This window comes from Pteronotus mesoamericanus, unplaced genomic scaffold (genome assembly GCF_021234165.1).
Source record: "Pteronotus mesoamericanus isolate MK-2021 breed Mesoamerican mustached bat unplaced genomic scaffold, CSHL_Meso_final contig_73, whole genome shotgun sequence".
NCBI lineage: Eukaryota > Metazoa > Chordata > Mammalia > Chiroptera > Mormoopidae > Pteronotus > Pteronotus mesoamericanus.
Genome location: NW_026555245.1, coordinates 16,189,736 through 16,310,518, shown reverse-complemented (window position 1 = coordinate 16,310,518; position 120,783 = coordinate 16,189,736). Strand labels below are relative to the sequence as shown.

General features: G+C 42.0%; 3 protein-coding genes and 1 non-coding gene across 6 annotated transcripts; 1 reads left to right on the top strand and 3 right to left on the bottom strand.

Moving 5' to 3' along the window:
- The first annotated feature begins 369 nt into the window (after positions 1–369).
- TJP2 (tight junction protein 2) lies at positions 370–93,714 on the top strand. Of its 3 annotated transcripts, none has more exons than XM_054583046.1 (23): positions 370–490; positions 56,050–56,103; positions 58,255–58,379; positions 60,058–60,160; positions 61,584–62,235; positions 66,191–66,294; positions 66,935–67,088; positions 68,314–68,422; positions 68,536–68,669; positions 71,215–71,281; positions 72,083–72,233; positions 76,013–76,121; positions 77,276–77,486; positions 78,139–78,326; positions 78,781–78,876; positions 79,583–79,662; positions 80,075–80,285; positions 85,983–86,083; positions 87,281–87,493; positions 88,695–88,805; positions 89,981–90,313; positions 91,715–91,800; positions 92,742–93,714. In XM_054583046.1, exons 2-23 carry the CDS (start codon positions 56,059–56,061, stop codon positions 92,905–92,907), a joined length of 3,549 nt encoding a protein of 1,182 aa, XP_054439021.1. In that variant the 5' UTR covers positions 370–490; positions 56,050–56,058; the 3' UTR covers positions 92,908–93,714. The 3 variants fall into 3 exon arrangements, with proteins under 3 accessions (XP_054439021.1, XP_054439019.1, XP_054439020.1); XM_054583044.1 differs by lacking the exon at positions 370–490 and adding an exon at positions 24,944–25,101; XM_054583045.1 differs by lacking the exons at positions 370–490; positions 88,695–88,805 and adding an exon at positions 24,944–25,101.
- On the bottom strand, positions 9,410–11,153 carry LOC129078276 (elongation factor 1-alpha 1-like). The gene has a single exon (XM_054583047.1). The coding sequence runs from the start codon at positions 11,086–11,088 to the stop codon at positions 9,700–9,702; it is 1,389 nt and encodes a 462-aa protein (XP_054439022.1). The 5' UTR covers positions 11,089–11,153; the 3' UTR covers positions 9,410–9,699.
- A 1,316-nt stretch (positions 93,715–95,030) lies between the features above and the next one.
- LOC129078427 (small integral membrane protein 15-like) lies at positions 95,031–95,273 on the bottom strand. Its single transcript, XM_054583269.1, has one exon. It carries the CDS (start codon positions 95,253–95,255, stop codon positions 95,031–95,033), a length of 225 nt encoding a protein of 74 aa, XP_054439244.1. The 5' UTR covers positions 95,256–95,273.
- A 21,482-nt stretch (positions 95,274–116,755) lies between these two features.
- LOC129078511 (U1 spliceosomal RNA) lies at positions 116,756–116,918 on the bottom strand. The gene has a single exon (XR_008529966.1). It is a non-coding gene; the product is annotated as a U1 spliceosomal RNA (small nuclear RNA).
- Positions 116,919–120,783: the final 3,865 nt, after the last annotated feature.

The window sequence follows — 120,783 nt, the reverse complement described above, 5'->3', positions numbered from 1 at the left end:
AAATATTAGGCTAAGTCAAAGAAGCCAGGCACAAAGGATCACAATTATATGAGTTCATTTATATGAAATCTCCAGAAGAGCTATAAATCTATAGAGACAAAAATTTAGATTGGTGGTTGCTTAGGGCCAGGATGTGAAGAGGAGAGGGAATTAAGAGGATGGTGGGTAACATCTGAGGGGTTTCTTTTTTGGAAATAGTGAAGACGTTCTAAGATGGGTTGCGATGCTGGTTACACAACTCTGTGAATATACTAAAAGCCGTACCATAAGTGGGTGAACAGTACAGTAGGTGAACTTAAGGACATTTCTCAAGATCTCACGATGCCAGTCATGACCGTGTTGGGTTTTGAACAACGCTGTTTTTTTCAGGGTGAGGAGCACTGCGTTATTGTCATCTCCCTGCGAGTGGGCCTGGCAGCCTGGCTGTCCCTCCTGGCACAGGTGCTCCACAAAACACAGACTTCCGCCGGCGGACAGCCTGCTGCACCAGGTACTTGCTTTGCTTTTTGTTTGTTTGTTTCTCATCAATCTGGTAACAACCTTTCCTCCACCAAAAATTGATGTAAATTATTTCACATCCTTGAGGCCATCAAGTCCACCATTTTCAAGGTTTCTAATAAAGAAATTACTTAATATCAAAGAAAATGTAATTGTAACATCCTATTTACTAAATAACTGGAACATCTTGCCTGCATTTATGGCCAGCATCGATAGATATAACTTTGGGTGAATGTTAATTGAGGTTCTTCTTGGCTAAAGCATATAAATTCAACTGCTGTGGTTCAGAATAAATGTTTACCAAGGTATTTCGGTGTTTGTAGTTATAGGTCATCCTGGTAGGTGACATTTTTCCCATTGTCTTCGAGGTAGCAGAATTATATAAAAGAAATCAGTCACACTGACTTCTAAAGATTAGTTATGTACAAGCTTTTAGTGAAAGATTAAGAGTGAGTATTATCTATTTACTGATTCAATTTTAAGTATGAATTAGATGAAATTTACAAGGTATTAAATTTTATTTGGACAGATGCTGGGATGTTCTTAGTTACACTTTAACCCCTGATCATAGACCGGTCTATGATGGCTGGCTGGAAGGGAGTTGGAATTTTTTTTTCCATGGGCTTGTTTTGTTATTCCTGTCTGTTTAAGTCCCTGCTGAGGTGGATTCCAGCTACAGGTCAGAGCTGGGGTTTAGTGGAGTGTGAATAGAACACAGATGTTCAAATCCCAGCGCTCCTGCTTTCTGATTGTGTGATATTGGGCACCTGTTTTAATTTCTTTGCGCCCCAGATCCTTCATCTGTAAAAAAGGAATGTTAACATAATTATAAATGAGTTAGCATATAGCACATACCAGCACCTACCAAGGGCTTTCTTGGAATCTCGTTGTCCAAATGGGAACGCTTGAATGGGAAAGTGCTCAGTCCCCACTGATCCCGACAGTGCGGGGAATGGGTTTGTGTATGAGATGATCTCTATGGAGCTCTTAAAGGTTCCAGACACAAGAAGACATATTTGCCCAGACTCCAGATGTGATTTTCCTAAAAAATGTCAAGGTAGAATCTATTGATGGAGTCAAATGAGTTAGAGAGATAGCGTGGAATGTGACAAAGTGGGGTTGAAGCTGACCCTGTCTGTTGGAGGGAAGGCTTTTTCTAAGTCAAGCAGAATCCCTCCTGATAAATACCTGCCTGGTTCTCATTTCCTGTAGTAGTAACCACACCCCCTTCCACATCAGTTTGGTTTCCTGTGTCAGTGCCTTATTGCAAAGCTCAGTTATGTGTCAACACTGAAGGCTGCCTTTCTAGGATGAATTAGGCTCTGGCAAGCCTGGGAAGTGAGGATTTTTCCCAGAGCATCCACATTGCCCCAGTTTCAGATCCAGTAAATATTTATTAAGGGCCTTTTATTTGCCAGGCACAGGGCATGGTGCTTTCACCCATATCACCCATACTGTTTATTCTCAGAACAACCCTGAGAGGATTACTAGCTCCCTTTTGCAAACAAGGAAAGTGAGATTCAATGGTTTTAAGTGATTTCCCCAAGATTGCACAGCCCCTAACTCCCAAGTTCAGTGAGATTCCCATAATACTAGCAGGTTCTATACTAACTCTTCAGAGCTTGGAACTGAACACCTCAACTCAGATAGTAAACAGGTTTTTCTCAAGGGCCAGTTCTGATCAATTGGTAAGGGCTGCCCCGAGTAAGGATTCATAGGCCAAGTTCATTGAGCGAGAATGTTGGGATCCATTAGCAATGTCGGGCATGGGTAGGTGAAGGTGCCTTAGAAGCTGCTCTTGACCTGAGGCTTCTGATCATCAGCCTCTACCTGTTCTACCCTCCTTTTCAATCTTGGAGTCTGGAGGGCAATATTTGCCTGGCGTTTGTTTCTTGATACTTCAGGGGGCTTTGTGACCACTTTTCTGACATGGCAAAATCATCTTCACCTCTTTGCCTTCAGAAAGGATGCTAAGAGTGTGGGCAGAGGCTCACTTCCTAGACATGGATTCTCATTATTAGGCAATTTTAGGTACCTTAGAGTTATCACCAAGTCATCCCATAATGTGGGCTTGGAAAAAGTGAGTTGTAACTGAAAGCTTAAAACTTTGACTCCTATGCACCTGGGAGCCCCTCTTCAGGCCTCTCTCCCTTTGGGGCCCCTTAGACTGCAGTAATACTTGAGGAGCTCATATTGAAGAGCTTCTCATATTGAATTGGAGAAACCCAGAATAGGGGTTCTTAAACTTGGGCCGCATCTGAATAACCTGGAGGGTTTATTAAAAAATAGATTCCTGAGCCCCGGCTCCAGAGCTCCTGCTTTAGTCAGCCTGGGGTGAGGGCCAGGAATTGGCGTTTGTAACACGTCCCCAACAGGCTGATGCTTCTGGCGTCCAGACCACACTCTGAGAACCACTAACCTTTAACAGCTGCCTTAGAGCATAGGCTTGTTTGTGGATGCTGTGTGTGGCCAGTTTCCCTCGCTGTGATGAAGAGATCCTTCAACTTTTAATGAGCATGTTGCACAGCACTGCCTGAGGGAAATTGAGAGGAATATAAAGGCTTGTCCTGGGGGACATGGGACTCTAATTTGGAATCAGTAATCGCATTACCATGTGGAAAGGGCTGCCCTTGCCCCTCACGGTGCGTGTGAGCAGAAGGTCTTAGGCAGGGACCAAGTGAGCGGAGGCCTCCTGTAGGAAGTGACATTTGAGAGGGAACTTGAGGAGGAAAGGGGAGAGAAGAAGCTCCAGAGAAGAGACTGTACATCAGAGAGCCTGGAGATGCTGCATTAGGCTAGAAGAAAAGTTTTGTGTTTGTGGTGAGAATTCCATTGTAATTCCAGTAATAAAAATGAAAGCTTCATGTTTTTTAATGTATTTATTTTTATTTTTACCCGAGGGAATGTCCATTGATTTTAGAGAGGGGTAAGGGTAGGAGAGAGAGGGAGAGAAACATCAATTGCTTGCCTCCTGTACGTTCCCTGACTGGGAACCAAACCCACAACCCAGGCATGTGCCTTGACTGGGGATTGAACCCAGAGCCTTTCAGTTTATGGGCTGACACTCAACTAACTGAGCCACACTGGCCAGGGTGAAAGCTTTATGTTTATTTGGGTGCTATTATAATATAATTGCTACTGTGCCAAACATTTTACCTGAATTGTCTTTATTTAATGCTTATACCCATCTTCTAAAGTGTCAGTCCAACTGTAATCCCAATTTGTACTTGTTTTCTAGGGCTGCAGTAAAAAAGTACCTCAAACTGGGTAGCTTAAACAATACAAATTTATTGTCTCAGTTCTAGAGGTTAGAAGTCTAATATGAAGCAGTTGGCAGGGTTGGTTCCTTCGGAGGGCTGTGGGGGAAGGATCTGTTCCAGCCCTCTATCCTTGGCTTGTAGAGGGCATCTTCCCTCTGAGGGTCTTGCTGGGTCTAAATTTCCCCTTTGTATAAAGATACCAGTCATAATGGATTAGGGACCACCTTAAGGACATCATTTTAACTTGATTACCTCTGTAAAATAAAGACTCTATCTCCAAATACAGTCACATTCTGAGGTGCTGGGGGTTAGGACTTCAACATGTTAATTTTGAGGGATCACAATACTATGATAACACAGATGGAGAAATGGAAGCTCGGAGAGTTTAGATAAGCTGCCCAAATCATACAGCCATTAGGCCGAACCATGTAAACCTGGACATTTTTATGGGTCAAAAACAGTCAAATAGTGGCAATGTCATAGGTTAAACCCAAGAAGCAGAAGAACTGAGACTTGTTGAGACACAGATCGGTCTTTCATGGTTGTGCCCTTTCACCCAGTGCTTTACTGGCTTCTGGTGTTTTCTTTGTTTCTGCCGTGTTTCTCGTGGTTCACTGGGAAACGCAGCAATGTGGAGAGGGGGGACTAAGCTGCTAGTTATAGTTAGTCTGTTAGTCTGTTAGTCCTGTTAGTCTGAGGTTCTTAAATTTCTGAATAAGATACTTTTATATTACAGGTTTCTATCATATATGTTTAGGAAAACTGTGGGAAATTATGAAACGTTTAAAACTCATGAAAGAAAGGGGTTATATTTTTTCAAGATGATGTTCCATTTTTCTTAAAATGTTAAGATGTTTATTTAAATGTTCAATACCTGTAAATGCACAGATTATCTGAGTATAGATGTCCTATTCTTGATTTCCTTCTCAAACTAGCCTAAGTGCTTATAAACAATATGTTAACCTTACACTTGTATTATAAGTACATTTACTTGGGATTTTTTTTCGGCATTGAGGGATTTCAACAACTTAATTTCTAGCCAGAGGGATTTTAGACAAGTGGTTTTGTCAAGACCCACACAATAATTCCATATTTCCCTCTCTAAGTATTTAAAATAAAAAGAGCATCACTTCAAATACTTGTCTATAAAGACTTTGTCATGTTAGCAATTCCAGCAGACTTTCATCATGAGAAATTGGCATTCAACTTAAGTGGAAGAGAAATAAAAATAGAATGGGTTTATTCTTACTTTCAAATGTTTTTGTTATAGTCTAACATGTTTTCCAAACAAAAATTAGAGTGCATGGCTTACTCATGAGATCAACAAGACAAGTGTTGGCCACCAGGCCTATCTCTGGAAATCTGAGATGTCTGAACATTTGAAGTATAGCACACACATGAGTAATACTCAAAAGCTAGCTTCTAAAACTTCAATGTAATTATACTCCTGCACGTTGAAGACAATCCAGAACTTGTACGAATTACAAGATGACTAGGGGATTGCATTTCTCCCCGCTCATCTTCCGTAGCCACCACCCGCCCTTCTCTCCAACACCTTTTCCTCCACCTACTCCAGCCACTTCAGGGCCGAGTAACTGGTTTCAGGTACCTTGTGGGCTAGGTGCTGCGCTCCCTGAGGAAATCCTGATGGTGTCCAGCTCTTCCCTGGCTGGGAGTTCTGTCCAGTGTGCCGTCCGCAGTCGCGGTGCTGAGCGGCTGCCCGCGTCGGGTCCCTGGTGGTGCGGCTGGGTGGGGGCGCCCGGAGGCAGCTCGCTGTGCGATTCCCATGGAACCTGGTAAAACTGAGGGGAAGAATTGGCAACTAGCTTCTGGTTGGGAGAGGAGTCATCATTGGAGTCCCGATTTTGGTACAGTGTCACGTTTTTATCTGTTGCGTTGTTGATGACAGCAGTTTTCAATTCAGCCAAATTTTCGTTTACAAGTAATCTAGTTGTATAGTGAGATTAGACAGAACACCTTGGACAGGATTTCCCCACATAACATAATTATAGTGATGTTTGAAATAATTATTGATTTTTGAGAACATGTAACTATTATTATTAATAGTTGATATTAGTATTGTAATATAATTACTGATGCTCAAAAAATTAAAATAAGTATATATATGATTATTCTGACTTCAGATGTTAAGTCTGGTTACTAATATAACTCTTTGGAAGAGGCTTCATAGTATGTTAAATTTCTCTCTTCTGATGGCTTTAGCTCTGCAGAACACATACAGTAAGAAAGAGGGGTGCTTTCTAAAGACTGAGAACAAGAATCAAAATACTTCATCAGCAGGAAGATGGTTCCAGCAGAGGCAGATAGCTAGGATTTCTTCCAAAAAGCAATAGAAATATACTTTATGTGATTTACTTTTTTCCTGTTGTTTTTTTAATTTTTTTAATTTATAAATCATGTTTATTCTATTACAGTTGTCTCAGTTTTTACCCCTTTACTCCCCTCCTCTTGTCTCACCCCCACCCCCTGCTCCCACAGTCAGTTCCCACTCTATTGTCCATGTCCATGGGTCACTCACACATGTTCTTTGTCTAGTCCCTTCCCCTTCTTTCCACCATTGTCCTCTTTCCCCCTCCCCTCTGGTCACTTTCAGTCTGCCATGTCTCCGTGCCTGTGGTTTATTTTGTTCGTTAGTTTATTTTGTTGAATAGAGTCCACTTATAGATGAGATCGTATGGTATTTGTCTTTCACCGACTGGCTTATGTCACTTAGCTTAATATTTTCCAGTTCCATCCATATTGTCGCAAAAGGTAGGAGTTTCATCTCTCTCTTTCTTTCTTTCTTGCTTAAATGCAGATTGATGTTATTTATTTTTTTAAATGTCAAAGTTAATTATAAAATATTAAAAAAATGTAAAACCATTATAAAGTCTCAGCAATTAAACCAACATGACCCCTACACAGAAATAATCAAGTAGATCAATGAAATATAGTGAGCATTCTAGAGACAAACGTATATATCTGACAATGTAATATATGATTCAGTTGATATTTCAAATCAATAGGTAAAATAAGGCTTATTCAACAAATAAGGTGCATGGACCACTATTACTTGAAATAAAACAAATATAGAGCTCTATTTCACACATTATACAAGAAATATTCAGTGAGTTAAATATCAATATGTAGAATCTAAGGAGTTTTAGAAGAAAATAGAACTAATATTTTTCATGACCTGAAGTAAAATATTCAACCCCAGAAGCTATAAAGTAAATATTGACAATATGACTATATTAAACATTTAACTAGTAATTTACATATTAAAAAAGTTAAAGGACAAGGAATAGAATAGAAAAGTATTTGCAACACATCTAAAACATGATTAATAGGTATTTTTCTTTTTTGTTTATTTGTTTTCAGGAGAAAAAGTTCTACAAACCTTTAATCAATAAATGAATAAAGAATACCAAAAAGTCATTTGAAGTTTTTTTTTAAAAAAATAGAAATAGGCAAGAAATATACTAAAACAGGTTTAGTTTCAACAAATAGTAAAGGAATAATTAAAATAACATCATTGTCACACTCAGATTAATGAGTATTACAAATATTGGTAATATCAAGTATTGGCAACTCTGGAAGGAACTGGGTATTCATAGAAACTTTTTCTTCATCTTAAAGCAGTCCCTTTAGCATATTTTGCAGTGCTGGTTTGGTGGAGGTGTAGTCTTTTAGCCTTCTTTTGTCTGGGAAACTCCTTATTTGGCCTTCTATTTTAATTGACAGCCTTGCTGGGTAGAGCAGTCTTGGTTGGAGGCCTTTGTTTTTCATGACTTCGAATATTTCTTGCCATTCCCTTTTGGCTTACAGTGTTTCTGTTCAGAAGTCAGCTGCTAGCTGTATCCGGGCTCCCTTTTATGTTACTACTTCTTTCTCCCTTGCTGCCTTTAGGATTCTCTGTTTGTCTTTGATATTTGCCATTTTAATGATGATGTGTCTTGGAGTGGGCGTCATTGGGTTCCTCTTGAATGGGACCCTCTGTGCTTCCTGGACTTGTGTGACTTTTTCTGTCCTCCAATTAGGGAAGTTTTCCATCATTACTTTTTCAAACAGGTTCTCTATTCCTTGTTCCTCATCTCCTTCTGGTATCCCTATTATACAGATATTATTACGTTTCAGGTTGTCCTGCATTTCCCTAAATGCCTCTTCATTCTTTTTGAGTCTTTTTTCATTTTCTTGCTCTTTCTGGGAGCTTTTTTCTACCTTGTCCTCCAGCTCGCTGATTCATTCCTCTACTTCATCTAGCCTGCTTTTGATTCTTTCTACTGTGTTCTTCAATTCAGAAATTGTATTCTTCATTTCCTCTTGTCTCTTATTGATAGTTTCTATGACCTTTTTCATGCTGATATAGTTTGCAGTAAGTTCCTCATAGTTTCCCTGTAGTTTTTGGTAATTCTCTCTGAGCTCACTGAGTTCATTGAGCTTCCTTAGAACCATTGTTTGGAACTCAATCTCTGATAGTTTACTTGCCTCTATTTCATTTAGTTCTCTTTCTGGGTATTCCTCCTTTCCTTCAACGGGGGGGTATTTCTTTGTCTTCCCATTATTTGTGAGACTATTCTCTTTTGCTTCTGCTTCTGAAGTTGATCTGTCTTGATTTCCTGACTTTGTGGTGTGAACTTCTATGGTAGGAGACCACTGCTTTTACTTTGTGGATCTGCCTCTGATGATGTCTGAATGTCATCCCTGTCTGACTTTAGGCAGTCTGTTCGAGACTTCCAGTAATCTCCTGTTTGTGGCTTTCTCCTTCAGCTGTTAATCTCAGAAATACACTTTATGTGATTTAGTGTACAGAATGTAAATGGAGAGCTCTAAATCTCTTGGACATAAATCTTGATGGATTTGTTTAAAAACTTGGATAATAATTTTATAATAGTTTTAAGAGTCAGGAAAAGCTGAAAGCCCCATACATTCCTGAAATTGAGTGAAAGTTTTTCACTCTTGTGTTAATCTCAGTCTCATATCCCAGGTTAGCAAAGAATTGGATGTACCTTCCATGCACTGATTTTGTTCCTGTGGCTCCACCCCCTGCTTGCTTCTCTTGGAGTGGCGCAGGTTAGCTTGGTGCAGCCTTGGCCTCCCTAAGAACACAGCCAGGCGAGCTTTACCAGACAGCATGAGACACAAATGCTCAGGGACCAAAAGCAGCAGGCCGAATCACGCCATTTATTCATTTATTCAACTTGAAAACACACAGCAAGAAGTAAGAGGAAAGACAATAGGACATTTTAATATAATTAGGTTGGGATACAGATAGGGTACAAGGTCTGCAGGTGTGGGACCCTGTGCTTGCAATGTTCACAGGTCCTGTGTCTCTGCAGTATCTGCTTTCCCTGATGACGGTGTGATCACAGAGACCAGAGCTTGAACGAGGTTGAACGAGGGTCTCAGCAGATAGAAGGTATCTGAAGCCAACTTACGCCTGCTCTGTCAGAGGAATGCAGGGCAAGAATGCCTGGCCAATAGCCAGAGCTCACCCACAATCTGTGTTTTGCCTGTGTTTTAGCACAGAGTGTATTTGGGGCTCGAATTGGACGTACTGGGTGTCACCAATGGGTAATCAGTTTAGGGATGACATAGCTGTCAACAGAGGTAACATGAGCTGAGCTTTATAGATGATTAATATATTTTTTTTTCTCATTAAACTGTTTTAATGGGTCTCAAAATTCTGTGACAGATTTTGGTCAAGTTGTTTCCATTAAAAAGTACTGATTTTAAAAACTAATAACTTAAAAACTGCCACACACAAAAAAACCAAATGGTCCACAAAACATTCTCCTTTCCTTCTGAAGGTTTTACGATGCATTGTAATCATTAACCAGTCCTTTACTATTAAACTTAAGTGGCCAATTGAGACAAACAGTTCTGAGACCGTTCTTCCACCACTGATTAAGACTGGGGTGGGAGGTGTTAGGGATAATATTCATTTAGCCTTCTGAGCTTTCTGGGCAGACTTGGTGACTTTGCCAGCTCCAGCTGCCTTCTTGTCCACTGCTTTGATGACACCAACAGCAACTGTCTGTCTCATGTCACGAACAGCAAAGCGGCCCAGAGGGGGATAGTCAGAGAAGCTTTCAGCACACATGGGCTTGCCAGGAACCATATCAACAATGGCAGCATCACCAGATTTCAAAAACTTCGGGCCATCTTCCAGCTTTTTCCCAGAACGACGATCAATCTTCTCCTTCAGCTCAGCAAATTTGCAAGCAATATGAGCTGTGTGACAATCCAGAACAGGTGCATAACCAGCACTGATTTGGCCAGGATGGTTGAGGATAATCACCTGAGCTGTGAAGCCAGCTGCTTCCATTGGTGGGTCATTTTTGCTGTCACCAGCCACATTGCCACGACGAACATCTTTGACAGACACGTTCTTGACATTGAAGCCCACATTGTCCCCAGGAAGAGCTTCACTCAAAGCTTCATGGTGCATTTCAACAGATTTGACTTCAGTTGTAACATTGATTGGAGCAAAGGTGACCACCATGCTAGGTTTGAGAACACAAGTCTCCACTCGGCCCACAGGGACAGTACCAATACCACCAATTTTGTAGACGTCCTGGAGGGGCAGACGCAGGGGCTTGTCAGTTGGACGAGTTGGTGGCAGGATGCAATCCAGAGCTTCAAGCAGTGTGGTTCCACTGGCACTGCCATCTTTGCGGGTGACTTTCCATCCCTTGAACCAAGGCATGTTAGCACTTGGCTCCAGCATGTTGTCGCCATTCCAACCAGAAATTGGCACAAATGCTACTGTGTCAGGGTTGTAGCCAATTTTCTTAATGTAGGTGCTGACTTCTTTAACAATTTCCTCATATCTCTTCTGGCTGTAGGGAGGCTCAGTGGAATCCATTTTGTTAACACCAACAATCAGCTGTTTCACACCGAGTGTGTAAGCCAGAAGGGCATGCTCACGGGTCTGCCCATTCTTGGAGATCCCTGCTTCAAACTCACCAACGCCAGCAGCAACAATAAGGACAGCACAATCAGCCTGAGATGTGCCTGTAATCATGTTTTTGATAAAGTCTCTGTGTCCTGGGGCATCAATGATGGTCACGTAATACTTGCTGGTTTCGAACTTCCATAGGGAGATATCAATGGTGATACCACGCTCACGTTCAGCTTTCAGTTTATCCAAGACCCAGGCATACTTGAAGGAGCCCTTCCCCATCTCAGCAGCCTCTTTCTCAAATTTTTCGATGGTTCTCTTGTCGATCCCACCACATTTGTAGATCAGATGGCCAGTGGTGGTAGACTTGCCGGAATCTACGTGTCCAATGACGACAATGTTGATGTGAGTCTTTTCCTTTCCCATTTTGGCTTTGATTTAGTGGTGGTTTTCTCGACACCTGTGTTCTGGCGGCAAACCCATTGCGAAAAAGAAGCTCTAGATGATTAATATTTTATTAAATAGAAAATATTTATCATTAACAATAAAAATGTTATATAATATTTTATACTGATATATCTAAAATATAACTATAAGTGAAATGTTTATTAAAGTAAGTTTATTTTATATTAAATATGATTACTATTTAAGATTTACTTTGTCCTTCCGTCCCCTTCTATTAATAAGTAACACTCTCATTTCTCATATAGATGAAAGTTTCATTCTTTTCATCTATATTTAACACACAAATGCTCGTTATTCTGTTTACCTTTAACACATCTTACAGTTACTAACTTACTATCTACACTAGATACGTCTTATAAATATTGCCTGAATCTTACAAGCTACTTGCTTCCTCATTATCACTGCAAAAAAACCCTGAGCAGTTTTGTCTTTCTGTTTTTTCTCCTGTCCCCTATACCAATTTTAAAAAGAACGTTAGATACAAGAATTTATTTATCAGGTTATAGTACTACATTTACACAAATGGTATATTATGCAGATAAAAATGATGATACAGCTCTCTATTTATTGCCATGGAAAAATAGTCAAGCAATACTCTTAAGTGGAATAACAGTTAGCAGAAGAGCATGTCCAGTAGAGCCCAACTGTGTGACATTGCATATGATACCTACATGCGTACCTGTTCAGGGAGGTACCTGGAAGGATGCTTCTCCAGTTACTAACAGTTTGCTTGGGATGGTGACATTTTAATTGCATTTTGCTACATTTTTATGATCTATGGTATGGTTTGGGTAAACATATATCATTTATATAAAACAAATATTTGGATAGATATCATTTATATAAAAATGATTGAAATCCAAATTATGTCTGTATACAAAATATATGTAAATAAACCCAACAAAAAGAACTGTAGGATGGGATGTTTTCTTTTGTTAACCAAAGACAACATTTTGCAAAGAGAGAATTATTTTCTGACCTTCAAAATGTTTTACTTTCCTTCAAAGTGGTAATCTTCCTGTCGTGTGTCAGAGACTCTTAACACTGTTTCTTTAGCAGAATTTTCCAAACCCACCTCATAATGCAACTCATCGGAGGATGAATGCTAAAAATATCAATTCCTCAGGCCCCTTTCAGACCCACTGAATCCGAACCTCAGGGGACAGGGCTTGGATGCGTCAGGTGATTCTTATCATCACAGAAATTTAGGACTCTGTGCTATGGAAAGAGAATGCTACCAACCACACTTTCTATTTTTGCTGAATGCCTCCTGGAAGCACCGGGTCCGGGCCCAGCTGCCTTTGTTTTAAGAGGCTGTGCTAATTTGCATGGCTGCCCTGGAAAACAATCTGTTTGCAGCATTTTTCTAAGGTCCCTTTCAGGTCTGAGACTTCTCTGAAAATCTAGGAGACTCTTCAACAACTTTAATCTGTGTCCATCAGGGATACTGAATTCTTAGGGTTAGAGGATTCTGGTGATAATTTTTTTTTTAAAGCAATTCAGGTGTTGCCAGAGGCCTCGCTGGTTTCCCTGGAGGACGGTGTGCCTCATGCAGACAATCCCCTGGGACTCTCTCACCTTAGATTCCCTCCCACGCCTGTGAGAGGAGGGCCTTTTTACCTAGTGAAAATATGAACTTACTATGTGTGTGCGTGTTTTTAAGGTATTTATTTAAGGAGAGGGAGCTCTGAAATCCAGGTAGACACCAGAATCACATTTGATTTAAGGGTTCTAATTTACTAGCTCATGGGCTGGAGTCAAATGGCATTTGTGGCATTTACCTTTTTAATGTTGCACTGGAAGTTCCACAAACATGATGCCGCCACATTGTTCAAGTGCTGTGTCCGGCAGAAACTGTCTTGAGTTCTGTTAAAAGGAGCCAAAGCGGGCACTGGCCAGGTGGCTCTTGATTAGTTAGAGCACCATCCCAATACACCAAGGTTGTGGCTTTGATTCCTGTCAGGGCACATACAAGAATAAACTAATGAATGCATAAATAAGTGAAACAACAAATCAATGTTTTGCCCCTTCCTCTCTTTCTCTAAAAGCAATTAATTAAAAAAGGGAGCCAAAGGGAAACAACAGTAACAACAACAAAGCCCACCTCTTCCTCCACGCCACGCAATTGTCTTATGGCCATAGAGGCAGTGAACACAGGGGACAGAGAGCGGTGATGGGAAGGGGCTTTGAATCTGACAGACCTGAGTTTGGATTCTCACCCACCGCCTGCTCCATGATGACCTCTCACCTTTTCTTCCCGGAAGCGCATTTTTCTCATCTCTAAAATATGGTAGTAATAGCAAATATGCAGGGGCACTGTGAGGATTTACACTAAATGAGCTATCCCTGACTGGTGTGGGTTGGGTGCCGGCCCGCAGGCCGAAAGGTCGCCTGTTTGATTCCCGGTCAGGACACATGCCTGGGTTGTGGGTTCAGTCCCTGGTCAGTGTGTGTGAGAGGTAACCGATAGATGTTTCTCTTTCACATCAATGTTTCTCTCCCTTTCTTTCCCTTTATCTAAAAATAAATAAATAAAATCTGTTAAAAAATGAGCTAAAAGAGTGTTTGAAAGCTTTGGGCATATAACATTCATTTAATTGATCATTGTTTATCAGTGCTTTTTTTCCTGAATGTAGGGTTAAGAAGTGGTGTCTGTCCCTGAAAGAGTGTGGATTTCAAATAGCCTGCAATGCAGGCAGTAGTAAAATTATAAAAGCTGTGGAAACACGGAGCACAGTGCCTCTGAGGACCCGGGACAGCCTGCACAGTGCAGAGCTCTCTCCCTAGCAGGGTCTGTCTAGACCAGCCTGTGCTCTAAAAGGTGCTTCTAGGATCTCCAGGCTTGGAATTGAATTACAATCTGCCTCAGCCCTGGTTGACCAAGCTGACCTTGACCTCTGCCTGCCAGCCTACACGTTCCCAGCCCAGCCCGGCCTGGCCTGGCCCCATAAGTCCCCTCAGAGTCCACTCAGAGCGCACACGGGCAGCCTGGTACCACGAGGCGAGCCCTTCCCACCAGAACTCCCCATTAATACCAGTGCAGGACCTCCTCAGACGCACAATCCCTCCAGCTCACAGCTGGCTCTGAATTGCATTGCTAGTTTTTTGGTCAACTTTGTGGCCAGCTAAACCCGTCATGTGCCCAGAAACACCATGGGGAGGGTGCCGGGGTTTGGCATTTATGCCATTGGTAGGCGGAGACGAGGGTGGATGGGAGGCACCATCCACTGAGAACCCAGAACCTTCTCTCCCTCTAAGTCTGATTGCTTTGTTTTCATCACTTTTGCACTTACTGTAACTTCTTTTCGTTGTAGTGTTAATAACAGCCATGCCAATGTATTACCAATAGTAATAGTACTACTACTACTACTAATGTTGAAAAGGGAGCGATGTAGGTAATAGTTTGGCATACTCTCTCTTTCTCCTGTAGTCCTTCTCTAGGTTTCTTGTACCCTAAGCAGACTTCCCACTGGCCCCATCTTTTCATACCTTTGCACTGTGCTCTCAAACAATTGTTTCATAGTAAGCAAAACACTCAGCTGGGCTCAGTCTCTTTGCTTTAACTTGGCGCTCTTCTGAGGCACTGCTTTCTGGTAGCCCCCTTAAGGGGTGCTCCCTACTTTGGATGGAAACAGATCTAAGCGGGAGCTGGCTCTGTGGTCCGGGCAGAGAAGCTTGAGCAAAGGCCCTGGGACAGGAATGCGCTTGACAGGGTCTCAACAGCAACAGCCATGAAGGCAGGCCAGTGTGGCCCCAGGAAGTAAGCCTGGGAAAGTGGCGGATGAGTTGAGGATGGAGAAGGTAGCAAGGTCAGCTCATGCAGGATTCAGAGGCAGTCTTAGCACAGGTGGTGGTAACAAAATACCACGGCCTAGGTGGCTTAAACAACAGACATTTCCCCTCTGTAGTGATGGAGGCTGAGAAGTCCAAGATTAAGGTGTCGGTTCTTTTTGAGGGCCCTCTTCCTGGCGTGTAGATAGCTGCCTTCCTGCTATGTGCTCACATGGCCTTTCTCAGGTGCATACATGTGGAGTTCAACTTTGAAAGGGAGCAAGAATAGTAGTAAATAACTGAGAGTGAAGGCATGAGGCTTCCAGTCAAGATAGGGGCATAGGTAGACTGACCTTTCCTCGCCTCATTGCTCAACCATATGAAGGAACACAACTGACTTAAAGATGAAAAACACCAAGAACTGCCAGAAAATCACCCAGAGAAACACCCAGAACTGTACAGTAGTCCTACAACCAACTATTTAAAGAAGGTATATTCATCCATACAGGTAGGAGGGGCGGAGACGGGGTCAGAGCAAAGAGGACTCAGTGTGGCAGTGAGCCGGAGGCGGAGAGGCAGCAGCAGCCAGAGGAATGGGCAGCCCCACATTCATGTGTGGTGGATAAAGATCGGGTAGACACCTTGTGAGTGAGGGAGCCCAGACCCAAGCCAGCTGCGCAGCCCAGGGCTCCAGGGTAGGGAAACAGAAGCCTCATAGATTCTGGCTGTAAACTGCCGGTACATAGGCAAACCCACCCACCCTGGGAACCACAACCGGGACAGCAGCTGGAGGGATGCCACTCACATATGGGAAGTGGATGAAATGAGTAGAAATGGGGTGAGGGCCAGGCAGGTCCCCAGAAGTTAACCAGCAGCACCAGCGTTCCCTCTTTGACCCCTCCCGGCACATGGAGGAGACACAGTGGCCCGGCCCTGGTGAATACCCAAGGCTCTACCCCATATGACTTAACAGGTGCATGAAAATGGAATCAAAGCAGCTCTACCTAGTACACGGACACAGGGAGGCTGTGCAAATCAGGAGACAAAGAAATATGGCCCAAATGAAGGAACAGAACAGAACCCCAGAAAATAAACTAAGTGATGTGAGGATAGCTAACCTATCAGACACAGAGTTTGAAACACTGGTGGTTAGAATGCGCAAAGATCTCATTGAATATGGAAAAAGCATAAGGGAATAAACAAGGCTGTACTAAGGGAAATAAATAAAATATCCACAGGAAACCAAAAATGAAGGGAAGGAAGCCGAGATTCAAATCAATGATTTGGAACATAAGGAAGAAATAAACATTCCACAAGAGCAAGATGAAGAAACAAGAATTTTAAAAAATGAGGATCATTTAAGAAGACACTGGGACATCTCCAAAAGGGCCAACATCCAAATCATAGGGGTGCCAGAAGGAGAAGAGGAAGAGCAAGAAATTGAAAACTTATTTGAAAAAATAATGAAAGAAAATTTCCCTAGTTTGGCAAAGGAAATAAACATACAAGTCTAGGAAGCACAGAAGAGTCCCAAACAAGACAGACACAAAGAGGACCACACCAAAACACATCATAGTTAAAATGCAAAATGTAAAAGATAATGAGAGAATCTTAAAAGCAGCAAGAGAAAGACAGAGTTACCTACAGAGGACTTCCCATAAGACTATTGGTTGATTTCTCAAAAAAAGCTTTGCAGGCAAGAAGAGACTGGCAAGAACTATACAAAGTGATGAAAAGCAAAGACATACAACCAAGATTACTCTATCCCGCAAAGCTATCATTTAGAATTGAAGGACAGATAACATGCTTCCCAGACAAGGTAAAGCTAAACGAGTTCATTATCACCAAGCCCTTATATGAAACGTTAAAGGGACTTACTTAGGAAAAAGGAAAAAATCAAAACTATGAACATTAAAATGACAACAGACTCACAACTATCAACAACTGAATCTAAAAAACAAAAATAAACCAAGCAAATGACTAGAAGAGGAATAGAATCATAGATATGAAAACTGTTTGGAGGGTTATCAGCTGGGAGGGAGAAGGGGAAAAGATATAGGGATTTAGAGGCATAGTTGGTAGGTACAGAATAGACTGGGGGATGTTAAGAACAGTAGAGGCGACAGAGAAGCCAAAGAACTTACACACACAACCCATGGACATGAACTAAGGAGGGGATCGCTGGAGGGAAGGATGGAACCAGGTGGAAAGGGGCAAAGGGGGAAAAATGGTACAATTGTAATAGCATAATCAATAAAATAAACTTTAAAAAATAACTAAAAGTGAAGGCATGAGGGGCAGAAGTTTTTTTAAATGAGATTTTTGTTTTATGTTTTTTAATCACACCCAAGGACATGATTATTAATTCTAGAGAGAGTGGAAGGGATTAGGGGGAGAGAGGGAAAGAAACATCGATGTGAGAGAGAAATATTGATTGGTTGCCTCTTATATATGCCGTGACTGGGGACTGAACCCTCAGCCTAGGCCTGCGCCCTGTTTGGGAATTAAACCTGCAACTTTTTGGTTTACAAGATGATGCTCCAACCAACTGAACCATACCGGCCAGGGCAGAGCAGAAGTTTTGACATCTCTCCCCTGGATATTATTTTATAGGGCCTGAAGGGTGGCTGGCTGCTTGTGGAAGGAGTCCTTTAAGTGAATGTGCTGGGTTATTAACATGGTTGGGCTGAGAGAGGTGAGAGGGGTCGGGAGAGAAGAGGCTGCTACCGGGAAGGTGAGGAAATGCCAGGCCTTTTCTCTTGAAAAGTGCTCATCCCTTGGGCAGTTTTAGCTGCTGCCTCAGCACGTTAGTCATACCTGTACTTGCACAGTTCTTGTGCCTTGTCATCATGTGTTCACATGTATTTATCATGCTGTGAGCAAGCTCCTTTCATTATATATTGTCTTTTTCTTCTCTGTGCCCACCCAGGGTACATGGTGGGCATTCAAGAAACATTTGCTGAAGGAGAGTGTCTTTACGATTCCAGTCTGCTTTTCAGTGTACAAAGCCAACTAAATGGCTCAGTTAACCTGTAAACTTTTCAATGTCAGACTCCTTTGCTCTCATTTAATGAGACTTTATAATAATTTTGCAAATACAGGTGTATATACAAGGTCTCTCTAGAAAAAGTCTAGCCATTGTTAATATAACGAGAAGGGTTTGTGCGACACTGAGGTAACCAGGCAGCCAAGGAGAGTGGACTGGGATGCACATGCATGAAAGGTGACAACTTCACTGTGCTAGTCAGTGGGGGCGGTAGACGCTGTTGAGTGAGCATGTGTACTGTGTGGCTGTCACATTCAAAATTACTGAGTGAGCAGGACAACGAATCTGCATCCAATTTTGCATTAAGCTTGAACATTCTTCCGCAGAAACTATGGATGATTCAGAAGGTGACAACTATGGGCAACTGGTGATTGGCAGCCTCATCATGACAACATGCCCATTCATGCATCATGGCTCATGCAGAGTTTTCTAGTGAAACATCAAATCACCCAGGTGACTCAGCCCCAGTGCAGCCCAGATTTGGTGCCCTCTGACTTCTGGCTTTTCCCCAAATTGAAATCATCTTTGAAAGGAAAAAGATTTCAGACCATTGATGAGATTCAGAAAAATACAACAGGGCAGCTGATGATGATTGGGAGAACTGTGTGAGGTCCCAAGGTGCCTACTTTGAAAAGGACCGAGGGGTCATTTTCCTAGGCACAATGTTTCTTGTATCTTATATCTTCAATAAATGTCTCTTTTTTTCATATTACATGGCTGGATACCTTCTGGACAGACTGCTATATGCAAATATGTGTATGTATATGAGTGTGTGTGTCCCCAAATCTTAACATTCTTGAGGAAATCTGGTTAAAAATGTTTAGTTTATCACGTTTGAGGTCTTCTGACCAAGTTGTTTCAGAGACCTTATGCATTTTATATGTTTAAAAATTGCCGATTGCACAAACAACTACAATTTAAAAAACAAAATGCATACAATCCTGTCCTTTCATCAAATTATGTGGCTACACACTTTCCAAGTCTTTTTTATAGTTTTCATTGTTGCAATCATAGGATAGAAAAGATTTGTGTTCTTTTTCAGTGATTATCATATCATTTCTCCTTGTTGCAACATAGACTTCTTTATTAGAATTTTAAATGATGGCTTTCTATGCCAATTAAGTTGATTGTTATCATTTTATAGCTCTCCATCATCGGACATTGATGGTTTCCATCCTGCATTCTTACAGTCATACAGTGAAGTTCTGCCTCACTTCCCCGTCACCTACTGTAATCTCACCTCTGGTTCTCTCTGTCCAACTCTAGCCAAGAGGAGCAGTGGTCCTCTTCTTGTTAGCATCTTCTGTTCTTATCTTAACAGACTGAGAAGTTGCTTGTTGTTGGCTATTCCTCCCTCCTTGATGTTCATTCTTCCCTTGACTTTTTGGACACTTGGCTCCAGTGGGGTTTTGCCCCCTTTCTGGCAGTTTCTCTTTGGTGTCTGTTCTGGGGAGTTGAGCTTGCTCCCTAAACGTTGGCATTCCGAGGGATGTGTCCTATCCTTAATCCTCTCCAGCTTCAGTCTACAGCGTGTCTCTGAATACACGCATACTTCATTTTATTGCCCTTCACTTTATTGTGCTTCACAAATGTATTTTTAAAAATTCAAGGCAAGACTCTCCACCAGTAAAAATATAATGACTTGCTTTATTGGAGTACTCATTTTATTGCTGTGGCCTGGAACCGAACCTGCAATATCTCTGAGGTGTGTTTGTAGTTTCATTCCCTTTTATGACATCAGCTTTTTTTCTTTACTTAAAAAAAAAAAAAATCCATTCAGCCACTGTGGAAAACAGTATGGAATTTCCTTAAAAAACTAAAAATGGAACTGCCTTTTGGCAATTCCACTGCTGGGATTATACCCTAAGAATCCTGAAATACCAATTAAAAAGAACTTGTGCACCCCAATGTTCATAGCAGTGTTATTTACAATAGCCAAGTGCTGGAAACAGCCTAAGTGCCCATCAGTAAATGAATGGATCAAAAAACTGTGTTACATTTACCCAATGGAATACTACACAGCAGAAAGAAAGAAGGAAGTCCTGCCTTTCCCAACAGCATGGATGGAACTGGAGAGCATTATGCTAAGTGAAGCAAGCCGGGGGGTAAAAGACAAATACCATATGATCTCACCCATAAGTGGAATCTAATCAACAAAACAAACAAGTGAGCAACATAGAACCAGAGGCATGGAAATAAAGAACAAACTGACAGTGACCAGAGGGGCAGGGGGAGGGGGACAACAGGGGAAAGAAGGGGAAGGGGCGAGCCAAGGAACCCTGTGTAAAGGACCCAGCGGTAAAGACAACAGGGGGCAGGATTGAAAGTGAAAGGTGGAGGGTGGGTAGGGCCGGGGAGAGTAATGGTGGGAAATGGGGACAACTGCAATTGAACAACAATAACAAAATTTAAAAAACATTTTATTGAATTTATTGGGGTGACATTGACCAATAAAATCATATAGGTCTCACATACGTAATTCCGTAACACATCATCTGTGCACCACATTGTGCACTCACCACCCAAGGTCAAGTCTCCCTCCATCACCATTTATTCTCCCTTTACCCTCTTCCACCTGCCCCCCAACCACTACCCCCTGCAATCACCACATTGTTATCTGTATACAGGAGTTTGTTTGCCTAATCCCTTTACCTTTTTGAGCCAGCCCTCCAAACCCCCTCCGTTTGGACAGCTATCAGCCTGTTCTCTGTATCTATTAGTCTGTTTCTATTTTGTTTGTTTATTAAATTCCACATAGATGTGAAATCATATGGTGCTTGTCTTTCTCTGATGGGCTTATTTCACTTAGCATAATACTCTCCAGGTCTACCTATGCTGTCACACATGGTAAGATTTCCTTCTGCTTTACAGCCAGGAAGTATTCCATTAGGTAAATGTACTACAGCTTTTTTATCCACTCATTTACTGATGGGCACTTGGGCTGCTTCCAAATCTTGGCTATTGTAATGTTACAATGAACATAGGGGTGCATGTATTCCTTAGAATTAGTGTTTTGGGTTTCTTTGGTTATATTCCCGAAAGTGAAATTGCCAGGTCATAAGGCAGTTCCATTTTTAATTTTCTGAGGAAACTCCATACTGTTTTCTACAGTGGCTGCACCAATCTGCATTCTACCAACAGTGCATGAGGGTTCCCTTTCTCCCACATCCTTGCCTACACTTGTCATTTGTAGATTCATTGATGATAGCCATTCTGACAGGTGTGAGGTGATATCACATTGTTGTTTTAATTTTCATTTCTCTGATTATTATTGGGTATCTTCTCATATGTCTTTGGCCATCTATATGCCCTCTTTGGTGAAGTGTCTATTCAGGTCCTTTGCCCATTTTTAAATCGGATTGTTTATTTTTTGTGTGTGTTGAGTTTTATAACTTCTTTAGAAATTTTTGCTGTTAACGCCTTATCAGATATATCATTGGTGAATATATTCTCTCATTCAGTGGGCTATCTTTTCATTTTGTTGATATAGCTCCATTTTTTTACATTTTCTTTTGTTTCCCTTGCCTGAGGAGATATATCAGGAAAAATATTGCGATGGGAAATGGCCGAGATTTTACTGCCTGTGTTTTCTTCTAGAATTTTTATGGTTTTGAGTCTTGCATTTAAGTCTTTGATCCATTTTGAGTTTATTCTTGTGTATGGTGTAAGAAGGTGATCTAGTTTCATTCTTTTGGACATATCGGTTCAATTTCCCCAACAGCATTTATTGAATAGACTGTCTTTACCCCATTGTATGTTCTTGCTTCCCTTGTCAAATATTAATTAACCATAACGGCATGGGTTTATTTTTAGGACCATTATTCTGTTCCATTAATCCTTGTATCTGTTTTTATGCCAGGTGTCATGCTGTTTTGATTACTATGGCCTTGAACTATAGTTTGCTATCAAGTAATGTGATTCCTCCACCTTTGTTTTTTCAAGATTGCTGTTGCTCTTCGGGGAGTTTTGTGGCTCCCTATAAATTTTTGGATTATTTGTTCTAGTTCTGTGAGACTTCAGCTTTCTTGACCTATTGATTCCCAAATCTGTTCCCCCGTCTCAGATCCTCCTATCCAAATACTCATCAGTCCCTGGCACATGGTAGCCACTTGAACATCTCCACCTGGAGGATCCACACACAGCCCTGGAAACTCAGTCAGTCCTTAATTAAATTCTTCATTCTTTCTCAAGCCCCTCCCAAGACCTGCACTCCTGTGTTCTCTATTTTGGTAAAAAGGCACTCTCATCTTCCTAGTTGAGCCAGAAACCTGAGAGTTACCTTACACTCACTTCTTCTTTGTCTCATTTCTAATCAGGCAGTCATCCAGTGAGCTGATTATACTTCCTTAATATCTATGGAATCGGCTTCCTTTTGTCTAACACTGGCTAACATATCACATCATCTCTTACCTGCATTCCCACATAAATGCATTTTTTTTGGCTGACCTTGCCATTCCTACTGACACCCTCCCCACAACTCCCTTCTGACAAATCCACCTTCCAAGAAGCTGACAGTGATCAGTATAAAACGCCAGTCTAACCTCATTTCTGCTTTGTTCACCTCCTGGCAACCTCACCTCCTGGAATCTCAAGAGCAAGTCCATGGTTTGTCTCTTCGTTCCTTGTGTCTTCACTTGTTATTTATTCCCTATATGTGGAAAGCTTTTCCCCCTCTTTTTGTCTCACAGACTCATTCATGCCCGTCCTTTAGAGTATGTAGGTAACCCCATCTCTGGAAAGCCCATAGCCCTGGGGTTCTCTAAACCCCATCCTCTTAGTCTGAGTGAGGAGCCTTTTCTGAAATCCCTCAGACCACCCTAAGCCTGCCAGTAATCTCAGCACTTACAAAGTCCCTTTCTTCCTCCCTCCCTCCCTCCCTCCCTTCCTTCCTTCTTTCCTTCCTTCTTTCCTTCCTTCCTTCCCTCCTTCCTTCCTTCCTTCCTTCCTTCCGTCTTATTACTTAACTGATTGTCTACTGCAATAGATTGAGCTCCCACAGGTGAGAGTCTGAGTCTTTTATAAGGAGGTTCTGGCTTGACAGAAGGTGTTCAGTAATTTTTTATTGGATAGAAGTTTTTTTGAGAAACAAATTCTAGGAGTGAGGTTTAAATTTAAATGTACAACTCCAGATGTGAAAAATATACACTGTAAATTGCTTCTCCAAAGAGTTGTATTGATTTATACTGCCACTAGCAATGCTACTATTGACTGAGTTGTGTGTTTTCAACAACAGTCTGAATCAGAACTATTTATTATGCCAGAACATTGATATTTCTACTGTAAAAGTGTTTCATCATTTGGAGCAGTGTAGTGCATTAGGACATTCTGCGATGGTCGAGTATTCTGTGCTAGCTGTTAGCTGCATGTGGCACCTGACTGAGCACTGGAAATGTGACTAGTGTGATTAAGACACTGAATTTTTCATTTCCTTTAACTTTAGTTCATTTAAATTTAAATATATAAAGTATCCACATGTGGCATGTGGTGATCGCCTGGGACAGCACAATTCTAGAAAGAAAAAAACAGGAATAATTGGGCAGACGTAATTGCCACATTCTGGATTCCTTTCTTCCTTTTTACATGCCGGTGGTATAATCTCATCACTAAGGTGTGACCAGTTCACAAATGCTGTCATTGTTGTTATTAGTCAGCAACACCTAATTTGGGAAACATTTTTTAAATGGTATTTAGATGAGGAGAGTAACACCCTACATCAGGGATACAACCGAAACGTGTAGTTCCGTCGACCTGAGGAAAACTGGGGAATGTTACTCAAAGTGCCTTTCATTCGGAAGCCTGCACTTAGCTGCTGCAAAGGAGGCCAGCAGCCTGACACCTGCGGAGAGGCATCTGCTGGACTTGTTTTCCCACATAAACTGCCAAACTTGTTTTGATTAGGCAGGAAGTGAAGCAACTTTTCAGGGAGAGAGCCCGACATCTGTGTTCTGTCAGACCTTTTACCTTTTACCTTTTACTTGTGAGCCTCCGCGAAGTTCTGCTTTTCGATTTAAGAGAAGAGCAGGGTGGGCCGCACTTTTTGCTCTTACAACGTGGTTTCCTTAGATTTCAAATCCAAAGTTATATTTTTAATCAGCATACCTGTTTTGATTCTCCAAATAATTTGCATGCCCTTAAATGAAGGCAGCTTTTATTTATCTTGCACAATTCTTTGTACATAGTCTTCTAATACAAATAAGTGTACTGAGCTGAATCAGACGAATCCTGCCATTAAGTATTTGTGACCTACTGGTAGCCTTTTATAAGCGGATGCATGGAGGGGGGTTTCAATCTATTGAAGTTGTGGGGAATGTGTCAAAGAGATAACTAGGTGTATATTTCCTCAAAAATCATGTTATATTATTTAACACCAACATCCTACACGCTTGGAATTCCGGTAATCAGTTGTTGAACAGAGAAATGTGGCTCAAGGTGAATGCTTGTGTATGTGTTGGCTGGCAGGGCAGGCCTCAGGTCTGGACAGAAAACTTTGGAGTTTTTCCAGTTCTTTCTTTCGGAAGAGAAGTGAAGAGGCTCTGCAAACCTCTCCAAAAAGCATTCGTCCAGGATGTCCATCGACCTCAAGGATAGCACGCCTAGACGAGCAGACCACCCCCACCTCACCGGGGCACAGACGACTAGCAGCGCTTCCCGGGGTGCGCGCGCTTGGAGCCGGACCTGCTGGTCCCGGTGCGCGCCGCGGAGCGAACCATCGGGCCGGCCGGGGGTGGGTAATGGTGCGGCCGTCGGGGCAGCCGGACGCTAGGGCCACGCGGTCTCTTTGTGGTCACCGCGGTCTCCTGCCCTCAGCCGGGAGTCGCGCGTGACGCGGCCTGGCGCGGGAGCCTCAGGGGCGCGGCGCCGGTGAGCCTTCCCCCCGGCCGCGCGGGGGTGGTAGCGGCCCATTTGAGAATTTCCCGGGCCGCGCGGCGGGCACGGAGGCGCAGAGCTCTGGCAGGGGGAGGATCTACGCCGCCGCCGCGGGAGGAGGGACAAAGGGGTGGGTCCCCGCGGGCCGGCACCCAGGCAGCAGGTCCCAGGATTGACCCGCAGCGTGGAGAAGGAGGAGGAGCGGGGCCCACGCGGGACCCGCGCCCGAGATGCTAGTGCGAGGAGATCGCGGGTTTCCACCCCGGCGGCAGCTGTCAGGCTGGCACCATGTAAGTGCCCTCTTGCGTTAATTGGTTAGGAAAAGGGTCGCCAAGAATGAGCCCGGGAGGGCTTGTTGGGCTTCCCTGATGTGCTGTATGTAGCTGGGATTCTCCCACCCGGAGAGGAGAGGCTGAGGGTAGGTGGTAAGGCTGGCCTCCGGGGGCTCCTGGATAGTCATTCTCATTCTCTCTCTCTTCCCCCCTCCTCCTCTCCCTCAACTCACTTGGGTTTCGGATTAAGTCACGAGTAGGGGAAACTGTCTTGAACTCTCCTGGATCCCTGCTACCTTGGAGGCAGGCATCTCTTCAGCCTGTCGTATCGCCTTGTTGTGTGCCTTTGTGTAGTCCTTCTGTTTCAAACCACACTATACTTTATCAAAGTTACAGGCGTGTGTGCTTGAGACAAATTGACAGCTCTTTAGAAACTAGGATCTGCATTTCCCCCTTTAAATCAGCTGCCTCTGCAATATAAGTAAAAGTCGTTTTCGATGGGGAATGGAGATGGAGTTTTGGAAGAAACCACAAAAAAAGAGTAATGAATACTTTCTACTCTGGCATTATCTTACCTGTCATTTAGTTCCTTTTCTTTTATGTCTTCATTTGTCAAGCTTCTGCTTTTACACAGTAGTTTAAATTATAAATAATCAGAGTTTTGACTACAGGGTGTTAACATTCTCGAAGTGTGGACAAACTTGAGAGTGAATACTCCAGAGCTTAGTAATGGAATACAGCCTCCCACCTCTATTTTCACTTCAGTTCAAAGGCAGCGCTGCTTCCCTGGCAGCTGTCTGCCCCGGGTAATGGCTGTGGTTTCCCTGCAGTTCTCAGCAGAGACTCTTCCCACTAAAGAAACTGCCCTGCGATCACACACTCCCTTTTGCGCGCCCCGGGGAGTTTTAGCAGGGAGGGGAAGAGGCCCTCGTCTGCAGGGCGGTAGGTGGTCTGGGCTGGGTGCCCTGACAGTCACTTTGCAGTACAGGTCTGTCTGTCTCAGAATCACCCCCGGGAGAGACAGTCGGTGGGTAACGTCTACGAACACACCTGGGAAGGCGACATTTTAAGGAAGAAATTAGTAGGAGTAATTGCATCTGCAGCCAAGTGCCGTCTAATGTCCCGCCTAAGAGGATGAAATTTGATTATTCAGTAAGTTGTCACGAACAACTTCACTTCAGTTGGGGGGACTACAAATGATAAGAGGGTGCTTCTGCCACAGTCTTGTTGGTGAAGCATGCAAATAATTAAGGCTGATGAGTTCCAATTAAAAGTATGGACAGGATGCTGTAGCTTTCCCTCTTGGGGAAGATGAGAGATGGTTGCTTTACTAAGACAACAGTGGCTTTTGACGCATTTCTTGAGTTTTTTCAGAGCAGCTGCTAGAGATTGATGAAGGGGAATTTTCTTCCTTGAAATACTGCCTGCAACTTGTTTTCAAGACTGGGCAGCTAATAACTTCTAATAATCTAAATAAGCACCAACTGTGCTCAGCACTGTGAGGGGGTTGCTCGATGAGTGATACTCAATTTCTGCCTTGAAGAGTCTGTTAGACCTGAAAATTGAGGACTGTATTTTAGACTCTGCAACCTGCTCTGCTGGAATGCCTGTGACTGAGAGAGGGAGTGTGCGGCATACACGTCCTGTACGCACTCCCCAGGAACCTTGCCGGGAAGAAAAGGTGACATTTGAACAGATACCCTACAGTGTAAGCCACTATAAAAAATGGGGCTACTAGTGCCCCACCTCACAGGGTTGAGTGTGGACTGAATGAAATCATGTAGGGTGCCTGGCCTGTGGTGGGCGCTAAGTAAACGGTGGCTGGGAAGATGAACCAAAAAGAGCGCTGAAACTATGTAAGTGTTGGGTCCTGGGCTGATAGGGGACGTGGGATCTAGAAGTACACATAGAAGATGCCACAGGGGTATCCAGGGTAAAGAGGAAGAGTTACTCCTACTCTCTTGAAAGGCCTCGAATGCCAGTAAGAGAACTTTAGGGAATAAAAGAGAGTCATAGAAATCCCTGTTGTGTTAATGACCTACCAGTTCCTTGTGAACACTCCACCCCGCCTCCGACACAGGGAATATTACTATTTTTGAGGCACTCATATGCTTAAGACCAATGGATTTTTACATCACTCCCTGGGGAATTCCATTTGCTAGGCCCTCTGCCTATATTTGTTTAACTTTTAATCTAGTTTTTTTGTACATTGACAAAAGGTCACAGGCTAGCCATTTATCTTCTGCAGAAGTGCCTGGGAATGCGAAGGAGATGACAGACTTCCTCCAATGACTTCTGAGTTTGCAAAGGTTTTCTCTCCTGAAGATTTTCTCAGTAGGATGCAGAGACGTTCTTGAAACTAGGGTGGGGCCCCTTCAGTCCTGTTTGCCGGGAGTTTAAAAAGTCCTGCAGATTTGGTTTGGGAGTGGCCTGAGGTGTGGGCGTGCCTGGGGTGGGGTGAAGAGGTAGGAAGGGTTAGTAATCACCGCTGAAACTTTCAACATACTTCCACCAAGAATGTGAGCGGTCAGAATTTTTTTTGCCTAATCCCTAAAAGAATTTCCAGTAAGTAGTTGTGGCCCCAGATTAATTTATGTCGGTTGAGAGCTGACTTCCTATAAAATGCCTTATTGATTAATTAGACCCTAAGCAGTCATCAGGGGGCCAGAAACTGCTGGTCAGAAAGGCCATGCTTTGACTGGCCAGCCTTGGTTTTGAGGGGCATTTTCCCTAGAAAATTGGGTAGGTGGGTCAGAATGGTTATCCCTCTTGATCCTAAATCCAAAGGTACATATGGGTCAGAAACAAAGACTCAGAGGCCCCATTTAACACCCATTTGTGGGTTAAAAACTTCAACATTTATCTGAACTTTAATGAGGTTAAAAAAGAAATCTTCCCTAAAGCTACTTAGGACCTACTTCAGCCCTACAAGAATTTTATGATAATCCTTGTTAGTAGATGCCTATAGAGCTAGCACATTTATAAGGATCTGAGGTGGTATTCTCATTAAACATTTTTAAAAGACCATGTAACAGCAATGGAAAAAAGTTACTAGGTACTCGGTCCTAACATCCAGTACTGACAATAGCTAGTTCCAGTTGTGTGTTTTTTTTTTTAATTTTCCTCATCTGAGGCCTTTTTTTTTTTTTTTTTTAATTGCTTTTAGGGAGAGAGACAGGGAGAGAAACATCCATACTAGAGAAACATCAATTGGCTGCCCCCTCCACAGGCTTTTGCCCCAACCAGGGATGGAACCCACAACCCAGGCATACACCCCAACCTGGAATTGAACCCATAATCCTTTGATTGTGGGATGATGCTCCAACCAACTGAGCCACACTGGCCAGGGCTAATTCCAGTTTTGAAGGTTACCTGGGAAAGCAGTGATAAAGCTCGTTTGCTGCCTACGTTATTGCGGGAGAGGCAGAGTTCTGAGTTAGAAAGTGCCTGCTCCCGCCTTCTTTACTTAATTAGGGAATGCTCTTCTCAGAATAGAACTCGGTGACTGACCTGCAGTGACCTTCCAGTGAAGGCCCCGGTTTCCTTTTGGGTTTTAAGTAACCTGTGCCTCCCATCATGCATCCAGCCATTGCATCCAAAGCTTCATCAGCCTCGATAACCTGAGACCTCAGGAGAGAGACTAAGGACGGTCATGTTGAAAAAATACCCAACAAATTTTAAAAAGATTTTATGAGAGAAGAGAAAGGAGGGAGAAACAGAGAGAAGCATTGATTGCTTGTCTCCTGCATGCCCCTAACCAGAGACCTGGCTCTGACTGGGAATTGAACTCGTGACCTTTCACTTTGCAGGGCAATATGTAAGAATTTGATTTAAGCATGTTCTCTGCCTCTTTTGCTGACCCCCAAATGGTTTTCCGAAGTGTGCTGTACAGACAGACTTTCAGGTGGTACAGAGAAGGACATATCCCATTTTTCAATTACTGGGCGTGAATATTGTGCTTTAAGAATAAAGCGAGACACCTAACTCCTTTATTTCATGGATAGATTACTTAGAATGAGGCAAAAATAAATATTAAGTAAAACAGTTCAATTTTTTAAACAACAGTAAATTATTAGGATGAGTGGTATGACAATAGGTTAAAAATTGTGAAGGTAGCCCTTTAAATATGAGACTTGGGAAATACTGATTAAAATATAAGGTGACATTTAGTTATGGAGAGCTAAGTATACCTCCATCTCACCATTAGGAAAGTTGGACACAGACTGGCCCAGAAAGCCAGAACAGTTGAATTTGAAGGACTTTATGCCTTAACATACATCTTGCTCTTGTCCACTGAGCTTTCTTACTGGTACTGCAGATTTCGTGCAGCTATTTAATGCCTAATTCTCATTCCTTTCTCTGCTTCCCTCAAGCCACTGAGCAAGGTTGGACGTGCGTTGGTATGACATTTGTGGGATAGGGCGAAAAGGGCATTGCTGACGGACATCGCTCTGTTATCAGGGGCATCTTGCTCGCCATCTGTCAGTGCTCAAGAATGGAGAGAACCGGACAGCCTCATGTGTACATGTATTTCACTTCAGAAGTGTAGCTTACGTCGATCTGTGAAGTGGGCTTTGCTCAGGATTCTCATAGGAATTAGAAGTCTTGAGATAGGAAAAATGTAACCCTGCCTTGACCTAGAAAAATGAGCGATGTGAAGTTCACCTATGTAAATAAAACTAGAATAGAAATACTTTGTTTTTGTCACCCAACTCCCTGATTGTGTTTGGGCATGAACATCATTTTAGAGAAATCATAAGCCTTCAATTAGTAACTTGTTCTTGAGTCGTTTTAAATCAGTACAGATATTTGTTTAATGCCTCTGCCGGATGGTTAAAGTTAAATCAGGTCTTTAATCTTAAAAACGTAATGAAACTGGCCTTCATCACTCACACAGCATTGTAAGTTGTAGACCATAGCAAGATATATTCACTTTCAGACTAATATTTAGCCTAATTATAATTTTCATGGAGCATAGTTTCTATTTATGTTTCTTTCCCTTCCAACACTGTATGTATGTGTGTTGCAAGGGTTGGGGGGCGAAGATTTGGGGTTGCAGGTATGATACAGGTGGAGAAAGCATACTCTTGCTAAGATTCTCATGAATAAAATATGTGTTTGTGTTTTAGAAAGCTGGATAGACCCCAAAAGTTTAAATTATACCAGAAATCATGGCAAAGTTTTCATGTCACATCCTTGAATATAAATATTCACTAAGCATTCCCTAGATACGTAGGTAAACATGGATTCAGAATTAATTAATATGGTAATTATTTCAATTGTGGACTTTAATCATCCATCAGAAATATAAACATTATTTTCACAAGAAAAATATGGCATCATTTTTGGAAACTTTAATTATAGTGTGCCTCATCTGATAGGTACCCTCCATAAGCATGGGACTAGATACATACTGTAGTTATATATTTATAGTTAGTGACAATATCATTAGTCACAAGTCAGGTATTAGGAGGGAATATATATAATGCATTGTGGGAGAGAATTATTGGGATACTTGTTGGTAACAGTTATTAAGCTGTAATGAATAGATAATGATTAAAAGCCAGTTAAAGCTTTGCCATTGTAATAAAGAAGTCTTTGATAGAGATGAGAGAACACAGCAGGTACTTTAGATTGTGTCAATTGAGTTGAAGGTGAACAGGGGAAATAATGCTTTCTAGTCATCAGGAAGAATTAATGAACTCTCCTAGGACATTTAGCTTCTAGGCCTTTGGCTCTTCCCAGGAGGAAATTAAGTTCCAAGTGCAGCTGTGTGCTTTCGTTTGTGGAGAGCCATGAGTTATCACAGTCTGAAAGGAAGCGTTCCCAGCTCTAGGCTGTGGGGTGTCTTTTGTGCCTTACCTAGCAGCGAGCCCCTGGGTGGGTGGGACTTGGTGATGGGGAGCCGGGGGATGCAGATGGCTGTGAGAAACCAGCGGCCCTTTCCCAGTCCTGGAAAGACTGTTGCCACATATATCCGGCAAAACAGAGTTTACTTATTTGAGGAAATTAATTTAGCAAAACTAACCATCTCTGTTTTTGAAAAGAACGGCCCTTGGGAAGGAACTTGCTCGTGAGCTCATTTTTAGAAGCCTGTTCTCCCTTAGCTAACTTCCTCACTCAGGCTGATTCAACTGCCTTCTTGCCTGTGATTGGTTAGTGTGCACATGCTAGTGTTTATTAGAGCCCTTATCACATCTGGTACAGCCAGTCATTTCCAGTCACTTCCTGTCAGCTGGGAGCCCCTCCCTGGCCTGAGTCATCTTGGTAACCCCAGAAGAGAGGGCACCAGGCACGTTACTAAGTGCTACATCCAACTGACTTGATTGGGGAAGACTTGTTGCATAAACTAGGAAGAACTGAAGATGCATTGAGAAGTTAGAAGAGTGGATTCCTGACATTTCTGTAGTGAGTAGATGATAGTTTATAAGGGAAAAATAGTGTAAAATTACATAACAGACCATTTCTGTAGTGGCATATCAGCTCTTCCACTAATTAGCTGGGTGACGTTAGCCAAAGAACATCATTCTAATTCTCAGTTTCTTCATAGGGAAATGAGTTGTTATAGTTGATGGTCTCTGAAGTCTTTTGCGGTGCTTAAGTTTCTGAGGGTTCTCAGTGTTTGGCTGTAAAGCCTAGAGAACATTCTAAATAATTTCTGATGATTCGTGTCCTCATAAAGTGCTTCCATGTTCTGCAAGCAACTTTTGCATTTCTTTATTTTTTTCTCTTAAAAAGAGATCCAGTGGATTCTCCCAGGGAGGCATTTGTCTCAAGGGTGAACTGAGAACCTGAGTGGCTGTACTTGTTCAGCTCATGAAGTGATGGAAAGATCTATTATTCAGTTGCAGCTTAAATAATGTACCAGCACAGGGCGTGCTGGATTCTCTTCCTTCCTCTGTAGCCCAAGCCAGCAACCAAAACCGTCTTGCTTAGCTTCACCAGAAGCGTTTTCTCCTTCCTCTTCCCCTCCACCCTTCCCAGTAAAAGCTTCACACTGGGAGACTCCAACACCCCCTTCTTTTCCCATGGACTCCTCTCCCAGGGACTGCAGAGCTGTAGCGTGAGCAGGGAGGGTAGGGCGGGCCTGCTGACCAGCGGGGAGCCCTCTCTGGTGCTGAAGGCGAGCCTACTGTTCACTATTGTAGCGTCAGGAGCTGTTACCTGACTTGCAGCCGTCCTTCAGGCATATCCGAGTTCTTCAGACTAACTGCAGGCAGAGCGCTTTCCCCTACCTCGGGCTGGTCTGTTTAGTGTCTGGGTGAGTTTTAAGAGGGGAGAGTGATTTGTGGCATCTTAGACACCCTTTGAAATTTTCCAGAAATGGAACTGGAAACATTTGTGCTCTTCCTTCTGGTGTTATTGTTAGAGTCTAAAAACAGGCAAGTGGCGACACGTTGAAATGAAGAGCCTCTGAGTTCATTTTGATTATCAGGGGCCTTCTTTTTAGCAGAACCTAAATTTGAATTTTAATCAAAGGTCTGAAAGAAATATTTAGTCTACTGGTACTGCTTAAGAGCACGGTTTGTTGACTCAAGAGTCAAGAGGCAGCAGGTAGGGTTGACACAGTTTACCGAAGAACTGAGGTGAAAAATATGTCTGCAACTAAGAAAAATTTTCCCATAGAAACAGTGGTATCCAGTGCCTGACCTCCCAAGCCTGCTTACTCATCCTGCAGCCTTTTCTATATTATTATTATTATTATTTTTATGGTGTTTCCTTGAGGTATAATTTTCATACAGTAAAATGCACAAATCTCAAGGGGAGAGCTTAGTAATTTTTTTTTTATTGTGATAAAATACACGAACCGTAAAACCAACCATTTTAAAGTCTACAATTCAGTGGCATTTAATCCATTTATAATGTCGTGCAACCACAACTTGTATCTAGTTCCAGAGCTGGATGAACTTATACGTGAGTGCATTCACCTGTGTGATTAACACCTGGATCAAAAAAATAGAACTTTCTATTACTCTAGAAGGTTCTCTCTAGCTACTGTTCCAACTGTTACCACCCCACATGCTAGGGAACCTCTCTTGTGACTTCTTTCTCCGGGGAACGGTTTTGCTTGACCTTGAGAGGATCCATGTAAATGCTATCAAGATTTTGTGTCTACCTCTTATGCTCACCATGACCTTTGTGCGATTCATCTGTGTGGTTATATGCTTCCCTGGTTCTTTCTTATTGCTGAGTAGTATTCCATTGGTAGGAATTTACCATAGTTTGTTTAGTCATTCTTTTGTTGGTAGATATTTGTGAGTTTCTTTTTCTGTTATGAGTAAAGCTGCTGTGAAAATCACCTACCCCTTGTTTTGTGGTCTTACGCATATATTTCTCTTGTGTAAATTCCCAGGAGTGGAATTGCTGGGTCATGGCATGGGCGTATGTTTGTAACTTTGAAGTCAGAAAGACCTGGGTTTGAATTCTTTTGTCTTACCATTTGCTTCCTTGGCCTTAAGGCAATTTACTTTTCTCACGTTTAGCAGTAAAATGGGCACCCGGTACTCTGTCAGCGAGGATTCCATGAAGAAAACTGATGACTTTCGAGCTACTTCAAGGAGTAGGAGATTTAATAGAGAGAGTTAGGTGGCTACAGAACAGTGGGAAGGCTGGAGGGATGAAAAACCCGGAGCCCACCACTAGCTTTCAGATTTGCCCCACAGGAAACTAGAAAGCTGCTGCCACCCAGAGCCAGGACCTTCAAAAGCCCTTCTGTCTTCTCAGCCTTCGTAGCCCAAGGCGGCTGATAGGGTAGGGAGCTCAGAGGTCATGGCAAAGCTCATAGACACCTCTTGGGGTTGTAGTGGTGACCTCAGGGGCAGTGGTTATGATTTATTGTATCATGATTATGACTGAAGACCACCAGACAACCAAGATGCCTCTGCATCTGTAAGACTGCTTTCTATAAGGCGTGTTCAGAATCAGTCCTTTGACTTTACGGATGCCTGTTGGAGTACGGATGCCACCGTAAGACCTGCCTGTCACAAAAATGTGGATGTAAGATCTGCTTGGCCGCCTTACAAACTGAGACAACGGAAGTACCGTTTTTGCCATGTATAATGTGCACCCATGTTTTTGACCCCGGCTTTCTTTCATTTTAATTTTTTAATTCAATTTTTTATTTATATTTAGAAACAAAACTAATTATCATTTTCCATGGTATTATGTGCACACGGATATTGTTATTGCTTTCTAGAGTTACTTTTCTAATGTGTAACATAAATTAAAAAATTAAAAGCATTTATATAGATATGGAATTAACACTACTCATGTATAACGCATGCCCTTATTTTTTCCTCAAAAATTTGGGCAAGATAAGTGTGCATTGTACATGGACGTGGTGGGTAGTCATGTCCTAGGCTGGTATTTTCCTCAAACAAAGGTCAGTCTTTACCTTAACTGAGCCTGTTGTCTTTTTGCATCTACAATAGCACATCTGATAACATGCCTTTGGAATATCAAAGTAATTTCCTTTCTGTCCAGACCACTTAAAGCACAACAACCGCACCAGAGCAGAGACCGCAAATCCCCTCGTTGCTATTGTGTCAGTTGTTGACTCTTAACTATTCTATACCCACAGATGTAAAATAAGTATGTGTCTATTCATTTTACTTTTATCCAACCCCAGAGATTTCCCCATTTTGCTTTCTCCCACCTCCCTAATCCGTCACCAGTGGATTTCATGTAACCCCCTTACATCTTCCCCTTTGATTCTGAGGTATAAAATAAGTGGTAAAATTGCCATTTCCCGGAGCGTTTTCTCAATCTGTTGAGATTTTGCTTCCCAGCAATTGCCAGTTTGTCTCAAATAAACTCACAAAATTTCTACAGGTTTGGATGTTTCTTATGTTGACATAAGGCACTGTTTCTCACTTTCTTCTGTGATTCTAGACACTTTTCTCTGTGAGTATGCTAAAGAAATTATAACCTGCAAGCCTACAAATTAATGCAAAAACTGAAAGGTGACTTAATTCTAAGACCTGCTGCTTTGATGTATAACTTGATGAAACCTAAGAAGTATTTTTTTTGAAGTCTTTTTGATTTGCTCTTAAAGTAAGTAAAAGGTGATATAGAAATGTGGTTTATAGATGGGCTAATGAGGATATTCCCTTTTCCTCCCTGTGTCTTTATCTTTTGACAAAGGGAATGGAAGGAGATTAGGTTTTTACCGCATTGTGTGCTTCAGCATGCTCTGGTCCACCAAAACATTTGGCATAGTGGCTGTCCTATTTCTAGCTTATATTATGAAATATGAGCTGTAATATATTGCTCTTGAGACATTTAAAAATCTTGACTCAATTTTGGCAAAAGTTCCCTATAATGGTGGCACATGCAGAAGGAACTGAATTGTTCTTACTTTAGCATGTCTGTGAATCTTTTTTGATTCAAATAATTTTCCCTGTAACTCTGACTGATGATACTTTTTAGAGACCTTACTGTTCTTGCTTTGGGGAGGTGGTTAGCTAGAAACAGCCTGGCTGGGTGATTTATTGGTTAATGTTTTATTTTAGACTTATATCTATAGTGTTATTTCTGAAGGCGCCTTGCAGAGAAATTTAAAGCAAAAGAAAAGCAAATATCCTAAGCTCCAAGATAAGCGTGATCAGTAACTTCATTTCAGCCACTGGTTTAGCAGAGTGAGTGAGCTGGCTCCTTTGCAAAGCTTTCTTAAATTTAAATGTGCTAGAAATATATTGACAGAATCCCGTTTTATCTCTTTTTAGCCAGACTTACCCAGTCAGCCAGGGCTAACAATGGCTGTCCAAACAGTTTACAGTGGCTAATACAATGGACAAAGGGCTTCCCTGTTTGAAGAGCGGAAAATGGAGCCGAAGGGGAGCTTCTTAAGGGCATTGACCTAATTCACTCCTTCGACAAAAATGGTTGGTTTTGAATACATACATCTGGTCGGTCATTTCAGCTAGTAGGGCTACAGCTTGAGGAAGGGACGTGTGGTGCTGCTTTTGTGTATTTTTTGGTGAAAGACAGCCTTTATTTCTTTTTAATGATATCCTTTAACATTTTTTTGGAAAAGCATAAGTCAAGTTCTGGCACGAACTGATATTCCACAAAAGTGAGGGAATTAGGAAAGGCAGAGAAAGTGCACCATCACCCTCCTCAGTCCCAGAAGCCTCCTCCCATTCAGAAATTGGTTAGCTGCCCACTTTCTAAAGATAAAATTCTCTGTGGGCCTTTCCCCTATGAAACGTGGGGAACCAGAACCGGATTAAAAATGAAAATTAGTTCCAGCGACGCTAAATTTCTAAGTATCGTGTTGGTAATTTACTTTGTCCAGAAGACAAATTGGCGATGCTTGTGCTATTTATTACCACAGAATATTTGCGGTCAGTATGCGCTGCCTCCAACACTCTCTCTGGCCTATTAATAGAAGAGGAGCACAGGCGAGTACACATAGTCACTGCGGGGAAAAGAGGTCCTTGGGCTTAGCAGCAGGCTCCAGGGAACAATTGCATTGTTGTTCTGAGTTGTCTTTGAGTGTGATTGGATGATTAAATATAAATGTTGGCCTGATTGGATTCTATCCCAACCATGAACTATCCTGAACAAACAGCAGTAACATATCATTCCAGACAATCACCAGACTTCTTCTTTTGGCTTCATATTTGGGATAATGATTTATGCAGTGAAGTGTCGTGAAAACTGGGGTGCTGCCTCATCTCTCAGTCTCTTTCGTTTGTTCCAGCTCTATTTGTGTCATCTACAGCATGGATAGTGCATTATCTTCGTGAGAAGCAACGTAAGCTTTTTGATTGGGATGAATTTCATCAAAACAAGAGCTTGGAAACAGTGAACTACAAAAAATGTCCTCCATTAGACATGAACCTCAGTGCACGTGCCTATCCTTTCATAAGACCAGTGTGTTTTCAGTGAAGCCTGGTTTCTACCTCGTGTGGGGAGGGGGTTCAGTTCAATCTTGGGAGCTTGATGGTGAGTTGGATTTTTTTCCTCTCTTTTTTTAAAAAAATTGATTTTACAGAGAGAAAGGGAGGGAGAGAGAGAGGAGCATTGGTTTGTTGTTCTGTTCATTTATGCATTCATTGGTCGTTTCTTGCATGTGCCCTGACCTGGACTGAACCTGCAACTTTGTCATATGGGTTCAGTGCTCCAGCCAACTGAGCTACCCTGCCGGGGCTAGACTGTGAGTTCCTGAAGGTAGGCAGGTCTGACCTTCGCATTGTTAGGCCAGGCAAGTGGAGAAAGGCGAAAGGAAACGAAAGGGAAGGTGAGGCCCCAAAGGCTGAAGTGTGGTCAGCGCGGATACATATTCTCTCTCCTTTCTTCTTAGGTACCCCTGTCTCCCGCCAAAGCACTTTGCAGGTGGCCTGGTGACTGTCAGAACCTGAAAAACTGCGCATTACTGGATCGACAAATCTAAAATGTGCATTTACGGAGCGCCTGAAACAGCTCTGTGTTGTGTTCTTGTTTTCCGTGACTATTATGGGGTGTTGGGCAGGCTCCCTGCAGCTGAGTGCCCAAGTGTTCAGCAGACTCCTGAGGTTTGTGTAAAATGCCTACTCGTGAGGGAGCCCAGGACACAGTCAGATACAGGAGGTGTTGCTCTGGGCCCTCAGACTTCACGGAAGCGAGGGGAGGGAGCCGCGAGGCTGCGGTAGTGTTAGACCCGGGAACAGATCTCACGGGGTTCTCCCAATCAGTTGGCAGTAGGTGTTAAAACTCGATTTTATAGGGGAAGAAACTGAGGCTCAGAAATGTTAAGTGCCTTGCCCTGTGTCACACAGCTTGTGTGACAGGGAAGGAATTTGAGCCAAGGTCCATTTGACTCTTTTGAAACCTGCAGATTCTTTTCGCTGCTCCAGCCTCTGCTTTTCAGAATCAGATGGGCAAAGAAATAGGGGGAGAAGCCGAAGGCCCTCTGTTGATTGTCAGGAGTTTAAACATTATCGTTGAAAGTGTAAAGGACCACCCCCCTTCCCCCGACTCCCCGCCTGGGACTCATGAGTGACAATCCTGCATCAATGCTGTTAAGAGATGTTTTCCTTTCCCAGCGGCCTCTCTGGGCGTCCACTGCTGCAGGAAGCCCCTAAGACTCTTCAGATGAACAGGATGACCCAGCCTTATGGGGAAGTACATTACATAGACAACCAGCTAAAATCACAATTTTATTATAAAAATATTAAGAATATGTCAAACGAAAGCCCACTTTGTTCATGGCCACAGTCTCTAGTTTGAAATGAATGTGTTATTCCATCAGCCCTCCCTGTAATTGTCAGGAAAAACATGAATGCAAAGCACATGGGTGTGGAATTAGAAAGAACATCTTAGATATGCTGTGTTTGGGAACTTGCCCTGGTAAAGGTCAGAATTCCATCACAGAACTGATTCCATCAGTCCTGTGGTCAAAGTACATCTTTTAAAATATCAAATACCTCCAAGAGGTTAAGACTACCAGATACTCACATGTTAGCGTGACCTAGATCAAGCAGATTTTTCTGATGTATACCTGAGACCGTATGCATCGATCAAGTGAGAATTTTGACTCTGGATAAAAACAGAGAAGGAATTTTGGAGCCAGGGCATTTTGGTGCTGGGGCAAGCCATTATGGAAAGGCAGGTGTTTGCCTTTGAATGGGTGGCGAGGGAGGACTCTGAAAACCAGAGCCACCAGCCCGAGCCGGAGAAAGAGCTAGGAAACCCCCAGACATCATTTTTTTCCTATCCCTCCCCGGAACCCCTCTAAGGGCGCTTTTGTCTCGTCCTCACTGCCCTACCACGTGGCTTTGTCCCCCAGGACCCAGAACTGATGTGTTAGGTGAGCTTCCATGGACTGACACCACAGGAAATGTGGATTCTTGGTCTTCAGCCATGACACATGCTGGGTATATAATTTTGACCAGATTTTAAGTCAGACTTCATGAAGGTGGGTAGTGGAAACTTCCAGTGCTTACAACTCTCTTGAAAATTTTTCTTCTACAGCAGTGTTTGCCTTGGGTTGCAGGTGCCCCAATCCTTGCGGTCCTCTGCTTGAGGTCAGGAACCAGGTTTTTGCTTCCGTGTGCATTGCATTTCTTCCCACAGAGCCTTGCCCAATACAGGGGTTGATAAGACTCACACATGTAGTTAATTATCTGCTTTGCGGAAAGCCTGAAGCAAGATTTTGATCTCAGGCCAGCCTCCCCCTCAGAATGTGATTGGAAATTGTGAACAAGTTCAGATTTTAGATCAGGCAAAATATAACCAGGGAAGTTCCATTGCTCCCAAAACCAAGTGTACTGACTTTTAGATCACGTACCCCCTAAGAACTTATCTGTTATTAATGTAAAAAGAAAAAAAAACCAAACAGGATTATTCCCAAATAGTGACTGGGTGCTAAGGACAGTCCTTAGACTTGTTGAAGGTAAAAATGAAAACCAAGAAAGGAGAGCAAAAATCAAAAATTGTGCGCCCCTTGCAGGGAGAGGCCGTGTCTTGGCGCCCAGACACCTGCACGTTGGTCATCCGTCACTGAATTTTGCCGGAGTTTATAAACTAGGGACTGGCCAACTGTAGGCAAGCTGCCTGTTTGGTTTGGTTTCTGTTTGTTTTTCTGCCCTCTGGTTAAAAGTTGTTCTTATATTTTGAAATGGTTACAGTCTTACATTTTTGAAGTGGTTACTGAAGTATCTATATGATGCTAAAATACATAAACTATGTAGCCCTTTAAGGAAATGTTTGCCCGCCCTTGGTTCAGAACTTCCAGAGTGTTTTGCGAGTTCTTTTGCCACCATGAAAGTTTTATGTCAGGATGCTGACTGGTGAGAGATTCTGGCTGTGGGAACGCAAAAGAGAGAGAAGGTGAATGTGAGTTCCCTGGGGGCTGGTTTGTGTCTGTTTCAGTTGTGGCAGGTGACTGATAACGGGGCCATTTGGGAAGTTCTGAGTGTAGACTTCCAGTTAAGCAGTTACATCATTACAAGAAAATGTGGAGAAAGTAGACTTCAGAGTGCATTTTGTTTTTAGGATGGAGAAAGACCATATAACTGAAATGCCTCTCAACCATAAAACATTTCCATCCAGGTTTCGGATGTTCTTATTTCTCTGCATTCCGCCTTTGGGGAGGGATGCTGTTTGTTGTGTTTCTGTGTTGTTGGCTATTTCAATTCCAAACCATTCAAGTCTTTCCTGTCAGAGAAAACTTCAGAGTTATAATAAACTGCCAGCATGGGCTCAAAGTCCCGAAGAAATGTAGCTCAGACGAGGAATTAATGATATTCCTCCTGCTCAGGACTGGGAAGGCTTGGGCTTAATAGACATTATCGGATCAGTGACTGGGACTCTAGCTCAATAAGTGTTAATTGCCATTGTTCTCTATACTATTCCAAGCCTTTCTGCATCCTAACAACAAGCATCCTTGAGGGTGGGGACTGTGTTCTTATGTCAATAGGCCTTTGTTTTCAAAGCCTGGTGCCCAGGAGATAATTAAATGTTGAATGACTGAATGCAATCTATTTTTAAGATCTCTTATTAAATTTATATCACATTGTTCTTTTTATTTTTTATTTATTTTTAAATTTTTAAAAATGTTTGTTGATTTTAGTGAGAGAGGAAGGGGTGGGGGGAGGGGAGAGAGTAAGAGAAAGAAAGGAAGGAAAAAAGATAGAAAGGAAGAAAGGAAAGAAAGAACATTAATTGGTTGTCCCCTTCCCTGTGCTGACTGGAGGCTGAACCCACAACCTAGGTATGTGCCCTGATGGGGAGTCAAACCCCCAACCTTTTGGTGTACAGGACGATACTCCAACCAACTGAACCACACCAGCCAGGGGCACATTGTTGTTTTTTAGAGGTGGGGTTCATTTAATGTAGGAAATAGCTCTCATGTATGTGGTACCTTTACTGTTCATAAAAACTTCCACATAAAATTCTTGCTCCGTTCTGTGACCTGCGTATTATCACTCAAGATGCTCAGAGAACTTAGGGGTCGTATGCTGGTTAGGGGCAAACCTGGGACTTGGACCACTGACCACTAGAACAGTCGGAGAAACCGTAGTGTGTTGTGTTACCGTTCCCCACCCCATCCTTGGCCCCAACCCGCAAAGGGAAGCAAAATCCTGGCCTGAGTCTTCTTGGCAAATGCAATAGAATTCCTTACCTGAATTCTCTTTCCCAAGGCAGGTTTCGGTTGTTGCTATGGCCCTTCCTAGGATGGACACTTGATGGTGCAGTCTGCTCCCTTGGCCCTTTGACGTATTCTGGTGTGTGCATCCATTTCTCAGAATGCCTAGGGTTTTTGTTTTTATTTATTTATTTTTTTATTACATGCCCTGCTACAGGTTTCTTGGCCACTCTCAAATAATGTACTGCAGCATTGTCTTTGGAACCTGACTGAGAAATTACAGTTCTCTGTAGTTATTCCGCACAGTAAAAGGAGAGCTTGGCTGGGGCTTAAACCCTTGAAGCCGTCGCTGCGTGTTCAACCCAGTGCCCGGCCCCCTTTCTCCCTTCTGCCCCGCTCCTGTCCCGCTGGGGCTGCCCACCCAGGCTTACATTTCTTCCCTACTTCTGAGTAAAATGAGAGATTTGGACACAAGTAAAGAAAAATACAAATCCATTTGTCCTGCCTCAGACTTTTTACTTATTTTACTCGTAGATGAGACCAAGATCCGTCCTGAGACCCCGGCTCCCCATCTGCGTCCCTCCCTGTGCCCAGCTCAGCAGGCCGCATACCCTGCTTCCACAGAGTCACAAAGAAGGAAAGCCTTCCCCAATCTGTTCCTCCTATTCTAGACCTTTCTGTGTTTTCCCTTCACATTTTCCCCCGCTACAGTTGTTGGCTGGCTTCTTGATTTACAGCTGACCCTCGTTAGCACAAAGGCAGTACCGTGTTTTTTATTCTCACGGTTTAATCTCCAGTGCTCAGTACAAAGCCTGGCACGAATGAGGTGCTTAATAAGAATTTATTGAATAGCCTGATGAATGGATTCCACTTTCTATGCAAAAGTTTAATTTCTGTAACTCTTTTTTCCTGGAAAATTATGTCCTCCCATACCTATGATTAGGTCCAGTGATCAACAATTTGAAAGTGTGTTCTTCCACTTTCCAGGTGGTTTAAACTCCTTTGAATATCCCACAGTGCCCAGAGCAGGGTCAAAACATTGAAGGTGTTGATTGATTATATTATGCTTTTGTGTTTTCATTTAATGTTAATGAACAATAACTAAAAGTACAATTTTTCCTTTAGTTGTCATCATCCACCCCGCAATTTGCAGATTTACATTGCTTCTTATAAAAGCCATAATGGTGGGATTTCATTATGATTATTACAGTCCGTTTCTGATTTCCTCTAAGTTACATTTGAAATTTTAAATTTGAAGGGAAACAGTGTCTCTCCCTTTTTATTTCTGCATTCTTGCGCCACCTAGTGGATTATATCTGTTTACTGTGCCGTGGCCTTTGTTGGTTCCCTGATAGCAAATTCCACAAAAAGGAAATGCTGGATACCTTTTTATGTTTTAAAATTGCATACAATTTCTGTCCACAGTTTATGTCACTAGGCAGAAATGGATTTGAGCTCAACATTGTTTATATTTAGAATTTAAAAGTTTCCCCATATCTGAAATTTCCCATGTTACAGAAAAAGAGAAAGAGAGCAGAGCTGGGGTATGTCCTATACATTTTTTTATTATGTATCCTACACATTTTTTATGGACAGTTTATATAAAATGGTAAACAAGATATTAGATTGAAGAATGAGTTTTTTCCCCCTCGAAGTTTGGAAATAAGGCTGTTTCGAACACCTGACCTTTTTCCTTTAAATTTTGTCATGAGAAAAAAAGTTAGGAAAAGCCTAACTACTTTCACATAACCTACTTAAATTCCATCTGCTCTATTTTATTAAGTCAAAGGCATTAGTAAAGCTTGTTGATTTGCATTTCCTTACTTTTACTAGCTTGGATTGTCATCTGGGTGGGCCATGGATGCAGGAAATTCTCTTGTCTTTCCTTTTCCTGCCCCTGGTCTTTCCTTGTCTTGACGAGAATGTGTTCTAGTACCGCTTGAGAGATCTTTGTTTTTCTCCCTCAACTTCCATGAGATGCAGTGGATACTCACTGTGCTAAATGCACCATGGAAGAACACATTCAGTTATCAAGTTTATGATATTTTACATATGTAACAAGTACTTATGCAGTTGAAGCCATAAATTGTAAAGCCTTTCATCTTATCTAGATTAATGGTTTAGTATACAATTTGTGTTTCTCTTACTGAGAGCTGGTTAAATTAGTGTTTTCAAAGTGTCATTTGCTAAGTTTTATCAACATGCTTACACAAAGAGTTTACAATCTTTTTTTCCCTCACAGTTGTTTTTCTTGCCAGAAAACTTTAAAAAATTACCAAAATGATCTGATGTGAAAACAAATACTGTTTCTCTGTAAATAAGTAATAGTTTTCTTTTCAAAATGGCATTTGGAAAACATGGCATTTGACTCATCATGATGCAGAACTGTATATCGCCAGAACTTCTTTGAAAAGTAATGGGTCAGTACATTTGTTTAATCCACAAATACTATAAAATACAGGGATGGGGAGACACATGCCCAACATTTGCTTTAGTGGTGTAGCAGCAAAAGATTAGAAATTGTTTTAAAAATTGCTGGGGATATGGTTAATAAGTTATATAGTGAATGTGTCTGTGTATGGTTTAATTTAATTTAAATTAAGTGAAGCCTTCCCTGCCTCAATTGCAGTAGCCACATTGCAAGTGCTCGGCAGCCACGCGCAGCCAGTGGCTGCCCTGTCGGACCAGCAGCTTCAGAACACTGTCCTCGTGGCGCGGTTCTGTTGCAGGGTGCGACTAGACCAGTGCTTCTGCAACTTTAATGGGTATGTGAATCACATGGGGGCTCTTGTGAAATGCATATTCTCACCATCTGGTCCAAGGAAGGACTTGAAATTTGCTTTCCTAACAAGCTCCCAGGTATGGACAATAGAGTTTCTAAAGGTTCGGGTCTTTAACTTCCTGCATTTATTCCCCCGTTCTGAGAGGAAGGGCGTGTCTTTGAGCCTCAGGATTCTGTGTGGAGGCTTATTGGCTTTCAGGGGATGAACCAGACAGTCATAGATGGCAGAAGCATTGTGTTGCTCTTTTCCACGGGAGCCACCGGAAGGTGCCCTGGGTCTGGGAGGGTCAGTTTACCTTGTGTGTCTCACGCAGGGCCAGCCCTGCTGGCAGGACTTCTGTGGGCACTCTCATAATTGGTTTTCTAATCTGGCTTTGGATGGTTTATAATTTTTCTTTATCTTGGTGCCTGTTATGGGGTGGTGGTGGATGTATGTTTGTTTTTTTAAAGCGAAGTTATGTTTTAATGTTACACAGACTTAGGTTTAAAGTCATAGAGGAGACAGGGCTGTGTCTGTGTTGCCAAATTAGCACCTTCTTTTTTGGCTTATTAATGGCTTCTCTGTAATTAAAAATAAGAGAGGTCTGTTTAAATGGTAATTATTCCTTATTGTTTAGTGTGCCAGAACTATGAACATAGAGGTGTTAAATATAATGTAATTATCTGCTGATGTTTCTTTGCCTCAAAGCTTGTTGAAGTTGGACTCATGCAGATACGGATTTGGATTGTGACCAGCCGCCTACCAGCTATGGGGCCATGTGCAGTTTCCTTAATATCACAGAATATACAAGTATTTATATAGTAGAATGATGTGTATCCCATATATATCTATATATATATATATATATATGCAGATTATAATATACCTGAGATTATATTATATATAATATAATATACCTGAGATTATAATATATGTTTACTTGTTTATTATGTTTCCTCCATTAAGATCCTCCCTGTGAGGGAAGGATTTGGGCCTGCATCCACCAGCATCTAGAACAGGGTCTGACACATCGTAGATGTTCAGGAAGGAGCTTTCTGTATTTACTTGTCTGTGGTCATCATTGCAGAGTTGTGATTATGGTCTCTGCGTGTCCCCTTCCCCACTGTACTGTGACGTCCTTTGGGTAGGATTTAGTATTCTTCGTCTTTCATTCACTCATTTATTCTTTCATTCATTGACTATATCGGGGTGACATTAGCTTCTAAAATGACATGGGGTTCAGGTATACAATTCTATGATCCATCATGTGTGTATTGTATTGTGTGTTTACCACCCCAAGTCAAGGCTCCTTGGTGTTCTTTGTCTTTCACTCCACAGGGCCAGTGAATTGCTGCTCTGTCAATGTTCCAATGAATATGTGAATATAGAAGTTAGGGGTCTTTGATAAATAAATCCCTGAATTCTTGAGATCTTCTCGTGGTGGCAGCTGTCCACCCCAAAATGTCTTTCGAACAACTTCTCAGAGCAGGCCGGCCGTGAGGGATCCAACGACCATTCTCTCCTGCCCCTCCCCCTTGCCTTTTTCAGGTTCTTTAGGCCCTGACCGCTATCACCCCTGCTCCACCCCGCCAAACTGAATTCATTGTTCAGAACGCACCTCTGTCCTTGGCTCCTGGGAAGCACCCTGCACTCCCCACCCACTCCAAGCAGATCAGATGCTGGCCCTGCCGAGCTTCCTGAGGGCAATGCTGTACACGTATTGACTTTCATTTGATCCTCAGAGCCTGGCACGTTGCACTTGGTAAAACCATTGCTGAATGCGTCAAGAATTAGTGGTAGCATATCTGCACACCCATGGTCATAGCAGTGTTATTTACAATAGTCAAGGGGTGACAGTAACCCAAGTGTCCATTGGCAGATGAAGGTATGAACAAAATGTGGTCTGTGCGTACAATGCAATATTATTCAGTCTCAGAAAGGAAGGAAATTCTGACACATGTTACAAGAATGGACCTTGAGGACATTATACTAAAGAAAATTAGCCAGACACAAAAAGACAAATACTTTATGATTCCACTTACGTGAGGTATCCAGAGTAGTCAAATTCGTAGAAATAAAAAGTAGAATGGTGGTTGCCTGGGCCTCCAGGAGGGGGAAGTAGTGAGTTGTTTAATGGGTTCAGATTTTCAGTTTTGTGTGATGAGAGAGTCGCGGGGATTGGTTGAACAACAATGGGAGTGGACCTAGTGCTCCCAACCTGCACGCTGAGGAGTGGTTGTGATTTTATGTTGTGGGGTTTTTTTTAAAGTACAATTTAGTATTAAGAACAATGAGTATGGGAAGAAACCGTAACTTCTGGAAATCTGGAATTCATAAATTGTAGGATGCTTTTGACTTCTGGAGAGTATGCATAAATTTAAGAGAAAGAAGTACTTATTTTCTCACCGGGGAGCTCACATGATTTCCTAAGGACCGTCAGAGCGTAGGGGTGAGCTGCCTGAAGCAGCCCCTTCTTTCCCCGACCTGGATTCTCCGCGCCCGGGCCCGGTGAGCTGAGCAGCTCTGGGCTGAGCCTGGGGTGCAGGGAGCCTGCCTATGTACTGTCTGCCCTCCTCAGTGTAAGATTTGAAACAAACTTTCATTCACTTTCCACCCTGTTTTGTTGTTCTGGCACTCATGAAGAACTTAACTCTTTTTGTAAAATTCAAGGGAAGCACATGGACGTTTTGAGTGCCTATGTAACATTAGCAGTTTAGTGTGCATGCTTTGTAGAGGCTGCCTTGTTTCATGCTGCCGTTGGCCCTCAGTGATACAGGTTACAGCAGTGAGAATGATCTCTGGTTCCCGGAGACGGCGCTTCCAAAATCCCACATCCAGATCTCAAGCCCCAGGTGTCCTTTAAAATCTTTTCTCAATGTTCAGAGACCTAAAATGCGCTTTCCAACACCTGGCCCCCCAAGTGGTAAAGACAAAGAAAGAAACAGATAGTAGGCCCTTTGTTTTTCTTTTATCTGCTAAATTTACAGAGAGGTTGGAGGGAAGGGAAATCTCTGAGTGAGCATTCTGTCCCTGACTTGGCTCCAAGTTGCACCAACTCCCCAAGTCTTATCTCCCTCTGGCGAACAGACCTGGTTATCTCCAAGGATGTGAAACATCTTCATGCCTTTTAATTTCTATACAACATGAGCATTTAAATTCATCCAAGACATACCAGTTCGTTTCCATCCAGCTTGCACTTTGTGTGTATGTGTGCATATATATGAGGGTCACTAAAAAGAAATACTTCTGCAAATATTCCTTTCTATATAGTATTGCTTCCAAATGTCCTACTTAAATTCCCCTTGTGCCATGAATCATTTTAAATCTAAAGGGAATAGTTATTCTGATTCTCTAGCTCCCTGCTAGGCAGAGAGGGAGGAACCGGCAGGTTGGGAAAGCGATGCAAATCCAGACCGCTTTCTTTTTCTCCCCACAAGTGGTGTTTTCAAAGCGTTTGGCAGCCCTGCTGTGAGGATGTCACTGTGCGAGTTGACAACAGGATTTGCTGGGAATGTGGGCCACTATTGTATCGGCCTTACGTAACCACGAGAGGTGATGGCAGTGGGTGAGCAGCCGGGATGTAGGCAGTGGCCTGGCTGACGACTCCCAAGGGCCATGAAGGCTGCTCAGGTCCTGCAGAGGATGTGGATCCAGGCCATTCAAAAGCTGAGGATCTTGAAAGGCCATGTGAGTCGGTCTCTGCCAGCTCTCTCCCCCTCCTCTTTCCCAACCCTTCCTTTCAGGAAGGGGCAGGGGGTGGGCAGCGGAACGCCTCCCACAGAGGGACTCCTTTCTCCTTGGGTGTGTTTGTGCTTCTGGCCGCTTTCAGTGACAAGTTTTGAGATGCAGATTGTAGTCACTGGTGGACTTTTTAGTTCCTTGTCTTCTTTTTAGCAGACCTACGTGACTCCAATAGCCGCTCTGGGATTTACGACTCCAAGTCTGCTGTGTCCCAGGTGCTGGGGCCCTGGAAGCCGGCGTTGCTTCCTGGGGAACACGTAATGCACGGCCTCATGTGAGCCATTTGTTTGTGTTTGGGAATTTCTTGTTTTCAAGTAGAACTTTTTGCTTCCTGGTACAGCAGAAATCTGTATTCTTATTCTATGTTTAGGCTTCTAAGTTATAGGGAAAAAAGTTTATCTCATGTTTTTTTCCTGTAGTTTGAACAAGTGTCATAGTGTAACCTGTGTGAGTGTTACTTTTATGGCTTGGGGTGTTTATCAGGCATGTCCCTTATGGGCCAGTTTTAATCTTTAGCTTCAGCTTTGACCTTCATCACTGGGAAGCAGCCGTTTGTGGCCCAAACACCTAAAAGTTGCCTGTGGAGGGGGAATTTGGGCACTGAAGACTTTTGGTATTTCTGCCTTCTGGTTGGTTTTAAACATATTTCCATATTCTGTATGTAAAATACAGGATTTTACCTGTTTGACCAAGATCTTTCTAAGGAAAGAAACTTTATAACAATTAGAGGATATTTTTTAAAGACACCACAGAACTATTTGTCTTTTGTCCCTTTCTCTGCATTTTTTTTTTTTCACAGAAATACCTTAATGGTTAACATAAAGCTTTTTTATTTGTGGTAGAAAAATTGGCTCTCCTAACTTACCATGTCATGGAGGAAAGGCTCACGGTAATATTGAGGGGGTTATTATTAACACTACCTACGTGAAAAGTGAAAGTGATGAGAAAAAAGGAGTGAAAAACTCACTGAAGATGCTCCAGGTGCCCGGAATGTTGGCTCTGGGGGCGAAAAGGAGACGTGGAGTCTCCTGCACCTTGCTGCCCGCCTTGCTGCCCCCCATCCCCCTCCCCAACCTCATTCTCTATCCTTCTTTTCCTTCTGTGCCTTCCTTGCACCTCTTTCAAATTACCATTCCTGTCCTCTGCCTTGCCCTCCCTCCAGTAGAAGTGATCATACTTTCTTCTACTTTTTCACCTTGCAAAATCTATACTGCGTTAAAGAATATTTGGGCCCCAGCTGGTGTGGCTCAATGGATTGAATGCTGGCCTGAGAACCAAAGAGTTGCCAGTCCATTCCCAGTCAGGGCACGTGCCTGGGGTGCGGACCAGGTCCCCAGTAGGGGGCGCGCAAGAGCCAACCACGCATTGATGTTTCTTTCCTTCTCCCTCTCCTCTCTAAAAATAAAGAAATAAAATCTTTTAGAAAATAAAAGAATATTTGGTATAAGGTCCTTGGCCAGGAATCAGGTAGCCCGTGATGTAGACTCATGTGCTCCCCCATTTTTAACTTAGAACATATTTGGTACTTACATAAAAGTACCAAATTATATATATATTATATAGCTAAATCATAAAGCGTAATTATAAAACGATTTCCCATGAGTTCATCACACATATCCATGGGCCTCAAGACAGATACAGACCTTTGTACCCTCCCCTATCTCATTACGCCTCACTTCTGGGTCACTTCATCTGAATGTTGTGTTCCTTGTTTTCTTGCTTTTTGTTTATGGTTTTACTGTATACACATACCTACACACAAATGTTTCTAAACAAAAGATTAGTGTCATTGGCTTTTTTTTTCACTGTGCTAAAAACTGCATAACCTAAAATTTACAGTTTTAACCATTCTCAAATGTATGGTAGTATTAAGTATATTCACATTGCTGGGAAACATTATTTGCTTTTTGAACTCTATAAAAATGATCTCACGCTCTACAAACACTTCTAGGGTATTTTTCACTAATGGTATGTTTAAGATGCATACGTGTTGTGCTATGTGGCTCTAGTTTGTTTATATTACATTTTAATAATATATCCTGATTTATTTGTCCAGTCTGCTTTTGAGTGATATTTAGCTTGTTTCTAGGCGTTGGCTATTCAGAACATTGCTGCTATGAATACTCTTTTGTGTGTCCTTGTGCGCATAGTCACACGTTTCTCCTGGGCCAGGAGAGGAATCACTGCGTCATGGAATATGGAATATCTTTTATCTCTGATGCATGTGTGCTCTTCCTATGGCCCTGCATGTAAAGTGCCCCCAGTGCTAAGCAGCTGTCTGTTGGCATTCATACAGATACTCTGAATAGTGATAGAGATTCTTTGGTCTGTGCTCAGCCCAGCACAGGCTGGGTGGGTCCCAAGCCCAGAGGTTCAGTTTGAAAGGCGTGAGCTCAGCTCTCAGCTAAGCTGCTGTACACTGGTAGCCCACCTCCAGGGATGCATGTGGGGCTGGTGTTCTGAGGAATATGGGTAATTATGTGGGGTACTCTGTGTTTCTGAGAAGATAATACTGTATATGGAAGAGGCAGGGAAGACACTCAGCAGTTTGCTTTTGGGACACACCTTGGTTGGTAAACTCCTCATGAGTTTCAGCTGTTTTACTTACCAATGTACGTGTATCCCGAGGTACCTCAACCACATGCCTGGCACATAGTGGGTGTTAATAAATATTTCCAATCAGTGAATGAATGAGTAAGGGAATAATAAATGGAGGCAGGATCTCAATGAGCGAAGGGTTTCCTCTGAGACCATTGCAAAAGGTCACAGCTCTGTTGTCCAAACACACATAGTTATTGTTATTTTTAATGCTCAAAGGGGGTATTAAAATTTCTTTTTCTCCAATTTTTTTTTACCTTTAAAGTTAAAGGTTTTAAATTTATCACTTAGATTAACAGAACATTTATTTGTTTAATATTATGTTTAGGTAGCTAATGGTTTATGTCACAGTTCCTTAGCCCTGGGTAAGAAGAAGCCCCTGACGATTGGATCAGACTCATACCTAGTTGGTGAGGCCTTTAGGCACCTGGCAAGGTCTGATTGATTAAAAATTTGATGTAGCCCTATTGGTAGTCATAAGTCATTAATCCTCTTTCTGGCAAATCTAATTTCAATGGCCCTGCAGGCAGCACAGGAAGACAGCATAATCTCATTATGGAAGAGCAGTGGATTTCAAAAGCCAGGTTTATTCTACTCGGCAACATTTTAAAATAAAATATTATAGCGATTGATTTATTTGAATAAGTAATAAAAATATTTAAATCTAAAATTTTGAAAAGCGAGTATGCCTTTTTAAAAAAAATAAAAATGTATCCTAAAAGTAATGCGCTCATATAAAAATATTCTCTGCCATACCATAGCCCCTGGGGAAATTTAACATTTTTTTTGTTATTTATTCTTCTAGTCATTTCCATATAAGCTCATATATATATATACACACATATATACACACACACACACACATATATATATAAATAGGAGTGAAAACAATGATGTTTTGTATCTTGATCCCCCCAACAGACATTTAAATATAGGTCTCTGTATATACATATATGTAACTGCTCCTCTATTATTGGATATTTCAGGATTATTTTAAAAATTATAAGCAGATGTAAACAAATTTATATGTATGTCTTTGCGCAATTGTGCAAATATTTCTGTAGAATAAACTTCTAGATGTGGGGTTGATTGATCAAGGGATATGCAGATCTTATATTTTGATACATATTAGTAATTTCCCTGTTGGAAGGTTTGCACTAATTTATGTTCCCACCACTTCCACCAACAGTGGACAGACCAGAAAAAAACACTCTCTTTAATTGGAAACACAGTCACTATGATGAAAACAAGTTTTTAAAAAATTGGAGGAAGTTAAATAATTACTTTCAGTGCCCATTTATTTCACTGTGTTGGTTCATTTTACTTAAATATCACTCCCTTTTCGGACACTTGTGGCCCTCCTAACCCCATAGCATTGCTTAATCCTAGGGGTGGTTGTCGTGGTATTGCTTAGTTTTTCCTGATGGTTCTTATTTTTAAAATTTATTATTATTACCCTTTTCCCCTTACCTGAGGACATGCTCATTGATCTGAAAGAGAGGGAAACGGAGGGAGAGGAAGGGAGAGAACATTGATGTGTGAGAGAAACATGGATCGGCTGCCCCTCACACATGCCCCAACTGGGGACTGCACCCCAGGCATGTGCTCTCAGCAGGAATCAAACCTGCAGCCTTTCTGTTTACGTCACAGCTCTCCAACCACCTGCGCTACACCAGCCAGAGCCCTGATGGTTTTTGAAATAAGTATTTTGGGGAAGGGGCTGTCTGATTTTTTTTCTTAATGTGTGAAGAAATAACTACATTTAAAGAAGTGTTGGCTACTGTATTTATTTTACCACAACTTCCAGAACAATAGACTTCGTTGACATTTGCCAGCTTTAAAGTATAGTCAGGTGCTGGGAAGGTGAACCTGGAAAAGCACTCATGCGAGTGAGGTTATTTCCAGGTAGCAGTGGATTGGTTTACTAAGGGCATGTCCAAACCTGGAGGTGCTACGCCGTTGGGAGGTGTTCTGTGGAAATGGAAAAGGAGGATCAATTCTGATCGTGTTTCTGCTTACTATTTTACTTTAAGAAAACTTTTTAAAAAAAAATAGAAAAGTTTATTACAATTTTGAAAAGCTTATGTTAAACTGGCACATGTTTGTAACAGTGGAAAACTGTAACAGTGGCAAGTTGTAACCCACCCCACCGTTCTTTTGACGTTGCTTCTGTAAGTGCGGACTCTTGACTAGTATGTAGCTTGCAGATGAACACCGTGTTGGGATAAGAATCCTGGGAACTACCTTCAGAGGACACTGACCCCAACCTTCAGGCATCCCCGCTCTAGGAGAAATGCTGACCTCCAACCTTGAAGTCAGGATAATCTAAGATCAGGATGACGTGAAGCCGATGACTAAACCAGGGTGATGCACACTGACTATCACTTGCCTTATCGGAGTGGACTGTGCTGGCCTGCACGTAGGGAACTTTTCAACCCCCTCTCTTGACCTCTGTGTTCCATCCCCCTCTCCCTCCTCATCACAACCTCCGCCTCCACTGAGATGTGGAGGTGGGCTTTAAGATGTGAGTCTCCCATCTTCCCAGGAGATGGGCTTTGCGAAGTGTGTCCCCCGTCTCCCCAGAAGATGGGCTTTGTGATATGAGTCCCCCATCTTCCAGGTGGCTGGCGCCTGAAAATAAACCACTTTCCTTTACATCAGCACCTGCCTCTTGAGTATTGGCTTTTGTAGCTGCAGGCAGCTGGACCTGCATGCGGTTACGTGTTGGAAAATGCTGATTTAGACATAAGCAATGACATTCCAGAGAGGAGTGGCTGTACAGAGCACTTAGAACACCCTACCAGAGGCACCTGAATTTGCAGCCTAACCACCTCAAGTGTGCCATCGAAGCAACGGAGGGCCACTGAATGTGGTAGATATCCCTTTAATTGTCCTGCTAGTTGAGTGCTGAATGATAGTGTATCCACCTCTTGGTTTACTGAAAAGAAAACCTTTGAGTTCCTGCTGTGTGCCTACCTCTGTTCTCAGAGATAGGAACAAAAGTGACTGAGTGAGCCATAAACATATAGCACAGATCCTAGCTCTTACCTTTTCCAGGTACCATTTTATGTTTCCTTTTTACCTGCAAAGGTGATTAGAATTCTATTTTTTTAATGTTTAATTTTTAAAGAGAATTCTGGTCTCTTGGAGCCAGATGGCGTTAGCTACGGAAATGTTCCAAAACTGAGTGTGTGGGGGGTGGACTTAATGATTTTAAATTCCTTTCAATTTGAGTAATTGGTTATATCTACTTAAGAGCAAGCCGGTTTACCTTTCTGCTGTGCAAACAAAATTGCCCTTGCCTAACCCTTTTCCATCAAAAGGAAAGTATGATCTGCCAATATGTCAGTTGATAGAATTGCCTTTTGTGACGAGCTGCTTTTCCCCCAAGCCTAAGAGTTTGTTTTCTTTTTCACTTTATTTTTCCCTCTGCTATTTTCAAACTTATGGACTCTGATTATTTCTGTAGTGTTCACCCCAGAAATTTTAGCATGTAGATTTAACTCAGTGAAGCTTAAAATTAATCAGCAGTTTAGCTGTGCTCCTGAATAAAACATTTAGAATAATTTGATCATATAAAAGTCTTCAGGATTTACATGCTCTGTTGCCCAGTGCTTGTAGTTCTATTTATTTGTTTAACTCTCACAAATTATACATTATAATAGGTGCCTACAGGCAATATGTGTTCAGGCTTACTCACATTTCTTCTTGTATCTTAGGTCTTCCTTCCAGGATTATTTTCCTTCCTTCCTAAATGTATCCTTTGGAAATTATTTTTTTGGCGGCTTACAGTAAATAATCTATCCTAATTTTTGTGATTTTAAAAGATTTATTTACGTTTAGAGAGGGAGGAAGGGAAGGAGAAGGAGAGGGAGAGAAACATGGATGTGAGAGAGAAACATCAATGTGTGGTTGCCTCTTGCACACCCCTAAACGGGGACCTGGCCCACAACCCAGACCTGTGCCCGGGCTGGGAATTGAACCGGTAACCTTTTGATTTGCAGTATGACGCCCAACCCACTGAGCCACATTAGCTCAGGGCTAATTTATGCGATTTAAAAAAATTCTTTTCTGCCCTCTAAATCAACAGATATTGTTTTAAAGACATTCTACTGACTTCGGGCTTATATTACTGCTGTTTAGACGTTAGCTCTTATTCTAATTGTCCTTTTCCTAGTTATCTCTTCTGTCTAGCTGCTGCTGCTCTCAAGCCCCTGTATATTTTTCAGCAGTGAGATTTCTACTGTAAGACTTTCTTACTCTTTTCTTTCATATATTTCACTTCTCTAAAGCTTTGTACTTGCATTCTGGGGAATTTCTTCACATCTGCCTCCCAAGTCATTAGTGAGTGTCTTTACCTGTGTGTACTATGTGGTTTAAAGCTATGTTTTATCTAATTTCAATAACTGTGTTTTTTTAATTCCACAAATTTTATTTGCTTTTTTTTTTTTCAGATTTGCTTGGTCATTTTTGCTGGTCTCTTGTTCTGTCATTATACTTTCAATATCCCCTTTTAATTTCCTTTGGTAAACGTGATGCGTATTTAATATACTTTTTTTTTTCCATCTGTGACTGGTTATTTCCAGTATTTACTATATTTGATTCTGCAGTTTTTTTGTTTCTTTTAACTCTCAGTCATGGAGACTTGCTCGGTGTTTGTGTTTAAATCGTGGACTCATGTTCCTCAAATGCGTATCTTGAGGGTCCTTTGAAGCCTGAGTTCCTTGGAGAGAATTGGCCTCTACCTCTGTGCACTTGGGTACTACCAGAGCAGAACCCCTTTGGGCTGCAGTGTTTTGGGGCATGCGTGGTCATATCCATAATATGAATTTCAGTCCCTAACCTTTGTGAGCACAGGCCTGTTGATAAGAATCCTCCAGCGAAATACTTGTAGGTATTTCCATTCTACCCAGAGGCAAGGATGAGAGGGGCCAGTGTCCCTGCTGTCTCCATCTGCCTGGTGTTTTTTCCCCTAATAACCTCTGTGGACTTTGATCTCCTCTCCACCCTGTTTGGATCCCACAGTTTATCTGTTTTCCCAGCAGCCTCCTGTTGAAATGCCTGCTTCATTACTGGCTTATCTCTCTGGCTTTGAGCTTTCTTGGTATTTCTGGCCTTTAAGGATTTCCCCTGAAGGCAGCCCATGTTAATGGATTATTATTATTTTTAAAATTATATCCACTATTTCCGGGTTCTTCTAGATACCTACTTTGGAATATTGTTAGAGACAGAAGCCCCATTGGTTTATATATGTAGGCATTTTAGATTTTTCACATCTAGCAACACTGATGGAGAAAAGCGATTCCATGGGTTACTCAGTTGAACATTCTTTGAGATAAGGCCATGGATTCCTTGAGACATAAAAATGCAAAAAACTTGCCTAGGAGGTTAGCTCTGACAGGGAGAGGGGGAAGTGGTAAAAAAAATAAAATAAAATAAATGAAAAGGTACCTGTTTGAAACTATCTAATTTTCTTTTTAAGTATTCTATAAGGTATTTCTTTTTAAGGTGTTTGGGAGTAGTGATAATAAAAAGGATGCACACCGAATACTGTTTTCTCATTAAGGTCTATCTCCTACTAAGTGTTTCACTAATTTTCCTGTATTGTTAAGAATGCCGTTTCATGGAAGGAGAGTGTTTGAAAATAGCATAACATTCCTGGAACCCATCAACTCTCGGTATATTGAAAGCGTAACCTGGCCTGTGTATTGATATATTTTGGATTATGGTTTTATTTGTAGCATTGAGATGTGTGTGGTTTCAATCAAATTTGTTTTGCTTGCTTTACAACAGGCCCCAGGCATGGAAGAAGTGATATGGGAACAGCACACTGTGACGCTGCAGAAGGTGAGCGCTGCGTGTTGCGTGTATGCCATGGTCGGTCACGTCCTGGAGTTTACAGACTGTGGGTCTTGTTTATTTTGACCTAAATGCAGTTTTGTTTCCCCTTCAGGTGGATAATGCGTTGTAGGGAACAGCTGGCAGTCATTACTGTGCTAACAAATATTTGCATGCAATTACTTTTTTTTTTGGTTAAGGTCTGTATAATATATAAAACTGTAGAGGTAATTTAGTGCATTCACCTATCTCCAGACAGAACAGGTTATAAAAAAAAAAAAGAGAGAGAGAGAGGAAAGGGGGAGGAATGGAAATAACCTGTACTGTTTGAGGATGTTGAGGTAGCTTCGACAACTTCTTCTAATTTTGATTTTAATATGTAGAAAACTTATAACATCCTCTGTGAGTTTGATGTCTACGCTACATTTAAAAAAATTGGTTTAGCAATAAGAAGACATAGATTGTTTTCCTTGTCTTACTCCTAAGTGTATGAAGAGGTGTTGAGTTAGATTAAAATATCCTCTCCCACCTCCACAATGGTATTGAAAGTAGAAGTAGTGCCATATATAAATATGTTTTACTTAATTTTAAAAGTCATTTTACAGGGATTTGTCCTCTTGGTTAAATGAGGTAACACACACAGCTTCCAGTACAGGGAGTCCAGCGCAAAATAGTTGCTCAGTAAGTGTTAGTACCATTCCTTTTTATTGTGACAGCGGGTTTCAAGGTAGGCACCATAGGTGTTAACCCCACTCAAAACCAGTGCGGCTACCAAGAGTGCGTGAGAGATTCGGGTGCAGCTGGGCTGGACTAGAACTTCACTCGCATTCCCTGTCTCATTCCATCAAGCCGCATTGGTCCGCGTCACTGTGATTTTCCTGGGCCCTGCTGGAGGCTTCTTCCTGCTCTGAATCCCTCCAATCTCTGTCACTTCTTAGAGGGATTATACGTTCCTCAAATGGAGTTCAACTTTGAGCCCTGTCTTTAATGAAAATTTTGTTTCTGAATAAAGGTGTATTAATGCAGGTAGGAAAAAAGAACAGATCAGTGCTCAGGTGCTGAAACTTCTGGGGCTGTAATCATGGTTTCGTCAGCTGAGGGGTTCCCCCTGTAGGCCTTGTTTTTCAATTCTAGTCATCCCCTGGCTCTCCTCTGTGCCCTTCCCCCAGCTTTGGACATACCCCTTGAGTTGTGGACCCCAGTTCGGCAAGTGAGAGGCATTTTAGGCATGGTATAGAGGATGGAGCTACCTCTGTGCAAACCCAGGCATGAGGCGATGGTGTTGCCAAGCTCAAAGCCATGTGATTAACAGGCAGCCCCGCCTTTTTTGTGTTGGTCGTTGTTTATCATCAGTGGGCATGGTGGGCCCCATGTGGGAGCTTTTCTAGGGGGATGATTTTTTTATTCTCCGAGTAGACTTTCACATAACCAAACCCTGCTTTAGGGTTATAGTCACATATTCCTATTTTATCTGGATGAGACCCGGGAGCTTAGCTTGAAAAACTGAAATGAATTAGGATTTTGCATTATCTTGAGTTCACCATTACAGTTCTTGGCCATGGGGGTAATTAATCTGTATTTCCATCTTGTACATCTTACATGCATATAGAAAAGAATTTAATGTTTTGCTGTCTCATAAGATTTCAAAACTAAGTTTATCTTCCAATTTTATTTCATCTTTAAAATGCATTTACTCCTTTTCCGCCCTCTATTAAAATGGAATCACCAGCTCACCTAACTTGGGAGTTAAAAGTATACATTATAAGTAGGGTTTTAGCACAGACTCAGGTGTGCCTGAAGCTGTTGCAGCTCAGGCCAGGATACGAGCATGTGATTGGTGGTTCGAGTAGCGCAGCCCTGTTTGGACAAGAGATGTTATTTTCCATCCCCTGCCAGCTTGCAGTGATAACTCCAGTCAGTGCTATCAATCTTTTCCAGCTTTCACAAGGCTGTTTCTTTTAGATAAGGAATTGCCCTTTATAAGCCTGGCAGCTAACCATGAGGCCGCTTTATTTTGTTTCTGTAAGCCCACTCTTCCTGAGCTGTCTCTGGTGATTGGTTCACTCTTTATTTTATTAACTGCTTGTAATAAATCCTGAAAGCCACTTATGGAAAGGTGTTTTTATTTTATTTTATTTTCCTCTTAACTTTAATGAACAGGATTCCAAAAGAGGATTTGGAATTGCGGTGTCTGGTGGCAGAGACAACCCTCACTTTGAAAATGGAGAAACATCAATCGTCATTTCTGATGTGCTTCCGGGTGGGCCCGCCGATGGGCTGCTTCAGTGAGTGTTCTTTCTTCCTGCCCCCGGCCCCTGCCGACCCCTGCCGACCCCTGCCAGCCCCGCCAGTTGGCTCTAGACAGGATGCTTTGGGTGGTGTGCACTTTTGAAATAATTTTCAAAAACTTATGTGTGTGTGCGCACTTTTATATACATATATTGGGTTGGCCAAAAAGTCCGTATGGTTTTTCTGTAACATAAAAGACACATTTTTCATTTTCACCAGTAACTTTATTGATTTGGACATTTTGAGTATATTGGCAATCTCCCGCGTGGTATCACGTTGACTGTTCTCAATTAATATCTCAGTTTGATCATTGTCAATTTCAACTGGTCTACCAGCTGAGCATCGTCCAGCGAGAAATCTCCAGCACGAAACTTTGCAAACCACTTTTGACACATTCGATCAGTCGCAGAACCTCCTCCGTACCCACTGTACAAATCTTTTTTGTGTGTTTCAGTTGCATTTTTACCTTTCTTGAAATAGTAAAGCACAATAGGCCAAAAATGTTGCACGTTTTCTTCATCTTCAATATTAAAATGGCTACACAAAAATTCACCAGTTTCGATTATTTTTAAATGCACGTTGATGTGACAGCTTTCACAATTCAGTCTAACAAAATTGTTTTGAGCGATGTGATGGACAAATAAGCCCTACTAGAGCCATCTTACAGGAAGAAAAACAAACTTTCTTGTCAACCCAATATATGAATATATATGTGAATTGGAGCCATTAACACACCAGTCCTCTGGGAACATCCAAACTCTGGAGGAAGGAGCGCATTTGTTTCCTTAGGAAGGTAGCTCTATCACAGCTATCACCCTTGGGTTTAGAGACCATTTCTGAACATGGTGTATAAGACTGGCACGCTCCCCCCAGCCCCCAATCCTCAGCCCAACACTGTTTACCTTAATTTATGTTCATTAAGAATTTAATGGAGAGACGCTGGCTTAATAATTATCTGATTCGTAAGAGGGATGTGGAAATGGGAAAAAGTTACTACATGAAAACACAAGTTTTCCAACTACCACCCTTCCAGTCTGAAGAGATGATGCCATTGAAACAATGTACGTCTGAGCCCCTCAGCATTGTTTCTCGGGGCAGAACCTGAAGTGTAACCATGTGATGGCCTTGGCCACACAGCTCCAAAGTTTAGGTTCTATTGGCATTTCAAGCCTCTATGGTCCTGTCAAAGTTAGTAGTCTTTCAGGGAGCAAAGAGAAGTTTTAAATGATTTTTGGGATGAGATAAAGTAAGAGTGAGCATTCTGTGACCTCAGAGTGTCTTTAAGACTCTGAGGCAAGCTCTTGACTTTTTCCAGCCCCAAACACAAGTGGATGGAACCCTTCCTGAAGCTCACTGTGCGCCTGGGGTACGGAGGCCTGATGCAGGCGGTCACTTTTGCTCAGACCTCGCCATTGTCAGGTGGCTCCTGGAGGGACCTGGTGGTTTGGGTCCTTCTCCCTCACTGGTTGTCAGGGAACCGTCAGAAGTGGGCTGAGGGACTCCTGGGTCCCTCCCTCAGGCTGAGTTGACCAATGAAGCCTTGGGAGTCATCAGACACTGAGTCCTTTGATAAGCATTTCAGGTCAATTTGCTGCCTCTGTTTGTTTCTAAGTAAAAGATTTGCGATGAATAAATGGGAGTTGTTCACATCCCGTGGTTATTTTTTGTCTGCAGAGAAAACGATAGGGTGGTCATGGTTAATGGCACCTCCATGGAGGACGTGCTCCATTCATTTGCCGTTCAGCAGCTGAGAAAAAGCGGGAAGATCGCATCCATTGTGAGTTCCGGGTTTGTTTCAGCTCCCTTCTGTAGAATTTTTTTTTTTGTCCAGAAGAAAATTACTGCTTGCTTTTAAACACTTGACAGAATTCTATAATTTAGGGGCTGCTACCTCGGTGTATCCTTAATACTTTAGGAGGGTGATGTAATGGATCGTGTAAATAATTCCTCCCTGCCTCTTTCTAGTCTTTCTTCTAACTTCTTACAACCAATGATTCTCTTACCTGAGTGAGTTTGCCTTCAGAGTCAGGTTAGATAATTAATCCCTGTGAGAATTAAATAGATTGAGAAGAGTGGTAAAAGAGCATTAATTTAGGAAATAAGTTTTACCCCAGAAACATTTGTAAAGGCCCAAACAGAATGTAGTATATCTTCATACACTAGAATTTCTGAGGACACAGGGGCAGCCTATAGCGTCCATTCGTTTATTTGCTCTCTCATTCATTTAGCCAACACTGGTTGAGAATCTCCTCTGAGCCAGGTGCCCCTGCGCCCTGGAGCAGGTCTGTGCTGCCGGGAGTGCTCACTCCAGCGGCGCCAGTGAGCTCGCAAAGCGAACGTTTGGAGTATAGTGGGTGTTCAGGGCAGCACTAGGGGGGATGCACCGGGTGTGAGGTATTTCCTTTTTTCAACTTTATGTTATGAAAACTGTCAAACGAAAGAGAAAGGTCAAAGGTTAATGTACTAAACTGTTATATATATATCTAATACATGTTAATATTCTGCCATATTTACTTATGTTTTTCTACCATATATGTATATAAACATACATTTTTAGTGAACCATTTGAAGGGAAGGTGCAGACATGTCAGTTTAGTTCTGCTTACTTCAGCGTGCGTCTTCTGAATTAAGGACATTCTTCTACTTGATTATGATACGATTATCCTCTGTAAGAAAATTACGGGTCTACAGTTGCATCTAATATCCAGTCCATACCCTAAGACTTCTTTGATAGACTGTTTCTTCTTCCCCATGGAATCTAATCAAAGTTCGTTCTTTGCCCCTGGCCCTTATCTTTTTTGTTCTTTTTAATCTAGGAGGGGTCCTCTTTCCCCTACCTCTTCCCCTCACACACACCCCTTTATAATGACATTGACTTTTGGAAGAAGTGAGGCAGTTGTATATAGAATATCTCACTTTCTGGATTTTCATTTTTATAACACAGTGATTTAAAGTCCCTTGGTACTTTTCACTCTCTGAGTAGAAGCAGATTTTGGAGGCACTGTATTGAGAGCTTTATACTCATTGTCTGACTTTATTTTCAACCCTATGAGGTCTTTATCGTCCCTATTTTCCAGATGAGGAACCTGAGGCTTAGGGACACACAGTTTTACTGGAAGGAGAACCAGAGCTTTTAACCACTGCATTCTCTTATGTTTCATTGTGATTGTCCTATGTCCCCACTGTGTTTTGATGAATAGGTGGTCAAGAGGCCTCGGAAGGTTCAGCTGGCCCCCCTGCAGGGTAGCCTTCCTCTCAACGAAGATGACCGGGCTTTTGAGGTGATGGATGAGTTTGACCACAGAAGTGCCCACAGCGGGTACAGTGATCGGTACAGCGAGAGGAGCCGGCTGCGCAGCTGGGAGGACAGCCTGGAGAGGGGGCATCCCCACGACCGGCTGCACAGCCGGGAGAGGGACCGGAGCCGCGGCCGGAGCCTGGAGCGGGGCCTGGACCATAACGACTATGGCAGAGCCCGAGACCGAAGCCGTGGCCGGAGCCTGGAGCGGGGCCTGGACCACGACGACTATGGCAGAGCCCGAGACCGAAGCCGTGGCCGGAGCCTGGAGCGGGGCCTGGACCATGACTATGGGCGAGGCCGAGATAGCAGCCGCGGCCGGAGCTTTGACCAGGCTTATGACCAGCCCTACAACCAGGCCTACAGCCCGGAGGCGGAGTACAGGCACAGGGCTCAGCCTGATGCGCGGTACGAGGTGTCCCGGAGCCGCAGCCGGGAGCACCTCCGCTCGCGCAGCCCCAGCCCCGAGCCGAGAGGGCGGCCAGACCGTGCAGGCCAGCAGGAGGCGGACAAGCCCATTGGGGTCCTTCTGATGAAAAGCAAAGCAAATGAAGGTAGTAATGCTTGATGTAGAAAAGCACTAGTGTACTGATGGCTAACTCTTACATGGCACTTAACTGTGTGCCGAGGACTGGCCTGAATGCTTTGCACCAAATGAGCTCATTTCACCCTCATCCTTACCTCATATAGGAGTTAGCATGTCTTCATTTTATAGATAAGGAAACTGAGGTACAGTTTCAGAAAAGTTCATTGACTTGCACAGGCTGCAGAAATTCAGCTTTAAACTACTAGGCCCGTGGCTCTCAAGGCAGCATAAGTACCACTGGACACTTGTTAGAAATGCAGATCCTCAGGCCCCAGCCCAGCCCCACTGACTCAGAAACACTGGGGCAGGGCCCTGGAATCTGTATGTTAACAAGCTCGCCTGGTGAGCCTGGTGAAGCTTAAACTGACAAAACCTCTCTATGCCAGGACCTATGCTGAAATAATACTCTTATTTAATCCTCATCAGCACCCTGTGTGGTAGGTAGGAGCCTTTGTTCCTGTTTTACAGGCGGGAATATCAGAGTTCAGAGAAATTTTTGGTATGCCTGAGATAGCTTAGGGGCTTGGGCCCCAGGAATGGAAAAATACCAGGTGGCTAGGAAGCCAAGGTAAGGCCAGGTAGCCAGAAGGAAGGCCAGATAAGAAGACCACAAGAATGTTACCACCCCTCCATTCCTTGCTCAAAAAGGAAAAAAAGAAAAAGGCAGAATTTTATCTTTCTTCTAACCGCGCGCTTTTCCCATGTTGCCATGGAAAATTCCACAAGCCCTTCTTTTTCAAAAAGCCCATCTTTTTGTGCAAACCCGCTTTGTCCCCAGCTTGTAAAGCAGCCATGCAGAGCCAGCCCCCCAGCCAGTTTAGAGGATATTCCTTTCTTCTGTGCTGTCTCCCTGGTGCTCAAGCATGAGCTTAATTAAATCTGCCTAGAACTTCCTCTGGTGTTTTCTCTTGATCTCTATCTTGGGGATCCCAAGCACCCCAATCCTGGTAATATGCCCACACATGAGGTAGGCTCTGGCCCGGGCCGCCTGTCCCACGTTGCATTCCTGGAGCATTTGCACACCCTTAATCACATCCAGAATTCACTGAGGCCCTGTGTGGCAGCTAGTGAAGCCACCAGCCCCTGCAGCCTAGGTGAGGATTCTGGAACGCAGAGAGGGGAAGCGGCTGGCCCACATCATGAGGCCAGTAAGTGCTGGAGCTGGACCTCAAATGTCCGTAGATGACAGGAAACAAGTAGGCGAATGAACAGGGCTTTACGCCCAGTGTTGAGATATTCCTTGCATTGATTCTTGGCTTCTGACTTTTTAAATTTCTTGGGACAAATCTTTTATATCCTTTTGTTCTTTAATTGTTCTCCTTCCAAAAGGAACAAGGTGAAGAGCACCCGAGCATGCAAAGTGAGAAACTATTGCATAGTAGGTTGGCAGTTTGCATGGTAAATAGCCTATTTCGGAGGAATATAGATCTCAGGAGGTTTCAGGATTCTTTAGACTCTTTATAACCATTTATAATGGCATATTAATTCATCAGCCCACAAGAATTGTAAATCCATTCTGCTCCCAGATTGAAAGATGGACTGTAGGAAGGTTTTGAGAAAGATGACTTGGCATGAGGCCTTCTTGAGAGAGGCCTAATGCACACTCTCTAGGACTTGCACCCAAGGTTCTTGAGTGACCTAAGACAGTGCTTTTCAAACTTTTTTTCCTCATCTTTCCCACTTCCTCTTCTTCTCTCTCTCCTTCTCCTCCTCTTCCTGCCAAAGAAAGAACTACATTTAGCAAACAGTCATGGGTGCACGTACATATATAAACTTGAACAAAAGTTTCATAAGATAATACTTTATGTGACACATTCCAAGAGGTTCCATTACATTTATTTAAAAATGCTGGTTGCAACTCACTAAATTGTTAAGGAGACTTACCAGTGGGTTGTGACCCACAATTTAAAAAGACATTTTTTGTTGTAAGGGACTGCCCAAGTCATGCCTGGTCTTAGGAATAATATACAGCCAAAAAAGGGGGTTATGACCTTTTGCTGACACAGCACGTTAATCTCGCTAGGCCATTTTGTTCTTCAAACTTAGAATTCATTAAAACTTAGCATTCATTTTTAAGAAGTTCCACTTTTTAAAAGATTTTTTTTGGCTACTTTTAGCTGAGATTACACAGTAACTTAGCTATCACTGGCTAGAGTTGCATAAGAATTAATTTTAAAGAAATACAGCAGTAGGTGAGATCTACAATTGATTAAGAAAAATGTGGTCCTTCCTATGGCCAGCTGATGGCATTTCATGGGCACCAACGAGCCATCCTGGTAAATGTGTTAGAAGCTGGTTAACTGATTTTCTTCAATTCATTTAAGAGATGTCCGCATACACACCAACCTTACAAGTTCAGTTTTTAAGAGGATAAAGGAATTGTTGATATGTAAAAAAGAAATCATCACTCAAGCTTGTCTCAGCCTTCTGTCCCATCCAGTAGGGAACTGTTATCCATGAAAGAAGGTGCTGTCTTCCCCTTATTGTTTCTTAAGTGTCAACTTCCTAAGCGGGTGGGCATGGACCTCAACACTTTCAGTCATTATGGTAAGATCTGATACTAACTTACCATAAGTTATTTAAAACTTATCTTTTGACCTTCTTCATAACTTTCCCCAATTGTAGAAAGTTACTTTGTTTTGTAAGTATAAGATTTTGAGTTCAGAAAAGTAGTAATAAAATTTGAGTGTGCCTCTTTCAAAACCTTCTAACTTCCTAAAATAACCAAAATTCGTCCTTAAAAATATTTTACAAGTTTAGCAAATAATATCAGAATAGTCTGAATAGTATTTAAAGTATTTTAAAATATACAGACTTAGCACAGTGTTTTTTGTTTTGAGGGCAAATCAAAGACCATGAACCCTCAGAGCTATGCTGGTTTTAGTTAAATACTTTATTGCTTTGCCTAGATTATTTGCTTCTTTTCTTTACACACTGAAATTTTTTCAACACCAAACCCCACACAATCTAAATTGTTACAGATGAAGGCTGTTCTTTTAGCAGTGCCTTCCTGTAGGCAGCTGCACTGTCAGCAGACTGTGTACTGAGTTGGTTTTTTTCTCCCCAGCATTTTATTTTGAAAAGTGTTAATTTTATAGCAAATACTCACATATAGCCTTGACCTAGTTTTACTAGTGGTTAACATTTTACCACATTTGTTTTCTTTCACCTTTTTTCCCTTTTCCCTTGCTCCTTTCCCCTCCCCCTCCTCGCTCCCACTCCCAGTCCCCTGACTCTCAGTGGTGTTCTGGAACCACTTGAAAGGAAGCTACTGGCAACCTGACCCTTTTACCCTTAAATACTGGGTCCGGCAGCAGTAAGGCCCGCTTGAGTGTGGTTGGTAGGGTAATGGTATGGGTATAGGAATTTATAGTTCTAGTTTGAACATTTCACCTAAAATGTCATACGGTGTGCTTGAGTGTGATATTGTTATGTTACAGAATTACATGCTTAGGATTTTATGATAAAAGATTTTATAATAAAAAAGGAGCATTATTTGTGCTGGATCTTGTACTTCAGCGCGTGTCTCCTGAGGATAAGAACATTCTCCTACATACCTGTAATGCCTTCATCACATTAACATCAATGTCCTTTTACTATATTATAATACAGTTCACTTTGAAATTGCTGCAAAATGATGTAACCCACTGCCCTCCCTACCCCTCGCCTCTTCCCTACATGGGATCAAGGATCTAGTGAAGGTTCATGCGCTGCATTTGGTTGTTATGTCTCTTGATCTAGAATAGTCCCTCTGCCTCTTTTTTTGGTATGATATTGACTTTTTCTGATGCTAAGTCATCTTACAGACTGTCCCACATCCAAAGTTAATTTTTCATCAATATTTTAATTGAGTCCTAAAAACCAGACTAAGTTTTCTGAACAGGTTGGTGAAACACGTGTATGTTGATGTCTTTGTCTCCTAGAATATGGTCTCCGGCTGGGGAGTCAGATCTTCATAAAGGAAATGACCAGTACTGGTCTGGCAACGAAAGATGGCAACCTGCATGAAGGGGACATAATTCTCAAGGTGGGTGGCAGGGGTAGAGGACACGCAGATTCATACTTGGCTTCATCGTCTGCATTTGCACGTTCGAGTGCGAACACGGAGACGCTTGGTTGCAGTGGGAGTCAGTAGTAAGACAGAGGCTGGGAGGAAAAGCGGAGTGAGAGAATTTTTATCAGAAAAACCAGACTTGCAGGTCTTTAATAGTTTGTCAGTTTAAAAAAATATATCTCAATGAGTACTTCTTTTCTTCCCTGTTTGTTTAAAGTTTAAGCTCGTATTTCCTAAACTAAGGAAAGATGAGAGGGAGAGTTGGTAGTATATGAATGCTGAATATTTAATAGTTTTTGTAAACCTCTCCAGTCAGGAGACACGTTCCAGCAGTAAACCAAACCATCATCTTGAGCTTGGAAGTTAAATAAATTAGCAGAGTAACTTAAGCACATTACAGCTCTCTCATGCCTGTATTTGGGATCCAGGCATGCAAGATTATATTTAATTTAAAGGATAATTCACTTTTATTCAGTGAGTCACCCTAAAGCCCATGTCTGCTTGAATAGATGGGCAAAGCCTTTACATTTTTAGTAGGAGAAAATACGAGTTTTCTTTTTCACCATGAATAGTTGTATCAAATATATACCATTACTGTTCTTCGTAAACACAGATCAATGGAACTGTAACTGAGAACATGTCTTTAATGGATGCTCGAAAACTGATAGAAAAGTCAAGAGGAAAACTCCAGCTAGTGGTGTGGAGAGACAACAAGCAGACGCTCATCAACATCCCATCGCTAAATGACAGCGACTCAGAAATAGAAGGTAAAGAGAGGGGGGGCTGTGAGCTTGGCGGGAAGCGAGGACAGCTGTTGCTTCGGCGTTCTCTTCTCTGTTTAGCGTAGCCGTCCCACTGAAAGTTAGATTTCCGATGAAAGCCTGTCCTTTACATTTTCATTCCAAAAGATAAGTATTTGGTCGTTATTTTCTTATTAAAGTGTCTGTTGAAATTAGGTTCCCAATGGGCAATTTGGGCGCACTCGTGAACTCCCAGTGGATGCCGATGAGGCCCCTGGAGATCGACCTTGTTAGAAAGTGTATGTGCCAGCAGCTCAAAGAACTAACCACATTCATTTGTAACGTGCTCGTTCTTGCACCTTCTTGTGTGTTTTAAGTGGCTATTCATATTTTTGACAAAGATAATGTGGAGGGTAGCAAAAAAATAGGTAGATGCTATAATCAAGAATCAGAATGGCCTTTTATTGTGTGCTCAGTGGTTAGCAATCCATCTCACCTCTTTTATGACTCTACTCGTTTCTCAAATATGGACTGTACATAAGATAACATTTTTAGCCACATACAAATTACCAATAACAATAAGTAATCATTGTATTTCCTAGTTAACCATCTCATATTGCCTATGTGTTCTCTTAGAAACTCTTAGAAAAAGTGTTCTCAAGTTTTAAGATAGATGTTGACTCCTTAAAGGATTTCTTTATAGAACTTCGTTTAATTTCCATGATATCAAAAGTCTCAGCAGCTGTTACCGTTGTGAGTGCAGTGCCGAGAAATCATCCCAGCTTGCTAGGAGCTGTTAGTGCGTTGCCTTGCTATTCAAAGCATGGTCCTTACCCCACTGGCAGCATCAGCAGCATCTGGGAGCTTGATAGAAGGGCAGTGTCTCAGGCACCCCCGCCCCCATAACTGCTGCTTTCTGACAAGAGCTCAGGTGATTCGTAGGTGCATGAATATTTGAGAAATATACATATCTATTTTTTTCCAGTAATTGAATTTTGACTCTTCAGTAGCAGCTTTGCTAGAAACTGTAATGAAAGAGGAACCTAAAATTCTGTATCTGGCTTTCTCTTTATTAATTAAAGCCTTTCCCTCCCAACTATCAGATTTTTCTTTTCCAATTCTGAAAGACTGTTAGACGAATAGCACATTTCCTGCCTGCCCCTCTTCCGTTTCCCAAACCAGAGAATAGGATAATTTCTGGTACAGGTCTTAAATATTTCATTAAAAAGTCTTTTCTTATTTTTGAAACCAGATGTCTCGGAAATAGAGTCAAACCGATCGTTTTCTCCAGTGGAGAGACGGCAGCAGTATTCCGACTACGATTATCATTCCTCAAATGAAAAGCTGAAGGAAAAGCCAAAGTAAGATGATGTGTTTTTTCCCTTGTACACCTCACTGTGAGTGTACGCATGTATGCACATAGGTATTTGTGAACCTGTTGCGTTATGAGGTATTTATATGACATGTGCTTAAGTTCCAGAGAGGATGTCCAGAGCAGGTGGTCCAGGATGGGCAGCACACCCACTCCCTTTAAGTGCGCGGAGGATGTTGCAGCTGTGGTTGGCACAGAGACCAGCAAGGAGCCCAGATACCAAGAGGAAGCCCCATGTGAGGCTCATTTTATTATTTTTTTAATTGATTTTAGAGTGAGGAAAAACATCAATTTGTTGTTCCTCTTATTTACGTATTCTTTGGTTGATTCTTGTATGTGTCCTGATCTAAGATCGAACCCCCAACCTTGGTGTATCAGGACGATGCACTAACCAACTGAGTTACCTGGCCAGGGCCGAGGCTCATCTTAAACAATTGCTCTCAGAAGTTTCTGATTGGTAAATCCAGAGGATGGCTGGAAGGAGAGAGAGAAATTATTTGAAAAACTTACTTTCAAATATGAAAGAAGCATTCCTGTCTTTCTCTCTTTTTTAATATTTTATTTATTTATTTAGAGCGGGGAGGTAGGGAGAATGAGAGGGAGAAAAATATCAAAGTGAGAGGAAACATGAGTTGGTCAGTTGCTTCTCGCACACGCCCCAACCAGGGGCCAGGCTTGCAACCCAGGCATGTGCCCTGACCTGGAATCAAACCAGTGACTTTTCAGTGTGTGGGAAGACACCCAACAAACTGAGCCACGTCAGCCAGAGCTCTCTCTCTTAATATTAAAAAAAATGTAAGAAATAACAGTCCTTTTCTATACCAACAGATTGGTCACATTTTGTTTGATTAGTTATGGTTCTTTTGTCTCCCATTTGTGATCCCAGCCTGAGCTTTCCGCTCACAATGCTTCTGACACCAGATGGGTAGGTTTTTTCCTCCCCTCAGCTACCAGTTTTTGAATTCTCCAGACAGCAACTGGGTTGTCCTGGGATTCAGTTCAGTTCTGACACTAACCCCCTGCGGACCCCACAGGTTAAGGGCTCTGTCCCACACAAAGCCCCCACTTCAGACGCCAGTCTCAAGTCCCAGGTTATCTATCATCTTTACTTCTGGCCAACCAGCTCTAAACGGAGTTCCCATGATGCTCGTCTCTGGTTTGATAATTTGCTGGAATGGTTCACAGAACTCAGAAAAGCATTTCACTTGCTAATACGGGCTTATTATTAAGGCTGCAACTCAGCAGCCAAATGAAATGTATAGCTATATAGAGCAAGGTGCAAGGGAAGGAGTGCAGAGCTTCCATGCCTTCTCGAAGCGTGTGACTCCTAGTACCTCCATGTGTTCACTAACCTTGAAGTACTCTGAACCCCCATAGTTTTGTGGAGGTTTTGTCATTGCATGGTCAAATATTAACTCAGTCTCCAGCTCCTCACCCCTCCTGCGATGATGGGCAGGCAGGCTGAAAGTTCCAAACTTCGAATCATGGCTCGCACATTCTGGTGACCAGCCGCATACTGAGGCTGTCCGGGAGCCCACCAGAGTCCTGTCTTTAATGAGCATCAAGACATTAAGATTCAGGGACTTGAAATCCTTATGTTCCAGGCCCGGTTTTGTTTTGTTTTGTTTTAAATATTTTATTTATTTATTTTTAGACAGAGGGGAAGGGAGGGAGAAAGAGAGGGAGAGAAACATCAATGTGTGGTTGTCTCTTACACACCCCATACTGGTGACCCTGCCCACAACCCAGGCATGTGCCCCAACTGGGAACTGAACCAGCGACCTTTTGGTTCACAAGCCGACGCTCAGTCCATTGAGCCATACCAGCCAGGGCGCAAAGCCTCGTTTTTACAGAATAATAAACACAGTGTTTCTTCCACTTCTAACAGTTCATTAATAGAAACCACTAATAACAAGAGCCATGTTTTAGAACAAAGGACTCTCCTATCACCCAGGAAATTCCAAGGGGTGTAGGAGCTCTGTGTCAGGAACTAGGGTCAAATACCAAACATTAGAGCAGAAGATGCTCCTGGTACCTCTCACCACCCCGGGAATTATGGGTATTTTAGGAACTTTGTGTAGGAACTGGGGGCAGAGACCAAATATGTATTTTTAATTATATCACAATCATGTTTTGTCATATTTGATTAGTTGAGGTCCTTTAATATCCCATCTCTGACTCAGTCCCATCCCCTAACCCTACTTCTGCCACCTGAACTTATTATCATGACTCTACATGCAAAAATATTCATGAGAAAACAGCATTATTATGTGTTTTTTGTTCTTTGTTTTTAGTTTTAAAAGACACTATCATCTGGTACATACGATTATGCACCCTATATTTTAGAGGTTCATTTCTCACTTATTTTGAGAAACCGTCGGTACCTGCTGTCTTAAAATTAAGCTTCACTTTAAAGAATTATTTTTGTTGTTTGATGTGATGACATATATGTAGCATTAGGTACAAACTTGAATTTTGGGTGGGTTTTGTGATTTTTTTTTTTCCCTGAGAGCATAAGGAAGGGAGGAAGGGAGAGAGACATCAACGTGAGGGAGAAATATCGATTGGCCACCCTCTGTACGTGGCCCAACTGGGAACTGAACCCACAACCTAGGCATGTCCCCTGACTGGGAATCAAACACGCAACCTTTTGGTCTGAGAGATGATGCCTAACCAACTGATCCCCACTGGCCAGGGCGTGGGTTTTGTGATCTGTATATGTTGAGACAAACCAACTCCTTTTGTCCAGGCTGGTAATGACGGGTGCTTTTTAATCCTCAGCTCCTCAATCAAAGGCAGCACCGAGAACTTTTCTTCGTCCCAGCCCTGAAGATGAAGCAATATATGGGTATCTGTTTTCAGCCTTTTTTGCCCTTTCTTCTTCCACACAGCTCTATCTCCTTTACTGAAATCCAGAAAAATGGTGTTTTTTAACAACGCATGGTGATACCGCTTAAAATCAGCCACCTTTAATCAATCCCTGTTGCTAGTGTTTATGAGAAAGAGAAATCACTTGCAGAAGAGTAAAATACGGAAGCGGGTGAAGTTTGTGTTGTTAACTTGGTCTGCTTTTTCACTGATCTGGCTATTTCTCCAGAATGTGATTCGGAATATTTGAGTTGGGCAGATGGGTCACTCCAGGTAGGGGAGGCGCTGCTCAGCGCCTCTGCGGAGCTGCAGTCACACGGGGGTCCCAGTGTGGGGGCGGGGGCGCGAGGTGCGACATGCTTTGCCCTTGATAATGAGGACCACTGGTTCTGTGTTCACAAACAGTGGCTCCTGGATGAGGAGGTGGCTTTCTTGAACCCAGGCTGTGCATCCTTTGACAGGAGCCCTGGGGTAGCAACAGGCTTTCCTTTGGAAGAGTAGTTCATGCGGCTTTGATCTTTAACCCTAACCTTGCCTTCTAATCTTGAATGAGCTCACATAGACCTTCTATGTTTCTACTTCATCACTGGTAAAGTGGGCCAACTCTATTCATCTTATAGTACTGAGGCTCATAAAATGATATATTACGTGAGGAAAATGAGAGGCTTAAACATAAGTCACTCTATAGATAGAAGAAGTTAAATCTCTCCTCTGCCAAAGTTGGTCTCCCTTTACAAAAATAATCTTCCATTTTTCCTTTCTGAAACTGAAATCCTTGCAGTCCCAACACCAAAATGGTGAAGTTCAGGAAGGGAGACAGCGTGGGCTTGCGATTGGCTGGTGGCAATGATGTCGGAATATTTGTGGCTGGCATTCAAGAGGGGACCTCGGCAGAGCAAGAAGGCCTTCAAGAAGGGGACCAAATTCTGAAGGTAAGGAGAGCACAGTCCTGTTTCTAGAAGTTACTGGAAAGAGTGGGGTTTTCTGGGGGGGTCTTACAGAAGGGAGGAGCAAAGTGGTCCAGCTTGTGAAAATAAATCAGCTGCAGCCATGTTGACTGATGCCCAGCATCAAGGTCCCAGTTCCCCTGGAATGGGTTCTGTCTCCTCAGTCCTAGAACCCAAAACTCACTCCTTTTGTGGGAATTGATGATGTTCAAGACTCTTGCAAATATTGGTTGGTATTTGCTTGGTTAAAAAAAACAAAACAAAACAAAACAAACAAACCCTGAAACTATAATTAAAGGCCGAGGAAGAAGAGTTTTCAAAAGGTCGTGTTAATATTTGGTTTCTCGTTGATTCCCCTGTCTGGTTGTCCCTCATGAAGGCAGTGCGCTGTCGCTGAACAAAGGCAGATGTTGGCACCAGATCATTTGATTTGAATCGCATCCCAGCCTCTCGTTAGTTCTGTGACCCTCGCTCAACCTCTGAGACGGGTTTCTGCATCTGTTCAATGGGGAGAAGAATATCTGCCTTGCAGGGACCCTGGGAAAATTAGAACAGATAACACAGGCACCTAGCGGAGTTCCTGGCACAGAATATGAAGGTCAATGTTCCTTCTTTTACCCACTGGAAATAATAAGTTGCTGCCACTGCATATGTCATTTACATCTACGTTGTGGAGGAGGAGGATTTCTTGGTTAATCAAATATTGGTACTTTTAAAGTTACCGTATATGTGTTTGTATAATCTATTGGTTTTAAAAAAATGATAACCAACTCAGCTTTGACATTTTATGAGATACATGTAATGTGTTTCCCACTGGCTTTGGAAGAAACTTCAGGAATGTCAGGTACCTCTTACCTACACACATGCAGACTGCTCAGGGACTGGCTTCACTGGAATTTCTGCTTCTGTACACTTGCATTTCTTAGGTAGGAGTTACGAGAGGGTCTGGCAAGAGCATCTAGGTTCAGAGGAGAGGGGACTAAAAAGCAGGATTCCCGAGGAAGCAGGCAGCAGAGCACGAGACAGGCACCCCTCCCCTCTTGGCTCTCGGCCCCTGGCCCCGTGGCAGGAGCTCAGGTTTCATTTCTGGAGCATGCTAAGGGCAAACCTTGATCGTGAGCCGTGCTGAAGCTTTCCAGTGACATTCTAGAACCTCTTTGGCTCTGGTCAGGATCCTAGAAGATGAGGTGTACCTGAGTGAACCTTGTGGTACCACATGATCCTAGGAAACATCACTTACCAAGTGCTCCTGATAAGAATCCCATCCAAAGGCCAGCTCATACCAGTTTACTCTTGGACAGTGATGCTGAAGAAGAAAAGGCATCGGGGCCATGGGAAGGCAGGGAGGAATTTGGAAGCTTTTGCTCATGAAGGATCAAGGATTAAATATTTTTGTACCCAAGGGAAAAAAGATTTTCTGAATTTCCATGAGAAAAAAAAAAATAGGGAATTCACACAGGGGCTTGACAGGTTGGCCTCTCAGTAAGTTGCTGAAGACGGGGAGAGTCACTTCCATGGGTGAAAGCCATGGTTTGCAGCGTTTATACTTAAGAAAGGGTCTTGTTTCCTGTTTTCATGAGGCAACAAGGAAGAAACTTCAGGAACTGGCTTCCTCGTTCTTGGCTGAGAACAAATTTTCTGTTGACTACAAAGGGAGCCCTCAGTTCTACAAAGGGGTGGAGGCTGCTACAGAGTCATAAGCTGTAGTTGCTACAGAATCCTCTTCAGGTTCACAGCAGACAGGGTAGACCCCGTCGGCTACAAACTAGGCGATAAGAGGATAGTTACTGGGAGGACTGTACAATGAACCTTCAAAGTATCCAAGTACTGCCCCGTGTTTTTGTTTGTTTTTGTTTTGTTTTGTTTTGTTATGTTTTGTTTCAGAACTCCTTTTCATGGCAACTTGAATCTGTGTGGTGAACTATGTACATATACTAATCCCTTTCTTGTATCACAGGTTTTTTAAGTGCGGCTTCTCCTTTGGTCAGGTGCCAGCCTGACGTGCGGAACAAAAGCACGAGTGTGCTGTGTGAGACCGAACCTGTGCCTCGTAAATAACAGAAATAGACATGCTTTTGTCCTTGGCCTGGCTATCTCTTTGCTTATTATTTGTCTGTTGTGGTTATTTCTCTTCAGAAACTTTTAGGGGATGGAAAGAGAAAAAAAAATTCTAAGTTTGCTTATTAACCATGTGCATTTACAAGGTAGCTAGCATGTGTGCTTAAATTTTGACTGTTTTTTTGGCTTGATGGATGGTCTGTCTCACGTGACCGTAGAGATGGAGAGAGGGACCTTTAAGGCTTCCCCCAGCCCTATGGCCCTTTCTTACTTAAATAAACAAATACAAGCATATACATGCATATAAAAACATACATGTGGCCATACTGTATATAGACACAGATGTAGATCTACAAATGGCATAAGAAAGGATTATATAACAAAATGCAATGATCCCTAATGTGGAGGATGGAGAGGCGGGAATGACGTTGTGTTAGGTGCTAAATATTGTTTCAAAGGAAAAGTTAATGTGATTGTTTTAGCAAATCACTTTATTTTAAAGGCACCAAGTAAGTTTTAGTTCACTTAATTATAAAGTCTAACAATTAAATTATAAATTGTAACATTAGTTAATAACAAAGCATTTGATTAAAGGATTCTATAGTCCTCAGTGATTGAAAAAAATATTTCATGGGAATTCTGTCTCTTTGCACTTCAGTAATACACTATTAAAACATTAGGGACTTTAAAATAATTTTTGCATTTTAATTATTTGTAGCTTTTCTCTTTTAAAATGGTTTTAAAGGTACAAAGATGCCAAAATGTTTTTTTTTCCATATTTCAAATTTACTTGGTTTCTAACTTCAAAAGCTATTCACAGTGTACCGTGCTGAATCAGTGGGGAATAAATATTGTGGGCTCTGCCAGAAATAACTATATGTCAGAAGCTTAAATATATAAGCCTGTATATCAAGCTCTTGGTCTGCCATTTAAGGCTAATGCTCTCCAATTTCTTAAACTCATATTAAACACCTTTTAGGTGAGAGAAGCTGTTAGGAGAAAAGTGGAATTGATCAGAACCTTTATGTTCGGGCTTTTATTTGAACTAATTGAAACGCAGCGTTAATGCCTTCAGCTGGGCCAGCATGCTTCTCTGCCATAGGTCGCACCACTCCCTGTTGCATTCTAGTTACCTGTTTCCTGATGGTACATTACCTCCCTGGCCACCTCAACAGGAGACTTAAGACCAGACACAACCACAGCTAGTCCTCCTCTGATCTAGTGGCGGGCCTTGGGTGGGACGCATATTCCAAATGGGCGGTTGGCAGTGTGGGGAGGCAGGAAGGTGCGGCGATGCCCACAACGCCCAGGCCAGTAGCAGGGAGCTGGGAGGGCTTGAGTAGGGACGCTAAGGACTTCTTTTTTTAATTATTGTTATATTTTATTGATTTTGCTATTAGAGTTGTCCCAGTCTTCCCCCTTTCGTCCCCCTCCACCCAGCACCCCCTTCCCTCAGACAGTCCCCACCCCACTGTTCATGTCAGTGGGTTAAGCCTGTAAGTTCTTCAGCTACTCCATTTCCTACACTGGACTGTACATCCCCGTGGCTGTTCTGTAACCACCTGTTTGTGCTTCTTAGTCCCTTCACCTTTACATCTGAGTTTCGCTCCGGGCAGACCCTGATGAAAACAATCAGATACAAACCTCAGGTGGCACCCCTTTGTAAACTTCTTGTTTTTGTGTTTTCTGTGTGCTCTTCCTCTCAGGTGAACACACAGGATTTCAGGGGGCTGGTTCGAGAAGATGCTGTTCTCTACCTGTTAGAAATCCCCAAAGGTGAAATGGTGACCATTTTAGCTCAGAGCCGACCTGATGGTGAGCAAGTTTGTCCATGAGTTTAATGGGGATGGGGGGGCAAGCGGGAGGGTGAGAGAGGTGTCTTGGGACCGGAACAGGTAAATTTGAGTATTAAAAATGGAAATGGATTCTAACACCTCATCTCTAGAAACAATTTAGGCACCATTTAACTTCCCGTAGAAATGTTTTCTATGCACCCAATGAAATGATTTCACTGGTTGTGTCAGTTTGGAATATAACTGCTTTTCTGGATGATGATCCATCCATAAGTATGTCCTGGAGTTACTACTGAGCCTTTCCAGCGATGGATGCAAACAACCACACATACTAGTCAGCTCCCACATGAGTCAGTCTGACAAGTTGCTTCCTTTTATCAGGTTTCATTGTTTTTACCTGTAAAGTGGGAGTTGATAGTAGTTTTCCCGTCTACGTCAGAGGATTGATCGACAACTATATTAGGGTTCTCCAGAGACAAAACCAATAAGGGTGCGCGTGTATGTGGAGAGATTGATTGATTGATTATAAGGAATTAGCCTAACACTTAGGGAGGCTAGAAAATCCCAAGATCTGCAGAGTGAATGGCAAGCTGGAGACTCAGGAGAACTAACAACCTAGTTTCAGTCCAAGTCCAAAGGCCTGAGAACCAATGTATGGTAAAGTTGGAGTCCAAAAACTGGCAGGCTTGAGACCCAGAAAGAGCTGATGTCTCACTTTGAGTGTGAAGGCAGGAAAAAAACCTCGTACCCCAGTTCAAAGGTGGGATGAGATAGTTTCCTCAAAGTCAGGGGAGGGTTCATCTTTTTGTTCTTTTCAAGCCTTCAACTGATTGGCTGAGGCCCACCCGCATCAGGGAGTGCAATCTTCTTTACTTCGTCTACCAGTGTAAACATTGATCTCCTTTCAAAACACCCAGAATAATGTTTGGCCAAATGTCTGGGCATCCCGTGCGCCAGTCAAGTTGACACATAACCATAACCATCACAGCAGCTCAGAATGTTAGTTGTTTTTATTCTTCTTCCTGTTTGAGCCATGGTTTCCCGTAGCTCTGTATGCTGGTTTTGCCAAATGGACAGAAGGTAAAGGGGGTGATCAGAAATAGGAAAAGCTAATAATTCAAGACAAGTCCTCCAGCTAAGCAGAATGCAGCATACAGCGATGCGTTTGCCTTTCAGTGTACAGAGACATACTGGCTTGTGGCAGAGGGGACTCGTTTTTCATAAGAAGCCACTTTGAATGTGAGAAGGAAACTCCGCAGAGCCTGGCCTTCACCCGGGGGGAGGTCTTCCGAGTGGTCGATACCCTGTATGACGGCAAGCTGGGCCACTGGCTGGCTGTGAGGATCGGAAACGAGCTGGAGAAAGGCTTAATCCCCAACAAAAGCAGGTATCTGAGACCACACGCCCCTCTTTCATGCCTCCCCCCCCCCCCCCCACAGATAAATCATAATCCCATCCCCCTCAAAAGGGAAGCTGCACAGGGCTTCATTATTTGTCCTCCTGTCCTCTCTCGTCGTCTTGTTTATGAGGACTGGCCTAACACTGTGAAATAGCTGCCAGCTGGTTTGTGTATTTAGCGTCGCGTAGTCGGGTGTTGCATTTGGCTGGCTTTAATGACGTCGTGAGGAAGGTCCACCACTTTGCACGGCATGTGGGCAGATACCGAGTACCTGTAGCGCACCAACACACCTCTTAGAGATATGGTACCCTTTTTCAGTGTGTGTCCCTCATCCTCAAACCCAGGGGACACTTGGTGGTTAGCTGACATTTGTATTTTGGCAGGAGTCTCAGGTCTGTTTGCTGTATACCAGCCTGTCAGAATGAGCCAAGCCTTTATGGTGACCAAGCCTTTATCTGCCTCCATTAGAAAGAGAGTGTCCCCACATTTCCCACCCTGTGAAACCTCTTCCTTGCCAAGCGGCATCTTCCCTAATCCAGGTTCATAAGAAATACTGAGTAGACTTGGTTAGTGACATGCACATTTGCACATTTTCTAGCTCTAGCTCTAGAGATTTACTTCCTGTGGTTTTTTCCTTCAGAGCTGAACAAATGGCCAGCGTGCAAAATGCCCAGCGAGACAATGCTGGGGATAGGGCAGATTTCTGGAGAATGCGTGGCCAGAGATCTGGTGTGAAGAAGAACTTACGGAAGAGTCGGGAAGACCTAACAGCTGTTGTGTCGGTCAGCACCAAGTTCCCGGCTTATGAGAGGGTTTTGCTGCGAGAAGGTGAGGAAGCCACCTGGGGCTAGGAAACGATCTGATGGGACTCCAGCCCGTCTTTCTTCATTTTCATGTTGTAACTGTCAAGTTCAAACTTACCCATATCACTTAGGCCAAAGCAAGGTTATAGAGTTGGACTTATATTCAAACGCAAAAGAAGACTTAAGAAATAGGCGAGCTGTGCAAACTCATAAATGGTGGCATGTTTCCAACCTCAGTTGTTTTTTTCATACTGCCATTCAAAAGATTTTTTTTTATTACCTGTAATGAAGTTTATCTCTAATGATGGGGCAATAAAGGCATATTCTTCAGAAAAGAGCTGGGCTGAATTGCATGTAGGAGAACATACAATTTCTTTCATTTAGACATGTTATCTGTAGCCCATAAAATACTTTTGCTTTTTTATTTTAACTGCTAAGGAAGTATTTGTGTTTTCATGGCTTTTCTTGTCTCATTTCAGCTGGTTTCAAGAGACCTGTGGTCTTGTTTGGCCCCATAGCCGACATAGCAATGGAAAAATTATCAAACGAATTACCTGACCTTTTCCAAACTGCTAGTAAGTCTGTCTGTGGCATTTTTTTCCTCACAAAATTTTTATTTGAAAAATATCTAACATACAGGACAAAAAATGAAAAAAAATAACGAACACCCACACACACGTCACCTGGAGTGACCATCACAAGTTGTTAACGTTTTGCTACATATACTGCTCCCGCCCATCAACACCATTTACACGCTTTTTAAAATTTCTGCCGAAAAGTTTGAAAAGTTTAAGTTGCAGACATTATAACACGTTTTATCCCTGTGAATCTCTTAAGAAAAAAGACATATCCTCCCGCACAACCACACTACCATTATCACAGCCAAGAAATTTAACCCTGATTCAACAACATGTAGTATGTAGTCCATTTTGCAGGTTTTTCTCAGTTGTCCCAGTTTTCCAATTTCATCTTTCATGGCTTCTTTTTCAAAAATCAGAATGTAACCACGCATCCTGAAATACATTTGATTTTTATGTCTTTCTAGTATCCTTTTTTCCCTAAATTATTTGGTGGCATTGATACTGCGCAGAGTCCGAGGCACTTGTCTGCCCTGTTGGACTGCCTGTTTCCTCATGATTAGACTTCGGCTGAATAGCCTGTGTGGATCCATCCCCATTGCCTCTTATGTCAGATGTCCCATCATTGCTGATGTTGGGTTGGAGTATTAGGTAGCCACTGGTTTCTAAAAAATTATTTAACCTTTTCTTTTTGCCTTTGCAGAAACGGAACCAAAAGATGCAGGATCTGAGAAATCGAGCGGGGTGGTGCGGTTAAATACCGTGAGGCAAATTATTGAACAGGTGAGAAAATTGATCCCAAGGCCATGTTGTCAGTAAGAACTGAGTCATAGTTTGCTATAGTCTTTTTGGGAATAGTGTCTGTATTTTAGTAATTATTAAATGTTAATGATAAAAAAAAAGAGTATATACGTAAGATGTTTCTTTGTGTGGAAACTACTTGATACTCTGTGGTTGTGATGGGTTGTTTTTTTCCAGAGTTTGCGGCATTGTACCAAATTAGCTGTTAATTCATTTTCTCAGAAAGTCTAGTAGATTGGTAATATTTAGTGGACATAACGTGAAGAGAAACGTCTTCTGCTTTTTGATTTGAATTGACAAGTTTATCTGATACCACCTTTACTTATTAAGACAAACTGTTTGGTGCTGTATGACTTGACATACCACTTACATAGCCTTTTCCCGTTTCTAACAGGATAAGCATGCCCTATTGGACGTGACTCCTAAAGCCGTGGACCTATTGAATTATACTCAGTGGTTCCCGATTGTGATTTTTTTCAACCCAGACTCTAGACAAGGTGTCAAAACCATGAGACAGAGGTTGAATCCAACGTCCAACAAGAGTTCTCGAAAGTTGTATGATCAAGCCAACAAGCTTAAAAAAACTTGTGCACATCTTTTTACAGGTAAGTGAAATTTAAAATGTAGCCTCCTTGCTCCAAAGTGAGAATTGGAGAATTTAAAAATGAACGAAATAATAATCTGAATAGTAATAGAGACAGTAATCTGAAATACTGCTCACAACTCTCTGAAGGGTAGCTAATCCTACAAAATGTGTGTATTAGAATCATGGCTTTTGTATATTTTATTATGACCGTTTGAAAATGGCCATAAAGATCCATAACATGCAATAATTGGTCATTTTGATGGGGTTCCAATTTCTCTGTGGGACTGCAAGGCTGGTGATTGAGCCTAGCATACCACCTAGCGCCCACCTCTCTGTATAGATTGTCTCATTGTTCTCTGCCTACCATTCATGCATGCACTGACTTACAGAGTGATAGGGACTTGGTTTCGTGACTTAAAAATGCCCCCATAGTGGAAACTTGAACACTCTGGATAATGGGTGATACTAAAGATTTATTATTCGTGTTTTTAGGATGTTGTTGTGATTATGTTATTTAAAAGAGTACATGTCTTTTAGGAATGTTTACTAAACAAAATAGTTATGAATGACCTAATAGACATGGGTGGGCAAAAGTAGGTTTACAGTTGTTTGTATGAAGGAAGACATGCCGGCTGTGATTATAATAATACAAAAATAAACTGTGCCGTGTACTCACAACTGTAAACCTACTTTTGCCCAACCCTGTATATGTATAGATGATATAACATGATGTCTGGAATTTGCTTAAATAATCTTCAATGAGGAAAGTGGGTGGGGTAAAGGCAAGACAAGACTGACATGTATACATGGGAGTTCATGAAACCGTTCTCTCTACTTTAGTGTATGTTTAAATTATCCATAATAGAATATTTTTAAAACCCCTGAAAGGAAGACCATTGCTACTGTTAACTCATGAAAGTAAAATGGTTTAACAATGTGGCATGTTTAATGACTGATTATATGCACTACCTGTATAAATGACTAGTTCTGTGAACATGGTATCATTAAGGGTTTAAGAGGGTTACATAATGTTTCGGTCATGCAAGTTTCTGGGAGCCACATGAGGAGGCTATCTGGATGTAATATCCTTATGATAATAATAGCTCTTTTGAGTTCAGCGCCAGTCATTGTCAACCTGTGTCATATTTAGCATCCCTGAAACTGAGGAGGGAGGAAGGGGTGTGTGAATGTCCACATTAGAATCTTGTTTTACTGTCACTGGCTCTTCTTGTTAAAGAGTGAGCTGTACTACTACCACAGAGGCAAAATGCTGTAACTGAGAGGTAATTTAGTCAAATGCAAAGGATGGAGTGAGTGTTCCATCATACACTGGAGTTTGTGAGTGCAGAGTCATAAGAGCTTGTGGTTTTAATATATTCATGTATAATCTTTCCTCTGTCACTTTTAGTACTACTACTAATAGTAATAATAATATAACAATAATAATTATTGTTACTCTTTTTAGGATAGTAGTAGCTAACAGTGGTTCAGTCTTTCCTGGGCTCTGTCTTTTTGGGCCATAAGAAAGACCAGGCGACTTCTGCAAGGTCAGACTTCTAGTATATGTTGGAGCTCATACTAAAACTATGGTGTCTTTGAATGTGTGTCCAATATTCTCCATTTGTTACAACACAGACTTATTTTTCTAATGTTGGAAGGGGTCACCTAGTGCAGTTCCTCCATTTGGTGGATAATTGATGCGTTTAACTGAGGCCCAGGTGACTGTGACATATTCAGCCTATGCCTGCCTCATCCTTCCTTCCCCTCCTCTGCAGAGTCAGCCTCAAGTCCATTGAATGGCTATGGCTTCCCTCAGGGAGCTGAATCTGGGCTTCATGTGAGGGTACGAGATACCAGGACAGGGACTAACGAGTATGGAGGAAGAACCAGGCTGCAGGCGGCTGGATGAAGGGGGGGGCAGGGCAGAAGTAGGAGCCAGTGACCCCGGGGTGCTCCCTTCCTCTGCCCTGAGTCAGCCTCGTTTGCTCTTTGGAGCACAGCCCTCAAGAGCTGGATGGACCTAGTAAAGGATTTTGAGGAGCCCATGTGCAGAGGGTTTAACAACGGAACTGGGCTCCACTGATAAATCATGAGATCCTTAAAGGCAAGGCCTGTACTTTACCCAGCTCCGTGTGCTGAAGGCCAGCCCTGGACCTCGCCAGTGGGCAAGGCATAGCTCTTTGTGACTTAATCAGCACTGCTTCTGGCACATCATACCATTCCTTGCCTGAGCTAATCAAGAAGTTGAAGGTTTTAGGGTGACTAAGTCAGAAGCTGGAGTGGAAATGTAGACACTGTGAACATCTGATTTCATCTAGAACTTCGAAGTGACCCGTGCTTGCCATGTGTTGCCAGCCTCCGCCGTGGAAGCGTGCAGTCTTTAAGGGCAGATGGGGCGGAGTCCCGAATAACCGTTGCCCACAAGCCCCGGTGGCCACCACATGGCCTTTTTACAGTATTGTTCAAAGCTGCGCGGATGGTCGCCCTCAGTGCTACCTGTTCCCCGTGTTTTCACTCAGCCTGGCCAGGTTGTGACTCAATTGTATGTGTTGTGGCCAGAATCAGAGGCTTTTTATGAATCAATAAATAGGAATAGTAGAGCTGCGTTGATGAGCACATTGTTCAAAATCAGGGGTCATATTGCCTGTAGTGAGTGTCACTAGGCTCAATATCCTTCTTTTTCCTTGTGCTACAGTCACAAGAAAATCCTGTCCTAGAGATGAGTATTTAATTATGACGATATTAAAGGGGTTGTCCTTGTAGACTCCAGGGCCTCCTCAGTTAAGTGCAGATGACAAGGGGAGCTTTATCCTGAGATTTGCCTAAAGCCAGTTATCTTGTCAACGTAAGTTAAAATGTTAGGCTGTCCCTTCACCTCCCCATTAAAAAGAATTTATTATAGGATACATTTTCATGTCCATGTCAAAAAAGTTACTTTTTAAAATGTAAAGTTTGAATGCCACGTTTTCTTTGGAATTCCTAAAGTACTCACTCAGTTCATGGCTTGTAGGCCACTGAAATGGAATCGTGGACGTAGAGACCCAAGCAGGACCACCGTTCATGTGAAACTATGGGCTTGTTAAAGTACCGCAGGATATTTGGGCACTTTTATCAGCTTTCACAGGTTTCATTACTGTGAAATCTGTACAGTTCAGCCCAGGGACTTTGGAAGTACTGAATAAATGCTCCTGATCATTATTAGTACTATTGCTTTATGCTTACTGTATTATCTTTCAATGTTACATGTTGTTAAAAAAAATAATAATTCTTTGTCATTGAAAAGGCTTGCGGGGGAGAAGTGGATCTTGTGCCAGCTGAGAAATTGCAGTAGGCAATTTTCGGTTTCCCAGGGCATCGTAGAGACAGGATGCTAGTGGAAGGTGCTGTGTCGTCTGGCTGGGCCCCTTGGTTGACGCTTGTGGGTTTAGAGGGAATCCCTGCCACCTGAATAGCTTAATTGCGATTTAATGTACATAGCCTACAATTCACCCATTTAAAATGTAAAATGTAGTGGGTTGTATTATACTCAGAGTTGTATAGCCATCACCACAGTGAATTTTAGGACAGTTTCATCATCTCAAAAAGAAACCCCATACCCATTAGCAGTCGTTCCACTTTCTCCTCCACCCAGCACCTCTCCACCCCCCAGCCTTCCATGTCACTTTTGCTGTTGCTCTCAGTACTTCGCAGCCTTCTTGGCTGGGCAGGGAGTAGTGAACACACTGTGCCAAGGCTGGGAATGGATGCCCTCAGAATCCCAGGAGTCCCCGCAAGGGCAGAGACAGGCTGAGTATGATCCTGTCAATATTTCACTTTCTTAAGTTTGAGAAATGTGCCAAGCTTACCCAAGGGAACATAGGTCTAGTCTAGAGGGTGCGGAGCAACAAGAATCGACTAATATTGCTCAAGAATCAAAGAGTCTGAGAAACCTAATGAGCATAAGCCAACAGTAAACCCGCGGTCCTGATTCCGAATAAAGGAAGGGTGACATCATAGTTGTGCACCTACCCATTAAAAAGAGGTCAAGTGCATGAGATGAATGTTACCAACTTTGATGTTACCTTGGTATGGACTTAGGAAATTAGCTACAGTGAAGTTCTTCTTTCTTCTTCTTCTTCTTTCATATACTTGACTCAGTATGAATTTAGTTAAGAAGTTTTATGACCTTCTTTTCATTTTATGAAAGGGCACAAACATATCTTCTGCATTTCCTAAACAGCAATTTTAACTAGGTTTTTCTCGTGGTAAATGCAGACTATACTTATTTCATACAGCTGCTACTAAAAGCTCAGAAAGGCAGCGTAATGTTCTGTATACATTAGTGCACATCCCTCCTGTTGTCTCTGGGTGTGCAGTCTCACTTCCACATTTAAGTACTGTGGCATCATGTTTTACCCAAGAGCAAAGTAACGTTGGCAGAGTACCATAAGGATGCAAAAGTCCAAGGAATCAAGGTTAATTTTTTTTTGAGTTGTCCAATGTATCAGTTTATTCTAATGCTATAAATAATTAATAACCAGAGAAATTGTAAGCTCACTCAGGACTTTCCAAGGTCAATGTTAGAACTTCTTAAATGAAAGAAGGGGATACATTACTAGGAAGAAAACTTGAAGCATAGTTGCTTATAAAATTTGCTTAATGGTTCTTTGGCTGTCTGTAGAGAACTGTGGAGACCTCTGGCTAGATGGAGCGGGGTGCTGGGTCCCTTTTACCAAGAAGCCCCGCTGTCCTTTCAGGGGTTACGTAGAACGCCGTGCCCTCTAAGAAAAGGCTATGACATTGTAGGCTTTTTTTTTTTTTTAAATCCTAATTTGCCTGCGGCTTGATTGTTTTAGGTCTGATTTAATGTATTAATTGGGACCAATTTGCTTGTCATCTTATCCCCATTAGAGCCATAAATACATATTACTGAAGAATGATTTGCATATGTTTTACTTGGTTGGCATTTACTGTCGGTGCCCTACAGTCTCGGTGTTCGGTGGGCTGTGCCGTGCAGTGACTAAGGTCATGGGCTGCAAACTTCTGAGTTTGCATCTAGGCTTCTTCTTTGGCGTGAGGCTTTGGGCTCGTTTCACTGCTGTGCCCTAGTTTCTCTCCTGAAATAGGGGGATGATGGCAATACTGACCTCACAACATTTGTGTGAGCATGAAGTGAGGTAATCCATGTACAGTATTTGTAAAACGCCTGGTCAATCCATAGGTAGTGCTGTTATGTCAGATATTTTGTTCTCTATAAAAAATGTATATTACTTGAATGTATACTTAATAGAGCTTGGTTAATTTGTATGTATATTTTAAAATATTTAAGCCTGTCAAAATGATATACATTTAAATATTATCTTCAGTAATTTATTAGAGGTAACCAACAGCACACTACTGCATACTTATAATATCTATGTCTATGCAATGGTCTTTAAAATACGGTACTTTTATATCTGTTGTAGGTGTGTTTTCTTTGCTCCTGAAAATACACTCTGTGAAAGCATATTTGTAAAGGTAGCTTTTCTGAAAGATACTCATTCTGAAATGAAATTCGCCCATCTTCAGGTTTATAACATCCATTTGTAATGGAAACTAAAGGCATTTAGTATTCAAATATGTGCCAACTTTCTCTTGCATTTGCCAGTTTTAATTCAGATATGGCAAAAATGAGTGTGAATTATGTTAATAAATTGCTTTGGAAATTGATGCAAACCTTTTGCCTACCTTTCTATAGCTACAATCAACCTAAATGCAGCCAATGATAGCTGGTTTGGCAGCTTGAAAGACACAATTCAGCATCAGCAAGGAGAAGCAGTTTGGGTCTCCGAAGGGAAGGTATGTGGCATAGATACTCTGCTGCGAGGTGAGAGTCCGTGTTTTGAATCTTCTCTCAAGAGGGTAGTGAATGTAGTAAAGCCATGCCCATTTGAAGGAATTCCAACATACGTGCTAATCAAGTTTGCAATTTTATAAATTCTCTGAAAAAGTAATAAAGCGAAGGGGCTTTTAGAAGAAAAGCAGAATGTGATACATGCAACCCTACATTCACTTCCCTTTTACTTTTAACGTAGTAACTAGTATTGTATTCCAAGCACACTAATCAGAGCTTACAAGATCTCGAGCTGAGCTCCACAGCTTCCTGAGGATGGGGAAACTCAGAGTGGAGGTGAGAGGTGAAGTTGAGGAGCATAGAAAATATGGTTAAAAATTAATAGAAAGAAGAAAAGCAAATGGAGGTGGAATCATTTGCTTAAAGATTGGCAGAGAACAGGCCCTAGGCATTCGAGTAGGTGATAAGGGGGCATTAGGAAACTGGTGTAGACTTCTAAAATTGGCTAGCTTCTCATCCTAGGTCATAGTGTATGCATGGCTCTGCGCAGGGAGGATGCAGAGACAGTATATAATTTCCTGTGGTTCTGGGAGCCTTTGGTGATAGTCTTCCGTAGTCTAGCCGAATCGAGGTAGCTTAGAGGGCCAGTGTCGTTGTGGAAGTGAGTCAGTTGCCAATGAGATTGGTGAGCCCGAGTCTTGCTCTTTGGGAACTGCATGTTTAGTCAAGGTGTCTAGGATCTCCTGAGTGCTTACAGCCTGCTACGGCTCTGTGCTAGCTTCCGTGGTGACAAGTTGAACAGAACAGAGCTTCTGCCCGCAAGGATTTCAGTCTTGTGGCTGAGTGAAGAGGTGCGCAGCACAAGGCAGCGTGCATTTATTACTAGGAGACAAGTACCTGCAGAAGAAGCTGAAGAGAAACCAGATTCTGGAAGACAGCGCACAACAGTCTAAGGAAGCATGACTCAGTAGCTCTATATAAGATAGATGGTGGCAAGGATAGATAGGGTGAAGGCGTCCTCATTTGAGTCCCTGGCCAAAATGAACAGAAAGCCAAGTGATTTCAGGAAAATAAGGTTGACTTCCCTTTGTAGAACACATGAAGCTGTCAGTCACTTGGCTGTGCCCTTGGGAATTTTCTTGAGTCCCCACTCCCAGGAGCCATGTCACACCCCACTGACCCTCCAAAACACATTCCTCTAGATGGAAGGGTTGGATGATGACCCTGAAGACCGCATGTCCTACTTAACCGCCATGGGCGCGGACTATCTGAGTTGCGACAGCCGCCTCATCAGTGACTTTGAAGACACCGACGGCGAAGGAGGCGCCTACACTGACAATGAGCTGGATGAGCCGGCCGAGGAGCCGCTGGTGTCTTCCATCACCCGCTCCTCGGAGCCGGTGCAGCATGAGGAGGTGAGGCGAGGCAGGCCACAGGCCGCGAGGCCACGGGCAGGAGACGGAGGCTCCGGTGTTTCACTGGAACTCCTCTGGACAGCTGTTAATTCAGGGCGCTGCGGAAGGTATTCCTGAGGGTTGAAACAGATAACTGGTAGGGAGTCTCTCATGCCACGCCAGTGCCTGCGTGATTGTGGCAGTGGTCCTTGGGAAAGCAGGACAGGAACTAAGTGTCCTGGGGTATGATGGATAAACTGAGCAGCTTCGTGGGCTGGCTGTCCAAATTATAGGTGGAATGTTATTTTTTAAATACAATATTATTGTATTTACTTGTAACCTTTGATTAGGCCTCTCTCTCTGTACTCTTAGATATCTCTGCTTTTTCTTCTCCATCCTCCCTTTAACCTTTCTGATCTTGCCAAAGCTCCTGAGTGTTTCCCCATCAGTTTCCTTCTCTCTTGTATTTTAATTTTTGAATTGAGTTCATGATCAAATACATGTCTGATCATGTGCACTCTGCATCCACTGGCCCGTGAACAGACAGCTTCTGTGATCCTAGAAATCACGTCAACACACCCTAAGTTAGGACCAGAGCAATTATTTGTTGCACCTCAGAGAACATTGGGATAATGATCTCCGTACAATAGAGGAGATTATTATCCATGTGTTTGGGTAATGATTGCTATGAACTTCCCTTTAGCAACGTAGCTCCATTCAGTGAATGATTTTATTCTTTATAAAATAGAAGTGCCAAAATTGAAGGTGAAGGAGGGGGATAAAACCCGCCATGACAAAAAAAAATATATTAGTACATACCACTGGACAAGTTGTAAAGAATAAATTAACTCCTTAATGTCTATAGATATAGATAGCTAATGCTTAAAAATGTTAAATACTTTGAGTGACAAAAGAGATTTTAGACTTTAGATTTTAGACTTTTTCTTTTGTACTTTAAAGAAAGAGACTACTACCACGGATGCATCTAGTTTAAAACACTTGATCTTAGGCATTTGCTCATGGGAGTAGGCCAGGTTTCTGCCTTTTCAGTAAAGAAGCACTGGGTCAGCATCTCAGCTTATGCACGATAGGGACTTTTATGCAAGTTGTGAACCTCAAATTCTGAACTTACGCAAGTCCTTGGAACTCCAGCAAAGCAGACAAGCACTCTTTTCTCTCTGCTGCGATGTTCTTGTTGTGAATAAACCTTTATGTCTTGTAGAGCATAAGGAGACCCAGCCCAGAGCCACGAGCTCAGATGAGGAGGGCTACTAGCAGAGATCAACTTAGGGACAATAGCCCGCCTCCAGCATTCAAACCAGAGCCGCCCAAGGTATGTGGCTGGGAGGCCAAGGATGGGAAGGAGGAGGAAGCAGACATCCCTGGAGCCCTCTGCATACCCAGGGGAGAGCACGCATAATGAGACGGTGTCAAATTGTGGTTTTGACTCACTGTTTCTCCATGAGAACCTGCCTTTTGTCCTGTTGGGTGAACCCAAAAATTTGGGAAGGGAAAAAATAGGAAGGATAGAAAGGAAGTTTTAGGAGAATGTACAATTTTAATACAGTTAATATTTTTAAATTAATTGATGTAGTAGGAAGAGAAAAGTTTGATAAATACTGCATGCCCAAAATCACCAAACTCAGACTCTGTTTTTCTTTTTCTGTCCAATTAGAGTTTTCTGCCCACAATCTGATTTAGATGGACCAGAAAAATCCTTACTGATGATTTGCTAAAGAAAACCACCATCACACCGTTGTTTATAATGCTTCTCATTGTGAGGAAGCTTAATTTATTTTTTTAAGCAAATCATTATCCAGTACAAAATCAGCACAAGAACTCATGGACATATGTCATATGATTCTTTATCTCTTCTCTGAATCAAAGCTATGACTAATAGATAGGCTTTTCCGCATAACCTAATAAAACCTGTCTATTTAACTCAATAGAAAGTAATGACTGTGTGAGTTTCAGAAGTAATTAATGACCTCTTAAAATACATCAGTGAAAATTTACAAGCAGGCCTAAGATCGAAGTGGGAAGGGAAAGTGGCCATTAGCGTGATGTGCCTCCCCGTTCCCTAGGCCCCCCATCCTTCATGGCTGGACATGGGCCTCACCTCCGCACCAGGGTGTGGACCCTGGTGTGGTGTGAACTCGGGAGCCTGCTCTTCGATCCTGAAGCCTGACTGATTCTGAGGTCTCCTCCAAAATTTGCATCTCCTGTGGGGTGAAATGAGGTCTGATGTATCTCTAGCACTTGCAGGGCTCCGAGCACTTCCCCAGCACCCTCTTGGTTTCCAGAGCTCTTAAAACTCTTATGCAGGAAGTGAGGAAGGGATCACAGTACCCAGCCAGTGGCTGTTCTCCCTCCCATATTTGACTGTTGGAATGGTATTTGCTGACCACCTATGGAAACTGATCAGGAAATGGAGTGTATTAAATCACTAATACTGATGTGAAAACAAAACAAAAGCCTAAGGTAAAAATATGTCACTGCTCTTTGCAGGCCAGAACCCAGAACAGAGAAGAGTCCTTTGACTACTCCAGATCCTATGAATACAAGTCAAACTCTCCCTCGGCTATTGCTGGTAACGAAATTCCCGGGGCCTCTGCCAAGGGCCATCCGCCTCCTGTTGCAGCAAAACCTGCCTTTTGCAAGCCCATACTGAAGCCCTCTACTCCTGTCCCTCCCCCGGAGAATGAGGAGGCAGGAGAGGACAGTGTGGAGCAAGATAACACGCCCAAGTCTGTCCTGGGCAAAGTAAAAATATTTGAGAAGATGGATCACAAGGCAAGATTACAGAGAATGCAAGAGCTCCAAGAAGCACAGAATGCAAGGGTAATTGTTTTTAACCCACTGGATTATTTTTGTATGTCATCAATGAGAATTTGAAATGTTTCATTTAATTAAAATGACTTGCAGCCCTTTTCCCACTGTATAAACATAAAAAGGATGTTCATGTGCATGATACCAAAGGCACGTCACGTCCTCTGTGTGTGTGTCGTTCCCAAATAGTTGGCTATTTGTGCCTCCCTTTTTTCTTATAATCAAGAAAGCCTAGCAATATAGGCGAATAAGATTCTTCTTTTTGTACTTCAGAACCTTATATCCGGTTCTGGAGTGGGGAGGTGTGACGAGAGAATCAGTGCCTTTGGGAAGTTATTTTTCATTAAAACATTTGTTATGTTTCTTTGGTAGCTGAGTTTTAATTTGCTCCCAGATTTGCCATAGAAACCTAGCAGACCTTGGGTTCTGAAATTGAGAGGCCTGTAGATTGTACTTTTTTTTTTTTAACCCTCACCCGAAGACATGCTTATTGATTTTAGAGAGAGAGGAAGGGAGGGGGAGAAAGGGAGATGAATATTGATGTGAGAGAGAAACATGGATCCGTTGCCTCTTATACCCGCCCCAACTGGGGACCCAGCCCGCAACCTAGGCATGTGCCCTGACTAGAAACCAAACTTGCGGCTTTTCGGAGAATGGGATGCCGCTCTGAGCCACACTGAGCCACACTGGCCAGGGTGGTACTTTTTGATAACATTTGTATTTCTGTACCATGTGCAAACATAACCTTTTGAAAGTCAAAGAAGAACTTAGATACAAGCCTGTGGAGCATATTCTGCCAGTGGCTATGGGTTTTTTTTTTTTCATTTAAGTCTGCCGTAACAGCAGCAGTGCTACTTAACATTTTTTCTTTTTTTATTGTGATAAAATGTATATAACATAAAATTTACCACTTTAAGCATTTCTAAGTGTCCATTGACATTAAGTACATTCACATTCTTGTACAACTATCTCCACCGTCCATCTCCAGAATTTTTCATCCTTCCCAACCGAAACCCTGTACCTATTAAACTATTAAACAATTATTCTCCACTTCACACACCTCCATTGCCCCCTAGTAACCATTCGATTTTTTCCTCTGGTATTTTGACTATACTAGCAACCTTATATAAGTGGAGTTATGTAACTTACCTTTTTCGGTAACTGGCTTACTTCACTTAGTGTAATGTCCTCCAGGTTCATCCATGTTGTAGCATGTGGTAGAATTTCATTGCCTAAAACGTTTTTCCTATTTGACTTGTACCACTAAGCATTACACAAGATCATGAAAACTAGAGAGCCGTTTCTATTTTTCTTCTTCCCCTTAAAATGGAATTGGAAGATGGAAACCGGCAAGCTGGCTGTCCAGTGGTTTATTCTTTCTCTCTTACTCTGTTTTTTCCTTAATCACCACAGATTGAAATTGCTCAGAAGCATCCTGATATCTATGCAGTTCCAATCAAAACCCACAAGCCAGACCCTGGCTCACCCCAGTACACAAGGTAAGGGTTGCTCAGCAGGCACAGGTCTGTAAGAGAGGCTAACCCAGGACTTAGACTCCCAGGAAAGAATTTCCTTCATTTACATTTCAGAGTGGAAAGAAGACTGGTGGCCACCTCCGCACACTGCCCTCCCCACCCCAGTCAACGGTTTAACTTACTTATTTGGACAAATTTAATTGTAAAGATAAGAGTCAAATTTCATGGTAATTTTGCCCATGTGCTTAACCTCTCTGACATTATAATCATTGGCATTTCGACTCAATTTCCCTTGACACACTGGAGCACAGATATTTTAAATTGTGTTGGGATAGTACATGAGCAGAATTCCTGGGGCCTAGACCTAGTTTGTTGCTATTTTCTGGCTTTTAGCCAAGCTCCTTAACGCCTTTGCATCACCCAGCAAAGTCAGGCCATTTGTGCTGCACTGTGCTCCAGAGGGAAGATGGCAATCAATTGACTGGTGTCGGAAAGATACTGCATTTTAAAAATGCTGCATAAGCACTAGGAATTACCACAGGGTCTTCCTGTTGAGGTTTTAACACTGGCTCCTTTCCTGCTTCCGAGAATAGGAAGAAAATAAATCACATTTCTTGTGGCTATTCTGACTGGAAGGTAGAGTCTAGGTTTAAAGCAACAGAAAACTAGGGGCAAATTTCTTTGTGACACACAGTGGCATTTGTAGCCAATGAAGTTAGGGGTGGGGAGGGCAGCCTCTTGCCCAACTGGGGAGTTTGTAAGTCAGGGAGCCCTTGGATGTCTTCTTCCCTTGCTACCCAAGCGGGCATCAGCCTTGGCCTGTTACTCGCATTCCGATCCTATCGCTCTGTGGACCTGCAGCGGGACCAGGAGTGTCCCTGGTTTGGTGGCACAGAGTGGCCCAGGGATAAGCAGTCTATCTTGGGTGACTGCCTGCTGTGCCTGTAGCCCTCTTACTCTTTAAGTTACAGACCCCCCGAGCCACAGAAAGGTCCTTCCAGACTCTATCAAGATGCCAGAGGAAGTTATGGCAGTGACGTGGAAGAGGAAGAATACCGCCAGCAGCTGTCTGAACACTCAAAGCGCGGTTACTACGGCCAGCCTTCCCAATACCGGGACACGGAATTATAGGTGTCTTGAGAATGGACTCTTCTGTACCCTGCTGTCGCCACCTCAGAGCAACACTCCCGCGGAGCCGTGGGTTGGTTCTTTCCGGTTAAAATGCACTGTGGAGATGTGGTGCACCTGAGCTCCCATTGCCTCGTGGGGAGAGCAGGGGACAACCAACGCAGATTCAGGGCTGAAAGTTCTATTTGTAGGACTGGGTCTGGGGAGTTGGTGGCTTTTTGCTCAGAATTAAGAGAAACACTACAGTCTGATAGTGTTGCCTGCTTCAGTGGACCAAAATCTGTATTAATTCTGTTTGCATATTTTTAACATGTATATTAAGAAGTGATAACTATTTTTCATTAATAGCTGTATTCAAGGACTATTTCAGCGTGAGACAGAATGTGAAAAAAAGGAATAAAAATAACTGTTGGACTCCAACTAAATTCAAAGAAGTATTTTATTACAACTCTAAGTGCCTTTGATCAGAAGTGGCTTAAATTTTCTTTGAAGCTTTATGCAAAGCCATAATGGACTAAAATGTTTTGACTAAATTTTTATACCAGTTTAATAGCTATGGTTTTCTCTGCACTGTGTCATCTTTTCAAGGCATTTGTCTTTGTAATATTTTCGATAAATTCTGACTATATACAATAGCTATTCTTGGTAGTTTGGCTACCAGTGCTAAATAGCTTGAAGACCAACAAATCGACATAGAAATTTTTGTGCTCCACAAAAGCAGACACTCGAAAAAAACATTGTATTTCCAAAAGTGTGTTTATGGACAACAGTTTTATAATTTAATAAAAAGGAAGACATTGCAATCAATAATTTGTGGTGGATTTCTGCACTAATTCTTTTTTTTTTTATAAAAAAGTATCAAATTTATTTCATTTTTAAATTAAAGGTCCTGGACAATTTCTGTAATTTACAATTCATTATCAGAGATGAGAAAATATCAATAAGCTATTAAGTACTAACAGTGAGTAAAATTATTGGGCCATATATTTATAAAAGCCATATTTCATAGGGAAAGGTTCCAGTTATACTTAACTAAAGGAACTATCCTTTATCTTTTTATTTCTAATTACAACACATTCTCATTTTGACATAATTTCTCTTTTTCACCCAATTACTACTATGCCAAACAAAATTTTTCCAAATGTTAAGCCTTTCTTTACCACTTATGAAATATGACTCACTCTTTAAGAGTTCCTTAAAGGAAATTTGGTATTTTAATTTTCACTATGAACTTGTTTGGTCTAGGACATCACTACCATGAGTTAAAACAAATATAAAAATAAAAAAATAAAAGTGGTATCTATATAATCAGCAAATTATCAGATAAGACATTTTAACTACTATACATTTCTACTTAGTATAAGAAAGAATAAACTGGTTCCAAAGCCCTACAAGGTTTGGCATTTTTATTGCAAGCTTTAAATCAGTGTTACTCTATTCAACAAGTCATCTCTAAGTAAATGGCAGTGTTCATAAGTACAAAAACTGTTATATCCAGTAGGTGGTATTCCATATAGTCAAGATACTAGGATAATTTTTATAAAATTAGATTTTGAAAAGGCAGAATATCTGATAATTACCAGTATCTCAAAAGCTAAAATAAGAAAAATGCAGAAAATTGAAGTACTCATTGATTAATAATATTTTGCTTTGAGGAAAGCAGAAGTGATTCTAAGAAATAAGCAATAATGATAAAAGATGTAATTAATGTATTGGATCTCTTTTAAGCCAAAGCACACTTTTCACCTCAGGATAACTCTCACTTTTACATTCTTAGTTTCCTTTGTCCAGAACAGGATTCCATTTTGAGCCAATATTTGAACAGAGTTCATAATCTGAAGTCATTTTTTTCCCCCACAGTGTTTACATTTCAGGACATAAACTGCAAAATGGCAAGTGACTAAAGAATCTGTAGCATAATAACCGCCAATTTACATAACTGTCAACAGACTTCTATACTGAAGCCTAAGTTGCTATAGTAAGGGTCAGAACGAACATGAATCTTCCTTATGCTCAGACTGTTTACTGAGTAGTCATAAATCCAGAAAAGAAACCTTAGAGGGTCCTTCCAAAGCTGCATAATTTCCCAAATACGTTTTGTATGGTGCCAGAGCCTGTTCATTCCTTCAGTCCTTTTTTAGTCGTTTAGCTTTTGCAATATTTTCTTGACGTTTTTGTTTTTTCTTTTGCTTCTTTTCCCTGGCCTCAATCATCTTGGCCAATATCCAGGACATTACAGCACTTGCTAGAAACAATGGCGTAAGGGCCAAAATAACTGTTGTAAGGAAGCCATATGGGTCCTTTGCAGCCCATTCCACAACATACTCAGCCCAAGACTTTCTATCAAACATCTCTGTAGAGGTCTTAGAAAAGGGAGGCACCAGGCCGGAAGCAGGAAGGCCTAATTCCTATTTTTTAATGCAACTTTTATTTCAATTACTAATCACTAAAGTGAGGACATGCTCATGCCCATTGCTGAACATTGACAAATGGAGACATATTAAAAAAAAAGAAGAAAATTACCCATAACCCCATCTCTCAGATTTTCTCCAATTACATATTTTGTGGATGTCTGTGTGCATTATATTTGCAGTTCCGTTTTTTACCTTTTTTATTTAACACTGTCATGAACATTTCTCTCAGGTAGTTAGAACTCATGCAAACATCATTGTTAATAACTGTAAAATAATACATTGTGTGACTGCTTCATAAGTAGACAGCTCTGCCATGTTGGCTATTTGGATTGTTTCTAGACCTTTGCCTCTTTTACATGAAATATACCTCTTTGTATATCATCTATTTTTGGACATTAGTGATCATCATTCAGCTCTTCTCTGCAGGTAGGTTCTCAGAAGTGGAATTGATGAGCAAATCCATAGCAACATTTTTAAGCCTCTTCATGTTTATTGCCAGTTGCTGCCTAGAAAAGTTGGATCAGTTTATACTTCCATATTCACTCTTTAAACGTTAAAATATATTTACAGTTTAAGCAAGACAGCCTAGGAATTTAGGCTTGTGTGAATCAAAAGTACACTGAATTTAGGAAAAAAGTCTTGGTTTCATTCACGATCCTAAATAGTATGAGTTGACACAAAAGTGTTAAGCTTGTTTTAGTTGCATTATAAACTCAACTTACTCATAACTGAGTTATACTCCAGCTATATCCTTGGTTGTGTATCAATATGGGTGCTGTAAATCATAAACCACTTAGTGCAGTACCTTGCGTTTCTGAGCAGTCCTCAAGGCACTCCCTCAAATCTGTATTTCATAAGTAAAAGCGACCTCTTGTGGATAGAAAAAAATACACTAATTACATGATGATTCAGTTTGCTTATGCCCTTTAAATACAGGAATGAGCCCTTTTGCAAATCCAGGGACTGGGAAAGAGGAGGCTTTCCAGCAAGAGCCGGGCTGTCATCTGGCTCCAGCACTTTTTGTGATACCCAAAGCGGTGCAAACAGGCAGGACCTCTGTTTCCCAGAATGTGCCGTAGTGTGCCCAGTGGACAATCAGTGCCTGCCCCATCCCTTCTGATTCATACCCTGCTTTGTTCTGGGAAGGATTTAAGGCTGCCTACAATATATATGGAGTGTAATTAAGAAAACCTGGGCCTGGCTAGTATTGCTCAGTGGGTTGAGTGCTGGAATGCGAACTGAAAGGTCATTGGTTTGATTCTGGTCAGGGCACATGCCTGGGTTTCAGGCCCTTTGGGGAAGTGCAAGAAGTAACCAATACATGTATCTCCCATACATCGATGTTTCTCTCTTTCTCCCTCCCTTCCCCTCTCTCTAAAAGTAAATAAAATCTTAAATAAAAAAGAAGGTCAGTAGGGAAATGAACAAAGGGAAATATCTAAATAGGAAAGACAAAGCCGCGAGTGAGGGCGGCGTTCACCACATGCTGACAGGGTTCCTCTGCTTGCCAGGGTCTGCTGTGGGGCACAAGATCTGCCTGCTATGCAATTTGATTCCGAATGTCCCTAAGGGGGAAGGTTATTCCAGAATTTTCTCCCACCCTCGTTATTTTTATTATGTTGGGTCTTAGGTTGTATCACGCAATCATGGCCAGTTCTGGACATGCGTGTCTTACTGTATTCTTCCTCTTGGGGCAGTCTCACAACTCCAAGGCCACACAGTAAAAGTTTCGGACAAAGCACCCAAAACTCCAAGTGTAGGAATACCAGTCTCCAGTCTGGCCTAATCCAGGGGTCAATTCTACAGTACCCAGGGCCAATGCCTCCCAAATAGCAATGTTGCTATGCATGAAGCCCCAAGATAAACATGTATGCATCATCCTGGAAAATCAAAGATTGCTGGAGGCACGTAGGGTGGGAGGGTGGGTGGTAAAACAGGGTAGATCACGCGACAGAATGCAAACCTCACACGAACCTGTAGGATGAAACATGGGACACTGGAAGTTTTGCACTCCCCGCAGGTCTCTTTGGGCCACACACCCCACCCCCATGCTCGGAGAATGCCGCAGAGTCCACACAATAGTCACATTTCACGAACAGCGCGTTCAGCCTCTGCCGATTAGAAAAGTGAAGCGTAACTTCCTGTCCATCCCCTAGTTTACTGTTTCTGTCAACCCCTATTTTGCTGGGTGAATGAACAGCAGTAGTTTGGGAGCTGCGAGAGGTCTTTATTTGGGTAGCAGATCCCAAGGCCAGGCTTTGAGTGTGTCGTTGGGGGAAGTACAAGTAAATTCCACAACAGGAAACCGGCACCTAACCCCACCCAGAACGCAGGTGAACGGGATAAAACACGTGCCTCGGTTTTCCCACCCAGGCCGTGGGGAGCTGAGCTATTTGTTCACCGATTGGCTTCAGGCTTTTAGGGCAGCTCTGCGTGCAGTGCGTGCCTGCGTTGGTCGGGGAGAGGGTGTCCTCACCCCGCTCCTTCAAGCAAAGAAAGGTAGAGACAGCAGTTAGAAAGCTGGAGCTCCCAGCGGCGCAAGGCCAGAGGGCCAGGGCGGAGAAGCCTGACACTGGATCCTGAGGGTGACTGGGCTGTGCTCCTACCGAGTCTTCCACGGTGAGAGGTTTTTCTTAAGAGGGTCTTAGGATGGGCTGGAAGAGACCAGGGAGGAACTGGAGGATCATCCGTAGGGAGAAGGGAGGGGTGGGGGGAAGCCTCCCTACCCCTATTAGTTGGGGTTTTCCAGGGAAAGAGCCAACAGCATTCATATACGTGAGGGGTGGGGGGGCGGGGGGGCGGAGATTGATTTAGATTAAGGAATTGGCTCACTGGACTCTGGAGCTTGGTAATACAAAGCCAGCAAGGGGGGCCTGCAGGCTCGAGGCCCCAGGAAGACGGCAGTGGGCTGCAAGGGCTATGCGCTGGCAGGATTCCTTCCCGCTCCGCTCGGGGAGGGATCCGTATTCAGGTCTTTCACTGATTGCGCGAGGCCCACCCACGATACGGAGGACAACCTGCTTTACTCAAAAGCCACTGATTTAAATGTTACTTTCATCCCCTGAACACCCTTATAGCGACTTCCAGAATAACGTTTGACCGAATAATGTGCTCTCTGTGGCTTCCCCCAGCCAAGTCGAAAATAAAATTAACCATGACAATACCCCTTCCCCTTAATAGACCACTGCTGCAGCCCTATTCCCAGTGTTGAAGTGTGAATGAATGAATGAACGAATAAACCAGAAGAAGGGAGAATTACGTATATTTATACACAGGTATAGATTTTATATGATACATTTATATACTTTACATATTTATATATTTATATTTTATTTAAATAAAGAGTAAACTTAATTTTAATGAGTAAAAAGAAAACAAAAATAAGAGATTCAAATGATACAGTTGAGAAATCCTAATAAAAATTAAACTATTTGACATTTAAAAATAATATTCAGTGAAATAAGTGAGATTAAAATAAAAGGCTGTGGCTCTGGCTGGGTCGCTCAGTTGGTCAGAGCATTGTCCTGATACCCCAAGCTTGTGGGTTCGGTCTCTGGTCAGGGCACATACAAGAAGCAACCAATGAATGCATTAGTAAGTGGAACAATAGCCCTGGCCAATGTGGCCTGGTTGGAGTGTCATCCTGTACACCAAAAGGTTGGGGGTTCGAGTCCTGGTCGGGAGCATATATATGGGAGGCACTAATAGACATTTGTCTCTTACATCAGTGTTTCTCTCTCTCTCAAATCAATAAACTTTTTTTTTTAAATAAACGGAACAAATGGGTGTTTCTCTTTCTCTCTCTCCCTCCTCTCTGTCTCTCTAAAAATCAGTAAAGATTAAATAAAAATAAAAGACAGAATGACAGCTAAAATATGTGTATATATAGGCAGATACAGGTGTAACTTATCTCATTGCCAGTCTGCCTTTTACTTTAAATGATACACACACACACATACACATATTTTTCTTTTTCTTTTTTTTTTACAGTTTACATTCCCCAAACTAGTGACTAGTGACTGCATGGCAATGGTATAGTTTGGTATTTATTTTGTGCAATAAAAGGTGAGCTGTGGTTTCACTGCCTCTACACTGTCCTCAGGTACTGTTCCAGCTCAGAGAAGGCCCAAATCCAAGTTCCGCTGTCCTTCTGAGTTTGGGTCTCTCTAGGAAGGGTGATTGAGGAAGAAGATTCTGACTGATCAGAATTATCCTGGGAGAGGTGCGTTGAGCTTATGAGAGTAGTTTTGTCTCTGAGGAGAAGAGGAAAGAGGAGTGGAGGGAATGGGGTTTGGAAAGATGAAGGGGGGGGGTTGAAGTTAAGCCAGAAACTTCCGAACCCCTTTTCCTTCTCTAATCTGGCATCCACAGGCATGTTGTTTTCTCTCCCCGCCCCCCACTCTTAAACAACTCTATTAGAGACTATAGGAAGCATAGAGGTACCCAAAGGACCTGTGGGAAACATTACTGATGAATACACATGAACCTCATTAGAAGCGCAGGAATGGGAACCATAGCAAGATACTTTGGGAGGGTTTGAAAGACGGGAGGGACTGGTTCTGAATGCTTTCCAAATGCGCCTTTGAGTCAAAATGCAAATGATTCAGATATCAAGTATTTAAAAATATAAAAATGTTTAACACAAATAAATACAGGGGCGTTTTATTACTTAAAAATAGTCTGGTGGGCTAGAATATAAGCCACTAAAGCAGTCCCTATCCTACACCACATGTTAGGTCCTCCCTTGGAACTAGCCAGGATATGGTTGCTTTATTATCCGTGTCCTGCTGAGGTGGCCTAGAGAGGCTACGAGCGCATATTCGGGAATCAAAGTCATTTCATGTTTAAAACCCAGTTTTGTCAGTTATTTGCTTTGAACCTTGGGCAAGTTATTAAAATTTATTTAGTCTCAGTATTATTTTCATTGATAAAATGGGGATAGAAAATTTAACATTATGTCACAGTTTTTGTGGCACTTTAATAGGATAATATGCATAAAATGTTTGATAACGTAACTGGAACAAAATAAATGCTCAGTAGAGGTAGCTTGACTTATTATCACTCTCAGTACTTTTTTCACCATACCAATTTAGAAACCTAAGTGGTGGCTTAGCTTTTCTTACTCTTCCTCCAAATAATGACCTGCTTTATTCTACTTAAGAACGATTTTTAATTTGTCCCTCTGTCCCGTTTCCTGCAACAACTACCCTAGTTTACACAGGTGTAAGCTCTCTCTGGTTCTCCTCCTAGCTAGCAGGCAGAACCGTCTTTCTAACACTTATCTGAGAATGTCTCCCTTCTGCTGTTAAAAAAAAAAAAAAAAAAAAAAAAAGTGATGATTTTCCCTTGCTTAGAACAAAGTTTAATTCTTTTATTTATTTTTTAATTGGGATATAATTGACATGTAACACTGTAGAAGGGTATACAACCTGTTGATTTGATATATTTATGTATTGCAATATGATTAACACCTTGGATTTTGTGAATGCCTCTATCACATCAGGAAATTCCTCTCTCTCTCTCTCTCTCTCTCCCTGTGATAAAAACAATTAAGATCTAGTCTCTTAGCAACAACGCTTAATTCTTCATCATGGCACTCAAGGGTTTCCCAGCGTGCCTGTGGTAGACTGCATCATTGGTTCCAGTCCTTCGCCCCTGTTTGCATGGCTGTCCTTTGCCATGTGGCTTTACTCTTTCTTCCACTAAAGAGCCTGAACCTATTTCCTCACTCCTTGCCTCTGGATGGACCATGTGACTTGTTCTCCTGCACCTCTGTCTTTTATGAGAAGAAACTCCTCAGGCCACCTGCTGCTGTCCCCGTAGCAGGGTGCGAGAGATGTGACGCAGAAACATCCTAGCTGAGTCCAGCCTGGACCAGGAAATGTATGAGACATGATAAACAAGTGTTGTTTTAAGCCACTGAATTTTGGGGCAGTTTGTTATGCAGCAATAGACCCCAAATCCTTTTGCAAGTAACTCCTACAAAGTCCATGTGTGTTCCAGTTTCATAGGAGAACTTGCCCCCAATAAATTTCTTGAATTCTCTGCTATTCCTGCCACTGGGAATACCCTTCCCTTTTCTTCACCGTCTTTCAAAATCGCAGTCACTCTTCCAGGTCCAACTAATATGTTACATTCTCTGTCAGGCCTTCTCTGATGCCCCCAATCAAATTTAACACTGATTCTTTCAATAACCTTTCATTGCCCTTCATTCCTATCCACTGGTATTCTGCAATGGTTATCAATGCACAGATCTGTTCCCCATTCCCTTCTACGTTTCCTTAAAAGGCAGTGTGTGACTCTGTGTGTATGTGTATGCCTATTATCTTTCATTCCTCTTCAGTGCCCTGCAGCATATATTACAAAAATGTTGTTGTAAAAAATGGAATGAATGGAAAAATAAATTGCATGTAGCATCTGTCTTTTATCACAAAAGCAGGACAGTAACAAGTTTTTGACATTTGTACCCGGTTTAAACTTCAATACCAAATAAACTGGGGAATATTAGTAAAATAAGTTGAGAAAAGCTGCTAAAAACTTAGTTTGGCTAGGAAAAGACAGGCTAATAGTAAAGTACAGTAGGCAAAAGGATGAAATTATGATTCTTATCCAAATATAAAAGGGACATATGTCAAAGATTTTATGTAGCCCATTTCATTATTTCCTGAAAGACCCAGTATGTTAAGACTTGTTTAAAGAGCATTTGAGGAACCAGTTATATAAAAACAATTCATTAAGGAATATTAGAATTAAAATTCTAGGTTAAATACAAAACTGGTTAATATCTACAGAAGAGTAAATGATAACCTTTGTAGATATCTTTTCTGTAAGACAAAAATTATTTGCATCTCTGCCAGACAAAAATCTACACATTAACATGTAATTACACTGAGTGTGAAAACTTTGATCAATACTTTTAGCACTAATTAGTCACTATGTGAATTATTATGATTAATAGTCACACAAACTATTTTGTAGGTCATTAAAAAGATTAATTCTCTAAATTTGGATTACAGCAGGAATACTGGCCAGCTAAAGTCAATTAAAAATATGTACTGAGTCTGTCTATGTGCAGATAAATACAGTCACTGTATGCTGAATATGACCCATTTTCTGCCTTCCAAAAGTGTGTAAATTGTAAATTCTTTTATTTGCATGAGAATTTTCTGAATTGATAGTCTGCTTTGTTCTTTGTAACAGCACTGCAGAGTAAGAACGGCAGGTGTGCTAACACTACTGTTATAGGTAACCCATAACCTAGTCGTGCACATGGCTCAGAGTCCTTCAGCTAATGAATCACAAGTGTTGTTTGGATCCAAAACAAAGTTTTCTGCTTTGAGTCCAGTGTTCCCCTCTTTTCATCTAAAAGCCGCTTCCATAGGCTCTCTCAAAATAGTTTATTGATCATGTTGTATACTTTCCTATTTACAATTTAATTTAATTTATTTTATTTTACAAAAGCGCTTTTAGAACTGAGGCTGCATGTTGCCAGAAGCCATGGGACTAATGTAGTTCACAACCATAGTTTCTTTTGGCCTGCAAAGTGTGATGACATTTTTTCAGTCTAAAAATAGGCAGATTTTGCATTCACATTCAGATTTTGGGCTTTTCTTTTAAAAATGGTATATTCAACTGTTCTGGGCCCACATCTTTGCATGACAACCATGGGCTGGAGCTGGGTGGCTGCTGCTGCACGCAGAGAGCAGTGACCCAGGCTCACTTAACTAGCATGGCTTTCATGATGGCTGAGGGCAGGGACCTCTTCCCTGCCTCCCCATTCCCCTTCCAGACCCAAGTGCTGTGCAGCATTTGTGCAGCTGCAAGGGAAGCCAGGGTTCTGAACTTGCAGAAGGAACTCCACAGCTCCCTGGCTTACTCTACAAGATGGGCCAGAAATATCACCTGGCTCTAGAGGAAGCATCTTTTCACGTCCTGTTCTCTGTGTCTACTATAGTTTAGATGGGTTGGAATAAGAAATAGATTATTTGGGGAAGGGTGGCAGATATATTTTTGTTGCTTAGGAAATTACCTACTGAAGCTGAGGACCAAATGGGATTTCTGAGTGGTGGCCATAAGACAGCCCAGGGGCTTGGGCCAGGAAGAATGGAAAATGCCCGATGGCCAGAAAGTCAAGTTAAGGCCTGGCGGTCAGCAGAAACTTGAGATAAACTGACCAAAAAATGTCACCGCCCCTACATTCCATCTCAAAAATGCACAGGTAACTGATTTTATCTCCCTTCTAATTGCCGATGTTGAAACTACCGATGTTGAAACTACCAACCCGCATGCGGCAGATGATCAAGGTTTCACCGCTATGCAACCTTTCTGGGTTGGCGGTAATGAGTAGGCCACCATCTTGCCCCTGAAGCACAGGCAGGACCATAATTACCAAGCAATGCAGCTGGACAAGGAAGTTACCCTGAAATGGACAATTCCAAAAGCCTGCCTTTTTTTTTTTTTTTGCAAAGCCCACCGTTTCATGCAAGCCCACTTTGTCCCCACTTATAAAGGCAGCCCAGAGCCAGCCTCCAGCCAGTTCAGGGGACCTTCCTTTCCTCTGTGCAGTCTCCCTTGTGCTCCAGCATAAGCTTTAAGATCTTTCTGGAAATTTCTCTGGGATTTCCTCTCGATTTCTCTCTTGGGGAACCCAAGGACCTCAATGCTGGTAACAGCTGTCCACCTTTGTTAGTCAAGTGATTGCAAAGGTCAGAATTGTGGACCTGGTTTGGAGAATTGCATTCTGAAAAATTCTCTAAAGAAACATAATGTTGTCTAGTACATTAACAGGAGATTAGATAATAGTTTTAGGCCCAGCTGTAGGACTTGTCGCTGTGCCTGTATTCCTTTTCAGGCCTAAATTAATCAACATCTCATAAATAAGTCAATGCTTAGCCGTCAATAGATATGCACATGACAGAGGAAAGGAAACCAACTCTACCGTCTTTTGCAATTGGACTAACTGGGCCAAAAGGGGGTCACATAGAATGGCGATGCTTATTCTGTGGGACATGAAGAGGAGGCAAGTGCCTGCTCTCTGGTCATCACTTTCTTGTTTGCTGCACAGATGCTTAAGTTAAGCAAGGGAGGAAGCCCTGTTAGAGACAGCCTGAGAGGCTCAGATAGAGCTAGTCACCTTCATCCTCAGCTCAGAGCAAAGGCTGGCATCTCAGCTAATTTGCCTGCAGGCCACTCTCTGGTCCTGTGGCCTGGGGTAAGTTGCCTAACCTTCCTGAGTCTTAGGCTCCTCATCTGTAAAAGTAGTAGTTCTTTCTGCAAAGAAAGGTTGTAAGAATTAAATAAGGAATCTATGGAAGTGACTGGCCCAGAGTAGGTACTACAAAAATATTAGGCCAGCCCTCCCACCAACACGGTAGCTTCCTTTCCTCTCTGACAAAGCATAGGGAGTACATTGCCTCCAAAGGCAGTGAATTAAAATGCAGGGAGTGAGAATGCTGGTCCCTGAGAAGACTTCCCGTGTTTGAATCTCCCTCTGAAAACTACTGATCATGTGGCCTTTGGCTAATTACGTAATTTCTTTGTTATCGCCTTGGTTTTCTCATCTGTAAACTAAGTATAAAAATTGCACATATCTCAAAGGGTTGATTGTGAGGATCACATGCTGTAATATAGGAGATGAGCATTCATCGCAGGGTCTGGCATATATAGTTGACTCTCCAACAACTTGGGGGTTAGGGGCACCAAACCCTTGCACAGTCAAAGCCTGCATATAACTTTTGACTCCCTTGAAGTGTAACTACAATTGCCTCTCAGTATCCGCAGGATTGGTTCCAGGACCCCCTGCAGGTACAGAAATCTGAGGATGCTGAAGTCCCTTATATAAAGTGGAGTAGAACAATGCATACAGTCAGTCCTCTGTATCCGCGAGCCTGGCTATAGGCTAGCCATCTGTATCAGTTCTGGGGACACCATGAAATGCCGTTTTTGATCTATAGTTGGTTGAATCCGCAGATGAAAAACTTGTGGCTACAGAGGGCCAGCTGTGTATTTGGAAAAATCTGAATGTAAGTGGCCCCACGCCATTCAAACCCATGTTGTTCAAGGGTCAGTGGTAGTAGATGCTCAACAAATGCTAGCCTTTCTTTTTTTTAACTACTTGCAAAAGTTTATAATTTTTTAAAAATCGAGGTAAAATTCACATAATATAAAATTAACAATTAACTATTTTGAAGTGTACATTTCTATGGCATTTAGTACATTCATAATGTTGGGCACTTCTATCTAGTTCCAAGACATTTTCATTACCCTAAAGGAAAAACCTGTACCAATCAAGCACTCATTCTCCTTATACCTCTCCCCCAGCCCCTGGAAACCATTAGTCTGCTTTCTATCTCTATAACTTTGCCTATTCTGGATGTTTCCTATAAATGGAATTACATAATATGTGACCTTTTATGTCTGGCTTCTTTCATTTGATATAACATTTTGAGGTTTAAAAGTCATTATTTTGATTATTACTATTCTCTAAATAATTCTGGCTAACATTCCAGAATTATTAGATTCTTTTTTGGAAGTGAAGATAAAATAATAATAATAATAATAGTTAATGGTTAAAATGCTTTCATAGGACAAGTAGAGCTTCCTTCTCTTCATGTTTGGATGTCAGATATTTTGGGGTAGGTGGGAGACAAAGGTGTTCCTGGGTCACTACAGCCCCAGAGTGGCACAGATGAGTGTTATCAACAACCCGACTAACCAGGTCCTTCCTGTAACAGGCACTTATTGAATGCCTGGCTACTTAGGCCACAAAAATGAACAAAAAGAGATAGGTTTCTAGGGATCTCTGTGTCATGATGAGTGAGTAAATTCATATAAAGGGTTTAGATCAGTGTCTGTCAAATAGTACTAATAGGTGGTAGCCATTATTATTAGTAGTAGTAGTAGTAGTACCTTGCTTTATTGATATTTTCTGATTATTAATTATAGTAGTAATAAAAGTAGTAGTAGCAAGATAGATGATGGATATAGATATACAGGTATACAGATATAGATATAATGTTTTGGGGGTTTCTTCAAGTTGCTGTGTAGATCAATTCCAATTATTCATTCCCAAAATGGGGAAAAAACTCTAACTATAGGTGAGTTCAGGAACACCATGAGACAGATACCTGAACCCCACTGATCACTTGATATATATAAGTCCTCTCTGACTGATGGGCAACAGTGGCACTTTGGGTCTACAGAAAATAGTATCAGTTCAAAGCCAATGACTAGAAATCCCCCCAAATCCTGATTATTTCCCCTTTTCCAGTCAGTCCGCAGTCACCTGGTGAATGGCCTCAGGTCCATGGGAGGAAGGCTGGGAGGTATAGATGTCTACAGGTGTGGCAAGTCCCTTCCTCCATAGGCCTAGGCTCCCCCTCATTCAAGGAGCTCTGGGTGTATGAACTGTCTCATGTCTGGAAATTGACTGAGGGGCCATGTCCTCTCTGTTACGATGGTCCAAGTCAGACTTCTCTTCACCAAATCTAAAGCTTTTTGGCTTATACAGATCAAATTAGACATTTGAAGGCTAGCCATCTATATCAGTTCTGGGGACACCATGATAAACTAGCCCATGCCAGAGATCTCTGTGGGTCAGACTGGTGATTACCGATCTACTCTGCTGCCCATGACTGTAGCCACACTCACCCTGTCTTTGAGAATCAAGTGCAGCCACGTGGTCTCTCTTATCTGAGATGCCATCATTTGCCTCTCTGAGAAGCCCACCAACAAGGGAAGGACCAGGAATTGCAGTTGAACTTTCTAACTGTAAATGAATATTTGAAGGCTTATTTGTAGATGTCTTGATATTGATATAAATGCATAGTTAATACCCCCAATCTAGTCTTTTAAAAAAAACAACTGTCCTTCAGATCAATGAGGAAAGCAGATAGCCCAGCAGGAAAATGGGCAAAGGATATAATTTCCTAAAAAAGTAATATATATAGCTAATGAATACATGAAAAAATATTTAACTCCACTAATGATGACATAAAAATAAGTCAAAGAGACACTGTCATCCTTGAGGAAGATGTGGAAATCCTTATGGGCATATGTTTTGTGGTTGGAGTATAGATTGATGCACAATTTCTGCAGGACAACAAAGCAATGTACAGCACAACCCTTCAAAATATGTTTACCTTTGATTCACAGTTCTACTTCAAGTATTTATCCTAAGGAAATAATATTAAATTAAATGTATAAAGATGTCTCAGAGCTAGTTTTATGAGACAAAAACATGGAAACACCTAAATATTCAATAGTAGGTACTTGGTCTCAATGAATTGTGGTATATACATGAAACATGCAGATGTTCAGTCAGTAAGCATTTGTTGAGCACCCACTTGGTAGTAATACTGTTGTAAAATCGAGGAATTCAGATTCTCTCTTCTTTTATGGAGCTTTCATTTTAAGTGTCAGTGACATAGAGTAAAGAGATCAATTTTTTAAAGCCGGATTATGTAAGTGTTCCGATGAAAGTAAAAGGGGAGGTATGAAAAACTGTGACTACGGATGGGGTGACTCGAGGTTAAGTAGAGCAGGAAGAGCCTGACTGAGGAGGTGACGTTTAAGTAGAGATTAAATGGCAAAGACATTAGAAATCATTATTATGTAGGCCTATATTTCTTGATATATTACAAACCCTACTTTTTCATAAAACCGTATGTGTGGGGGTAGGTTAAGGGGTATAGGACAGAAATACAACTGAAGAAACTGATATTGATTTGAATGCTTTCCCAGAAATTGTAAACCTTGACTAAAAGCTTATTCAATGATAAAGTAAGTTATTGGTTCCCATAATGGAAAAGGCAGGCTTTCCAGGACCTCAGTAGTATCCCAAAGGGCCTGGTTTCTTTCTGTCTCTTTCTTCTGCATTCTGTGCAGCTGCTTTCTCTCTCATGGGTCCAAGACGGCTGCCAGCAGTTCCTAGGGCTATGTTTCCTTATTCATGTTTGGTAGGAAGTAAAGAGCATCTTTCTTTCAACATGCCCAAAAAAGACATGAACTTTAGTTTGAACGGAGTAGCTTGGGTCACATGATCATTTCTGAACCAAATTCCTCGGCCAGGGCAACAGACTATAATGCTTGGCGCAAGCTATGAGGACCCAACAGTGCGGCTGAGAGTGAGGCAATCCCTAAACCACCGTGCTGAGAATTAGGGGGACAGAGTATGTCCCAAAGATAGTTGGGGGGAACTTTTTGTAGAGGAAGAGAGAGAAGTTCTGTGTACCAAATACCAGTTGTTACATACAGTGAAAACACCAAAAAGTAAATAGTGTTTGTATCTTTAAGTTTTGGATAATGGAATTATTGGTGATTTTCTTTTTTATACTAAAGTATAAACACTGAGAATATATTAATTTTGTAAATACAACAAAGGTATTTCTGTTTTTTAAATCTGGCAAAAAAAAAAAAAAAAAGAAGAAGACTTTTGACCTGTAACAACTCCTTGCTTTGAATTTGCTTCTCCTTCGTAAAGCGTTATTCTTGCAAGAAAACCAGCTCTTCTGGTCTTTTCCCTAAGTAAAAAGGAAGGCCCTGTTACAGGCATTTCTGGGGTCCTCAGTGAATAGAGAGTGGGGAACTCTCACTCCTACCTGCCTAGTTCCCCTTAACAATTTAGCAGCGCCTGCTGGCTTGCTCTTCCCCACTTCAAATGATCTATTTTGGGCCACTGTAATTATTCAATTGGTTGAGAGTTCTTTTTGGTGACAACTGAGATACCTCAGACTAAGAATAGGACCCTGACTGATGAAGGCAGGCGACAGCAATGGGGCCATGAGGAACTCTGTTCTCCGCCAGGTCGTCTTTAAAAGACCTAAAACTCAGTTTTGTTCTTTGTGCCTAGGTTTGCCATTGGCCTGTGGTTTTACTGTTCCATAGGCTTCTGTAAAATCTTGTCAGCTGTATAATCATATAAGTTGTATGGGCTGGAGAAGCTTATTAAGGGTCCCAGAGCATGTTCCTTCTCAGCCAGGCATCCAGCTGGGAGCCCTGGGTCTAAGTTTGCTAGACAAATCTCTATTGCACATTTGGGGATCCTTTCCTCAGAGGCTTTTGATTTGAGGCCAAAAAGATTTTGCTTTTTTTTTTTTTTTTTTTGCAAATGCATATTTTGGTATTTTCCAAGAACTTCTGAGAGAAACTAATGAAACTGCCCTCTTTGCACAGTAGATGCTGTTATGAAGTGGCAAAGAGATTTTGCAGTTAGAGGGTAGAGCTCTGTTCTGCTTAGCTCTGTAGCCTCGGGCCATTTACATTTTTAAGGCATCAGCTTTGTCATCTGTAAAATGGGGGTTTATTAAAACCTGACTCACAGTGTTGCGGTAGTGATTGAATGAGTGTTTGGAAATACATAGCTGTATCAGTATCAAATACTAACAAACACCAGCACCAACATCTAGAATTATCCTACAGGGAAGAAATTCCATATGCTTCTTAGGAAGTCCCATGGAATCATACTCTATGGAGAGTAGCAGCCTCAAAAATGTCCCTTATATTGGTTTATCTGCTTTCCAGGCCCCCCTTCTCTCTCCTCCTGGTTCCCTGGAATTGAGGCAGAATTGGATTTGGGCTTGGTAACAGAAAATACCGGGTGGGCAGGAAGCCAAGTTAAGACCAAGTGGTCAGAAGGAATTTAGGATGATCTGACCAAAAAATGTCACCGCCCCTCCACTCCCTGTTCAAAAATGCAGAGATAGCTGATTTTATCTCCCTTGTAAATGCCGATGTTGAAACTACCCGCCCGCATTTGCCATTGGTCAAGGTTTGATCGCTATGTGACCTTTCTGGGTTGGCGGTAATGAGTAGGCCACCATCTTTCCCCCAGAGCGCAGGCGGGAACTTAATTACCAGGCAATGTAGCTGGACAAGGAAGTAACCGACCCTGAAATGGACAATTCTGAAAGCCTGCCTTTTTCAAAAAGCCCACCGTTTCATGCAAGCCCACTTTGTCCCCAGCTTATAAAGGCAGCCCAGAGCCGGCCTCCAGCCAGTTCAGGGACCTTCCTTTCCTCCATGCAGTCTCCCTTGTGCTCCAGAATAAGCTTAAAAATCCTTCTGGAAATTTCTCTGGGGTTTCCTCTCAGTTTCTCTCTGGGGAACCCAAGAACCCCAAGCCAGTAATAGGATCACCTCCTGCATAGACCACCTGCACGTAGGTCCTTGTCTTGGGCTCTGCGTGGAGGAACCCAGGGTGAGATAGCTACAAATGAATAAAAACAGTATATTCTAAAGTGGTTTGTAGTGACACTTTTTAAAATAAGATTAAGTGTGGTTGTAGTGTTTGGTTGTATCAAAGGTTATGATCGCATTATTCAATATTGATAATAATTATGCTGATTTGAGATTGTTTGGGGGGAATTGCTGATGGTGCCACGAATTCTGGTTTTAGCGAGCTAAGCCCTAAGGAGCAGATGTTGTAAGAACTGGAGAGAGGCCTGGAAGGAAGCCAGGAAGCTGGAGGCGAGAAGGCCTAGGGGGATGTACTGACTCAAACCCCATTTCCCACATACCTTTTCTTCTTCCTTAAAAAAAGCAGGAGGGACTCTCAAATGCCAGCAGTAGAGTTCTGGCAGCTATAACGTAAGGGTTAGAAATGGCCAGTGTAGGACAAACTACATTTATACACCCTACAGTCAGTTCCCAATTATTCTTATGCTTCTGCAAGTCTCTTCCTGTTCCCCATTTCTTTGCCTCCTCATGGCCAAGCTGGCTCCGGCAGCAGAACCATTCCTATGCTTGTCCCTCCAGTCTCAGCTCATGGTGCTGTAACACAGCGAGGACGAGTAGAAGTCTGCCGATGCCAAGGCAGTGAAGAAACTTTAGAAGGTTCCGCCTTCTCTGCTTGATTTTCTGTTCTCGTCACTATGGTTGTCTAATAAGTTACCCTAAAATTGAATGGTGGAAATAGCCATTCATAGGGATTCCAGGGGTCAAAAATTTTGATGGGGTGCAGCAGGGGCAGGTTGTCTCTGTTCCATGAGGCCAGGGGCCTCAGCTGGGGGTCTTGAAAATGGGGAGTTAGAATCATCTGGGGGCTCCTTCACTGCCACATCTGGCAGTTGATGCTGGCACCTGTTGGCCAGGGTCCCAGCTCCTCTCCCCTTAAACTTCACCATGTGGTTTGTCCGTAAGAGTTGGTGTGGAGTTCCTCACAGAATGTCAGCTGAGTTCTAAAGGCATGCACTCCAAGGGCGGGAGCCAGGAAGAAGTGATTGCTCCTAGGACCTAGGCTTACATGCCATGCATCAGTATTTTTACCACATTTCTCTTCAGTGAAGCAGTTTTAAGACCCACTCAGCTGTAAGAGGAGACTACATAGAATCTGCCTCTTGATGGAGAGAGAAGCAATGTTCTAGAAGAATGTGGGCCTGGACATTTTGCTGTGACTGTTTTTGGAACATACAGACTGCCACATGTGCATAGAGGCCACTGAAGGAGTACATCAAGGTGCTTCCAAGGCTCTGGATAATTATACAGCATCTGGCAGAAGGGACATATGCTTGAGCGTGGTTGGTAGGGTAATAATATGGGTGCAATAATTTATAGTTTTAATTTGAACGTTTCACCTAAAATGGCATATGGTGCATTCCAGTGCGATACTGTTGTGTTACAGAATTACATGCTTATGATTTTGTAATAAAAGAGTTAGTAATAAAAAAAGGGGGCGTCGTTTGTGCCAGACCCTGTACTTTGAAACACGAAAACAGGTGAAGGTGTGGGGAAGGAGCAGTGGCTGTCCCCACTGCAGTGAACCGGGGTAGTGGCTGGTCTAGTTCCCCTGCAGTGTCCCTAAGAGAAAGCGCGTGGAAAAGGAGAGCCAAGGGGAGGGTCCTAGGTTAAAAATGGTCACCCAGGATGTCGAAATACCTTGCCCCATGGTGAAATTTTTAGGTTTAAACAGTTGAATCTCCTGATAAACTTCAAGGACGGAGTCGGCTTTGTTGAAAAGATGCGTTCAAAGAGCTCCAGCAACATGTAGGGAAGGGGCCAAGGAGAGGGCTGGGCTTCGGCAAAGATGTGAAAGTAAAGATTGAATCCCTAGCTTGACCAGTAGAGTTACATTCCAAGTGTCCCAAGTGAGGGCTTGTGCTGTTAACAGACTGACCTTCCAGAAGTGGGGCAGGGATCGCAAGCCTCGGGGCGCTCTGTGAATGCGATCCTTGAGACTCGTATGTGCCTTTTGGCCCAACTCTTTGTTCTTCCCATTTCTTCAGGAAGGGGTCTGAAATTTGGAGATGATACCACTAGAAATTCAGTCCCTGTTGAGAGGGAGCACCATTAATTGCAGGGGCTCACACACTCTGAGTGAATTTACTGAATGATTGTTATGCACCAGCTGTTGGACATTGGTAAGATTGTGCCTTACTGACTCCATAGCCTGAACGGGGCAGCGGGTGGGGTTGGGGGTGGGGCGGGGGGCGGGGGGTGGGGAATGCTAACCAAAGGCAGGAAGAACAAGAGATAAGCAGGGTTTGGGAGTGGTGACTGAGGAAGCGGGAAGAGAGGAGAGTGAGGCTGGAGCTTCTGCCCCCTTCCTTTCACGGCGACTTCTGGGCTACCCCTAAGGAAGAAGTTCACACAAAGTACCCAGAAGGGTCCCCAACACTGACTTGCGGATAACTTTCTGCGGATGCCATTCAGGGCCTAAGAGTAGACAAGAGTGCACAGTTGGGGAAGGGTGCCTCTCCCTGGAGACCCAGACTTCACAGACTTATCCTTTCCCTTAACAACATATTCCCTTATCCTCCTCCTCCCTCCCACTGAAGTCCTGGAGGCTGGAGGTAGAATGCGGCACAGTAGAGGGATAGTCTCCAATTGCTTGGGGCTCTTGGCCTGGTTTGGAGGTTTCCTCAAGCTTCTTCCAGATCCTCTCCTTGGTCAGACCTCTCACCTCAATCCTTGGATCAAACACCTTGCTCCCACCCACTTGTTCATGCCCAGACCCAAGTGGAGCAAACTTCCTGCATTCCATGCCCCCGTCTGCAGGGAAAGATGGAATCACAGACTCTGGGGGTTTCGGAGGGAAATACGAGAAAGGATTGGAGAAGCCTCAGGCTTAGTACATTCCCGGGAGTAGGGCTCAGACCACAGGACTTTGCTCATCGCAATTTCCTTTATAAAGTGTTTGTCAAGTAACAAGATCTTTTCCTTGTCTTCTTCAGTCAGCTGAAGAGCAGCTTATCCTGAGTCCTGAACTCCTTTGTGTTCTCTGCTTCCTCTCAGCTCTCCCTTCTTCACCTAAAGGATCTCTAGAAGCTTCCTCTCTGCTCTCCCTTCTTCACCTAAAGGATCTCTAGAAGCTTCCTCTCAGCTCTCCCTTCTTCACCTAAAGGATCTCTAGAAGCCCCAGGGACCCGCTGCTTCTCGCAACATAATTAGCCCTGCTCGGGAGTTCAACCAGTTTCACTAGCAGGCTCTTGTGTTAGGTATTATCTGAGATGCTGCCTCCTCTGGGAGCCTTTCAAGGGGGGGTTAGGAGGCCCTACCTTGGGCCCCCAGGGCAGCTGTGCCTCCCCTCTAACATATCATTTGTCACATTGTTAAAAATGCTGAGTATTGCCCTTTGAAGGTCTTTCTCCTCCTCTAGGCTCTAATCACTTTGAGAGGAGGAATTCTTTCTTTTTCTTCCATTTTATCTTAGACACTGACCACATGGAGGGATTAAATAAATGTGTCATAAAGGGAAAAGATACATTACTTCATTTTTCTCCCTTTAGACTTAACCAGGGGCAAAGGAGAGTGAGGAGAAAAGCCAAAGAACTTACATAAGGAAATGAACCCCCTGAGGTACTTTGTTTCTAACAGTTGCATCAATATGAGGCTATCATGTTGTAGGGAGAGGTAGTTAAATTGAGGAGTCTTCAGGATGTGGAACATCAAGGTTCTGAGAACAGGGGGTGGGTCATCCTTAAATGTTGAACAGCTGTTCTGAGTGTCCCTCTGCCAGGGACTGGCCAGGTACGCAGCAGGGACAGGAACTAAGAGGGATGGTCTTAGATAGATTTCTAGGCCTAGATGCGCATCCCTAGAGAAAGTGTTTTGTAGTTGTTTTTCTTCTTAAAGAAGTGAATTTTCATTGTTATCAAAATAATATGTACATATAATTTTAAAAATCAAACTTTTTAAAAACCTGTAACACAGTGAAGCAGCCCCTTCTCCACCTGTCCCTTGTTCCTCAGTTCTGCTTTCCGAGACAACTGCTATCAATCCCATTTAGCAGTTTCTTTGTTTATTTATTTGTTTGTTTTACTCCTCTTCCCTTTCCTTTATGTTTTCAGAATTTTGTATTGCTATTTATTTATTTTTTCCCACTCCTCCTCCCTTTTCTAAATAGTGTGCTTATGTTGCTGTTTCTTGGTCTGTTTTTGACATTATCTGTCTGGTAATTTTTTTATTATTGAGATGTGCCTTTCTTAACCCCATTGCTACGTGCATTCCTTCCCACAATCTCTTCAGTAGAGTTATCAGCGAAGATGGGGTTCAGGTGCAGATATCAGAAAACTCAAAATAACAGTGATTTGAACAGACTTCTTTTGAGGAAAAGAGGCTGGACGTAAACCTTCCAAGGCTGGCACCTGGGAGGAAATGTCATCATCCTTCCTAGCACAAGCTTCCATCTTCCAGGTCATGGTTGGAGAGCCAGGCATTTATATCCAAGTTTTCCAGGGAGGCAGAAGGAGGAGGGGCTGTCTCTGTAGATTTGTCTATTCTGTACATTTCAAATAAAGAGAATCATATAATAAATATGCGGTGCTTTGTAGCTGGCATCTTCCACTTGGCATAATGTCTGTCACACATCCATGCTGCAGCATGTACCAGTACTTCATTCCTTTCTAGTACTAAGTGATATTCCATTGTATGGATTCGCCAGCTTTTATTTATTCATCAGTTGATGGACATTTGGATTGTTTCTCCTTTTTTGGCTATTATGAATAATGCTGCTATTGACATTTGTATACAGGTTTTTTAACGGACATAATGTTTTCATTTCTCTTAGGTATATACCTAGGAGTAGAATCGCTAGGTCTTACGGTAACTATGTTAACTCCTTTGAGGAACTGCTAGACTTTTTTGCAAAGCAGCTGCTCTATTTTACACTCGCTCCAGCAGTGTAGTAGGGTTGCAGTTTCTCCATAGCTTTGTCAGCATGTTATTGTCTGTTTTTTTCATTCTAAGCATCCTAGTGAGTGTGAAGTGGTATCTGATTGTGTGGTTTGCATTTGTCTAATGATTAATGATGATGATCATCTTTTTATGTTTATTGGCCATTTGTTTATCTTCTTTGGAGAAATGTCTTTTTAGATATTTTGCTCATTATTATATTCGTTATTTGTCCTTTTATTCCTTAGTTTTAAAAGTTCTTTATATAATCGGTATGTAGATTCCCTTATCAAATACATGCTTTGCAAATATTTCTTCCCACTCAGTGGTTGTCTTTTCATGTTCTTTTTAAAAAATTTAATCTTCATTGTATTTTTTCCATTATCATTTATTTTCATATTATTATTGGCATCCTTTGAAACACAAAAGTTTTTAATGTTAACATTATCCAATTTGTTTTCACTAATACCAATTTTGTACCCAATGCGTCCATTTTTCTTTTCTTGTTTATGTTTTTGGTGTCCTCTGTGGATTTTTCAGGTATTTTTTAGGGTTTTTTATGTTGGTGGTTGCTCTAGGAACTTAATCTGTGTCTTTAACTTATAAAAATCTACTTCCAGTTGATACTGACTTATTCTGCTAAAATATAGCAACTTTGCTTAACTATAGCTCTATTTCTCTCATTTGTACTATCATTGTTATAGTTATTACATTCTTATGTTTTGAAAACCCAAAAGTACAGTTATTTTTGTTAGATGGAAAGGTAAATTTAAATTCAGATTGCCAATAATGTGAAGGGGTGGGAGTTAGAGGAAGAGTTATTACTATGTGCAAATTGTGATGTCTTTTTCAAGTCCTGGAGTAGCACAGAGTTATTATATAACTTTCAGTGTTCACAGAAAACAATAGGAATGGCATTAACAATAATATGAAGGGTAGAGAAATGCAAATAGAGCATACAAAAGAGTTGAGGATGAAAGGGAAAAGATAGGAAACTATCAATTAATCAGTTTGAAGTAGAGGGAAAAATAAGTAAAGGATGCTAAAGAACAAATATGCAATATAATGGTAGAAATATATAAAAATGAATCAGTGCAATACATTTAAATGTATTAAATTTATCTATTAAAGACAAATAATCGGTTTGGGTCTTCAAAATATAACTATACTTAACAACAGGTGCATGAATAGGGAGAAAGAGGAACACTGTACTTAACAACTTAACCACAAAATATAAAACTGACAGAATTACACGGAGGCATGAACAAATCCACAAACACAATGCAAGATTTTAACACACCTCTAATAGAGGTGTACTTTTTTTTCCTTTTCAGGGGAGAGCATGAACACAGTCCCCCACTACCACAAATGATGCAGTCAAATTTCCCACATTTGAGGAACTCGCAGGGTCAGCACATCTGGAGCTCAATGCATAAGCCTTGCCCTGGGAAAACTACCTTTGTGATCATGGTATGTCTCCTGCCAGGTAGGTATAGGTGTACTTTTTGAAACAAACAAACAGTAAAAGTAAGGATTTAAAAAATTTAAAAATCAAATTAATGAGCAAATTGATTTAGGGATTCTTTTGAGATGACATGACTTTCAAAGGAAGTCATAACGCATTTCCAAGAACTGATATTTCAGCTCACACAACATTTTACTAATCATAATGAAACTGAATTAGGAAGGTAGTTTAAAATCACACATGTATTAAAACCTTTAAAAATAATTTACTGAATAAGGTACGAGTTTAAGAGGAAATCGCTGGGAGTAATTTTTAGAACTAAGTGACTATGAAAGTAATATATGCAGGGGGTAGCAAAAATAGGTTTACAGTTGTGAGTACATGAAACAGTTTATTCTTGTTATTACTTACTAATTATTGTGTTATTTATTTGTATTACAACTGTAAACCTATTTTGCTCACTCCTATATAAACTTGAAAGCAACATATGCAAATTTGTTATTGTTTTTAAAATAAAAAGGTTGAAAATAAATGAGTTGTGTCAAATTCATGAATTCAGATAAAGAATAACAGAGTAATCTAAAGAAAGCAAATGAAAGGAACTAATAAAGGATATATATTAATAAAATAGAAAACTATAATCAATAGAGAAGACCAATAATACCAAAGAGTGATACTTCGACAAAAATTATGAAACAAAGTGCTGGCATGGCTGATCAAGGAAGAATAGAAAGACACAAATATAAAATACTAAAATCAAAATAGCAAAAATAATTACACTATTGAGATTTTATAAATAAAAAGAGAATCCATAAACAATTCCACACCAATAAATTAGAAAACTGATACAGAGACTGCCACTTTTCCAAGCTCATTCTCTTCTTCAGTAATGGAACCTCTAATTTTTAACTGGGTGCATGGCTTCCTGGAATTAAAAAAAAACAAACAACTTACTAGCACTCCTTGCAAGTGGTAAGGGTGGCTTCTTAGGAGTGGCTCGATGACTATATTCTGATCAATGAAAGAAAATAAACATTGTGGGGCAACTTCTGAGAAACTCTCTAGAAAGTCAGCTGGCACTTGCTCTTTGGTCTCTTTTCATTTCTTTATCCGATCAGCTAGCTGAAATACAGACACGATGCTGAAAGCCTGTACAGAAAACAGTAGAATAGCTAGATGAAACAAACCTATATCCCCAATAACTTTGTAATGCTATCTACAAATCCCACAGGCTGCCTCTGGAATTCTTTTATATCTCAGAGAAACAAATTTTTAGCTTGTTGAGCCAATGGTATTTTAGATTTTCTGTCAGCCACAAAGAGCTTTGAAAGTGTAGCACTTCTTAAATGAATACTTAACTATGGATTATAAGATTTTTGGGGGGTCCAGTTTCTGACACTCATTTTGAAAAGCTTAGTGTGTGATGGGCAATTCTTTTGCATGCATTTCAGTTACAATATATAGCAGTGTCATCTAATCCTTTCTTAGGTCTCATGAAGCACAGCTCTACAAGGGAGTATCTATTTAATCAGGGTTATTTTTCCAACAGTGAAAATTTGTTTCACTAATATCAATTTTCTGTCCAACAGGTCTGTTTCAGCACTTTCCTTGATACACAATAACTTCCCATTTCCACACTGAATTATAATGTAATCTTTTTGAAAACTGCTTCATTTAAGATATGCATACCACATTGACTCAAGTATGCTAATGTGAATGGCCGCGACCAAGTTCAGTTTTCTAAAGGCAACAACAAATATGCCCTAACTGCTGCAGGGTGAAGAGTAATTTTACAATGTCATAAACTGTTACTTCTTTGTAGTCTGACTTCAAAGATAAACTATGTCTTAGAATCAATGACAATACATTTTGATATATAATAGGGGAAATTGTCTCATCTTGATGGTGGTTGTTTTAAGCCACTAAATTTTGGGGGTGATTTGTTGTGCAACAAAAGCTTAGTGATACAATCATTTATGAAAATAACCAGGAAATGCATCTGTTTCTAAAATTATACAAATTCCACATTAAATAAGAAGTTAGATAGCTGTACAGCATAAGTTCTTGACCACACAATTTCTGTGTTTAAGTTAAAAAGAGAAATACTAACTTCCTAGACATTGCTTTTATTTAAATGTCAGCTTGTTCTTTCTGTGAATAACCCTCTAGGTTAGGAAAGCTGAAAGTGACCAGGGTGTAAGCCAGGAAGGAAAGACAAGTGAGCTCAGATAAACCACAGGTCACATTGCTCCTGAGAACGCAGATTGATATTTCTGAGCATTTATGGCAAAGATTAGGTATTTTAAAATATTTGCTTTAAGTGATGATTAATAAACCTTTCCCGAATTAAAAGGGATTTTCCTGTTCTCAGGTCCATTCCAGCCTGGTTCTGTCCTCCAGAAGAATAAAGTGTCAGAGTATCCTTTGAACAATGAAATGTCTAGATTTTTAAAATGAGTGCTACTTTGATATTGGTAATCATTGAAGCTGGGTGATGGGCACATGAGGGGTCATTGTTCAATTTTCTCTAGTTTCTAGTTTGTTGAAAAAATTTATAATAAAACACTTCTTTAAAAGACTGCCAGTTTTTAACAAAATTTCAAACAATGATTGATATTCAATGAGTGTTTATCCATATTGGTGTTTAATAATTAGGTGCTCACCATGTACATTACTCCCTAAGAAATATACAGATCATTTCTGCTAGAAGTAGACTCTGAAATATATATGAATTTAACAATAAGGTGTCTGTCGTTTGCTTTAAAGTACTCCAATGGTGAAGGGAGTAGGGGTTTTGGATGTAACAAGTTTGGCCACGAGTCAGTGGTGGTTGGGGGTATTTATTTTGTCCCCTCTGGTTTTGTGGATGTTGCTTTTCCATAATAAAGACAGTTTTTAAAGAGATATGTCTATGGCCCGACAATTCTACTTTTAGATATTTAGTCCCGAAGAATTGAGAGCAGAGATTTGAGTAGATATTTAGACACCCATGTTTATAGCAGCATTATTCACAATAGCCAAAAAGGGAAAGCAACCCAAATGTCCATTGATGGTTGAATGGAGAAACAAAACATATCATATATACACATAATGGAATATTATACAGCCTTAAAAAGGAAGGACATTTTGACACATGCTATAACATGGATGAACTTTGAAGACATTATGATAAGTAAAATAAACCACATACAAAAGGTCAAATTTTATTATTATACTTATAAGAGGTACCAACAGCAGTCAAATTCATAGAGACACAAAGTTGAGTTGTGGCTGCCAAGGGCTGGACGGGAATGGGAGTTACTGTTTGATGGGTATAGAGAAAAAAGCGTTGGAGATGGTTGCACAATAATGTGAATGAACTTAGTGGCACGGAATTGTACACTTAAAAATGGATAAGATGGTAAATGTATGTATAGTTTACCACAATAAATTAAAAAAAACAACCAAGTCTAGCTTTTAACAATGGTGTTAGGGGGAGAGATGTAGAGAGAGGAAAAACTCAAAGTGTGTGTGAGTGTGATACACATTGCTTGATTTCTAAAAACTATGGAGATCTTTTCCATCCTTATACATATCACCATGTCCTTAAACAGATTCTCTGGTTTCCACTCTTGCCGGACCTTCTTCCTCCCAGGCCGCTGTGCTTCAGAGGCGGGGCAGAGTTGACCCGCTCCCTGCCCTGCCGCCTCGTGTTCCTCTCTCAGGAGTCTGTCCCAAAGCCGGCCCTCCTGGAGAGTGCGCCACTCTCTCCCTGTCTCTGTCCCTCCTGCAAACCAGACCCACCCAGCAAGCAGCTCTTCCCCTTTTTGGGGGGAGAAACCGGAGGCCCAGAGAAGGATGGTGGACCAGGGAGTGTGGCCAGAGAAAGGCAACAGGAAGGGACGGATAAGTGTG

Excerpts from the sequence above, each read along its gene's own strand:
- LOC129078276 (XM_054583047.1), bottom strand. The coding sequence starts at position 11,088 with ATGGGAAAGGAAAAGACTCACATCAACATTGTCGTCATTGGACACGTA.
- TJP2 (XM_054583044.1), top strand. The coding sequence starts at position 25,042 with ATGCTAGTGCGAGGAGATCGCGGGTTTCCACCCCGGCGGCAGCTGTCA. Across the intron at positions 68,423-68,535 it reads AAGCTGAAGGAAAAGCCAAA|TTCCAGAGAGGATGTCCAGA; the intron begins GTAAGATGATGT and ends CATGTGCTTAAG. Across the intron at positions 78,327-78,780 it reads GAGGGTTTTGCTGCGAGAAG|CTGGTTTCAAGAGACCTGTG; the intron begins GTGAGGAAGCCA and ends GTCTCATTTCAG.
- LOC129078427 (XM_054583269.1), bottom strand. The coding sequence starts at position 95,255 with ATGTTTGATAGAAAGTCTTGGGCTGAGTATGTTGTGGAATGGGCTGCA.